The 128,863-nt window shown below is 44.8% G+C and overlaps 3 protein-coding genes and 1 non-coding gene across 12 annotated transcripts; 2 read left to right on the top strand and 2 right to left on the bottom strand.

Moving 5' to 3' along the window:
• Window positions 1-2,310: 2,310 nt before the first annotated feature.
• Window positions 2,311-33,355, bottom strand: VPS35 (VPS35 retromer complex component). Of its 2 annotated transcripts, none has more exons than XM_033218291.1 (17): window positions 33,253-33,355; window positions 27,589-27,687; window positions 26,181-26,277; window positions 25,488-25,611; window positions 24,802-24,984; window positions 22,767-22,980; window positions 21,085-21,168; window positions 20,361-20,470; window positions 17,722-17,818; window positions 17,472-17,620; window positions 15,433-15,640; window positions 14,872-15,027; window positions 11,808-11,930; window positions 6,094-6,273; window positions 5,358-5,597; window positions 4,833-4,976; window positions 2,311-3,295 (listed from the first exon to the last, which is right to left on the bottom strand). In XM_033218291.1, the coding sequence occupies exons 1-17, from the start codon at window positions 33,253-33,255 to the stop codon at window positions 3,116-3,118; spliced, it is 2,391 nt and encodes a 796-aa protein (XP_033074182.1). In that variant the 5' UTR covers window positions 33,256-33,355; the 3' UTR covers window positions 2,311-3,115. The 2 variants fall into 2 exon arrangements, with proteins under 2 accessions (XP_033074182.1, XP_033074183.1); XM_033218292.1 differs by lacking the exon at window positions 33,253-33,355 and adding an exon at window positions 32,437-32,866.
• Window positions 33,356-33,453: 98 nt separating this feature from the next.
• ORC6 (origin recognition complex subunit 6) lies at window positions 33,454-41,607 on the top strand. Its single transcript, XM_033218293.1, has 7 exons — window positions 33,454-33,893; window positions 35,119-35,248; window positions 36,468-36,631; window positions 37,174-37,263; window positions 38,811-38,923; window positions 39,343-39,411; window positions 40,763-41,607. Exons 1-7 carry the CDS (start codon window positions 33,700-33,702, stop codon window positions 40,888-40,890), a joined length of 888 nt encoding a protein of 295 aa, XP_033074184.1. The 5' UTR covers window positions 33,454-33,699; the 3' UTR covers window positions 40,891-41,607.
• Window positions 41,608-48,072: 6,465 nt separating this feature from the next.
• On the bottom strand, window positions 48,073-104,727 carry MYLK3 (myosin light chain kinase 3). 8 transcript variants are annotated; one of them, XM_033218297.1, is made up of 13 exons: window positions 104,470-104,661; window positions 81,017-81,104; window positions 78,654-79,086; window positions 73,177-73,637; window positions 71,513-71,618; window positions 70,795-70,888; window positions 70,321-70,430; window positions 68,540-68,681; window positions 62,535-62,605; window positions 56,291-56,419; window positions 54,274-54,426; window positions 52,876-53,008; window positions 48,073-48,851 (listed from the first exon to the last, which is right to left on the bottom strand). In XM_033218297.1, the coding sequence occupies exons 4-13, from the start codon at window positions 73,622-73,624 to the stop codon at window positions 48,792-48,794; spliced, it is 1,446 nt and encodes a 481-aa protein (XP_033074188.1). In that variant the 5' UTR covers window positions 73,625-73,637; window positions 78,654-79,086; window positions 81,017-81,104; window positions 104,470-104,661; the 3' UTR covers window positions 48,073-48,791. The 8 variants fall into 8 exon arrangements, with proteins under 8 accessions (XP_033074188.1, XP_033074187.1, XP_033074189.1 ...); XM_033218296.1 differs by having other exon boundaries at window positions 104,466-104,661; XM_033218298.1 differs by lacking the exon at window positions 104,470-104,661 and adding an exon at window positions 98,410-98,563.
• On the top strand, window positions 102,646-102,752 carry LOC117088970. Its single transcript, XR_004439459.1, has one exon. It is a non-coding gene; the product is annotated as a U6 spliceosomal RNA (small nuclear RNA).
• Window positions 104,728-128,863: the final 24,136 nt, after the last annotated feature.

Below are 128,863 nucleotides of genomic sequence, written 5' to 3' on the forward strand. Positions count from 1 at the left end.
AGTCTAGATTCCCATTGTCAAAACACAATTCTGTTGGGAAATCCTTTCTGCTTGAGCTTATTACCTTGAGGTCTCTGAATGAGAGAGCAAATGTAACAGGTCTCTCTGGAACCTAGACTTTGTGTTTAAATCCCCTCAGTGCCTGTGGTGGTGCATTTATTCCTTGAGGCCTGTCACATTTCTCAATGGCTCTGAGAGTTGCACATGAACTGAACACTACAAGTCATCATCATTCTCCTAGGTGCTCTGATGCCTGATCAACTCAAACGCCTCTCTCTGAGCTGTGTGTATCAGCAAGGGCTGTTAATGGACAGGGTGTTTTCGCAGTTCATTAACCTGATGACCACCAATCTCAGGCTTGAGGATGAGTCAGGCACATGGATTTCTAGGCAAAGAAGGGATCATCCAGACTCTAAGAATCACTAGTTTCCTGCATGGAGACAGGAACGGGAGAGCAGGAAAGTCTAACACAGCAGGCATCTCTCATCCAGTCACAGCATCGTCCTAGATGTGTCCTCCTGAGCTATTCCTAGCCCTGGTTCAGCATTTCCATCCACCTGTGAGGGATTCCCCACCACACCCCATTTAAGGACAGGTACTTTTTAGTAAGATACAATAAAAATTACTAAAAAAGGAGAACAGGGAATAGCAGACACACAAAACACAAAGCCAAATGTTTATTACATCCGATAGACATAAAATTACTCTGTCAAATTGCTATAAAAGGTTTTAAATGCCAAGTCAATTTTTAAATACCTATTTCACTACAGACAGCCAAGAGTACAACTTGCTTCAGTCCATGGGTCTATCTGAGTAGCCTGGAACTGCAGGCCAAAACACTGGCCTCAGAAGGCTAAATAGGCTATTGGACTTGACGTTCCATGAGAATTCACACAATCCTCTGCAGAACTTGCCCATCTCCAATCCCTTAAAGCTCTTCTTCACTGCTCTCCTGGGCACACCCTTACCATCTTCTGTAACTACGGGTCTGTCTTCACAGCAGACTAACATTCTTAAAGCTAGGGACTATGATCTTCTTCACCTTTAGACTCAGTGCCTAACTATATCTGGTACTCAGTTTTTGTTCAACAACAAAAAAATCTGTAAGTTAAGGATACCAGCAGCGCTTTGCTTTCACTTTTGTTTACTTTTTTTGTTGGTTTATTATTTTTAAAATTGGGTTTACCTCAACCCAGAAAATAAGAGATAATTTATACACTGTACTGACATTATTTTACCTGCAAACCAACCTCTCCAATTCAGTTCAAATTCAAGTATTCTCATGTCTTTTCTACTATTTCAGCTGTAATTCACAAAACATGTAAATCATATGGATATGTCAAGCCATAATCAGGTTTATACAGGGTAAACTAACACCTGCAAATAACAGAAAGGGTTTGCTGGACTATGACATACCACAGAATGGCTTAAGATTTGATACATTTTAGTGGTACTAATTTTACAACTTTGGGAAACATCTGTTCAAGTAAACCCCAGCAAGGGCTAGTCATCAAGTGCTAGCAATGGGAGGGCAAATGGTGAGGGGTTAAGTGATGTAGTCATTTGAAAATGTCTATAAATTCTCCCTTCAAGAGGTGGAGCTTAATTCTCTTTACCCTTGAATATAGGCTAGACTTAGTGACTCCCCACTAACAGAATAAGGCAAAACTGAGAGTGTCACTTCCACAGGGAGGCCATTGAAAGGCACTGTGGTTTCCTTCTTGCTTTCATACTCAGGGGAAAGCCAGCCACCGTGCTGTGAGGACACTCTATGGAAGGGCCCTCAAGGAGAGGAACTGGGGCCCCCGCCCTCAAGGAGAGGAACTGGGGCCTCTGCCTAACAGCCAAGTCAGTGAGCAGAGAAGTCAGCCCCAGTCAAAGTGTCAGATGACTGCAGCCCCAACCAGTATCTTGCTTGCAACCTTATACTCTTTGCCTTATACTCTTCGCCAGAACCACCAGCTAAGCTGCTCCCAAATTCCTGATCCAGAGACCTGTGAGATAAATATTTGCTGTTTTAAGACACTAAGTTTTGGGATGGTTTATTATATAGTAGGTATCTAGTATCGCTGGTGAGCCTTTGGGGGGTTTATGTGAATTCACCATGCCTTGGGAAAAGCAGGGTAAAGTTGAGGAAAGAAAAGGGGTATAAATGACTAAAAGAGTAGACGCTGCCTTGTTCAACAAGTGCTTAAAACTAGAGTTAAGTGAGCTCTGCGAATATATGAGAATGACTATTAAACTCTATAGCCATTCTATTAGTTCTTTTTATCAATTAAAGATAGTATGAAAGGGGAAAAAAAGCTCCAAAATTGTTAATAGCAACTTTATTGTTTCACTGGTGCAAAAAAAAAAAAAAAATCAGAATTGTGATGCATTTCCTGCTAAATTTACAATGAAGGTGATACATAAATTATATAGATCACAAATTTTCTTTTATACTATTTAAAACCGAATTATATTGATAAATATGTCCAGAGGACAACACAGGTTCTTAATGGATGGCTGAGTCCAAATATGCAAAATATAACTTCTCGTTTTGACCATGGTGCTTTAAAATTCTCAAACATGCATTAATATATTCTAGTTTTAGGGAAAATCTTACACATGGCCTTATCTTGCAATTTAGGGAAAAGCCCAAGCTGAATTTCACATACAGTATTCCTTTCTTCTAAATTAATCTCAAATTGGACTAAAGAACCAAAGAGACAGACACTTTTGGGTTAGTACTCCCCAGTAATGAAGAAAATACACAATCAACAATGAAACAAACAAACAAACAAAAAAAAAAAAAAGGAGAGCTTCATTAGTAGCCAAGATAAGTGCTTGTGGGTTTTTTTTTTTTTTTTTTTTTTTTACAGATCACAGGAATTTTAAATAGCAGATCAGTCATGCTACTTGGGGTGATCAGACAGACTTGAACACTTACCAAGTGAATAATTTTATTAAGGTCCTGAAGGTGAGTGTCCGGAGGTGCTGGGTAAAACACATCACAGGTAAGAAACGGGAAACCTACCTCAGCATTTCTGAAAGGCACAATCTATGGAAGGAAAACCTAGCATAATAAAACCCTCACTGATGTACATGGAAAGGAGTATGGTGAGCTGTTTCCTTTTTAAAGGATGAGACCTTCATAAATTGGCCCCTCGGATTCTGGTGATTCCCGCCGCAAGCGCAGATGCTCCAGTGTGTTATGAAAATGTTTGTTAATCTGCTCTGTTTCTTCACTGGATTCAAGATTCGGGAGGTCTTCTCGAATCTTTTGGATAAGCTGGTTTAAAACCTGAATTGTTACCTACAAAAGAATATGTACAAATTCATGATGAAGCACATACCACAAAAAATGAAAGACAATTTATTTTGTTTTTTTGAGATGGACTCTCACTCTGTTGCCCAGGCTGGAGTGCAGTGGCGAGATCTCGGCTCACTGCAACCTCCGCCTCCCGGGTTCAAGCGATTCTCCTGCCTCCGCCTCCCCAGTAGCTGGGATTACAGGCGTGCACCACCACGCCCAGCTAAACACAATTTAATAAAATTGCTTTGAGGAGCTTCTGCTACTCTCATCAATTACCTAAGTAATTATGAAAAAAGAAAGATGGGGATACAATTCCTAGTTTGAACATCTACTGACTATCAAAAAAACCCAAACAACCCTTTAAAACAAGCAAAATTGGCCCCAGTGCTGTGGCTCATCCCTGTACTCCCAGCACTTTGGGAGGCTGTGGGGGGCAGATCACTTGAAGTCAGAAGTTTTAAGACCAGCCAGGTCAACATGGTGAAACCCCATCTCTACTAAAAATACAAAAATTAGCTGGGTGTGGTGCTAGGCACCTATAATACCAGCTACTCAGGAGGCGGAGGCATGAGAATTGCTTGAACCCAGGAGGCAGAGGTTGCAAAGAGCTGAGATTGTGCCACTGCACTCCAGCCTGGGTGACAGAGCAAGAGTCTGTGAAAAAAAGAAAAAAAAAAGGAAAATTTTATTTAACTTACAAATCTTGACCAAAACTGTATTGCTAAAAGGATACTGCATTTAGGAATTATCTTTTTTTTTTTTTTCTTTGAGACAGAGTCTTGCTCTGTCGCCCAGGCTGGAGTGCAGTGGCATGATCTCGGCTCACTGCAAGCTCCACCTCCTGGGTTCATACTATTCTCCTGCCTCAGCCTCCCGAGTAGCTGGGACCACAGGCACCCGCCACCACGGCCAGCTAATTTTTTGTATTTTTAGTAGAGACAGGGTTTCACCATGTTAGCCAGGATGGTCTCCATCTCCTGACCTCGTGATCTGCCCACCTCAGCCTCCCAGAGTGCTGGGATTACAGGCGTAAGCCACTGTGCCCGGCCTTTTTTTTTTTTTTTTGCGACAAGAGTTTTGCTCTTGTTGCCCAGGCTGGAGTGCAATGGCACAATCGTGGCTCACTGCAGCCTCCACCTTCCGAGTTCAAGCGATTCTCCTGCTTTAGCCTCCCAAATAGCTGGGATTACAGGCACCTGCTACCATGCCCAGCTAATTTTTGTATTTTTAGCAGAGATGAGGTTTCACCATGTTGGCCAGGCTGGTTTCGAACTCCTGACCTCAGGTGATCCGCCTGCCTTGGTCTCCCAAAGTGCTGGGCTTACAGGTGTGAGCCACTGTGCCCAGCCTAGGAATTGTCTTAAACTAGAACATTATGACAAATTAGCCTATTACTTGACATCTGTAAATTATTTTATATTTTTCAAATGAAAACTGATTAAAGTATCAGAATAATAAACTTTTGTACATATCAAATTTCCTAAGAGTAGGAAGGGAAAATGTTAGTTTATTATCAACACTTTACTAATTCACTTACCGCATCATTTTCCTTTTCATAAAAATAGATATATCTGTTCAGAATTTCTATAAAAAGCTGCACTTGTAGAGAGGGGTCCATGCACTGATTTGCTATTTTTAGAGCTTTCTTTAGGCACTCCATTACCCTCTTGCCTCCGTGAAGCTAAAATAAAAGGGCAGGGGGACAGTGAAGAGATAAACAAAACGTCCCGTTTTCATACAAAGAAACACAACACTACCGTGCTCTTTCGTGTTCTAAAGGGACACAACAAATTTAAATCCTTTTCATTCTCCTTCTTCTTCTTTTGAAGTATACAGCTGTATTTTTTTAAAAACAGGTAGTGGTTTCAACTTGCTATGTTACAATATCCTCAAAGCAGAGGCTTCACTACAGGATGAGACTCTCTTTTTTAACAAAACAAAGCAATTCTCTTCATCAGATTTTCAAGCACCCCAAAATGTTTCACCTCCAGAACACAAGGCCATGGCAACCGATTCCTGTTATCGATCCTGTCTGCTATCATGCAGTCAGGAATGACCTTACCTCCTCCCCATTTTTGTCCGTGTTTCTGCCAGACCAGAAGAGATGTGCACAGGTGCTCACAGCTCGGCCCTGATCGGGTTTCTTCAGAAGTTTGGATGCAGCAAGGGCACACTGAGTCCTCAGAGGTTCGTGATTCTCTTCACTGAAGCACTTCATCCTTTCAAAAGTGCCAATGATCAAGGTGATGGCAGCTAACTGTGCTTTGGAATCGCTGATTTCATCTTCATACAGAGAAAAGGCCTAGTGAACACAAAGCAGAAAGGACTTTCAAGAACCAACCATCCTCTAGTTGAGCATTTTCCAAAGTACTTCTCACCGAACCTCCATCCTGTGAGACCTCTGCAGCCTTCAAATCAGAATATGCTGCACCCTCTCGAGAGCCACAGGACACAGCTGAGATGGTAAAAATGCTAAAAAGTTGCAATAAAGAAACTTCTTTCAACTTTGTTTAACCAGGGTTCCCAAACTGAATTTTGGGAATGGAATGCATTTCCCAAATTTCATGTTCCATGGAACACTTTTACCATGACCCACTTGGAAATCTTAGATTTCATCAGCAAATGATCAATACCAGTCAATTATGACAATGATATTAAGAGGTTCCATGATGGTGGGAAGGTGGTAGTTACATATTCAGTAAAAGAAGAGTAAATTCATGTCATTACCACCATGCCTGCAAACAAGCAACTGAACTCAGCAGAGCTGACGTGACAACACAGAAAGAACAGATTATCACCTGGGACATGAATTCATATGCGACTGTTTCATGATTTTCAAAACCAATTTCCCCAGCAGCTAGTGCTCCTTGAAGAAAAAGTCTTAAGGGCAATTCTGCCAGCTCTGCTTTGATCAAAGCACTGATAGTCTGGTGGGCAAATGAAAAAATCTTCTGGCATTTCTTTTCCCATTTGTCATCCTAAAACAAGAAAAAACATTTTAAGTTACCTTAAGTTCAAAATTAACTTGTTCCATGATTCCATTTTATTTAAAACTTTTAATAGAACAAAATAGTGAACACGCTAAGTTGAGCGCATAGTTTTCCTGTCATTTTCCTTCTCTGTTTCAGTTATAGGGCACACAAGTAAATCAAGCAGGATGTCTTCTCAAAACATCATTTGAAGTTAAACTGCCTTTGCAATGTTAACGTATTTGATATTTGTTTTTTCTTTATGAGACAGTTTTGCTCTTGTTGCCCAGGCTGGAGTGCAGTGGCGCAATCTTAGCTCACTACAACCTCCGTCTCCTGGGTTCAAGTGATTCTCCTGCCTCAGCCTCCAGAGTAGCTGGGATTACAGTGCCTGCCACCACGCCCAGCTAATTTTATATTTTTAGTAGAGGCGGGGTTTCACCAAGGTGGCCAGGCTGGTAACTCCTGACCTCAAGTGATCCGCCCACCTCAGCCTCCCAAAGGGCTAGGATCACATGCGTGAGTCACCGCACCCAATCTGTTTTTTCTTTCCTTTTTTTTTTTTTAAGCTCTGCTACCCAGGCTGGAGTGCAGTGGTGTGATCACAGCTCACTGCAGCCTTCAACTCCTGGGTTCAAGTGATGCTCCCACCTCAGATTCCCGAATAGCTAGGACTACAGGCTCGTATCACCACACCTGGCTAATTTTTATTTTTTTTGTAGATACAGGGTCTTATTCTGTTGCCCAGGCTGATCTTGAACTACTGGCCCCGAGCAAACCTCCCGCCTCAGCCTCCCAAAGTGTTGGAATTACAAGCATGAGCCATTACACCTGGCTGATATTTGTTTTTTCTGATTCGTAAGTAACATTCCCAAATTGGAGAAAATTAGAAAAATACACAAAATCATCCACACATCATCCCTAAATCTACCATCCAGGGATGATCACTGGTAAAATTCTGATGCTAAATGTCTTCCTTTCTTTCTACGTAAATGTAACTGGAATTTTTGTGTGTGGTTTTCTTTTTTCTCTTTGGCACAATCTCAGCTCACTGCCACCGCTGCCTCCTGGGTTCAAGCCATTATTCTGCCTCAGCCTTCTGAGTAGCTGTGATTACAAGCGTGCCACCATGCCCCTGCTAATTTTTATATTTTTAGTAGAGAAGGGGTTTCACCTTATTGGCCAGGCTAGTCTTGAACTGCTGACCTCAAGTGATCCACCCACGTCAGCCTCCCAAAGTGCTAGGATTACTGGCCTGAACTACCGCATCTAGGCCTTATTTTCTTACTTGAGAGTTAAACAAAATTGATTCAAGTAATTTGTATCTAATTTTTCTTTTCTTTTTTTTTTTTTTTTTGAGACGAAGTTTCACTCTTGCTTCCCAGGCTGGAGTGCAATGGCACAATCTCGGCTCACCACAACCTCCGCCTCCCAGGTTCAAGTGATTCTCCTGCCTCAGCCTACCAAATAGCTGGGATTACAGGCATGTGCCACCACACCCAGCTAATTTTGTATTTTTAGTAGAGACGGGGTTTCTCCATGTTGGTCAGGCTCGTCTCAAACTCCCGACCTCAGGTGATCTGCCTGCCTCGGCCTCCCAAAGTGCTGGGATTACAGGCGTGAGCCACCACGCCCAGCTCTAATTTTTCATTCACTTATTTTGTCCTAACAATTTTCCTGATACTAATTTAAAATCATTGTAATGACTAGAAAATATTACAGAGACTGGCTAAGGCATAATTTATTTAACTATTCCCTTTTAGAAATAATCTCTAATATTACAATGAATGTTCTATATACACTAAGCTTTATTGAGACCCTAATTATTCCCTTAGTATAAATTCTTGGAATTCCACTTGGAGTAAAATTATTGGATATTTTAACACCCTACTTACATACTGCCAACTTCCTAGAAGTATTACAGTAATTCACACTGCCAACATTAGATGAGAATGAATTTTCATCACGCCATCGCCATTGCTAAACCTTATTTTTCTTTGTCTTTGCCAATTTGATTTCTTAAAAGGTTCACTGTTGTAATTACAAGCAAGGTTAAATATTTTATCATGATTGACTATCCAAATTTCTTCTTGTTAAAGCAATCAGTTCTTTTCATTTTTAAAAGATAGCAACAGGCAGGGCATGGTGGCTCATGCCTGTAATCCCAACACTTTGGGAGGCCAAGGAGTCAGGAGGATCACTTGAGCCCAAGAGTTTCAGACCAGCCTAGGCAACATGGTGAGACTGTTTCTACAAAAAATAAAAAATTAGCCAGTGTGGTGGCACATGCTTGTAGTCCCAGCTACTCAGGAGGCTGAAGTGGGAGGATCACTTGAGCCTAAGAGTTCGAAGCTGCAGTGAGCTGTAATCATACCACTGTATCCCAGTCTGGGTGACAAAGACCTTGACTCCAAAAAAAAAAAAAGGTGACATTGACAGTCACAGACCTTGGCGCAGTGTATGGCAACACAGTAAGTAATGCTAGTAAATAAGTAAAGGCTAGTTACTTTTATTTGCCCTAAATCATTTTGATCCCAGAAATTTTTCATCTTATAACTGAAAGTTTGTATTCTTTGGCAACTAGTGTTCTAGTCTTTGCTTATACAAATTCAACCATTTTTTAGTCTCACTTTGTCGCCCAGGCTGGAGTGCAGTGGCGCGATCTTGGCTTACTGCAACCTCTGCCTCCCGGGTTCAAGTGATTCTCCTGCCTCAGCTTCCCGAGTAGCTGGGATAACAGACATGCACCCTCACGCCTGGCTAATTTTTGTATTTTTACTAGAGACAGGGTTTCACCATGTTGGCCAGGCTGGTCTCAAACTCCTGATCTCAGATGATCCACCCACCTTGGCCTCCCAAAGTGCTAGGATTACAGGTATGAGCCACCACACCCAGCCCTGCCCTAGCCTGTTGAGTAGGTAGGACTATAGGCATGTACTACCACACCTGGCTAATTTTTTAATTTTTTTTTTTTTTTTTTTTAGACGGAGTTTCATTCTTGCCCAGGCTGAAGTGCAATGGTGTGATCTCGGCTCACTGCAACCTCTGCATCCCAGGTTCAAGTAATTCTCCTGCCTCAGTCTCCCGAGTAGCTGAGACTATAGGCATGAGCCACCATGCCCAGCTAATTTTGTATTTTTAGTAGAGACGGGGTTTCTCCGTGTTGGTCAGGCTGGTCTCGAACTCTGACCTTAGGTGAACCGCCTGCCTTGGCCTCCCAAAGTGCTGGGATTATAGGTGTGAGCCACCACAATCAGCCTTTTTATTTTTAAATAGAGATTGGGTCTTGCTATGTTACCCAGGTTGGGTGAATTCAACTTAAAAAACAATTCTACATATAAGTGAAGTCATGCAGTATTTGCCTTTCTGTGTTTGGCTTATTTCACTTAGAATAATTTCCTCCAGATTAATCCCTATTGTCATAAATGGCAAGATTTTCTTCATTTCTATAGCCGAATATTATTCTACTATGTAGAGAATATATGTACACATATATATACACACACATACACGTATATACACACACATATATACAAAACACAATTTCTTTACTCATCTATCGATGGACACTAAGGTTGTTTCTGTATCTCAGCCATTGTGAATGCTGCTGCAATAAACGTGGGAGTGCAGATATCTCTTTGAGATACTGATTTCCTTTCCTTTGAATACATAACCAGATGTGGGACTGCAGGGTCACATGGTAGTTCTAGTTTCAGTTTTTTGAGGAACCTCCATACCGTTTTCTATAATGGCTATACTAATTTATATTCCCACTAATAATAAACAGGGTTCCCATTTCTCTACATTCTTGCCAACACTTGATTTTCTGTCCTTTTGGTAACAGTTATTCTGACAGATATGCGGTAATATCTCATAGTGGTTTTGATTTGCATTTTCCTGATAAATGATGTCGAACATCTGTTCATATATCAGTTGGCCATCTGTATGTCTTCTTTGGAAAAATGTCTATTCAGATCCTTTGCTCATTTTTAAATCAAGTTATTCATTTACTTGCTATTGAGTTGCATTCCATATATATCTTGGATACTGACCACTTTTCAGATGTATAGTTTGCAAATATTCTCCCCCATTCCATTGGCTGTCTCTTCACTCTGCTGATTGTTTCCTTTGTTGTACAGAAGCTTTTTCGTTTAATAGAGTCCCACTTGTTTATTTTTGCTTTAGTTGCCTAGATTTTTGGTTTCATATCCAAAAAATCACTGACCAATGACAAGGAGGTTTTTCCCTATGTTTTCTTCTAGGAGCTTTATGGTTTCAGGTCTTTAATCCATTTTGAGTTCATTATTATATATGGTACAAGATGAGAGTCCAATTCCATTCTTTTGCATGTGGATATCCAACTTTTCCAATATTATTTATTGAAGACACCATCCTTTTCCCCTTTGTGTATTCTTGGTGTCCTTATCAAAGATTAGTTTATTGCACATGTATGGGTTTATTTCTAGACTCTCTATTCTGTTCCATTGGTCTATGTGTCTGCTTTTATGCCAGTACCATATTGCCATACTGTCTTAATTACTATAGCTTTTTAATGTAGGCTAGTTGCTATTTTTATTGTTATATTCACAAATTTCTATCCATAAATGCTGGTAAAGAGTGAATGATAAGCTGGCCTAATAAAAATTGGCCAAAAGCTGTTTCATGCTGGTAGGTCTACTTAATACATCCTTTTTTCTCTATTATGAGAAAATCAAGTCCCTACTGAGGCCAGGTGTGGTGGGTCACACCTACAATCCTAGCGCTTGGAGAGGCTGAGGCAGGAGGATCACTTGAGGCCACAAGTTTGAGACCAGCTGATCAACATGGCAAGACCCTGTCTCTACTAAAAATACAAAAATTAGCTGAGCATGGTGGTGCACACCTGTAATCCCAGCTACTTAGAAGGCTGACACACAAGAATCGCTTGAACCCAGGAGGTGGAGGTTGCAGTGAGCCAAGACTGAGCCACTGCACTCCAGCTGGGGGACAGAATGAGACCCTATCTCAAAACAAACAAACAAACAAAATTAAGTTACTGAGGTTGTTCCTTAACATTAACCTGACTGTCCAACTTTCAGGTACATGAGCTTGAGGTATTTTCTTCAAAACTACACCATGAAGAGTCAAGCCATGCTTCTGGTTTGAGGAAGAAAAAAGCTCATAAAAAGTTGCCCACAACTCATGATATTATGCAATTATATGCCTTTAGAGAGAAATGACTGCAATGCTAGACCCTCTCCTTAGGTTTTAAAGCTAACCTGAATTAGAACTTAGGAAAGAGTTTCAGCATAAATTCATACTGCTTTAATCTTGCATTTCTAAGTGCTTTTTATGTGATCCCTCATTTAGTATGTGATCCACCAACATCACCGTTAGGAACACTTAGCACAGGATAAGTAACAAATACAGAGTTGCCGAAAATGGGATTTTATTATACCACTATTTTTGTACGTTTGAAATTTTTTATAACATAAAACAAACACACACACACTCAGAGTGATGAAAAAGGAAAAAAGTACCTAAATACTTAAAAGTAAACTCACCACTTTAGAATTCTCTTTGTATCGAAAAGCCAACTGGTAAGCTGCAAATACCAAAGGTGGCAATGTGAAGCGAATCCGCTGATTTCCACCAGCTCCAAAATGTTTTCGTGCTGTGTTCAAAATCTGACCCAAAAGCATTAAAGAAAAAAAAATTTCCAAACTATGATTAATCATTTGTGAAATAAATGTGGGCTCTAATCATCATTGCTAACATTTTGTGAATATATACAATGTACCATACTTTATGGTAGGCAATTTATATATTTCTTATCTCCTCAAGTTGTCACAACAATTCAGAGACAGATACAATTTCATTTCACAAATGGGGAAGTATGAGTTTCAGAGAGGTTGTATAACCTGCCCAAGGTAGTGAGTTAGAAGCAAAGATATATTTAAGTATATTTTCATATACACACATGCAAAGTATGCTGCATTGATAAAGAATGTAGGCTCTGGCCAGATGTGGTGACTCATGTGTGTAATCCCAGCACTTTGGGAGGCCAAAGGTGGACAGATCAGTTGAGGTCAGGAGTTTGAGACCAGCCTGGCCAACACAGGTAAACCCCGTCTCTACTGAAAATACAAAAATTAGCTGGGCATGGTGGTGCACACCTGTAATCTCAGCTACTCGGGAGGCTGAGGCCGGAGAATTGCTTGAACCCAGGAGATGGAGGATGCAGTAGGCTGGGATCATGCCACTGCACTCCAGCCTGGGTGACAGAGCAAGATTCCATCTCAAAAAAAAAAAAAAAAAAAAAAAAAAGAGAAAAAAAGAAGGCTGTGAAGACACTCAGAGACTCACATTTAAAAGTAAATCCTAATACTTGTTACATGTGTGGCTTTGGGCAAATTATTTACCTTCTCTTAGCCGCAAGTTTCTGTAAACTCCTAGGGTTGCTGGGAAGATCAAGTGACACGTGAGGTTTCTTTTTTTTTTTGAGACGGAGTCTCGCTCTGTCGCTCCGGCTGGAGTGCAGTGGCCGGATCTCAGCTCACTGCAAGCTCCGCCTCCCGGGTTTACGCCATTCTCCTGCCTCAGCCTCCCAAGTAGCTGGGACTACAGGCACCCGCCACCTCGCCCGGCTAGTTTTTTGTATTTTTTTAGTAGAGACGGGGTTTCACAGTGTTAGCCAGGATGGTCTCGATCTCCTGACCTCATGATCCGCCCGTCTCGGCCTCCCAAAGTGCTGGGATTACAGGCTTGAGCCACCGCGCCCGGCCTACACGTGAGGTTTCACCACTACTTAGCACAAGGCATTCGCTCAGTAATATTAACTACTACTACGATACAAAACAACTATATGCATATTACTGGTACATCATACCTCCTCATTCCAAAAAATATTAAGACCGTTTAAGTCAAGGAAAAGGCTAATATACTTTAAAAGAGCTACTTGTGAAATATTCCATGAATTCTGTGTTTTCCTTGGATTTTTTTTCTGAAACGGTACAACATATAGCCAATTCAGAAAAATTACAAGAGAAAGAGTTTATAAAATGTTTTTTAGTATGTGTGACACAATGACATTCAGATTTTGTGAAATTCCTGATACGGCAGATCAATAAGATAATGCATTTTCCCTACGGGCAGTCAGAGCTAATGACCCTATTATTAAAGATCATTATACATGGGAATAACCAATCAGCCACATGCAGAAGGCATACATTTTTTTGAAACGGAGTTTCACTCTTGTTGCCCAGGCTGCAGTGCAATTGCGTGATATCCACTCACTGCAACCTCCACCTCCCAGGTTCAAGTGATTCTCCTGCCTCAGTCTCCCAAGCAGGTGGGATTACAGGTGCCCACCACCATGCCTGGCTAATTTTTTGTATTTTTAGTAGAGATGGGGTTTCACCGTGTTGGCCACGCTGGTCTTGAACTCCAGATCTCAGGTGACCCATCCACCTCAGTCTCCCAAAGTGCTAGGATTATAGGTGTGAGCCACCATGCCCGGCCGGAAGGCATACTTTCTAACTACTACATTTGGTATGCAATAGAAAATGAAAACACACAGACACACACAATCTCACAAAGAAACTTAAGGGAATCAGTTAAAATACTCAGTCACTATGTACAGATGACATAGCTCACAGAGCACAATACCACAGTCCTGGAATGTTTGCTACTAAGCCAAGACAAAGACCATCACACTATCAACAGTAGTCAGCCTCTTATTTCACACTGATTATGAAGTACAGGAGTATCAACTACAATGAAGAAAGTCAACAGAAAGAGATGAAACAGTCAGGACATCCTCAAGCAAATGTCTTTTTCATCATAGCAGCCTAACAGCCTTATGCATCCAAGAATGGTTAAACTACTTTGCCCAAACAGTAATTAAGCAGCCAACCCTGCTAACCCTTCACTAAAATAAATTATCTATCTAGTATCGATCACTGATACCCCTACTCAGGCAACATGCTTTATCCATTTCACAAAGTTTCCCTGTGGACTAACAATAAAGAGAACCTCATGTGATTGTTCTTTATCAGAAAAAAAAAAGTTAAGAAAAAGGCAAAATGAATTTTAAAACCTCTCATCAAAAAACAAAAACGCACATTTTCAATGTGACAAATATAATTTATACTTGCAAATTTGGAAAAGAAAAATTAAATGTAAGAATTGTATTTCTTATAAAGTTTATTATAAGCAATACATAGTTCAGAAAAAAATGAACATGAAATAATTATGGGCACTCAAGTAAAAGAAGAGACTTTTTTGTAATTCTCAGATAGTCTTCAAAAGAAATCGGAGCAACTGAATTGTTACTCACATGCTCCAGAAGTTTACAATTATGTTTATATATAAAGTAAAAGCCCACGGATGCCATGAATCTTTTTTTTTTTTTGAGACGGAGTCTCGCTCTGCTGCCCAGACTGGGGTGCAGTGGTGCAATCTCAGCTGACTGCAACCTCCGCTTCCCGGGTTCAAGTCAATCTTTGATTCAGTTGCAATTCCTTCAAAACCGTCTAAGACCAGGAGGTGAATTAAACCATTTTAAGCACTTGAATATGTGATTTCACTAGGAGCTGATACAGGGATATACTAAGAGTAAACTCATACCAAGTACTGCTGGTCAGGGTCCTCAGAGCGCAGCAGATGAATGAAGCGGCCCACAAGGCTCTGCTCATCAGCAAAGTCTTCTGGATCAGGGTCCTCTACAGGCTGATCTGGCTGATCTTGAATCAGTGTGGATACCAAATTCATTATGGAATCCACCTGTAACATGTGAGGCACAAGAAATCCACTGATGTGAAACCATTGGCATACAAAGCCACTGTCAAAAGTGTTTCCAGTTATAAAATTACAATACAGTATCAACAAGATATTCCTTTTTTCGGTTAGAAAGTCAATACACATGTATGTCATACACACATATACAGACAAAAGTCTGGAAAGATATGCACAAAATGTTAATTAACAGTGGTTATTCGCTATCTGGTGGAATTATAAATGTTTTAAGATTCTTTATACATCTCCAATTTTCTAATTTATATAATGAATAAGTTACTTGTAAATTTTCTTTAGTATTGAATTACCCTCCCCTCCCATCTCAGGTATCTAGGTCCATAGTCTAAAATTGTAACACTGTATCCCTAAAATAGCATGGAGGTATTCTCTTACCTGGTCTTGAGAGACAATTTCTGTGTTATAATCCAGAACATTACTAAGCACATAACAACTCATGCTCTTTCTGGACTCATAGTCAAAGTACTCAAAGAGTGGGTGAAAATGTTTTAATTTCAAGACTGTTAAAATATTGTTGTAAGTGTCAACTGGTATTTTCAAAAGTCTGGTGAGTTCCTTTGAAACTGCACTACTGGTAGCAATACTACAAAAAGAAAAACAGAAGTCTTAATGAACAAAATTAACTTTCTCTATACACAAATAGCACTTGTTCTGTAAGAATTTGAAATTTTTCATTACACATTAAAGGAAATGGGTCAAGTGAATCATACCACCACAGAAGACTGTAACAACCTCCTTTCAAGAGGATAAAAAATACTTATCTAAACACAAATATATATATTCATCTATTATTTTTCTGTTGACACAAAACTAGAAACTGTTTCCAACTCATGAACAGATGGTATAGCTGGAGTTAAGATGACTGTCTAGAATTCAATGACATTTCTAAGGGAAGTATTTTAAGTGGTAGTTTGGTTCCCGGGGGCAGCCAATAAGTATTGTATATTCACGATGAAAATAAATAGGAAAAAGAATCCATGCAAAACCAGCAATTCGACACAATAGAAAAATATATAAACTATTTCTTCTGCATCAGATGTTGGTGATTAAGGAAAAGCAGGCTGACTGACTTAGGTAGTGGTTAGTAAAAGCATTCTGTAGATACTGAGGCATATTGGGGCATTTATTACAACCTCTTTAGAGGTTGTTATTTCCAATGATTTTGTCTATTTTTACTTTAAAATTCACTTGGGGAGGAAGACATAGATACTTCATTTAGTTAGTTTTTTTATTTAAATTTTTTTAATTTTTAATTTTATTTTTTATTAGAGACAGGGTCTCGCTCTGTTGCCCAGGCTGTTCTCAAACTCCTGGGCTCAAGTGATTCTCCCAACTCAGCCTCCTGAATAGCTGGGATGACAGGTGCGAGCCACCACACCTGGCACATCATTTAATTTTCTCTCACACTTATTCCTTATCTGAACTTATTTTCCGTTCACACACACACAAAACTAAAATGACCAAAAGAAAAAGGGTAACACAAACGGAGGGAAAAAAGAATAAATTTTTTCGATGCAGGTAAACCACTAGAAGGGAGATAGAAAGGAGGAAGATGACATGAGGTAAAATTCTGAAGAATATGGGCGGGGGAGGCAGGCCTGGCTTGACCCAAGTCCAGAGCAGTGGGGAAGGGGCCGGAAGGGAACTGCGGGGGAAGGTAACAGGATCCGAGCTGCCCACAGTGGCCACTAGAGGACGCCATAGGTCTAGGACAGAACAGCTGAGGAGGCTTCAAGTTGGAAACAAGACTGTTCATACTTCCTTGAAGGTATCAAAATCGAAGCTCAAAATAGAAAAGATATTTAAACCAATTTAATTATGCACCTTAAATATACATACACCCTTCATTTTTCACCACATGCTCATTCATAGGAAAACACCTCTTATGGAAATAAATACTGCCTGACAAAGTGTCCTTACCAGTTTAGGAACTCATTCACATACAGCAAGCTCCTCCAACCCACAGTCCACAGGCCGCATGCAGCCCAGGATGGCTTTGAATGCAGCCCAACACAAATTGGTAAGCCTTCTTAAAACATTATCGGTTTTTTGCGATTTTTTTTTTAAGCTCATCAGCTATTGTTAGTGATAGTGTATTTTATGTGTGGCCCAAGAAAATACTTCTTCCAGTGTGGCCCAGGGAAGCCAAAAGACTGGATGCCCCTGATACACAGAAAGGGATCCAAATTGGAGTCACTGGTCCCTGAAGACTGCCTATAGTCCATAGGTACCACAATTTCATTAATATACACAACCAAGTAATTGGTAAACACTTTCTGCCCCTAGTAGTGATAATCTTAATGCATGATTAAAACAAGAAAAATGCCAGCATTTCAAAAACAATTGAGAAAGAAAAGCAAATCTAGGACAAAAGTGTCTTTATGAGGATTTTTACAAAAATGTAACTGACTTACTGTTCAAGGTTGAGCTTATTGAATATCTCCACTGTTGTTTCTAGAACTTTATCAACATAGTCCACACGATCAGGGTAACATTTCATGGCAAGATTAATGAGAGAGACTTGTAAAGATACAACATCCTCTGAAGGCATGTCTTGTCTAGACTGGAATGTTTAGAAAACCATACAACTTATTTTAAACAATTGTAAAAGGAAGGCAGAGAAGTTTCAAAATTTTGAGAACTTAGGAGAAATGCTACACAAACCTGTATCACTGTAGCCACCTGCTGTGAAAATATATCAAAAAGTTTAATATCCGCTGGAATTCCAGGTCCATCTTCACGGTGAGCAAATAAAGCTAATCTAAAAAAAAAAAACAAAACCCCTTTATTTTTTTTTTTTTTTTTTTTTTGAGACGGAGTCTCGCTCTGTCGCCCAGGCTGGAGTGCAGTGGCCGGATCTCAGCTCACGGCAAGCTCCGCCTCCCGGGTTCATGCCATTCTCCTGCCTCAGCCTCCCGAGCAGCTGGGACTACAGGCGCCTGCCACCTCGCCCGGCTAGTTTTTTGTATTTTTTAGTAGAGACGGGGTTTCACCGTGTTCGCCAGGATGGTCTCGATCTCCTGACCTCGTGATCCGCCCGTCTCGGCCTCCCAAAGTGCTGGGATTACAGGCTTGAGCCACCGCGCCCGGCCCAAAACCCCTTTATTTTAAAAGATATAGGGTTTGGGTAGTGAGATCATGGATGACATCTTATTCTTCATTGCTTTTCTATATTTTGTATGAGCTCAAAAGGCTTTTTTTTTTTTAGACAGAGTCTCACTCTGTCGCCTAGGCTGGAGTGCAGTTGTGCACTCTCAGCTCAATGAAACCTCCACCTGCTGGGCTCAAGCTATCCTCCTCCCACCTAGGACTCCTGAGTAGCTGGGGCTAACAGCATGTGCAACCACGCCCAGCTAATTTTTGTGCTTTCTGTAGTGATGGGGTTTCACCATGTTGCCCAGGGTAGGACTAACCTGGACTCCAGCAAGCCTCCCTCCTTGGCCTCCCAAAGTGCTGGGATTACAGATGTGAGCCACTGCACCTGGCCTCCTCAATTCATTTTTGAGTTTTGCCAGTGCAACCTTTTTCATCAGCATTCTTATTTCATACCATACTAAGGAGATTTTCAACAAGATAATTCTCTCAAACTCTTTGAAGCATAATTACGTAGATACGGACAGAAATGCATTGAAATGACAAATGTATTCAACAACCATGATTCAAATAAATAATCTTTAAAAAATAAAAGTACATAGACTATTTTAAGATACTGCATTTTTACTGAAGTTTGAAATACAACTAAGTCTAAAATCCATAAAATTAACTTTTATTTCCCTCATCTCAAATTACTCAAAATAATGTCTGGTTCATTATCATTATCTGTCTGCTGGAGTCAGAACTACATCCACATTTTGTTATGCCCAGAAGCATCACTACTGACAGAGATGGGTAAGTGACATTACAGGCAACACAGGAAAATCCAGTTACTAGCTTCCTTTAAGAGTGGGCCCAATCAGTATGGAATTTTTGCTGCCCAGGATTGAGCTGATAATTTGGAAAATTTTGTTATCTGAATTCTCAGACTTTAAAATGAGTAACTCAGTTTTTCAAAAAACTTACAAAAGGTATCTGCAGAAATAAATCTTCACTTAGGTTTCTGGTTTCATGACAATGCTTACAAGTAGTAGGACAGACATTATGTACTACTACACAACATGGCTGCAAAAAAGTCACCCATTGGCCAAGCACAGTGGCTCACATCTGTAATCCCAGCACTTCGGGAAGCCGAGGCAGGCTGATCATTTGAGCTCCAGAGTTTGAGACCAGCCTGGCCAACCTGGCAAAACCCCATCTCTACTAAAAATACAAAAATTAGCCAGGCATGGTGGTGCATGTCTGTAATCCCAGCTACTCGGGAAGCTGAGACACTAGAATCCCTTGAACCCAGGAGTTGGAAGTTGCAGTGAGCCAAGATAGCACCGCTGCACTCTAGCTTGGGTGACGGAGTAGGACTCTGTCTGAAGAAAAAAAAAAAAAAAAACTAAGAAAATAAAACTTAAAGTGGATGTACTAAACATATTTGATACTTAAAATTTCTTCTTTAAGAAAATGTGATGATACAGCGATTACTTGAACATTTCCAATCATCTGTGTCTTATGGCTACTCTAAACCAAATGAGTTCCCACTGCAAGATACTTACATCATGGTAAAAAACAAATTTTGTTCTTCAATATGATCTTTGGATTTGTATGATCTAAAAAAAAAGTCTGCACAACGTCTTTAAATGTCAATTAAACACACAGAATAAACATATTATCTTCATGTCTCCTGCACATTTAAGTTAAGCCTCTTTCGGCCGGGCGCGGTGGCTCAAGCCTGTAATCCCAGTACTTTGGGAGGCCGAGGCGGGCGGATCACGAGGTCAGGAGATCGAGACCATCCTGGCGAACACAGTGAAACCCCGTCTCTACTAAAAAAATACAAAAAGCTAGCCGGGCGAAGTGGCGGGCGCCTGTAGTCCCAGCTACTCCGGAGGCTGAGGCAGGAGAATGGCGTGAACCCGGGAGGCGGAGCTTGCAGTGAGCTGAGATCCGGCCACTGCACTCCAGCCCGGGCGACAGAGCGAGACTCCGTCTCAAAAAAATAAAAAAATAAAAAAAATAAAAATTAAGTTAAGCCTCTTTCATGTCTAACCAAGGCAAGTACCTAGTACTCATAATCACAAAGCTACATTATTTATAGTATAATTAAATTAAGATCATTGGTATGATAAAGATGTAACAGAGACAAATAATTCAAAAAATGTTTAAAATTCATTACTGCCAAGTCCGAGCATGTATCCTCCAGTGTTGGAAGGTCTTACCTATCAATTAAAGCAATGATTATGTTTTTCACATTTACATTCTGGTGTAACTCAGCACAGGCCCGAAGAAAAGGATTCAAAGTCTGGAGGTGAAATTCATCAGGGAAAACCTGAAAATCAAATGATCAATACAAGTAAAAGTATTTCACATAATATTCTGAATTCATATGGTAAAGTTCACATTTGTGGGAAAAAAACACTGTAATCTTATACAACTAAATTCGAACACATTACTTCCGAACCTCTCTACTAAACATAAGCTCAGACAGAAATATTCCAATAAATAAAGTGCACCTACAATTAAACTAAAGCTACGGAGACCGAGAAAACTCAGATGACTCATTCCTACAGTTTGGAGGAAAACAAACCACATTGATACAAAGACCAAGTTATAAGTCGGAAACAGAAAACCCCTGTTTTTAAATTATTTTTAGAAGAAGCAAGATTACACGGAAAAATTTTTTTTTTTTAATTATTTTAAATTCTTATAGAAATGGCATCTTGCTATGTTGCCCAGGCTGGTTTTGAACTCCTGGCCTCAAGAGATCCTCCCACCTTGAACTCAGAAAGTGCTGGGATTACAGGTGTGAGTCACCATACCCAGTAAGGAAAATTCTTTATTCAGGAAAGCTTATTTCCTATTCCATCAAAATTTTTTCAAAACAATTAAATTTAACGAAAGATAAAATAGGTCATTTAAAAAAAATGAAATGTTCCCACCTACCTGAATAATACACTCCATGAGATATTCTTGAGCCAAGGCATCCCTACAGTTTACAACTTGCTCCAATATGCCAGTCAAAACAATCTAAAAGAGAAAAAAACACACATAAGGGTTAAAATCTGTTTTCAAACTCTTAAGCTATTCCTCTAGCAACACATTTGAACTACTAACTTGAAAATCATATTTGAGATTTTCTCACCAAGACTTCACTTCTAATCTTTAAAAGCTATTTTCTTTTTGAGACAAGATCTTGCTCTGTTGCCCAGGCTGGAGTGCAGTGGCAAAATCTCCACTCAATGCAACGTCCACCTCCTGGGCTCAAGCCATCCTCCCACCTCAAGCCTCCTGAGTAGCTGGGACTACAGGAACATTTCACCATGCCCAGCTAATTTTGGTAATTTTTGTAGAGATGGGGTCTCTCTATGTGCCTAGGCTTGTTTTGAACTCCTGGACTCAAGTGATCCATCTGCCTTGGCCTCTCAAAAGTGAGTTTTCTTCATGGCTTGTGCTTGTGCATCCTCAGAAATCTTCGTCTAATCCTAGGTCATAAAGATTTCCTCTGTGTTTTCTTCTAACAGTTTTAGGTTCTATATTTAGGTCTCTGATAGATTTTGTGTTTTTTCTGTACGGTATGAGGGATGAGGGTCAAGGTTCAGGGTTTTTTGTTGTTTGCATATAAACATCAAATTGTTCCAGAATCACTTGCTGAAAAGGTTGCCTTTGTACTTTTATCAAAAATAAAAAGTCTGGAGGTGAAATTCATCAGGGAAAACCTGAAAATCAAATGATCAGTACAAGTAAAAGTATTTCACATAAATATCTGGGTCTATTATGGATTGTCTAGTCAGAGACTGGTAAACTGAGCTGCTGCTTGTTTTAACAAGTAAAGTTTTACTGGAACACAGCCATGCCCATTCACTTCCATATTGTCTGTGGCTGCTTTTGCACCATATCTGCAGTGTTAGTAGTTGTTGACCAGGGGTGTCCAATCGTTTGGCTTGAAGAATTAGAAGAATTGTCTTGGGCCATACACAAAATACACTAATAACAGATGATGAGCTTTAAAAAAAAAAGGCAAAAAAATCTCATGTTTTAAAGTTTACAAACTTTTGTTGGGCCATGTTCCAAGCTGCCCTGGGCTGCAGGTTGGATAAGCTTGTTGTATAGCATATGTCTTGCAAAGCCAAAGACCATTTACTATCTGGTCCCTCACAGGTAAAGTTTGCCATTCCCTGTTTTATTCTCCTCCATTGATTTGTGTGTCTATCCTTTTCACCAATACCACACAGGCTCTCACTGTAGCTTCAGAGTAAATCATGAATTCAGGTAGTCTGAGTCTTTCAACTTGTTCTTCCTTTTCAAATTTGTTGTAGCTGTTCCAGGTTCTTTGTTTCCTCATATAAACTTCAGAATCAGCTTCTTAATTTCTACAAGTCTGCTGGGATTTTGTCTGAGATTACCTTGGATCTATAGATCAATTTTTTTTTTAATGCTATCTTGACAATATTAAGTCTTCCAATCCACAAACATTGCATATATATCTTTCCATTTAAGTCTTCTTCAATAAAAGCCATTTTAAGATGTTTTTCAATGTACTATTATGTAACAAAAATATTCTGATTTTAAAAATCAGATTTCATTTTATCTCAGAACATAAGAAGAGGTAACAAAAAGATATAAACCTGTTTGTAACGTTCCACATTTACACCTTCCAACTGACTGAGGCGCACCAAATTTGTTCCCACTAAAATTCTCAGTTCTTGTCTTTCTCGTTCTCTTTTTTCTCTATCTCGGCTATGTCCCTGATGCTGCATTCGCACCCAGAGTTTGTTCATTTCTGCAAAGTTGAGTAGTACAAAATCCATGGAATCACTGATGTCACCAGTTGTTTCTTCGCTGCAAAGAAACAGAAAAGTCTTTACACAGTATTTACAGCACCAACTTACTACTATCCCTCTCCTTTGTGCATTTCCTACTTATCTCTGTAGTACACCAATGCTTTATAAAAAATCACTTTCAACTTCATTGGCTTAGTGTTAAATTTTAAAGGGAATAGACTCTAGGGTAAAAAGTACCATGGAAAGGACAGTATAAATTTAAAGGGCAAATTACTTTCCCCAACTCTGTATCTGGAGTTGGGCCAACTGGACTTGCTCTTATGGCAAATTCCTTAATTCAAAAGGCTAGGATGGGCATGGTGGCTCATGTCTGTAAGCCAGTGCTTTGGGAGGCCAAAGCAGGAAGATCGCTTTAGGCCAGGAGTTTAAAACCTGCCTGGGCAACATAATGAGACCTCACCCCTACAAACCAAAACCAAAAACAAAACGCTAAAAATTTTAACACTTATGGTGTACTGCTAACTACATCATTTTACTGTTGAATATTTTATTTTTAATTGGAATGTAAGCTTTGTGAGGGAAAAGACCATGGATTTCCTGCTTTATTTTTCTACGTCTCCTAGGATGGAGACTTCGGCAGCTTTCAGAAATTTTTATTGATTGCCTAATTAAATGCTCAAAATGGACAGTCAAAACATAATAAAGCAAATAACTTCATCAATTTCTCTACACTATTAATTTTTTATCTTTTCTGTACTGTTTAAAAAGAAATTGATGCAGATATTTTAAAAACCATTGATGGCCGGGCGCGGTGGCTCAAGCCTGTAATCCCAGCACTTTGGGAGGCCGAGACGGGCGGATCACAAGGTCAGGAGATCGAGACCATCCTGGCTAATATGGTGAAACCCCGTCTCTACTAAAGAATACAAAAAACTAGCCGGGCGACAAGGCGGGCGCTTGTAGTCCCAGCTACTTGGGAGGTGGAGGCAGGAGAATGGCGTAAACCTGGGAGGCGGAGCTTGCAGTGAGCTGAGATCCGGCCACCGCACTCCAGCCTGGGCAACAGAGCCAGACTCCATCTCAAAAAAAAAAAAAACAAAACAAAAAAACCATTGAATTGTACACCTCAGAAATAAATGAAATTTTTTTTAAAAAAAACAAAATCTGTTGGAGCAAACTGAAAAAAGATTAAAAATTAAAAAAAGAAAGAAAATAAATGAATAAACTTTTTAAAAAAGGAATGAAGTTCTTTAATCTGGGGACCTGTCATGTGAACAGCTTAACCCACTGAAGACCACGGTTGGCTGACCATCTGTCCCTGCTGTGGGATAAAAGTACAGTAGACTTTGATGCTAGAATACTGATTACACAAGAGACAGGAGTGTCTCTGAACGGCTTTTATTATTTCTCTTCTGGAGTTAATAGGTAACTTGTAACAGATAACTCAAATCACTTATATTCCAAGGTAACTAGCAGTCTATAAATTATAAAAACTGATAGACATTAAAGGAACAATTATGAAATCCAGTGGGCTCACACTTTATTATTTCATTACAAATTCAATTTCCAAATATAACCCTCTTAAAAAAGTTGTATTTTCAAAGAATATTTAATGTAGTGCAAAAACGCTCAATTACATTAACTGAAAAAAGCAGGTCCTAATAATCCAAAGATAAAATTTGCATAAGAGGACATTGTAGAGCATGTCACATATACTGAGGAGTTCTATATTACAAAGGAAATCTCTATACAGATGCTACCTAAATGGCTGACTGGGTGGAAGAATTATTCGTACTTACTTTCTGTACATGTTTCCACGCTTTTATACATTCTACAATAAAAAAATACTGCAACAAAATCAAGAAAGAAAATCACTTACTCTGTTGGCTCTCCTTCATCAGGTAAGATATTTCTGGTACACTGAAGAAGGTAATTTCGAAGAAACAGACCCCTCAATGGATGCTGCACACCACGGCACATTTCTACCAAATCTTTCAAAATATCCTTCCTGGACTGAGGAAATGACTTGACATATACAACTCCAACTGTGATCAAAAGGTAACTAGGAGAAGTATGAAGAAATGCTGATTAGAAATAAAATATTTAAATCAAGAACTTATTTCCAAACACATGGAACAAAACATTAAATAAACAAGATAGGAACCATGTTGTTTTCTCCTGTACGACAAGGAAAATATCTGATTTAAAATATAACCACTGATCTCTAAAAATACACACACACACACTCTTATACTGTATATACACAACATAGACATTACCTTTAAACATATTAGGAAGAGAACAATTATATTAATTTTTCTAACAGTCAAGATATTAAACAAAATAGCAAGCATGTACATTTTTTCTATTTCTAAAATTCCTCAAATATCTACATAAAACGTAAATCTAGTTACTCTAAAAACAAGTGAGAGTATCTACCAAAATGTTAATCTCTATTTGTTAAGAAATTACCCTTAAAACTTTTTCTTAAGCTGATAACCATAAAGGACATAACATAAAGTGGGAAATACAGACACAAAAGTTCTCCGATTTGTTATTACTTACAGCCTTGGGATAATGTTTCCAGCATACTGTACAAGTTCATAGAGATCTGCCACTTTCCTTCCTTTAGCAAATTCATCTGTCAGATAGACCTCCAAGTAGTGCAGTTCATCAGAAATGGCCATATCTTTTAATTATGATTAAGGACTAAAAATAAAGATAAGCCAACCTAAGCAAAACTTTGAAACTTGTTGGAGTCATTATTAACTACTGGGCAGGTATCTTAAGTTTTAGTCCTTTAAGAGAATGTTCCAGTGAAGGCAGAATTTTAGCTGGGCTTTTCTTACTTTAAAATAAGGGTTTTAAAGCATGTGCGGTGAAGCAAAGCAGTAAATGTAATGGTTACCTGTCAGACTGTTAATGGGTTTTGAAATGGCAAATGATTAAAATTCCTGTCCATTTGAGACTGCTGCGTAATAACATCTAAGTATTAAAGAACCAACTGTGTCATAGCCTAAATATCCTCATGAAGGGTCTGAAAATTGAGATGCACCGACAACACACTTAAAGACACTGAAGCACAGGAAAGGAGTACTCTCCAAGTGTTTTTCTCACTTAGCACATCTGCATGGAGGAGTGCCATGTGACTCAGATAACAAAGTAACTCCAGACAAACTTCATAAAGAACAAACAAAATTGTCCTTATCAAGAAAAAGGTATGGTCCAAATGTTTCATCTTCAACATTCAAAAGATACAAAGTTCATAGTAGCTCTTTGGTGATAACATAGAAGTCCGGAGTTCACCAAGCATATTAGAAGCATGTTTTAGAGCATCCATAAGCTTGTTTTTGTCCTACAGAAATACCAAGAGAATAGATGAGAATGCTTAATTTAAATAAACATTTATCTTGGTTGTACAAACTCCTTACATCAAGGACTTGTTACATAGTTTTAAAAGTATACAGCACTTAAATAATTTTTAACCACATAAAAAAATCAACTTAGATCAGTTGACTTTGCCGTCCCTACTGAAAAAGAAAAAGATCCATAATACTTAGTAGACTTCACATAGCTAAGACAGCAAGCTTCTTGACAGAATGTTAATCTTTTCCATCTATAGAGACTAGGAAACTAGCTCCATTCATCACATTTTACCTGCAATTAAAAGAACTGGCATACTGATTCAAGTGAAGAAAGATACTATCCTGACATGGCTTTGTCATGGGTTAAAGACTCTTCAGAGCTGTCTGAAATGACTATTCATGTAAGTTTGCTTTCCTCTTACATATTTCAAACCCTCACAATGCCCATATGTTCCACTTAACTCAGAAATGCAAGCAATTCCTTGAGATAGAGGAAACACTATCCATACCCAGGAAGAGGAAGAAACAAGCAATAGCAAACCCATCTTCTCCATTCCAAGACATTTATTTTTCATTCCCAACTTGTTGGGAATGAAACCAATAAAAGATACAAGAGCATATTACTATGCTTTGGAAAACATAGTAAGACATTTTATAAAGGTAAAACAGCATCATCTTCATCACAGTAATTTATAGCTTGAAGTACCAACCAATTTGGCTCAATTCCTTATATTTTAATTCAGAGAATCTATAGTATCTACACAGATTATCTCTTACTTTGTCTTTTAGAATATGAAAATATATAAATAAGTGTTAAGTATAATTTTTAAGCTACCTTCTATAATAAATATATCTATTCACGAAAGAAATTAAAGTTTTCAAGATATTTAGAAAAAAAAGCTGAATAATTCAAATGCAAAGCATTTAAATTCATTCACTCAACAAATATTTACAGAGTACCTGTTATACGTTAAGTACTCCTCAGGTCCCAGGTATAGAACCAAGGAAGCTAGTAATTCTGGTCAGACACTGGTGTGGTAAAATTACAGTAATGCGTAAATAAAAGGAAGGGTCTCTTGTTCTTATGAGCATGTATTCTAGTAGGGAAGACAGACAATCCCAAACCAAAAATATACATGTGAGTAAACAGGGCCTCTTTGTTGAAATTGCTCCACACAGTGCTTGAGGAAGATGAGACCGAAGATAGATGCTGGTGGACAGTGAAGATTAGATCTACCAGAAACTGTGGTGCCACCTAACTCTGGAAAACACTGCTGTGCCTCCCACATTTCCATTCTTACCAGGCATCTCTTCATTTGGAATGACTGGACCTTCACAGCCTGTATGGCTTCATCCAAGAGCTTTTCCTGCTCATCCTGAGGGGACTGCTGTGTTGTAGGCTGAAAAATAAAAAATTCCACTGATGTCTCGAGCACATTCTTCTAGTAAATATGTTATTTCTATAATTCTAGCCATACTCCTTCTCCAAGACTGTCACAAAAGGATCAATCCAGCTCTATACCTCAAACCCATTTACCAATTATTTTGTTTTTTGTTTTTGTTTTTTGAGACAGAGTCTCGCTCTGTGCCCAGGCTGGAGTGCAGTGGCGCGATCTTGGCTCACTGCAAGCTCCACCTCCCGGGTTCAAGCCATTCTCCTGCCTCAGCCTCCTGAGTAGCTGGGACTACAGGCGGCCACCACCATGCTCGGCTAATTTTTTTTGTATTTTTAGTAGAGACGGGGTTTCACCGTGTTAGCCAGGATGGTCTCGATCTCCTGACCTCGTGATCCGCCTGCCTCGACCTCCCAAAGTTCTGGGATTATAGGCACGAGCCACCGCGCCTGGCCCATTTACCAATTATTAACAGCTGCTGCACACAGAGCCATGCCCCATCACTGAAGTTAACAGAATAAGACTGACAAAGGAGAACAGCATGTGTACAGAGAATTGCCTCTCCCTCAGAAACTGACTCAACATTCTTGTAGTAGGCTGGCATCAAAGAAACTTGCGGTGGTAGTTCATGGCTGTGTTCTGCTAACACACTCTGAATCAAACCCAGACACAGCCATCTGACCAATCGAAATCTTGTGATAGGTATAGCCGAAACCATTCTCTAAAGCCTCTCTTTTCCCCTAGACTACTTATCATCTGCATTTCAGTCTATTCTTAGACAGATTAAGGAACTAGTTTACAAGAACACTGACCAGCCCCTCCTTGGCAATATATAACAAGAGACTAAACAGCCTAGAAATAAAATAGCCGAAATTGTTAGTGACTTACAGTAGAAAACAACAAAGAGCACTGTCCTCAAATAGCTTACACCATTTCAAATGTACTGACCTACAGCTACAGTGGACAAAATATATCTAGACACTCTTCTCTTTCCCATCAGCAAAAGTCTGCTTGCAAAATGAATTCAATCTCCCTGCCAAGAATTAACCACTTCTTCAAGTCATATAAACACTGTTTACATCTCCACCACAGCATGCATCACATAATCATTATAAATGATGGTCATTTTTACATCCTTGGGACCCAACACACTGCTTGACACATAATGGGTGCTCCATAAATGTTCGCTGCATAAATGAATACACTGGTTTTAGAATGTTTAGATATTTAACAAAAAAATGACTGAATAATTAACGGATGAATAAACAAATTGTGGTACATATATACAATTACAGAATATTATTCAACCATAAAAAGGAATGAAGTATTGCTACATGAACAAACCTAGAAAACATCATGCTAAATGAAAGAAGCTAGACACAAAAAGCCATATGTTGTATGATTCCCCTTAAATGAAATATCCTGTATAGGAACAGAAAGTAGACTGCTGATTACCAGGAGGGAGGCTGAGAGGAATAATCGCTTAATGGGTACTGGGTTTCTTTTGGGGGTAGGGAAAATGTTTTAAAACCAAAGGTGGTGATTGTACAGTATTGTGAGCACACTAAATGCCACTGAATTGTTCGCTTTAAAATCGTTAATTTTACGTTATGTCATTTCACTTTTATTTTTTAAAACAATGACTAAAGACAAAATGCCTCTCACACAATGAGTTGAAGAGATGGAAGGCAAGGACTTACACATCAACCTGCAAGTAAAATCTGGTCTGTTTCATTAACTAAGAAAAGCAAAACAACATTTCATTTTGAGATTAACAAAGAAACGCGAGTCATGTAAAACCCACGTCTGAACTAGCATAGCTTATCAAAAGTGAAAACTTTCTCTTGTTTTAATTTTGGAAAGAGAAAAATATTAACTGAATAATGAGCAATGCCATGCATTTCCCTTTTTTTTCCCATGACTAACTCTAGTAAACTGAGCTCTGCTGCAAGCACTCTTCCTCAGAAGCACAAACAAATTTCAAAGAAAAAGTTAGGTATCTTTTAAACTTCATTTAAAGGGAACATGAATTTATCCCAGCAGAACTATTACCATAAAATGCTGCTTTCAGAGGCAAGGATGACACCAGCATTTAAAGATTCTGACTTAATGAAATTTACTACTCATCATGGGCTAGTCTTCTCTGAACTTGAGTGAAACCAGGCCATCATTTGGAATATTTTGGCTCCTTACCTCTGGATGCAATAGATTTAATAATAATTTGAATCAATGGATTTCATTAAGTTCAACTGATCCATTTAGAAATAAACAGTGATACATCTGAATTTTTTTTATTTTTCTTTATGATGCATTTGGATATTTTAATTAAAAATGACTTACTATAGTGGTAAAATGTACGTAAAATTTACCATTTTAACCACATTTAAATGTGCAGTTCAGTGGCACTAAGTACATCCATATTAACACAGTTACCACCATCTATCTAAAACTTCTTATCTTTATAAATGCAAATGAAAACTGTAGCCACTGAACTCCCATTCAGATCCCCCAGGCAATCCTACCTTCTTTTCTCTGAGTTTGACTACTCTATATACTTCATGTAAGTGAAATCACACAGTATTTTTCCTTTTATGTCTCACTTATTTCACTGACTATAATATCTTCAATGTTCATCCATGTTGCAGTATGTGTCAGAATTTCCCTCCTTTTAAAAACGAAATATTTCATTATATATCTATATATATATATACACATACTACATTTTGTTTAGCCATTGATATGTAGGTTGTTTCCATCTTTTGGCTGTTGTGTACGATAATTTTTGTTACATAGCAAATGAAACTGCGGCTACAAAGAGGTTACAAACAGTTACAAAACATTTGTATAGAATGACTAGAACGATTCAGAGATGTACAAACAAAGGAATGCAATTTTAGGAAAAGTCTTCTATTTTGTCTCAGCTGGGCTTAAAATAGAAACGTAAATACAAAATGTTGAAGATTACAGAATGACTTATTACAAAGTAAGCTACAAATGAAGACATAAAGCTATAGTAAAGCAGTCTATTTTTATATATTACTCATAAAACAGTGTAGTTACGCTAGCAACAGCTATTCTAAGGGCTATTCTTGATGCCTTCCTAGGAAGGGTCGCATAGAGCCTTAACCAATTATAATATGAACACGTTATCATTAAACACAAGTCAATTAACCAATGTTTCCTCAATCATTAAAGTGGTTTTCCATTTGTAAATGACTGTACTTCACAGCTACCCGGACCAGAAGAAAATGGAAACCCTACAGAATGGGGATCAAATTAACATTTGTGATTAGGGCCATTTTAGCTTGAGACCCACAAACAGCCCTCTCAAGACTACAGTTATAAGGTGCAGAGCAAAGCAAAGGTCATCATGAACTGATCACTTGGAAAACTACTCTCCATTCAAACAATGTGCTTTTGTTTCCTCTTCTATGAAACAGAGATGAGAGCACCCCCACCACTGTTATGAAGAACAAATGAAACCAAAGCTCAAAAGGTGCCTACTACTTAGTAATAAGCACTTAATAAGTGCTACAATTATTATTCAGTTTAGACACAAATAATTATCTCCACTTACGTCAGAAATCTATTGTGGTTCCATCTCCCTGCTCATATGCTGTAGATGTAATCTGACAGTACAATGTAAACCAAATGTAACACTCACCTCTTCAAACAAAGATACAGAGTATCATATTAATGAAAGAACTATTTTAAAAATGACACGGCATACATTGACAACTGAAGTAGAAATAAGGATGATGAGGGCATAAGAACTTCAAAATATAATTTGAACACCAAATGGCTCTAACTTCATTTCCAACACATATCCCCAAGAAACCTTTGATGGAGCACACTAAACATTCTGGCTTCATCTATTAGCAATACCTTTTCTTTCCACCTGGAGAATTTCTGTCCACCCTCTTTATAGTCTCAGTTCACGTTACTTCCTGTAGTTCTTCCCAAAATCCCCAGGCAAAACTATCCCTCCATGACCCCAAAGCACTGAGTTGACAATGTTAGTAAAGCCATCCACACACTGTATTACAGTTAAGTTCTACAAGCTTATCTCCCACAGTAGCCTCTTAAGTTCGACATTGGAACCCAGTGCCACAGCCCGTGACACTAAAGGCACACAAGATGTTTGATGAACTGAAGTGGATTCTAGAAGTTTAGGGCTTGGAAGGGCCAAAGGGACCAACACTTGCTTTCGGATGCAAAAGTGCGATACCAAGAAGACTAAGCGACCTGCCTAAATGATAGACAGTGACTGTGAAAGAACGAATACTCAAGTTTCCTTTCCCCATAAAATTCATGAGGACAAGATTGTGTGTCTGGCTGATTGCTCCCAACTGGTTCACCCAACAAAGAATCGGAGCGTGTAATACATCCTCAATGAAGTGTTTTCCATTACAAAACAATATAAATGTCAATCCATAAACGCTGGGAAACACACAAATCCTAAAGTTAAATTTTGCAACGGTCTTGTTTCAATTCCCAATCGCAAATATTCTGAGAAACAGGCAAAAATCACCTTGTAAGGCAATGTTATATGAAAATAGTATTTGTAAAACACTTAATCCTTTCCGGCACTAAGACATTTAAAGTGAAATCTGTTTCCAGGCTTACAGACTTACAGAAGCCTGTCTACACAGAGTGAGTAAGATTATTAAAGCGGACATACAGTGTATACTCAAAAAATTTATTTGCACAGTGCAGGCTATGTCAAACGCTAATAAAATGCAAGTGACAACTTGCCTTTGTGGGAACCAGACACAAAGATTCGCATTTTGAGGAAGTTCAAGTTTACCGGCCAACAGCCACACCACGATTTGCTGCCGTCATAGAGGGGCCCTAAGGAGAAGGACTGCTTCCAGCAAGTCAAATACTTGGATTTCATCAATGGAGAGACAAAAGAGCCAAGGTGCGCCCAACGCACAAATGCTAAAGGAAACAATCAGTCTCCTTTCCGACCGTCAGGATTAGAAGACAGCCTGATTCCTTCCAGGAAATTCATGTAAGCAGGCCCCCAGAACTCGCTGACCAACACTGCAGCCGAAGGCGGGTATGAGGCCAAGAAAGGCCAAGGAACCACTGCGACCCCTCCAGGAGGGTGTGAGGACGGCCGAGCACAACTAGGCACAAAGGTACAAACGCAACATCTGGGCGGGTCCCGGCGCCAACTCCGATCTCAGGGCCTCCGCGCGCTCCGGGGGCCAGACGCTCAGACCTTGGACTACGGGTCCCCTCGTGGCAGGCAGGCGGCCGATTCCACTTACAGGAGGCCGCAGGCCTTCATGGATCCCAAAGCCTACAGGCCAAGTCACCCCCACAGAGAGGCCGCCCTGTCTCTCAGCAACGGCCGCAGCCAGGAGCCGCCGCCCACCCCGGCCCGGATCAGCCTGCCCGCGGCCTTCCACCTCCTGTCCCCTATCCCGCAGGCCAAATCGGGCTGGTCTTAGTCCCGAACGGCCTGTGGGGCCTCTTCTCCACTCGCTGGGGTCCGGGGCGGTGGGAGAGAGCAGGGGCTACAAGGAGGGTCGGCCAGGGTGCTACTGCCCCCTCAGCACTCACCATGGCGACTCCCCAGAGCCTGCAGCAAGGAGCACCCACCCCGCGCGGAACCTCCCGCGGTCATGTGACGCTGCGGCCCCCTCCAAGCCCCGCCCTCTCTAGCCCCACCCCCGGGCCCTACAGGCTGCTCATTGATTGGCCTACTTCTAGGAACCGAAGTCTCGCGTCCTTATTGGCCCTGGCCACTTAACGCTAGATGGACGGATCTGGGCGCCCGCCAATCTCACCACAGCGTGTGAGAGTGGGCGGTCGGTGCAGCGCAGTGGGGATCCCCCGGCGGCAGACAGGGGACAACAGGAGGGAAAGGCAGTGTGTGATGAGTTTGTCAAGAAGAAAGGAATGGAAGGAGGGAAAGCCTACAAGTCCACATTCACATGTGCCTTGGCGAGCGCGCTAGTGATGCGCATGCGCAAAAGAAGACCCTGATTGGCTTGTGGGACGGTCTCAATGTCCTGTCCCAACCAATCCACATGCGCCGGGGGTGGGGCCTGGCTCTCACTGGCTGGTGCAGCCTTTGCGCGCCGGTTTTGTTGCCCCGCGGTATTCGCCGGAGTTGTTCGCTTTAGTGCCGGCGCTATGGGGTCGGAGCTGATCGGGCGCCTAGCCCCGCGCCTGGGCCTTGCCGAGCCCGACATGCTGAGGTGAGTTCGGCCGCGCAAGACCAGGGCTGGGCTCCCGCCTCGCGGCCCTGGGCCCTCAGGCAAGGCCGGCGCCCTTCCCAGGCGTCGGGCGGCGCGGAAGTGACGGGGAGCGCTGGGGCCGGGCGGGGTTTAGGGCCTACTTCAACAGAAACTTCCCGGCCGTAAGCTTAAATGAGATGGCAAGAAGGGCGATAGCAAACGGCGATGGCAAACGTCCTTGGGAACAGCCAGCCCAGTCCGCGGGTAGCACGGTGGTAGAAAAATGAGCCGGGGAGAACTTGCCGCTCATTCCGCCAACGCCTACTGCAGTCGGGTTTACAGCAGGGAACCCGACAACGCGGCGCAGACTCCGTTGTCTGTAAGGGCGAGAACCTTAACCGGGCCGTGTGCCAGACCCACTGGGCTTCGGGTGGAGCGCGGCCTAGCGGCTGCCTTTAACAAAACAACAACAACAACAAAAACTCGGAAAAGCGGGCGCTGTTCCCGCTGAGGCCAGATTGATGGCAGGTGCTAGGCGAGGAAAGATATGGCAAGAGCTGCCCAGGCAGGGAGGACAGCTCCTGCAAAATCCTTGAGATGGGAAGCGGGATCCGAGGTTCGAAATAAAGCCATTGTAGCTAAAACGTGGAGCAGTCAGGCTAGGGAAGGCAAGGAATAGAGCACTTAAAAGATTTGAAGACACACCTGCAAGACTCGGTAGTCGTTTAGAACAGTGGTTCTCAAAATGTGGTTCCTGGACCAGCAACAGCCATATCATCTTGTCTCGTTAGAAATACAAATTCTTCGGTCCCACCTCAAGCCTACTGATCAGTAACTCGGCCTGGGACCCAGTAATTTGTTTTCACACGCCCCCAAGGTGATTCTCGCTTTTAAGAACTACTGATTTAAAGGAAATAGGAGGAAAGGAGGAACCCTGGTCTAACCTGCCTGCCTCTGTGATAGTTCATGCTTGTTCCAGTAATGGAAGGAAGAAAGAAGGGTTATTTTTTTTTTGTCGAAATTTAACTTCCTTTTGCCTGAAAGCATTTGAGCACAGTGATGTTTGGAGTCAGTGCTGGTTCTGTCTTCCTCTCCCCAGAGGATATGACCTTCATTCCCAGCCCCAGATAAACGTGCCACAGGAGTTAGGTTTAGTGTGAAGCTCACCAGGCTGTATTCATTGTTTACCAACGTGTTGAGCAAACTTCTGAACAAGTTGTAGCGAACACACTGCCCTTTTAACCAGGAAAGCAGAGGAGTACTTGCGCCTGTCCCGGGTGAAGTGTGTCGGCCTCTCCGCGCGCACCACGGAGACCAGCAGTGCAGTCATGTGCCTGGACCTTGCAGCTTCCTGGATGAAGTGTCCCTTGGACAGGGTAGGTAGGTCCCACCAAATGCCTGAATAATCCAGTGCAACAGTGAAGCTCTTTTAACTTTTGGTTGAACTAAACCCCAGTAAAAACTCTTGTTTTAGATTGGCCTGGCTATTCTTGTATGTTATTCTGGAAATACTGTAGAATCAGTTTGCTTTGGAAAAAAATTTTGCCATGTTTTCTTTACTCATCACTGTTTTCCCTGACCACCTCTTTCTCGGCTGGAGGCCATCTTCCACATTGCTGCTAGCATTATCCTCCTTTTAAACCACGTCCAAACCCCTGTGCTTTTCTTCGAGTGTCACAGTGTTTGAGAGAACAAGCTTTGGGGTCAGGAGGAGTTGTGTGTTGAGATCAAATCTCCACACTAGCTAGTTCTGTTAGCCTCCAGTGTCCTCGTCCATAAAGTGGAGATAAAATATCCAATTTCGCTGGATTATTGTGAGGAGGATTAAACGTACATAACACCATTAACACAGTACCTGTGTCATAATGATATCATTAAATGGTAATATTAAAAGCAAAGCTTTGTTGATGACCATCAAACCCTCCAGCCTCTCTTGAATCCTGGCCTCAAGCTACAGTATTCACTTAACAGACTCTTCACTTCAATGATTTGTGGCTTTGAAAATGCAATACCTTGTTTTTTCCTGCAGTACTCTTCTGGTAAACTCCTATTTGTCTTACATGACCCTGCCTTATTGTTACATTGAAACTTTACTCAAGTCTCCCAGACAGAGCTGGTTTCCCACAGTGGATCCTCCTGTTTCTTTTCCTATTTTCCTTTTTCTCTTTCACACTCACACACACACACCCACACCGCCCCAGCCCGCCCCTACTCCACTCCCACTACTTCTCTCCTTCCTTTTCCCAATAATAATAAATAACAGCACCTTTGTATAAACACAAGTAACCATATATGTGTTTCCTGTGGTTTGTTACTGCCTGTTTGACTATGTTAGTATTGTGTTATAATTTTAAATCATCTGTGCATATGCATGACTGCCTACTTTTGTATAGTTTGAACTCTTTGAAAGCAGTACTTCCTCAGCCTGACATGATTACCAATTTTTTGACTAAATGAAGCTAAACCTTTAGGTATTAAGGTTTGCCACAAAATTAATTTTGAAAAGTTATACTGCTTATTAAACAAGTGTTTAAGGGTACTAATATATAGAATGTAAAGTTTTTATGATTTGTGTATGTGTGTTTCCTTTCACAGGCTTATTTAATTAAACTTTCTGGTTTGAACAAGAAGACATATCAGAGCTGTCTTAAATCGTTTGAGTGTTTACTAGGCCTGAATTCAAATATTGGAATAAGAGACCTAGCTGTACAGTTTAGCTGTACAGAAGCAGTGAATATGGCTTCAAAGATACTAAAAAGGTATGGGGCATAAAGAACCTTAATTGAAAATGTATACCAGTAGGCGGGGTGTGGTGGTTCACACCTGTAATCCCAGCACTTTGGGAGGCCGAGTAGGGTGGATCATGTGGTCAGGAGTTCAAGACCAGCCTGGCCAAGGTGGTGAAACCCCATTTCTACTAAAAATACAAAAATTAGCTGGGCATGGTGTCATGCACCTGTAATTCCAGCTACTCGGGAGGCTGTGACAGGAGAATTGCTTGAACCCAGGAGGTGGAGGTTGCAGTAAGCCAAGATTGCATCACTGCACTCCAGCCTGGATGACAGAGCAAGACTTCATGGTGGGGGGTGAGGAGTGGGGCGGGACCAGAAAATTTGTACTGGTAGATACAAATTACCCGTTGTCCTAGTCTGGTTAATTTTCAGTCTTAAAAAAATAACTCATGTTAAGTGACAGCACACATATCTCATCCATTTTAAAAGCTTGTAAGTTCTGGTTTGCACTTTCAGTCTCTTTTCAAATAATATTTTCTAACATAATTCTGCAATAACTTCTCCTTTAGCTATGAGTCCAGTCTTCCCCAGACACAGCAAGTAGATCTTGACTTATCCAGGCCACTTTTCACTTCTGCTGCACTGCTTTCAGCATGCAAGTAAGTATTTTATTAAACATTCAGTAAAGTTACCAATTTACAAGTTGGTTTTTCATCTCCAAGGAATACTTCTAATTTAGTTGATATCAATTCAGAGCATATTTTCCCCTAGAAATAATATTAGGAATATTGGCCAAGTGACCATATTCCTAGTTTATGCCATAATGTGGCTAACAACTTGGAACTAGTGTTGTCAGAATTCCACCCGCCAAATAGCAGCTGTATACATATGCTGGGAATTCTGATTTCAGTCTGCCTTTTATAAGAGATGATATCTGTCATTAAAACAATCTTCATATGTGATTTTCTGCTCGTATATTTTTAAAAGTACTGGCTGGGCCAGGCATGGTGGCTCCTGCCTGGAATCCCAACAATTTGGGAGGTAGAGGCAGGAGGACTGCTTGAGGCAAGGAGTTCAAGACTAGCCTAGACAACATAGTGAGACCCGAATCTCTTAAGAAAAAAAAAAAAAAATTAGCTGGGTGTCAACGCGTGCCTCCAGTCCTGGCTTCTCAGCTACTCAGGAGGCTGAGGCTGAATTGTCACTGGAGCCTAGGAGTTCTTGGTTATAGTGAGCTGTGGTCATGCTACTACACTGCAGCCTAGGCAACGTAGCAACACCCTGTCTCTAAAAAAAAAAAAAAAAGCATTGGCTACAACTGTTCTTCAAGGGATTTATAACATATTTTAGTGATAAATTCTCACATCTGAATCTTAGAATTGTGGGTTATCTATGTGTATACTGAAATGTAAAATGTTACCTTGGAAATATTAGTAATAGTTGATATCTTTGTCTAAAGTTGTCTTATTTTTATCTTGCCAGAAAACTCCTTAGAAAACAAAATGTAGTTGGCCCTTAAAGAATGGATTTCTCACTACCTACTCACTAATTTTGGTATGCTTGGCTCTATTAGCTACATACCTAGGAATATCAATTGGCATTTGTAGAAAACATCTCTTCAATTCAACAAAAGTATGTGCATATAAAGAGGGAATGTAGCTGTTATTGTAGAAAACAGTGAGACTAGTCAACCCTACTTTTGAAACCATATTACGCTGAGTAAGAAAAGGTCTTGACAGGTCTATTACCCTGAAGAAAAAGTTTATTTTGTGTTTGTAATTAGTGGTTGTTGTGCAGTGTTACTAGGAGAGTTTATTTTCAGGGTGGGGTGGGGTTGTTACATTCCCGTGATATAAATATAAATATCCTGTGAGTTAAAATGAGTGGAACATTCAAAAGTCCTATGATTGTCATTCATTAAATTAATCTGAGATGTACTAAAGAGTTCTAAAAGTCACGAAACACTACAGCAAATGTCTTTTATGTGCCCCTTTTGTTATAAAACAGATCCCATGTGCATTTTAACTCTCAGTCCAATAAACAACTAAACAACTTAGCACAGATAATAACATGTTTGGAATGAAGGAAAAAACTAGACAGAGGCTCTTAAAGCATGGTCAAAAAGAAAATAAGTTGATTATCTGGTTGCCCAGAGAAGAAAACTGTACAGGTCTTGAGAAAAGCAACTTATGAAATTGTTTTGTAGGATTCTAAAGCTGAAAGTGGATAAAAACAAAATGGTAGCCACATCCGGTGTAAAAAAAGCTATATTTGATCGACTGTGTAAACAACTAGAGAAGATTGGACAGCAGGTCGACGGTAAGTATTCTGTAGTTCAAGAATGTGTCCTTTGAAAATGTAGCACTTCTGTTTGTAAAAGTCAGATATTTTCAAATGTGTAAACTGGCTGCTTCCTAAATTCTGTATTACATGTGGACCAGTTATGTTTTTATTGATGTTTCTAACCTATGATTCCGTGAATCTATGCCTGGAAAATAGATTCTTTATTAACATGTTCCCATGTTAAATACCAGCCTGTAGATACATAAGCCAGGATAGAAATGATTCTCAAGTCTGACAAGAGAGGCCAAAGAAAAGAGAAGTCTAAGATCATTTGTCTTCTCCTTCTTCTCATACTTGATCAGTTAAGGTGTCTAATTTTATTTGTGATCCAAAACATGCCCAAATACTGAAATTGAGGACAGGAGAAAAATTAACCTTGATAACACTTCTTAAAGGAGAACCTGGAGATTTAGCTGCTCCACCACGGAAGAAAAAGAAGATAGTGGTTGAAGCCCCAGCAAAGGGTAAGTTTTACTAACATGGTACTGACATTGACATTTTATGCAGTAAACAGCCTAGTGCTGCTCTAGCAGCTTGCCTGACAGGAGTTCAGTTTTAAGTAAATTCTGACTGTGAATCATTTGATAAGACCAGTTTTCCAAGCAATCAATGATGGAAGTAACATCAGTATTGGGTAATTAAGAATATGTCTGGTCTGGCACGATGGCTTATTCCTGTAATCCCAGCACTTTGGGAGGCTGAGGCAGGAGGATTGCTTGAGCCCAAGAGTACGAGACCAGCCTGGGCAGCTACAGCTAAGTATTTGTCTTACCTGGGCATGGTCTGATGGGAAGTCTCTAGTTGTACAGCCAGTCAGCTGGTTGGTTGTTTGTGATTGGCTGGGGATTATTTTTGTCTTTCGGAGGTTCTTTTCCCCCCACAAAAAAAAAAAAAAAGTTTCCAAGTTAAGTTCCAGGTTGCTTATAAGAGCTTTAGCTACAATGACAATGTCAGGCAAATGGCTGCCTTATTGTTTTAATATCACCTACTGGCTATGTGATTTTTTGTTTATTTGTTTGTTTTTTGGTTTCTTTTATTTTTTTTGAGACATGGCCTGGTTCTCTCACCCATGCTAGAGTGCAGTGGCACAGTCTCAGCTCACTGCAGCCTCCACCTCCTGAGCTCAAACCATCCTCCCACCTTAGCCTCCTGCGTAGCTCGGACTACAGGCATGTGCTACCACAACTGGCTAATTTTTGTATTTTTGGTAGAGTTGGGATCTCACTATGTTGCCCAGGCTGGTCTTTAACTCCTGGGCTCAAGTGATCCGCCCCCTTCGCCTCCCAAAGTGCTAGGATTACAGGCATGAGCCACTATGCCCAGCCACTGGCTATGGGATTCTAAGAAAGTCTATAATTTCTGTGAGCCTCAGTTTCCTGATCTATAAAATGTGATTAATATTATCACCTATTATGGAGTGTAGTAGGGGTTAAAGGAAATAATGCCATTTAAAGTACTTGGTTCAGTGCCTCTCAAGCACCAGTTAAGTGCTTGATAGATGTTAGCTGTTGTTAGATGTCTTGGAATGCTTGGAGTGTAACGGAGAGAAAAAAGTGATAGCTAAGCTAGGTGTGGTAGTGTGAGCCTATAGCCCCAGCCATGGTCCCAGTTACTCAGGAGGATCATTTGAACCTCCTGAGTGCAGCCTGAGCAACATTACAAGACCCCATCTCAAAAAAAGTGGTAACTGCTGTTTCTCCACTTCATTTCAGTATCTTCTTTTCTGTTTTAGACAATTTAAACAGGTTTACCTTTTTTTAAATTTCATTTCTAAGCATAAGAATTTTGAAATTGCTTTTGATGATTTTCTGTCAGAAATGGAGAAGGTAGAGGAGATGCCACATAAACCACAGAAAGATGAAGATCTGACACAGGATTATGAAGAATGGAAAAGAAAAATTTTGGAAAATGCTGCCAATGCTCAAAAGGCTACAGCAGAGTAATTTCAGCTTCCAGACTGGTATGCATTCCAAACTGATAGTACATTGCCACCTCCAGGAAGACTTGAGAGCTTTGGGATTTTGTTTAAACTTTTATAACAAGGATCCTAAGACTATTGCCTTAATAGCAAAGCAGCCTACCCGGAGGCTAAGTCTGGGCGGTGGGCTGGTCCCTGGTGTGGGCATTAGACCAGCCACAGTGCCTGATTGGTATAGCCTCATGCGCTCTCCTACAAAATGGAATTGGAGGCCGGGTGCAGTGGCTCATGCCTGTAATCCCAGCACTTTGGGAGGCCGAGGTGAGTGGAGCTCGAGACCAGCCTGGCCAACGTGGTGAAACCCCGTCTCTACTAAAAATACAAAAAGTAGCTAGGTATGGTGGTGCGTGCCTGTAATCCCAGCTCCTCAGTGGGCTGAGACAGGAGCATCACTTGAACCTGGGAGGCAGAGGTTGCAGTGAGCCGAGATCACACCACCACACTCTAGCCTGGATGATAGAGCGAGACTTATCTCAAAATAAATAAATAAATAAATAAATAAATGGAATTGGAGTCATTTTGCTTTGTTTTAAGTGAATGGCAGTCCCTTGTCTTATTCAGAATATAAAATTCAATCTGACACCTTACAGATTTTTACTTGAGGTTTTGTGCGAGGTATTTTTTATTTGACTAAATCAGTATATTGTACAGCCTAAGTTAATAAATGTTATTTGTATATGCATTCAAGTTGTACTTGTCATCAGTTTGGGGGAATCCTTCTTATGCTAAAAGCTATGTCTCCTCTATTAGGTTCCTGTCCACTGAGCCACACTGCCCGCCAGACCACAAACTCAGATCAGACTTTAAAACTCTGCTCAGCCACTTATCACCTGTGAAACCTTTAGCAAATTAACTTTTTTATGCCTCATCTATAAAGTAGGAATAGAAATGGTACCACCGCATAGATAATATGGAGGAGTTTCTGAGCCAATACATATAAAGCATTTAGCACAGTACCTGCTATGAGTAAGCATTTAGAAAATATTAGAATAGAGAAAGAATCTCACATATGGAGGTCTCATAATGAATTAAACATTAGCAACTTTTTAAAAAATCAAGTTTTTCTTTTTTAATATCTACATATTGAAAAATGTAAACTTAGTAAATACTACTTATTTTAAGACTATGGAAGAGGACTGTTTCATGGATGGTAAGAAGTTGCTAAAGGCATCGTGCCAGACATGATTTTAACTAAAATTAAGAATATATGATACAATTAAATGTTTCCATGATAAAGGGATTGCATCCAAATGTTTAAAATCTACTTAGAATGGCATCAGTAATAATAATGGTTGCCTTTTTTCTGCTACAAGTAATGAATACCTGCCACATAGATCTAGAATGACTAAAGGTGATGTCTCTTTTTTACCCCCTACCCTTTTTAGTTTTAGAATTTTAGCAGACTAAGGCTAAAGAAATACCACAATCAAATGATCCCAACATAAGCATGTCTGGCAAGGCCTGTTTATTATTGGGGGAATAAACATGAGCTTTGGAATCATACACACTTGGGTTTAAATTCTGGCTCTACTACTTCTCCCGTAACAAAAGCCCAAAATCTTACTGAGCCTAAGTTTTCCTATTTACAAAATAGAAAAGCTGGGCACAGTGGTGTGCACCTACAGTCACAGCTACTCAGGGGCCAAGGCAGGAGGATCACTTGAGCCAAAGAGTTTAAGTCTCTAGTATGCTGTGATCACACCTGTGAATAGCCACTGCACTCCAGCCTGGGCAATATAGGGAGACCCCATTGCTTAAAAAAAAAAAAAAAAGAATAACAATAGCTAAAATAGAAATACCTGCCTTGTGAGGATTAAAGTTATTATTGTATTTGTGAAGTGCACTTTGGGAGGCTGAGGCAGGCAGATTGCCTGAGCTCAGGAGTTCAAGACCAGCCTGGGCAATATGGCAAAACCCTATCTCTACTAAAAATACAAAAAATTAGCCAGGCGTGGTGGCTTGTGCCTGTAGTCCTAGCTATGCAGGAGGCTGAGGCACAAGAATTGCTTGAACCCGGGAGGTGGAGGGTGCAGTGAGCCGAGATCGTGTCACAGCACTCCAGGCTGGGTGACAGACAAGACTATCTCAAAAAAATAGAAGCTATATAATTTGTTATTTGGTGCCAAGATTTAGATTTCTAGCTCCTAGCCTACATCTTTGTCCTGTGCTGGATGCTTCCTGCCTTCTAACATCAGACTTCAAGTTCTTCAATTTTGGAACTCGGACTGGCTCTTGCTCCTCAGCTTGCAGACAGCCTATTGTGGGACCTTGTGATCATGTAAGTTAATACTTAATAAACTCCCCTTTATATACATATATATGTATATACACATATATGTGTGTGTATATATATCTCCTGTCCATCTAGAGAACCCTAATACAGATGCTTACTAGTTAGTGAATTCATGTGTTTCAGTACTGTTATAAACACTTTTTGGAAGCTCACTTCTTTAACAGTTCTTCATGGTTTAACTGATTAAAAAGGTTTTTTTGTCATGAATGTTTTCAAATACATACAACAGTAAAGAGGACAGTATAATGAAACCCATACACATCACCTAGACCCAAATTATTAGATGTTGCCATACTTGCTTAACTATACCTTCCTTTTTCTCTGAAGTCATTTAACCACATTGCCCATATCACACCTCACAAAATTAATAGTAACTCTATCATCAAATGTGAAATTCATAATCTAAATGTCTCAAAAATATCTTTTTATTGTTTGCTCAAATCAGGGTCAACACAAGGTTCACACTTGACATTGAGTTGTGATTTTTTAATTATAAAAGTAATACATGCAGGCCAGGCACAGTGGCTTACACCTGTAATCCTAGCACTTTGGGAGGCCGAGGTGGGCAGATCACAAGGTCAAGAGATCAAGACCATCCTGGCCAGCATGGTGGAAGCCTTTCTCTACTAAAAATACAAAAATTAGCTGGGCGTGGTGGCGCACGCCTGTAGACCCAGCTACTCAAGAGACTGAGGCAGGAAAATCGCTTGAACTCAGGAGGCGGTTGTTGCAGTGAGCCGAGATTGCACCACTGCACTCCAGCCTGGCAACAGAGCAAGACTCCATCTTGAAAAAAAAAAAAGGAATACATGCTTATTGTAAAAAAAAAAAAGATTCAAAAGGTTCAGAAAGATAAATGAAAAGTGGAATTCCACCTCTCCCAATCACCCACTTTTCACATTCCACTGTTAAGTTTCTTGCATATCCTACAATTTTTTAATGCACATATAAGCATATGTCTCTTCACAAATGGGATGATACCATACATACATTCTATAATTTTTTTTAAGAAAAAATGGCTTTTAGTATATCTAGATCTATCTATAACAGCTGTGAGGTATTCCACTACATGGATGTGGCAAAATTCATTTAACTAAAACCAAACTAATAGGCATGTCTTGGTGGTTTCTACTGGGCCATTAGCAACAATGCTATAGTAAACATCATTTTGCATAAATCTCTATATAATTGTTCAAGTACGGAGGGATAAATTTCTAGAAATAAAATTGCTGGATGAAAGAAAGCATGGGCATGACTTTTATTTGGATACATATCCATCAAAAGTGGGAGAATGCCATTTTCCCCACACCCTCACCAATTCTTCACCAATCTGACAGGTGAAAAGAGGGGGCCCCAACTACCTTTTAGAGTTTCTCTGCCCGGCAGTTTCCAGTGACTGTACATGCAAATGGAAAAGTCCCATTAGAAATAGTTGACCCAACACAGTTGCAATTAAATATTTGAGCTAAGTATATACCAGCAAAGTATTAAAATCCAGAAAAACTCAAGCTTCATAAAACCTCAAATTTCAAATCAGGGATGCTAAAATCCACATAGCTCACTTGTATGGGCCTGGCCTAAACAGACCCCTCAGAGGAACTTTGGAGGGAAATTGTTTCTCTAGGTAAGGAATAACAGCATAAAGGGAAAAAAATTAAAATTGATAGATACAGGATTCTTTCTAGATCTGCCCTGTCCAGTATAAATGCCACTAACCACATGTGGCTATTAAACACTTAAAATGTGGCTAGTGCAACTGCAGAACTGAATTTCTAATTTTATTTGATTTTAATACATGTAAAAGTAGATACTTCAGTTATTGAAAAACTGTGAGTTATGTTTCAAACAACTTGAGTATGTAAATACAGTTTTCCACAGTAAGTTTTAAGAAATCTAAATACAGATTAAGTACGTCTGATGAAAACCTAGCATCTGAATTGACAGGACTTTTTGTGTGTGGGGGGTGGGGGTGGGGACAAAGTTTTGCTCTGCCACCCAGGCTGGAGTGCAGTGGTGTGATCTCAGCTCACTGCAACCCCTACCTCCTATTTAAGTGATTCTTATGCCTTAGTCTCCCAAGTAGCTGGGATTACAGGTATGCACCACCATGCCCAGCTAATTTTTGTATTTTTAGAGATGGGGTTTTACCATGTTGGCCAGGCTGGTCTCGAACTCCTGGCCTCAAGCAATCTGCCCACCTTGGCCTCCCAGAGTGCTGGGATTACAGATGTCAGCCACCATGCCCAGCCTTGACATATGTTTTTAAGTGTAAAGTATACCAGATTTTGGAGACTTAGTATGAGAAAAAGAATACAAATCTCTTTTTTTTGAGACTGAGTTTTGCTCTTGTTGCCCAGGCTGGAGTTCAATGTCGTGATCTTGGCTCACTGCAACCTCCACCTCCTGGGTTCAAGTGATTCTCTGGCCCCAGCCTCCCTAGTAGCTGGTAAAATATCTCAATTTTATCTTGATTATGTATTGAAATATTTTTGATACACTAACATATAAATTATTAAAATTGATTTTCAATGAGTTTTGTTAGAGAAGCTACTAGAAATGTTTTAATTATGTGTATAGCCTGTACTATATTTTTGTTGGGCAGTGCTGCTCTAGATATGGTAATTAACTACCTTTTTCTGGGGAGATGATTCATAGCATTCTCCAGAATCTTAAGTCCAAAGGAGGGTATGAACCACAATAGAACTACAAAATACACTCTCTAGCTCCTTCTGGAGGCTGCCCTCAAAAAACCTTTTAAGGAAAGATAACTGACATTTAAAAAATAAGACATTTTACCAAATCACTGTCACTGTCTCATCAAAGGACAACTTCCAGCAGCTGTGTCTTCTGATGTTCATTCTTCAGCTGACCAACTTGGAGCAGGCCTAGACTTGCTGGTACTGAAACTGTTCCCAATGAGGGTTAGCCTTCCAGAGAAAACTTAACAACCTTAGCACTGCAGCAGCAGGATAACCTCTCCACCTGCCTACCTCTCCGTCAAAAAAGAAGAGCCTCTGTCATGGGACAAAAATCCTGAAAGGTGGTGAAACTGTTGCATGTCTAATTAAAATCTACAATTCACAACATTGACTAAAGCTGCTCACCTGAGGCTGAGCACAGTGGCTCACACCTATATTCCCAGCTCTTTGGGAGGCCAAGACAGGTGGATCACCTGAGGTCAGGAGTTCAAGACCAGCCTGGCCAACATGGCAAAACCCCATCTCTACTAAAAATACGAAAATTAGCTGGGCGTGGCAGCACATGCCTGTAATCCCAGCTACTTGGAAGGCTAAGGCACAAGATCACTTGAACCCAGGAGGCAGAGGTTGCAGTGAGCCAAGAACACACCAATGCACTCCAGCCTAGGTGACAGAGGAAGACTCTCTCAAAAAAATAAAATAAAAAACTAAAGCTGCTCACCCGAGAAAAAAATGAGAATAGCACAAAAATCACGTAGAAGTAAGAAAATTTAAAAGATTGTGTATTTTTTAATAACAAAGTACTCCTTTTAACCATTTTGCAAGTTGGTAAAGTATCTAAATATACATATGTACAAGTTCGTAAATGTGTTAGTTGAAGCTGGGTGTGGTGGCTCACACCTATAATCCTAGCACTTTGGGAGGCTAGGGCAGGTGGATCGCTTGACCTCAAGACCAGGTTGTGCAACATGGCAAAACCCTGTCTCCACTAAAAATACAAAAATTAGCTGGGTGTAGCAGTGGGCACCTATAGTCCCAGCTACTCATGATCGCCTGAGCCCAGGAGGCGGAGGCTGCAGTGAGCCAAGATCATGCCACTGCACTCCAGCCTGGGCAACACAGTGAGACCCTGTCTCAAAAAAAAAAAAAAAAGTGTTAGTTGCTTGCCATGTTGAGAACAGTGTGATTTCAGTGAAGGGATCACAGGGCTACTCTAATGCATACAGAAAAGTGTTTAAATGTACAGTGGACCCTTGAACAATGTGAGGGTTAGGAGTGCCCTACCCCCTTGCAGTTGAAAATCTGGGTATAACTTTTGTCTCCCCAAAAACTTAACTACTAATAGCCTACTGTTAACTGGAAGCCCTATCAATAATATAAACAGTCAATTAACACCCATACACACACATGTACATGTGTGTGTGTTTGTGTGTGTGTATATACACATATACTGTCTTTTTTTTTTTTTTTTTTGAGACGGAGTCTTGCTCGGTTGCCCAGGCTGGAGTGCAATGATACAATCTTGGCTCACTGCAAACTCCACCTCCCGGGTTCAAGCAATTCTCCTGCCTCAGCCTCCGGAGTAGCCGACATTATAGGCATCTGCCACCACGCCCTACTAACTTTTGTATTTTTAGTAGAGACAGAGTTTCACTGTGTTGGCCAGGCTGGTCTCGAACTCCTGACCTCAAGTGATCTGCCTGCCTCAGCCTCCCAAAGTGCTGGGATTATGGGCATGAGCCACCGCACCCAGCTTATATACTGTATTCTTACAATAAAGTAAGCTAGAGAAAAGTTACTAAAATCATAAGGAGGAGAACATATATTTACTATTCATTAAGTGAAAGTGGATCATCATAAGGGTGTTCATCTTCATCATCTTCCTGTTGAGTAAGCTGCAGAGTGGGATGAAGAGGAGAGCATGGTGTTGCTGTCTCAGGGGTGGCAAAGGCAGAAGAAAATCCACGTATAAGTCGACCGTGCAGTTCAAACCCTGTTCAAGGGTCAACTGTACATGTATATAGGAAGTGTACGTGTAGAGTGACAACAGACGTGTAGAGCGTGCTACAGCCTGAGGCAGCAGAAGAGCCGCTTTCCTTGATGTCTCAGGATGTATCATTTCTGTGTTTTCTCAGAAAGCTGAACCTCATTACATTCCTATCTCTTTCATAAATTGCCTATCAGCTTCCAGACTTACAAGACCAGAAATTTGTAACTAAGACAGAGGGGTTAGGACAGGGCAGAATTACCAGAGAGGTGGAGGTGTGTGGAGATTTAAAAAGCACATTCAAAATGATCACTGCTCCGATTTGGCTATGATAGTTGACATATTTTGACATTTCAAATGATGCTAATTCTCAAGAGGGAGCATAAGTTAAAGCAAGTTTGAAGATCACTGTTCTAAATCCACATGGCTTGACACAAGAATGGGGTAGTACAATAAAATGTCATCTCACACCTGAGCAAATCAAAATTCTAGGAATTCTTTGTACTGGAGGAGATAATACGAATAACATGGCCCCTGCAAAGTAGTCTACCGAGTTATTTAATCAGTGTGAGTTTAGAATTTAAATTTGACATATACAAAGTACCTACCTAAAGCATCCCTACACTTACCACCAAAAGTAGGTATATTTGAAAGGTACACAGAACATTTCACACGTAGTGATCTTACAAGGCAGAAAAAAACGTTCTTAGGAAGCTTCTTTACAGCCACTTTTCATCCACAAGGAAGGCAGCAGCCATAACCATTTTTACAAAATAAGTGGAATCAATAATACCAAAAAGCCAAATTATTTAAATTTTTGAGTCATCTCTTCACTTCACCACTGGCCTCAGTAATTTCTGGACTCACTGGAGCAGCAGAGTTGAAGGTTAGGGAGAAGTTGGAAATTTCCTTAACCTGTTTGCAGCAGTCACCACATAGAAATGTTTCTTGAGGCAAGGAGAGAATAAAAGAAAAGAAAAAGCATATATTTCAGACCAGTTGCTTTACAAAGAAACAATAAAAGGATTTAAGTGAGTCCAGCTGCTGGGGTTGGTTTAAATCTGATCACCTAAAGGAAAAACAAGTTTCTAAAATAATTATAGAATAATCACATGACTTTCAGGGGCATGTTGGGAGTAAATATGAAGTGGGAAGATATATCATCCTACCCCTGTTTTTCTTTTTTTTTTAGGGGGTTGGGGGTGGGGATGGGGTCTGGCTCTGTTGCCCAGGCTGGAGTGCAGTGGCATGATCTTGACTCACTGCAACCTTCACCTCCTGGGTTCAAGTGATCCTCCCACCTCAGCCTCCAAAGTAGCTGGGACTACAGGCAAGTGCCACCACGCCCAGCTAATTTCTGTCTTGTTTGTGGAGATATGTCTCCACTATGTTACCCAGGCTTATCCTGCCCTTTTCACATTTTAAAAATGGAGCACCCTAGAACAGTGTCTTGTTTTTATTTTTTATCAGCCTACATCGTGCTTTGACAGAACAGTGTTTTTCAAATTGTGATTCACAACCAAGCAATGGGTCATGAAATCAAATTGGTGGGTTGTGAACAGCATTTAAAAAATAAAGCCAAGTGGCACAGAATAGAAAATATCAGAATACATCATACTCTGTTAGAGAAAATGTGATTTTTTTTAAACACACAAAAAAATGGGAGTCTCACTCTGTCACCCAGGCTGGAGTACACTGGCAAGATCATGGCTCACTGCAGCCTCAAACTCCTGAACTCAAGTGATCCTCCCCACTCAGTCTCCCGAATAGCTGGGACTATAGGTGCAGGTCACCATGCCTGAGTCACATTTTTGTTGTGTGTGTGTGTGTGTCTTTCCCGGTATGTGTGTACACGTATAGGTATTCTTGTGTACTGGCTCCATACATAAAGGGTTTTGTTTGTGCTTTTGGATCCCCAGTGAGGATCTAAGTCTATATTAAATTGTTGGAAGCCACTTCCCTGGATCACAATTGCTTTTTTTTTTTTTTAATTATACTTTAAGATCTAGGGTACATGTGCACAACGTGCAGGTTTGTTACATATGTATACATGTGCCATGTTGGTGTGCTGCACCCATTAACTTGTCATTTACATTAGGTATATCTCCCAATGCTATCCCTCCCCCTCCCCCACAATAGGACCTGGTGTGTGATGATCCCCTTCCTGTGTCCAAGTGATCTCATTGTTCAATTCCCACCTATGAGTGAGAACATGCGGTATTTGGTTTTCTGTTCTTGCTGAGTTTGATGAGAATGATGATTTCCAGCTGCATCCATGTCCCTACAAAGGACATGAACTCATCCTTTTTTATGGCTGCATAGTATTCCATGGTGTATATGTGTCACATTTTCTTAATCCAGTCTGTCACTGATGGACATTTGGGTTGATTCCAAGTCTTTGCTATTGCGAATAGTGCCACAATAAACATACGTGTGCATGTGTCTTTATAGCAGCATGACTTATAATCCTTTGGGTATATCCCCAGTAATGGGATGTCTGGGTCAAATGGTATTTCTAGTTCTAGATCCTTGAGGAATCGCCACACTGTTTTCCACAATGGTTGAACTAGTTTACAGTCCCACCAACAGTGTAAAAGTGTTCCTATTTCTCCACATCCTCTCCAGCACCTGTTGTTTCCTGATTTTTTAATGATTGCCATTCTAACTGGTGTGAGATGGTATCTCATTGTGGTTTTGATTTGCATTTCTCTGATGGCGAGTGATGATGAGCATTTTTTCATGTGTCTGTTGGCTGTATGAATGTCTTCTTTTGAGAAGTGTCTGTTCATATCCTTTGCCCACTTTTTGATGGGGTTGTGTTTTTCTTGTAAATTTGATTGAGTTCTTTATAGGTTCTGGATTTTACCCCTTTGTCAGATGAGTAGATTGCAAAAATTTTTTCCCATTCTGTTGGTTGCCTGTTCACTTTGATGGTAGTTTCTTTTGCTGTGCAGAAGCTCTTTAGTTTAATTAGATCCCATTTGTCAATTTTGGCTTTTGTTGCCATCGCTTTTGGTGTTTTAGACATGAAGTCCTTGCCCATGCCTATGTCCTGAATGGTATTACCTAGGTTTTCTTCTAGGATTTTTATGGTTTTAGGTCTAACATTTAAGTCTCTAATCCATCTTGAATTAATTTTCATATAAGGAGTAAGGAAAGGATCCAGTTTCAGCTTTCTACTTATGGCTCGCCAATTTTCCCAGCACCACGTATTAAATAGGGAATCCTTTGCCCATTTCTTGTTTTTGTCAGGTTTGTTAAAGATCAGATGGCTATAGATGTGTGGTATTATTTCTGAGGGCTCTGTTCTGTTCCATTGGTCTATATCTCTGTTTTAGTACCAGTACCATGCTGTTTTGGTTACTGTTGCCTTGTAGTATAGTTTAAGTCAGGTAGCGTGATGCCTCCAGCTTTGTTCTTTTGGCTTAGGATTGTCTTGGCAATGCGGGCTCTTTTTTGGTTCCATATGAACTTTAAAGCAGTTTTTTCCAATTCTGTGAAGAAAGTCATTGGAAGCTTAATGGGGATGGCATTGAATCTATAAATTACCTTGGGCAGTATGGCCATTTTCACAATATTGATTCTTCTTATCCATGAGCATGGTATGTTCTTCCATTTGTTTGTGTCCTCTTTTATTTCACTGAGCAGTGGTTTGTAGTTCTCCTTGAAGAAGTCCTTCACATCCCTTGTAAGTTGGATTCCTAGGTATTTTATTCTCTTTGAAGCTATTGTGAATGGGAGTTCATTCATGATTTGGCTCTCTGTTTGTCTGTTACTGGTGTATAAGAATGCTTGTGATTTTTGCACATTGATTTTGTATCCTGAGACTTTGCTGAAGTTGCTTATCAGCTTAAAGAGATTTTGGGCTGAGACAATGGGGTTTTCTAAATATACAATCATGTCATCTGCAAACAGGGACAATTTGACTTCTTCTTTTCCTAACTGAATACTCTTTATTTCTTTCTCTTGCCCGATTGCCCTAGCCAGAACTTCCAACACTATGTTGAATAGGAGTGGTGAGAGAGGGCATCCCTGTCTTGTGCCAGTTTTCAAAGGGAATGCTTCCAGTTTTTGCCCATTCAGTATGATATTGGCTGTGGGTTTGTCATAAATAGCTCTTATTATTTTGAGATACGTTCCATCAATACCAAATTTATTGAGAGTTTTTAGCATGAAAGGCTGTTGAATTTTGTCAAAGGCCTTTTCCACAATTGCTTTTAAGATAGGTTTTATGTCCATGGTACTAAAGAATTCTGTTGTAAACAAAATTATAAAGTTTTAAAAGTTTAACAGGCCTTTCTTATCTCCCATTTCTAAAATGTGGACGAATCAGGCCTCAAGCTCTAAGAAGTTAGTTCAGGAGCTTCACTGTGATTGCCACTGAGAACATATGCTTAAGCTTCATTCTGTCACTTCAAGTATCCATATAAGCACAACCAAATGTAAGTTTTATGCCAGTTATTTTTGCTCTGTGACATTTTTAAATCAAGTTAGCAGCTTTTGACATGAGAGAGATTTTTCCCCCTAAATAATCTTTCTGTTAGAATCAAAATGTAAGTAAAAATTTGGCTACAGGCTGGGTGCAGTGGCTCATGCCTGTAATGCCAGCACTTTGGGAGGCTGAGGCAGGAGGATTGCTTGAGGCCAGGAGTTCAAGACCATCCTAGGCAACTTAAAAGACCCCGTCTGTGCAAAAAATAGAAAAGTTAGCAAGGCATGGTGGTACATGCCTGTAGTCCCAGCTACTTAGGAGGCTGAGGTGAGAGGATTGCTTGAACCCAGGAATTTAAGGTTACAGTGAGCCATGATCATGCCACTATACTCTAGCCTGGGCAACAGAGCAAGACCCTGTCTATAAAAACAAACCCAAAAAGAAGAAAAAAAGAAAAGAAAAGAAAACATAGCTGCAGTTTTTTCAAAGGACAGATTAGAATGACAAATTTCACCTTTACTAAGAGAAAAACCAAGTACCTTCCATTTTCTTTGAGCTATGTATTTCTGCAGCAGTAGTTGGGATTTGAGACGAGCTTTGGATCTTGAAGCTTTGGCAGGCAAATTATTCAGCCACTCGTGTTTCAGGCACTGTGTGGCACTCATTCTGCAGCTGTGAAATCAAACAGCAGTTAAGACTTTTAGTTGGAGTTGCCTTTTCTCATCCAAAAATCTGTTCAGTTGGGTAGGAAGCCTGAGTCAGTGTAACAGATTAATCATTTAGGCAGATTAATGCCATGTACCAAAAAGGGAACTCCTTGTGTCTAAAATTCCCTTCCTTCAAAGTGCCAGAAGGTCGTCAGCAAAATGTTCTCTGACCTCTATAGCGGGAACATATTCCAGTGATTCTGGGAGGAACCACTTCCCAGAGGGGGCTAAGAAGTTGAAGCAGGGGCCGGGCACGGTGGCTCAAGCCTGTAATCCCAGCACTTTGGGAGGCCGAGATGGGCGGATCACGAGGTCAGGAGATCGAGACCATCCTGGCTAACACGGTGAAACCCCGTCTCTACTAAAAAATACAAAAAACTAGCCAGGCGAGGTGGCGGGCGCCTGTAGTCCCAGCTACTCAGGAGGCTGAGGCAGGAGAATGGCGTAAATCCGGGAGGCGGAGCTTGCAGTGAGCTGAGATCCAGCCACTGCACTCCAGCCTGGGCGACAGAGCAAGACTCCGTCTCAAAAAAAAAAGAAAGAAAAAAGAAGTTGAAGCAGGGCAGTAGGAAGGCTAGCTATACCTGGAATTGCTCTTAAAGAAGCAAAAGAACAGGAAATTTGAAGGAAGCTCATTTCTCCTTCCAGAGTATGAAGGCAACTTGTTCATCTGACTTAGATTTCTTTTTTCCTCTCACATAACTTTTCACAGTCAGAAAGACACAAAACTATAAAAGTCAGGGAAACACAAGCTGTCTTAGAGCCCAGACTCTTGGGCCTTAGTCTTGGGTTGTTAATACCTTTGGTTATGTCCAGTTATTACCTTATTCTGAGTATCAAAAACCTCACATGGCTTGACCCATGACTTTGATACAGATGCTGAAGCCTAAATAGATCCTCTTCACCAAGAAACAAGGTATTCAGATCTTTCTTCTGGAAATAACATCTGCATAGCTCAGGTTTTTTTCAACCTTAGCCTATGACAAGTGATAACTTGCAGATAGGACCGATCTACATATACTTCTTTCTAAAACTGTATTTTATGCCCCTACTTGTTTGTTTCATTGATTTCCTTTGTCCCTTTCTCTGTTCCCTTTATTTTTCCAAAGAAGTAGCAAACTAAGAAATCTTGAACAGAATTTGTCCACAGGAAGAAAGACCTTCACAGTCAGCAGTCCTGCCCAGCTCCCAGACCTGGGGTCCCCGTGAGTGACAAGCAATGAAAGGTACCTCTTCTCTTTGACCAGCAACTGGGAAACAAAGTCCTTGGCCTCCTCCGAGAGCCCTTCAAAGGTGTCAGCATCAAAATCCCAGCTACAGTTTACAATGAAATTCATGGTCTCTGCATCTGTTTCCCCTAGAAATGGGGACAAGCCACTGAGTCTATAGAAGAGAGAAAGGACCATCAGTAGGTAGAGGCCACATTTGCCAACATTCATTGGCAGAATAGAGAAGCTTACAGAGTTCAAGTGGACCTAGCCAGAACCAAGAGGGTTCAAAAGAAAAGCACCCCCACTACTTCTCCACAGGATGGAGTCCAGTGTGTTCATTAAAGGGAGGACACAGAAGGATTTAAAATTTGGAGGCAAGAAGAATTTTTGGAATAAGTCCCCTCTTGTGCTCACCTCTTTCTACCTCATTCCTGAAATAAAGAGTAAAATCAGGGCCCAACTTCATATGCCCAGTTATCAAGTACACATTGATTTAATTTTAGAAATAGAAATAGCCTTCCGTGTCCTTGAGACAGTCAGGCTTGTTTAGATGCTACCCAGGCCCCAAGCCAAAGGAAAATGGGCTTTATTAGGCTGCCGCTAGAGGGAGGACAGAAGAAGCAGGATACCCTGACGGCCAGCCTCAGGGATCTGAACTTCCCCAGCCTGGTGCAGCTCACACATCCGAGTGCAGGGACAGTGCGTAGCAGTTACACAATAATCAGAAGATCAGAAGCAAAACATGACTTTGCCTCTGAGAAAGCAGCCACGGGAAGTCCACAGCCGGACAGAGAAGAAAACAGGGAGCATGGGTTCAACGATGCCATAAAGCGTATCCTGCCCTGCCCCCCACCCCCTTACCCCTTCAGTGCACTCCAGCCTCATTTGGGTTTTTATTTTGTTTTGTCTTTAAACAGGGCCTCATTCTGTCACCCAGGCTGGAGTTCTGTGGTGCAATCATAGCTCACCGCAGCCTCGAACTTCTGGGCTCAACCAATCCTCCTGCCACAGCCTCCCAAAGTGCTGGGATTATAGGCATGATCCAGCTCCATTTGTACCAAAGCACATGCATGTCTTTGCTGGAGGGCTTTCTCTCCAGCCGAAGCTTGCTTTACCCACCCAGAAGTATCAGGAAATCAATTCCACCCCATCTCCATTAGTCCACATGGAATAACTGATAAGAGTTAGTGTATAAATACCCCAACTCCCTCCCCTAGATGAAATAACTCTCAGGGGGTATTCCATGATGGATTCTGGAGTTCCCCAGCAGAATGAAACTCTAGTTGCCCACAATTGGGCCTTACTCCTGAGTCATGAATACCTTTGTTTTTTTCAGTTATTACTTTTATGTGTCAGTACCAAAAAATTCAATGGCTCAAGCCATAACTTTTTTTTTTTTTTCGAGACACGGTCTTGCTCTGTCACCCAGGCTGGAATGCAATGGCATGATCATGGCTCACTGCAGCCTCAACCTCCCAGGCTCAAGCAATCCTCCCACCTCAGTCTCCCTAGTAACTGGGACGACAGGCACACACCACCATGACCAGCTAATTTTTTTGGTTTTAGTAGAGACAGGGTCTCTCTGTGTTGCCCAGGCTGGTCTTGAACTCTTTGGCTCAAGCAATCCTCCCACCTTGGCCTCCCAAAGTGCTGCGATTACAGGCATGAGCCACCATGCCCAGCTCAACCCATAACTTTGATACAGCTGCTGAAGCCCAAGTAGGCCTTCCTCACCAAGAACAGACCTTTAGACCTTTGTTCCAGGGAATAATATCAGCACATCTCAATTTTTTCAGTATTAACCTACTACAATAACTTGGAAATACGACCGCCTTATAAATATGGTAACTGACTTAATAACATACCCTTCCCTGGCTCCTTTCCTTCCCCGTCTCACTACCCTATTCCTCTATTGGGGTTTCCTGGGGATACTTCCCAAATAGACTACTTGTGCTCAAAATTTTGCTTCTAAGACTACCCAGAGGAAGACAAATGAACCCCATCCCCACTTCAGAGCCAGGCTACTAAGCACTCACAGCATGTAGGTGATGACTCCCACACTCCACATGTCCGTGGGGAATGAGACAAACTCATAGTTGACGACTTCTGGGGCCAGGAACTCAGGCGTGCCGAAGTTCACCTTCAGCTTCTCTCGAGGCTTGTACCTGAGGAAGAGGGGAGGGTACAAAGAACCATGGGGTGAGGCCTGGGAGATGTGGATGCTGGGGCTCATTTCTGGTGGGATGCAGACATTCCCCACTTCCCATCAGCCATATGGCCTGGACCCCACACCCACACTACACTTGTGAATTACTGGGGAATACACAGATCCCAGGCCCCAGACTTCAGGCTTTTCTAAGTCAGTGATAGAATCAGAAAACTACAGACTTCCTCCTCCAGGCGTTTGCTTCTTTCAGTAGTCAAATTGATAGAAACAGAAATAAGGAAGGGGTTAGGGGCAGGCAGAAAATGGAAAGTTATTATTTAACGGGTATAGAATCTCAGTTTTGCAAGATGAAAAAGTTCTGTAGATTGGTTGCACAAAAATATGAATGTACTGATTGTACATATTTATGGCATATATGATTTTTTTTTTTTTTTTTTTGAGACAGGGTCTCACTCTGTCACCCACGCTGGAGTGCAGTGATAAGATCTCGGCTCACTGCAACCTCCACCTCCCAGGCTCAGGCAATTCTCTCACCTCAGCCTCCTGAGTATCTGGGGCCACAGGCACACACCACCACATCTGACTAATTTTTGTATTTTTTGTAGAGATGAGGTTTCACCATGTTGCCCGGGCTGGTCTCAAACTCCTGAGCGCAAAAACTCCACCTGTCTTGGCCTCCCAAAGTGCTGGATTACATGCGTGAGCCACTACACCCAACCGGTATATATGATGCTTGATACATGTGTACATTGTGGGATGGCTAAATCAAGCTAATTAACATATGTATTACCTCACATACTTACTTTTTATGGTGAGAACACTTAAAGTCTATTCTCTTGGCAATTCTCAAGTATACAATACATTGTTATTAACTATAATCACCATGTACAATGGCTCTCTTGAATTTATTCCTCCTTTCTAAGTGAAATATTGTATCCTTTGGCCGACATCTCCCCAGTGCCACCTGCCCTGCCTTCGGTAACCACCAATCCAACTCTCTGCCTGTAAGAGTTTGTCTTTTTCAGGTTCCACACCTAAGTGAGATCACGTGGTACTTGTCTTTCTGAGCCTGGTTTATTTCACCTAACATAATGCCCTACAGAGTCATCCATGTTGCTGCAAATGACAGGATTCCTTTCTCTTTTGAAGCAGAACAATATTCATTTGCATATATATGCCCCAGTTTCTTTATCCACTGATGGACACTAGGTGATAACTTTTATGTTATGTATTTTTTAAACCACAATTCCAAAAATAAAAAATTAGAAAAAGTTCTGGACATGAAGTTTAAGGCTAGGAAGAGAGTCAATGGCTGAGTGGGAAAGGGGGGCAAATAGTGTGTTTTAGAATCACTCTTGAAGAAAAAGAGTCTCTAGCTAAAATTTCATGAGCACTTTTTATTTGCCAGGTACTATGCTAAAAGTTTTATACATGTGTAGCATCTCTTCCCCTCCTTCCAAGAGCCCTATGAAATAGGTAGGATTATCATCCCCATTTTATAGATGAGGCAATTGAGAATAACAATAGTAAAATAAATAAAATGAATATTCTGCCAGTATACCCTGCTTCCTTTAAATCAGCTTTCAGAGAGCAATCTCCTCTCCTCCAAATTTGCTGAGAGCCAGGCAGACAATGACTCAGCGCCAACACAGCTGAGCCCATCCAGTGAAAGAGCAGCAAGGTGGAGGGGGTTGAGGGACTGGGCCGGGAGACTAGATGGATAGATAGATAGATAGATAGATAGATACATGTTATGAGAGAGATATATAGCGCGCACACCACACCACACACATATATATATATATATTCCCCCCCCCCGGCTTCTTTTTTTTTTTTTTTTTTTTTTTTTTTTTGAGACGGAGTCTCGCTCTGTCGCCCGGGCTGGAGTGCAGTGGCCGGATCTCAGCTCAGCTCACTGCAAGCTCCGCCTCCCAGGTTTACGCCATTCTCCTGTCTCAGCCTCCCGAGTAGCTGGGACTACAGGCGCCCGCCATCTCGCCCGGCTAGTTTTTGTATTTTGTATTTTTAGTAGAGAGCGGGGTTTCACCGTGTTAGCCAGGATGGTCTCGATCTCCTGACCTCGTGATCCGCCCGTCTCGGCCTCCCAAAGTCCTGGGATTACAGGCTTGAGCCACCGCGCCCGGCCTCCCCCCTGGCTTCTAACTTGCATAGTCCTTGTTATAATGTTGGGACACTTTAGGCCTCAGGAGAGAATCTCTCTCTCTCTGTGTTCTTCTCCAGTCCTTCTTTCACCTGCCCAAGGCAGGACTCTAATCTGACTGTGGATCAAAAGACCTTCATTCTAGAGAGGGTCCTGCCCCCTACCCTAAAGGAAGGAATGCAACACAGAGAGGCTAAGAAAAAGACAGGCTTTGCTGGGTTTAGATCATGGGCTTTTTGTCCAATCACCTTTCTGTGCCATTGTCAATCATGCCTATGTAATGATGCCTCCATAAAACCCCAAGAGGACAGGGTTGGAGAACTTCCCGATGGCTGAAAACGGGGAGATTCCTGGAGAGGGGGACACTCAGGGAAGGCATGGAAGCTCCATGCCCCTTTCCCCATACCTCGCCCTATGTCCCTCTTCACCTGTATTCTTTGTAATATAAACAGGTAAATGTAAGTAAGTGTTTCCTTGAGTTCTTTGAGCCATTCTGGCAAATTAAACCCAAAGAGAGGGTCGTGGGAACCCCAACATGAAGACATTCCATCAGAAGCTCCAGAGGCCTGCACTTGTGACCAGTGACTGGGGGAAGAGGGGGTATCCTTGAGGACTGAGCCCTTAACCTGTGGGATCTGACACTGTCTCCCAGTAGGGGATGTCGGAACTGAACTGCAGGACACCCAGCTGGCATCTGCTGCTCACTGGTGGGGAACCCACCTGACCACTTTTGATCACAGAAGTCTTCAGTGTTGTTTGCTGTGGTGTGAGAGCAGAGGAAATACAATTTGAGAGCTTTTCCCCAAACAGCCACTCAGCATGGAGGTTTTTGGTTTGACTAAGTTTTGGTAAATTGACCTACAGCCCTTTTCACCTCCCCACCAGGTAAGACCCTGGCCTATAGGATAATGTTCAGACGTGTGAGCCTCGCATTCAGGATTCCCCATTAGTGCTCTCATCTTCTACTGTATTTTACCCCGACTGGCCTGCATATACAGCGTGCACCCTGTTCTCAGCCCACAACTCACAGGGCCCCCCCACCTCCCCTCCAGATAGCTGGCTCTCAGGTGCACGGGAGTCCTGAGTGCCTCTCCTTCCAGCTCCGCCTTCAGTGATATCATCTTGGTAGCTTGTAATTAGCAAACACTGGCAAAGATTACAAATCAAACCATCCCCTCTCACTCCCCACTCCCCTAGGGCTGGTGCTGAAGCATTTGCCAGCATAGCAGCATTGCCTGCAGACAGCAAATCCTGTCCACCAGTCCCTGCCAACTGCTCAGAAAAGCCTTCCCTGACTCCAGGGGCGTCCAATGGTTGCTTCTTTCTCGGTGTTCACAGTGTGTCCCTGCAAATGCTCATTTGGCAGCGGACCATCAGGTATTTGAGAGTGTATTGCATACACCAGCGCGTGCATTCTCAGTGAAGACAATATTGCCCCGTGGGGGACAAACATTGGTTCTTGGGGGACAAAACAGTCTTACCTATTACAATGGTTTGTGGCTCTCCAAAGGGCCACAGCACATAAACAGATACGCAGTACATCCATGGTATTAAATTTCATGGCATAGGGGGACTAGGTGATTGGGGAAATAAAGTCAAAAAGGGCTCACTACAGGGCAGGTAGCGATAATGAAATAGGTTGAGAAACACTGCCCTAGTGTATACGACATGCAAGCGTGTGGGAGGCATCTGAATTTTATAGCATATTATCAGGGAAAATACTAAGCAATTTGCTAACATGGTAGATTGCATGTGATTTTTTTCTGTTTATGAACTACAATACACTGTGTGATAGAGACCCTGAAGGCCTTGTGGGATGATATGAACTTCCTCCTGCGTTTACACTAGCAGCACATGGGGCACTGAAAATGCATGATCACACTGCAAATGGGTAACGTTTACACTTCAACCAGTGGGGAGTGACCAGGAAAACCAGCACTGAGGGTGTGGATGCTGCTTGGGAGGCAGGTGCTGGAAGGCAGAGCTGAGCTCAGGCACGCGGCTCTGCATCCAGGGGCTATGCTGTGTTTCCTTCCACTCGTGGATGTGGTGGAGGGCACAGCGTGGTGGCTCATGCCTGTAATCCCAGCACTTTGGGAGGCTGAGGTGGGCAGATCACTTGAAGTCAGGAGTTCAAGACTCCTGGCCAACATGGTGAAACTCTGTTTCTACTAAAAATACAAAAATTAGCCGGGCATGGCGGCGGGCACCTGTAGTTCCAGCTACTTGGGAGGCTGAGGCAGGAAAATTGTTTGAACCCAGGAGGCAGAGGTTGCAGTGAGCCGAGGTTGCACCACTGCACTCCAGCCTGGGTGACAGAGAGAGACTCTGTCAGAAGAAGAAGAAGAAGAAGGAGAAGGAGAAGGAGAAGGAGAAGGAGGAGGAGAAGAAGAAGGAGAGGAAGGAGAGGAAGAAGAGAGGAAGAGAGGAAGAAGAGGAAGAAGAGGAAGAAGGAAGAAGAAGGAAGAAAAGAAAGAAAGAAGAAGAAGGAGGAGGAGGAGGAGAAGAAGAAGAAAGAAGAAGGAAGAAGAAGAAGGAGGAGGAGGAGGAGGAGAATAAGAAAGAAGAAAGAAGAAGAAGGAAGAAGGAAGAAGAAGGAGAAGAAAGAAAAAGAAGAAGAAGAAAACAGCCAGCCATTAGGAAAGAGAAGGAGCTTCCAGAAGAGTTGAAAATTCAGCTGCAGCTGAAAGACCTACCTAGAAGATATGTGATTCGGCCTGCCATGGTGGCTCATGCCTGTAATCCCAGCACTTTGGGAGGTCAGGCAGGCGGATCATGACGTCAAGAGATCAAGACCATCCTGGCCAACGTGGTGAAACCCCATCTCTACTAAAAATACAAAAATTAGCTGGGCATGGTGGTGGGCACCTGTAATCCCAGCTACTTGGAAAGTTGAGGCAGGAGAATTGCTTGAATCCAGGAGACGGAGGTTGCAGTGAGCCGAGATTGTGCCACTGCACTCCAGCCTGGGTGACAGCATGAGACTCGGTCTCAAAATAATAATAATAATAATAATAATAATAATAATAAATATACAATGTTTACTTTATTATTTATTTATTTTTAGACAGGGTCTAGCTCTACTGCTCAGACTGGAGTGTAATGGTGTGATTTTGACTCACTGCAGGCTCAAGTGATCCTCCCACCTCAGCTTCCCAAGTTGCTGAGACTACAGGTGCTCACCACCATGCTGGGCTAATTTTTGTATTTTTTGTAGAGATGAGGTCTTGCTATGTTGCCCAGGCTGGTCTTGAATTCCTGAGGTCAAGAGATCCTCCCTCCTTGGCCTCCCAAAAGTGTTGGGATTATAGGCGTTAGCCACTGTGCTGGGCCTACAATGTTTACTTGGCCCTGAAACTTGAGAACCTAACCTCCCGGATAGGATGGGTCCACACTGTCTATGTATTTTCTCATTTAACGCTCATAACCACTCCCATGCCAGCAGGTAATGTATTATATCACCATTTCACCAAGATCTAAACCAGTCCTGAGAGGTTACAGAAACACCTACTCATGGCGCCACCCAACACTGTCACATGCTCGCTTTTTGTATTTAACCTGGTCATTTCCTGGAGGGCAGGGATGGTGGCAGATGCATCGCATAGCCCAGCACCTCCTGGCCCCAGGAGGCCTGGGGAACCCACAGAACTGAGCAGCCCAGCACCTCGATCAACAGCCCCCTTCACCATCACTCTCCTCTCTTCTCAGGTGGAGTGAAGTTCAGTTAATTCCATAGCCTTTTAGGAAGAAGCAGAGCCCACAACACAAAGCCAGCCCACACAAGAGCAACAAGGCCTGTCTGCAAGTCAAAGGCCACCAGCCTCTGTGCACAAGAGCTTTCTTGCATCAGTTCCAAAACTCAAGCATTAGCTGGGTCAGGAGTAACCATACCCAGAGAGCCACAAAGAGTCCCAAGGAATTTTGTTAAGCTATCTAAGTAAAACCCCCTTACCTTCTGGCCAGCCCGAAGTCGATGATCTTAATTTGATGTCCTGTCTGATTGACACACAATATGTTCTCCGGCTGGGAAAGAAAGAAGTCTGCTTAGCCCAAGCAATAGCTGAGGAGGTCTGCAGCTGCCACACTTGTCTATAGGCCTCTGTTTTCCAGCCTTCAAGGGACATAAATGGCTCAGGGCAGCCCTGCAAGGGCTGGATAGATAATGGAAATACATGAAGGGACTGGCAAGACAATAAGGATTGGCGTGGACTGTGGGGAACTGGAGGCTCCCAGCCTGTGTAAAGGGACAGCACTACCCAGTCCCAGACACTGGTCACCAAGTAGGAGCGTAGGCACAACGCCAGAGTTTCTCAGTCCTCAAGAGAAGCCGAGAATTCAGGGGTGTTTTGTTGTTGTTGTTGTTGTTGTTGTTGTTGTTGTTTTGGTCAGTTTTGTTTTTAATTAAAAAAACAGAGATGGGGTCTCACCATGTTGCCCAGATTTGTCTCGAATTCCTGGGCTCAAGAGATCCTCCAGCCTCAGCCTCCCAAAGTGCTGAGCATACAGGCATGAGCCACCATGCCCAGCTAGGAATTCAGGTTTTTATGTGAAAATTCCATGCTTTTAAATGTTAACAACTAAATGAAACCTAAACTCATGTCTCAGAGCCCAACAGAATACCTCTGTGAGGTATAATTGGCCCATGAACTGCTTGTATGGAACTACTGGTTTGGGGGTGGCTGTATATTGGAATCATCAGGGGAGCTTTTAGAATCCCAATGTTATACTGGAATGCTAAGAGAATTAAAAAAAAAAAAGAAAAGAAAAAGAAAAAGAAAAAATCCCAGTGCCCAGGTCTCAACCCTGACCAATTACATCAGAATCTCTGGGGTGAGACCAAAGCATCACTGGTTGGTTAAGGAGAGCAGAGCTGCTGAATGTCCACCTGCCACTCTGCAGTGACAGCTGTGGCCCATGGCATGAGGGTGGCAGCCTTGGCACGCCTCTCCTCTTACGGCATTTGGATCAGCTCTGAGGCCCTGAGGGAGTCTGGAAGGATGCTCTCTGCTCATGCATGACAAATTTGGGGGTATGTGTGTTGGGGGTTTGGGAAGAAAAGCTGAATGAAGATGTAGGGCTTATGACAGATAGGACTTAGCAGACCCAGGGTCCAGTGCCTGAGGTCTAGGGGCTCATTACCTGGTTCTGTAGCCCTAGATGAGTCCCTCCCCATTCCTGAAGACTCAGCGTCTCCATATGTAAAACGGGAGTAATAACCTCTTCCTGTCTGCCCCTCAGGAGGGTGTGAGGATAAAATGACATAACATGCATGAAACACTTTACAGCTTCCAAAGCAAATGTCAGCTACTGCTTCTCCCAACAGAAGCTTTCATTGTTATTTATGTTACAATGGGGTTGTACAATTCCTTCAGAAAGGTGTGAGAGAGTGGTGTTTAAAAATCTCTATGTCTTCTATATAAGATCTAGAATAACACTATCTGATAAAAATACAAACGAGCCACATATATAGTAATTTAAAGTTTTCTAGTATGCACATTTAAAAGGGTCAAAAGAAACAAGTGAACTTAAATTTTATAACATTTTAAGTAATACAAATAATACTGATTTTTTCCATAAAACTCACCTTTTTTGGGGTGGGGTGGGGATAGGGTTTCACTCGTCGCCCAGGCTGGAGTGCAGTGACACAATCTCGGCTCACTGCAATCTCCGCCTCCCGGGTTCAAGTTATTCTCCTGCCTCAGCCTCCCAAGTAGCTAGGATTACAGGCGTGGGCCACCACGCCCAGCTAATTTGTTTGTATTTTTAGTTGAGACAGGTTTCACCATGTTGGCCAGACTGGTCTCAAACTCCTGACCTCAGGTGATCAGCCTGCCTCAGCCTTCCAAAGCACTAGGATTACAAGTGTGAACCACCTCGCCCATCCAGAACTCACCATTTTAAAGTGTGCAATTCATTGATTTTTAGTATATTCACAGAGTTGTGCAATGATATCACTATCTAACTTTGGAACATTTTCATCACCTCAAAAAAAAAAAAAAACCCATACCCATCATCAGTTCCTGTCCATTCTCCCCTCACTTCCCATGCCATGGCAATCATTAATGTCCTCTTTCTCTGTGGATTTGCCTATTCTGGACATTTCATATAAACAGAATCATAAAACATATGGCCTTTTGTGTCTGATTTATTTCACTTACCAGAAAGTTTTCAAGGTTTATCCATGTTGTGTAGCAGGTATCAGCACTTCATTCCTTTTCATGGCTAAATAATATTCCATTGTATGGATTAGACCATATTTTGTTTATCCATTAACTAATAAAGTTAATGAACATTTGGGTTGTTTACACTTCTGGCTATTATAAATAATGCTGCTAAAAAACATTTGTGTACAAGTTTTTGTGTCAACTTATGTTTTAATTCTCTTAGGGGTATACCTAGGAGTAAAATTGCTGGGTTATATGGTAATTCTATGTTTAGCATTTTTAGGAACTGCCAGACTTTTTAAAAAGTGAATGCACATTTTACAACCCACCAGCAATGTATGAGGGTTCCAATTTTCCCATATCCTAGCTAATGCCTTTTTTTTTTTTTTTTTAAGATGGAGTTTCACTCTTGTCACCCAGGCTGGAATGCAGTGCCTTGATCTCTGCTCACTGCAACCTCTGCCTCCCGGGTTCAAGTGATTCTCCTGCCTCAGCCTCCCAAGTAGCTGGGATTACAGGCATGTGCCACGACACCCAGATAATTTTGTATTTTTAGTAGAGACGGGGCTTCTCCATGTTGGTCAGGCTGGTCTCAAACTCCAGACCTCAGGTGATCCACCTGCTTTGGCCTCAAAACAAACAAACAAACAAACATTTGGTACAATTCACCAGTGAAGCCATAGGGGCCTGGGCTTTGCTTTGTGGATAGTTTTGAGTACTAATTCAATCTCTAATTGCTATAGGTCTATTCAGATTTTCTATTTCTTCTTGAGCCAGTTTCACTAGTTGGTGTCTTCCTAGAAATTTGTCCATTTCATCTAGGTGTTCTGACTTATTGGCATACAATTTTTTTTTTTTTTGGCATACAATTTTTTATCATATTTCTTTATAATCCTTTTTTATTTCTGTAAGACCAGTAGTAATGTCCCCTCTTTTATTCCTGATTTTAGTCACTTGCATCTTCTCTTTCTCTTGGTTAGTATAGCTAAATATTTGCCAATTTATTGATCTTTCTAAAGAACTAACTTTGGTTTTAATGATTTTCTCTATTTTTTTCTGTTTTTTATGCTCCAATTTTTATTTCCCTCATTCTGATTGCTTTGAGTCAATCAGACTCAAAGAACTTGCTGTTCTTTTTCTAGTGTCTTTTTCCCCCCTTTGAAACAGGGTCCTGCTCTATCGCCCAGGCTGGAGTGCAGTGGCACAATCATGCCTCACTATAGCCTCCAACTTCTGGGCTTAAGCAATCCTCCTGCCTCAGCCTCCCAAGTAACTAGGACTACAGACATGGCTAATTAAAAATAATTTTGTTTTTTAAAGACAGGGTCTCACTATGCTGCCCAGGCTAGTCTCAAACTCCTGGCTTCAAGAAATCCTCCTGTCTTGGCCCCCTAAAGTGCTGGGATTACAGACTAATAATATATTTTATTTAACTGGATATATCCAAAATTTTATCATGTCAATAGGTTATCAGTATAAAAATGTTGATGTGATTGTGTCCATTCTTTTTCATATTGTCTTTGAAATCCATTTGAAATCCAGTGTGTATTTTACATCTACAGTGTATCTCAATTCATACCTTAAGTTTCCATCAGAATTTTTTTTTTTTTTTTTTTGAGACAAGTCTCGCTCTGTTTCCCAGGCTGGAGTGCAGTGACATGAGCTCAGCTCACTGCAAGCTCCGCCTCCTGGGTTCACACCATTCTCCCACCTCAGCCTCCTAAGTAGCTGGGACTACAGGCGCCTGCCACCATGCCCGGCTAATTTTGCTTTTGTATTTTTAATAGAGACAGGGTTTCACCATGTTAGCCAGGATGGTCTCGATCTCCTGACCTCGTGATCCCCCCACCTCGGCCTCCCAAAGTGCTGGGATTACAGGCGTGAGCCACCGCGTCCGGCCCAGAAATATTTTATCTGTATTTAGATTTCAAGAAATTTAGAGTTGAAAAGTAAATTCATATATCCAAGTTGTTCCAAACATACTAATAGTTTTCCAATAACTGCATCAAGGGTCAGTTTATTAATTTAAATTAATAAAATGTAAAGTTTGGTTAGTCATACTAGCTACATTTCAAGTGTTTAGTGGCCCTATGTGGCTTGTGGCTATTGTCTTGGACAGTGCAGTTCCAGAGCTCTTTCTCTATATTTAATCCACACAACACCCCAAGAGGTAGGTATTATGTTTCTCTATTTCACAATTGATGAGTTTAAAGAACTTCCCCAAGTCTCACAATCAGAAGGGGCTGAACCCCCACAGCCCCTTTAATACAAGTGGCAAGAACAGATATCCTTGTCTTATTCCTGATTTTAAGGAGAAAACATTCAGTCTCCTACTACAAACTATAGTGTTAGCTGAGAGAAACAGCCTCAGCAGCGATCTCCTCTCTGCTGCAGCCACAGGCAGTGCCCCAAAGGCTGGTCCTTGCCCCAGAATCATAGGGCAGGTTCCTGAGCTTTTCCTGGCTGCCCACCCCACAGCAGCTGGTGCAGGAGGCTTCGGATGAGCTCTAATGAGCAAAAGGGGCCTGAGGCCAATCCCCTCACCCCTACCAACTTTCCAAGCACCCCACCTTACAGTCTGATGTCCACAAGGAAAGAGGTCAGAAGGGGCAATGTGAACCCTCACAGATGCAGCCAACCCACCGCCCTTCTTCTGTGGGGAGCCACCGACATTCACCCCCTTCCTGAAATGAGTTGTAAAGAAACACCCTCCTTTTGGCCCAGAGGAGTGGAAAATCACAGGAACTGCCACCATGTCTCAAGTGATTGCTATCAGCCAGGCACCGTGCCCAGGGTGTTATGTACCTGACACTCCCAGGACACTCCTAGGAGACAAAATAGTGGAATTCAAAAGTGTATTCACTCCATAGAGTATCACACAGCTCTTACAGAGAATGAGGAAAGATGTCTATACTGTATGACTAACAAAAACAACATTAAAAACAAGATATGGGCCAGATGTGGTGGCTCACGCCTGTAATCCCAGCACATTGGAAGGCTAAGGCAGGATTGCCTGAGTCCAGGAGTTTAAGACCAACCTGGGCAACATGGTGAATTCTTCTCTATATAAAAAATAGAAAAATTAGCCAAGTTTGGTGGCACGCACCTAGCTACTTGGGAGACTGAGGATCACTTAAGCCTGGGAGGTCAAGGCTGCAGTGAGCTATGATGGCACCACTGCACTCCAGCCTGGGCAACAGAGAGAGGCCCTGTCTCCAAAAAAAAAGAGAAGGGAGAGGAGAGAAGAGAGAGGAGAGGAGAGAGAGGAGAGAGAGAGAGAGAGAGAGAGAGAGAGAGAGAGAGAGAGAGTGTGTGTGTCAGAAAGAAAGAGAGAGAGAGAGAGAGAGAGAGGAATGCATTGTAGGATCTCCTTTTGTGTGTCTGTGAGTCATGCCAGCTTGCTCACAGAGAAGTTCCCTCAGCGGGGAAGCCTGGCGGGAGGAACTTTCACTGTGTATTTTACACACTATTCTGCTGTCTATATTTGTTACCAAAAGCCTATGTTCCCTTTTGAACTTTTTAAAAAACTAATCTTAAAGGTATTTTTAAAGAAGAAAAGCTCATTGTTTCACTTAATCTTCAAATAATACTTAAAGAGGTACAATTATCCATATGGAAGAACTACAGCCCCAAGAGGCAGCAAGAGTGGCCTGTCCCAGACTCCAGAACTACAAAATGACAGAGAGCCGGGAATGGAAGCTGGGGCTGTCTGTGGACAGAGCTCTCAATGGTGAGAGCACGCCAAGGGCTAGGGCATCAGAGGCCCCTACCCCATGCCCGGGGCAGAACCCACCTTGAGGTCCAGGTGCAGGATGTAGTGCTGGTGCAGGTAATGCACGCCCTCACAGATCTGCCTGGTGAACAGGACCACATCCAGTTCGGTCAGGTGGTACTTCTCATCTGTGATCCGGTCGAAGAGCTCACCACCGTCCACGCTGCCAGAGCAAAGGGAGAGGCAGGCACCAGCCTGAGCAAGGCTCTTCAGGGCTTGTCCACTGTCATCACGGGGCCAAAAGAGGCCAGCCTGGGTAGGCCCACTGTCACACCCCATGGGTCACAGGGCTGCTGCCATTGCCATTGGGTTTTTTGTGTGTTTTGTTTTTAGACAGAGTCTCACCCTGTCGCCCAGGCTGGAGTGCAGTGGCACAATCTCTGCTCACTGCAACCTCCATCTCCTGGGTTCAAGTGATTCTCCTGCCTCAGCCTTCTGAAAAGTTGGGATTATAGGTGCTCACCACCACACCCAGCTAATTTTTGTATTTTTTAATAGAAACAGGGTTTCACTATGTTGGTCAGGCTTGTCTTGAACTCCTGATCTCAGGTGATCTGCCCACCTCAGCCTCCCAAACTGCTGGGATTACCACATGAGTCACCACACCAGGCCTGCCACTGGGGTTTTACTGGGACCTTTGCTCCAGTCCACTCCCAGCAAAGATTAGGGGTGGTAAAAAGGAAGTGACAGGTCAAAGGGAAGAGGGGATGGCCATCAGTGTTGATGATCCAGGCACACTCTAGGTGATCCTGACCAGGGCCGCGAACTCATTCGCCTATGGAGGCCAACTCAGACCTTTGTGGCATAAGCCTAAATGAGCCAATGAGGCCATCCGTGAAGCAAACATGTTCTGAAGACACACAGTCTTTCACTTATTTTTTGTTTTTCCACTTTCGATAAGGACATGACATGACAAACGCTTTACTCTCTTCAGCTCTGCCCAGAAGGAAAACAACACAAGTGCAAATATGAATGGCCTCTGAGTCCTTGGCCCCAGCACTGGGGCGTTTGGGAGTGCTGGGGATTGTGGCAGAGGAAGCCTGGTCACCCTGTCTACAAACGGCAGTCCCTGGGAGCTCCCACATATCATTTCCACTTGGAAAGGCAGGCCCAGCATTTACAACATCTTTTACGTTTTCGAGAAAAGCCAGATATCTAGGTTTTAATGTGAAGATCCTAATTTCCAATGGTTAACAACGAATCCCACATTACTAACAATAGGCAGAGTGTGGTGGCTCACACCTGTAATGCCAGCATTTTGGGAAGCTGGGGCAGGAGGACTGCTTGAGTTCAGGAGTTCAAGACCAGCCTGGGCAACATAGCAAGACCTCATCTCTACAAAAAATTTTAAAATTAGCTGGGCATGGTGGCACATGCCTGTGGTCACAGCTTCATGGAAGGCTGAGGTGGGAGGATCACTGGAGTCTGGAAGTTCAAGGCTGCAGTGAGTTGTGATCACACCACTGCACTCCAGCCTGGGCAACAGAGTAAGACCTTGTCTCTAAAAAAAAGTTTCAATTTAATTTTCAAAAAATTACTAAAACTAGTATAGGCCAATCAACATACACACACCTGCAGGTCAAATCAGGCTCACTGGCCACTGGTTTGTGACGAAGTTGCTTTTGTCCTCCACAGTCCATATTGGAGGCCAAATAGCCAAGCCAGAGAAGACAGGATGACACGACCCTGGACATGCCAGGAAGGGGAAAGGACAGAGAGGGCTTTGCCTTGAATTAAGGCTCTAAGCCCTAGCGCTGAGCCCTGGCTTGAGCCGAGGCGGCCGCCCCACCTCTGATACTCACTACTCCATGACCAGGGTGCAGCTGTGCTTGCTCTCGAAGGCATCATAGAGCTGGATCAGGTTCACATGGCTGAGCTGGTTCATGATGTTGATCTCGTTCTTCACATCCTCCTTAGGGGAACCAGAGGACAGAGGGATTTCCAAGGGAATGAGTCAGGAAGAGGAGCCAGCTGAACTCCCAAGACAGACACAGAACTCCTCATCCTTCCTCAGTTTCCTATTCTCACACCAGGTCTCCCTGACTCAACACCCAAACCAGATTCTACAACACAAAGGGCCTGAGTGTGACCCACTCATCTCACAGACAGGAAACCTAAGGCCCAACAAGGACAGGAGAGCTGACTGGAGGGTGGGAATCCTGGAAAAGAGCAGGAATAAGTAGTGTTTCCAGTGCAGCATGGGAGCCTGGGGCCCTGAGGGAAGGAAAGGAATCCTGAGGCTAGCCATAGGGACCTGGCCCAGGCAGATGCCTCACCCGGTCCTTGGCGCTCTTCACTTTGATGATCTTGGCAGCCAGTGGGAGGCCTGTGGACTTCTCTGTGCACCTGTGGACCTGGCCAAACCGGCCCCTGCAGAGACACAGCCACACGGCAGGCTGAGAGCCCAGAGGCTCATCCCACACCCATCCCCGGACTTCTGGGTCCAACTTCTCCACACACAGGTCATGTGGACCATCCTACATCCCAGAGTGCAGCCGGTCATCACCCTAAAACCCTGCTAGCTATCCTGAAACCTGCAAAGCAACTCTTCACCCCACACCACCCAGGCCATCCTGCACCCGAAGGAACATCCCCTCACCCCACACCACCCAAGCCATATCCTGCACCCCAGGGAACATTCCCTCACCTCACACCACCTGGGCTATCCACCCTAAAGAACCTTCTCCTCACCCCACCCCATGTTGGCTCTCCGGCCACCTCCAGGCTGTGCCTCCCATACCCAGAGGGTGCCTGCCCTCCCAAGCCTCCCCTCCCCGATGCCACGTGGGCTCTCCTGTCCTCTAAGGCTATTCTCTTTCCCCCACTCTGTGGGCCATCATGCACCCCACACCATACGGGATGTCCCACCCCAGCCTGGGCTCCATCAGCTCGAGAGAGTCATCCTGCAGCACCCACCCCAGTTCTCCAGGTGGTCCCGACCCCACCCCGTGACTCCTGCTCTGAGCCCCCCCACCAAGGCAGATGCCCACCTACCCTCCCAAGACTTCGTGCTGGCACACCTCGTAATCCGCTGAGACGGAGGTCTCCTTGACGCTCACTACCCGGTGTTCAAAAGGAGCTGGCGGGGCCGGACTGTCATCTGCTCAGGAGGCAATAGGAACCCGTGAGCCTCCTCTGTGCAGCCCACACCTCTCGGTCACCTATGCCAGACCCACTTAGCTTCCCTTGGTCCACCAGGCCCTACGGCCAACCCCGGTATTTGAAACCTTTTCTCCAAACCGTATCGGTAGAGCCATCCATTCGGCAGAGAAGGGACCTGAGTGTCAGAGAGGTGAGGTGACCACCGAGGTCACACAGGGAGGCCGTGACAGACAACACTCAAACCCGGGTCTCCCAGCACCCAGGACAGTGCCCTTGGCAAGGCTGAGAAGTTCCATCCAGTCTGTTCATGATGTCTAGAAGGCGATCCTAGTGGATCTGTGTGGCCCGCAGGAAACAGAGGGCCCATGTGGACAAGGTGATGGGGCAGTTAGTGACGCCACTATTTTTAAAGGGCCTGTAAAGTCAGGGCTGTAGAAACTCACGCGGTTATTATGAGAGGGAGGCAGCTGGAGAAATAAACATCCACCCTCTCTCCTCTCGCCCTCCATCTCCTGCCAGCTGAGCCCAACCAGAAGCTCAGCATGATAGCCCGTGATGGAGCCAGGGGGGCGGGCCCCGGGGCACAGGATTGGGGAGGGGGTTGACAGGGGATCTGTCTGCAAGGGAAATAGAGGACAGCCAGCACTTGGAAAGGTTTGTTTGCTTGTTTGTTTTTTAATGGTTTAGGGTTGTTTTATTTTAATCTTGTCCTTCAGAGGTGATATGAATACCTAGAAATCTTACAGGAAATAGACTAAATGAATAAAACAGAATCTAGAACACACAGCAAGTGCAGTGGTGTGAACCGGTTGTGCACCAAGGGCTGGAAGGAAGTCGGCTCGGCTGGCGTTTGTTTGTTCAGGGCTCACCATGGGAGCACTCTGCCCGCTCTCCGACTACCAGGAACACTGAGAGCAGTCCGTGGACAATTCTCAGACCAAGAGCGTGTGACCCTAGGGCTGGAGGGGTTGAGGGCTTTTAGGTCACAAGAACACACCCTGGGTCACTAGCCTGGGTGGGTGGGAACGGCTGACAGTGGTCACATACTCCAATTCATGTCTTCGCTTTTCAACAGAAGCCTTCTCTCTCTCAATCCAAAATGAGACTCATGGAGGCAAGCGCAGGCAGGCAGGTGGCGGTAAGAAACCTCCCCAGTGGCCAGCCACAGCGGCTCATGCCTGCAATCCCAAAGCTCTGGGAGGCCGAGGCTGGAGACTCACTTGAACCCAGGTCAAGCCTGCAGGGGACTATGATCGTGCCACTGGACTCCAGCCTGGGCAACAGAGCAAGACCCTGTCTCCAAAAAAAGGAAATGTACCCAGGTGGGCCACACATGTCCCCTCTCCCTTATCCCTGCAGCCAGCCCGAGTTCAGGCCCCGCATCTCTGTGCCTTGGTCTCCAGCCCCAGGACGTACCTGGAGATGTTCCCAACTCTTGGATGCTCCCAGACTCATATGATCTACCCCTGGAAGTTTCAGGAAGACTCCCCAGGAGTAGGAGCTCCAAACTCCCTTCCCTCAGGGCTCATGTCTAACCAGCCAACAGTCCCACTTACCCAGAACCACGCTGCCAGCCTCGACGCCTGGGGGCGTCCTCCTTACTGCTTCAGCTCTCGCTGGAGCCCTAGCTGCACAATCCTGCTTAGGCTCAGGGTTTCCTGCTCCTGGGCCTTTGCCCTGCTGCAGGCCCAGGGCCCCAACCATGTGGTCATCGTCGTCCCTCCTGGCCAAGCTTGGTCTCGTGCTAGGCTCGGCCCCAGCCCTTTGATCCTCCTCTGACTTCGCTCCCCTGGGGCTGCTGCTCTCCTGCAGTGAGGAGAGCTCTCTGGCTCCTTCAGGGATCTGTTCTCTGGACTCAGTCCCAGGGGCTTGGAGGCAGCGCCCAGTCCCAGGTGGGCCCTGCTCGCCTGGCTGGGCAGCTGCTGGAGCCTCTGTGGCGGGGCTGGGTCCAAGGCTGCCCCTGCGTGTTACCAGCATCTCCCCAGGAGTATCCATCTCTTGCATGTGGATGGAGATCCTGGGGCAGAGAGAAACATGGTGCTGAGGTTAGAGGCAAGGACTCCGGAGTCAGAACAGATGTGGGTTCCAATGCCCACTGCTGCCATCACTGACAATGGCCCTGAGGCCCTGCTAGACAGGACACCAGGGCAGGAGCTGGCTTCAGTGGCAGTTGGTGCCATCAGCTCTCAGGATCCCGCTGGATGAGGGTCCCGGGAAGCTTGACGGTGGACAGGGGTGAGGACCATACACCCCCAAGAACCTGTTTCTGCCCCAGGAGAACTGAGGCCTGTAGGAGGTAGGCCCAAGTCCCTCTACCTTCCCCGGGCCCAGTTTCCCTTTCACTTAAATGAAGAGAAGGAGAAACCAAGTCAAACGTCACACTGGAAGCCCCAGTTCAGAAGTATTTGTGTAAAATCAGTGAATTTCAGTTGGGCACAGTGGCTCACACCTGTAATCCCAGTACTTTGGGAGGCCAACATGGGAGGATCCCTTGAGGCCAGGAGTTTGAGACCAGCCTGGGCAACATAGCAAGACTCCATCTCTACAAAAAATAATTTTAAAAAACTTAGCCAGGAGTGGTGGTTCCAGATACTCAGGAGGCTGAGGCAGGAGGATTGCTTAAACCCAGGAGATGGAGGCTACAGTGAGCTATGATAATACCACTGCACTCCAGCCTGGGCAACAGAGTGAGAGTCCCTGTCTCAAAAAATAAAATAAAATAAAATAAAATCAGGCAATTCTCATAAAAGACTAGACTTTCTGTTCATCTTGAATGAACAGAAGAGCTAGCTGTGCTAGGCCCACGTGCTCACGTGGTTGAAGAACAGCTTTCCACCTCAGCACAGGCCCTGCGCACCCTGGCGATGCCCCAGCTCACTTCACTCATTTTCACTGCCCAGACCTTGCAATACTAGGATTTGTAAGCCCAGCTGGAGGTGGAAAAGGCCCTCTGAGCCCCGACCTCCAGAAGGAAAGACCCTGATCCTGCCAGTCACATCACCCGGGAAGCCAGACCCTCCCTCTCCAAGTCTCCCCAACTCTGGCTGCCTCTCGGTGGGGCTTCCTTTTGCTGGGCCACAATCCCACAGCATGGGGTCTATGTGTGTTCGGGGGTGAGGGTGACAGTGTCTGGCGGGGACTAAGTCTCAGCAGGGAGGCAGGTGGCCTTGATTATGGGCTTAGCTCTGCCAGCAGGTTGCTGGACAGCTTTGGATAAGTCTGGCCTCAGTTCCCTCTTTTGTCATCAGGGACAGTGACACCTTACAGATGTACCAAGAGTCAACCAAGAGAGGAAGGCACAAATGCAGGGGTTCAAAAGGCCTAAATTGGTGCAACTGCTGTGGAAAACTGGAGGCTCTTCAGAAATTAAGAGTAGGATTACCGTATGTTTCAGCAACTCCACTTCTGGGTATATATCCAAGAGAATCCAAAGCAGGGTCTCCAGGAGACATCTGTACCCTCATAACTGTAGCAGCATTACTCACAACAGTCAAAAGGTGGAAGCAACCCAAATGCCCAGTGATAGATAACGCACAGGTGGTGTCTATGCGTTATATAGCACAGAATACTATTCAGTCTTAGAAAAGAGGGATGTTCTGACACATGCTACAGCACTGATGGGCCCTGAGGACACTGTGCTCAGTGAAATGAGCCAGGCACAAAAAGACAAATCCTGTGGCCAGGTGCGGTGGCTCACATCTGCAATCCCAGAGCTTTGGGAGGCCAAGGAGGATGGATCACATGAGGTCAGGAGTTTGATACCAGACTGGCCAACATGGAGAAAGCCCATCTCTACTAAAAATACAAAAATTAGCCGGGTGCTGTGGCACGTGCCTGTAGTCCCAGCTACTTGGGAGGCTAAGGCAGGAGAATCGTGAATTGCTTGAACCTGGGAGGTGGAGTTTGCAGTGAGCTGAGATCACGCCACTGCACTCCAGCCTGGGTGACAGAGTGAGACTCTGTCTCAAAAAAAAAAGACAAATCCTGTATGATTCCACTGATATGAGGACCCTCAAAAATCTATGTCTCAGATTCACAGAGACAGAAAGTACAATGGTGGCTGTCAAGGGCTAGGAGCAGGAGGTGTTATTTAGTGGATGATGAATCTCAGTTTTGCTAGATGAAAATGTCCTGGAGATCTGTCTCACAACAACGTGAATATACTTAACACTACTGTGTACACTTTTAAAAGGTTAAGATGGGGCTGGGCACTGTGGCTCACACTTGTAATCCCAGCAGTTTGGGAGGCTGAGGCAGGAAGATCACTTGAGGCCAGGAGTTCGAGACCAGCCTGAGCAACATAGTGGAATCCGTCTCTACAAAAAAAAAAAATTAACCAGCCATGGTGGGACATGCCTGTAATCCCAGCTACACTGAAGGCTGAGGCAGGAGGATCTCTTGAGCCCGAGAAGTGGAGGCTGAAGTGAGCTGAGATAGCACCACTGCACTCCAGCCTCGGTGAGTGACACCCTGTCTCAAAAAAAAGGAGGGGGCCCACTAAGATGTTAAATTTTACATTATGTGGTTTTTATCCCTATTTATTTATTTATTTATTTATTTATTTATGACAAAGTCTCACTCTTGTCCCCCAGGCTGGAGTACAATGGCATGATCTCAGTTCACTGCAACCTCTGCCTCCCAGGTTCAAGCGATTCTCCTGCCTTAGCCTCCTGAGTAGCTGGGATTACAGGCACCTGCCACCATGCCCAGCTAATTTTTGTATTTTTAGTAGAGACAGGGTTTCACCATGTTGGCCAGGCTGGTCTTGAACTCTTGACCTCAGGTGATCTGCCCACCTCGGCCTCCCAAAGTTCTGGGAAACAAGTGTGAGCCACTGTGCCTGGCCAGTTTTTAACCCAATTTTAAAAAAGAAAACATTAAAGGCTTTCTCCAGCAGCTGAAGGCCCCGTCCCCGTGTCTCAGCGGCTGGACCTCTCTGATACACCTGTCCCTAGGTGCGTATGACTCATTGGGTGAGAGGTAGAAATCCTTCCAACACTGTACCTTGGGCCTGGGCATGGTTCAGTAATGATAGGTAGGAAGGGAAGTGTGGTATCCACGCCAAGCCACTCCAAATCTAACTCAGGCCTCCTGCCAGACCAGGGGACACAGGACACTGCTGCTAGTCAACAGTCAGCTGAGAAGGCCAGCAATCATGACTTCCCTTTGGGTCTTCACTTCCAGGGCCACTGAGTGAAGCCCCTAAAGGCACTTCCAAGCAGCTCCTGCCACTTTGAGTACCCAAAGCTGTCCACCTGCCGGGTGGCAGACCCATGCGGGCAGTGCTGAGCAGTTCCAGCTCAGTGCCTCAGTAGGCATGGCCTCAGGATCCTCTGGGTTTGTTGTTGTTGTTGTTTGTTTGAAATAGGGTCTCACTTTGTCTCCCAGGCCGCAGTGCAATGGTGTGATCATAACTAGCTACAGCCTCAACCTCCTGGGCTCAAGTGATCCTTCCACCTCAGCCTCCCCAGTAGCATGCATGGATTACAGGTGCCTGCCATCATGCCCACGGCAGCCCAGCTAATTTTTGTAGAGATAGGGTCTTGCTTTGTTGCCCAGGCTGGCCTCAAGCTCCTGGGCTCAAGCGATCCTTCCACCTCGGCCTCTCACAGTGCTGGGATCAAGGCATGAGCCACAACGCCCGGCAGGATCCTCTGCACAGGCAACCACGACCCATCAGAGCTGATACTTCCAACCTGTTTTCCTCAAAATGCACCCAGGTCTGAGGTGAGGAAGGGCAGATCGTGATCTCCTCACTTCCTGAGGCCGCTGCAGGTCTGCTGGGCCTGAATTCAACCAAGGGTTGAACCTGAGATAGAGAACTTTTCTTCTCCCTCAGAATCTTTTGAGGCCCATAACAACTTCATAGACAGTTCACCCCCAGCCCCAGATTCCACATGTAGTGTCCTGGTTCCATTCCCGGGATGCCTGCCAGGAACCCCTTCCTCCAGCCTGTGAGGCCCCCTGGGAGGCTCCCATTTCCTCCTAGAACCAAGTCTGACAAATGATCTGGGGTTCTCTGCCTGTCACCACAGCAAACACAGACACCAGATCCACTCCCTGAGCCAGGCCTGGGTTCTCCATGACAGGTCAGGGCCACCCTGGGCAGGCACAGAAGATGCTAGGAAACACCAGGTCCCTCCGAGAAAAGCCCGGGGGCACAGCACCCTTCAGCAGGGCCGCCCTGGGGACCAGGACATGCTGGAGAGGGCATGGGAGTCTGCAGGTTCTTCACTCTGCTACAGACGTCTGCCGAGAGTGGGTCCTCAGGCTGTGTTCTGGGGGCAGGACAGCTGCCACGACTCCGCCTCCAGGACGTCTGCGTGAGCCTCCCGAAAGCCCCTGGGGCTGACTCAGCCTGCACCCCTCTCACATTCCTGAGGTTCCTGTCCTTCTTGCCTCACCGTATTATTTAGAACTTAATTAAATGTCGACTTGAGGAAGCAGGATGGTGCAGTGATTGGGGCACAGGTTCCGGAATCCGGTAACCCGGATTCAGATCCCAACTCTGTGAATTCCTAGCTGTGGGGCCCTGGGCACTTGGAGCCTAAGTATTCTCATCAATGAAATGGGGATGACAACCACGTTCATCTCCTGCAGACGGCTTGAGAATAAAAGGTGAAGCTGGTGAAATGCCCAGCCAATGGCCAGCCCAGGGCAGGTGCTCCATGAACCCCATCTTTTAGCTACTGTTAGTACTGATCTTAGAGCTAGTGATTCTCAACCCTGCTCCCCATTAGAACCATCTGGAGAGCATATAAAAAAAATCTAATTCCTGAAACTCACTCCAGACCAATTCAATCCACATCTCCAGGCATCTTTATTTTCCAAACTACCCCCCAGGTACTTCTAGTGGGCAGCCGGTGAGCAGTGGCACTCTAAGCTCCCAGAGGCAGGGCCCAGGCCTCCTTCCCATTCCCCTTGCAAGAACAGCCCAGGAACATGGATGCAGTGGATGCTGCTCACGGCCGAGCTCCAGCAAGGGGCTGCAGTCCATCCCCTCCCTCTCCCAGCCTGGAAGAGCTCCCCTTACCTTGGAGGTGTTTCTCCACCACTGTGGGCTGCCCTGGCCTGGGATGGCAGCCCTGGAGGCCCTGGGCACTGGGGGCCAGGCCCTGGAGTCAACCTCGTGCCTTCCTCTAAGGGCCCAGGGTCAGTCCTTCTGGATGATGCTCCTTGTCCTGCACCTGGTGCAACCTCCAGGCTCGGGGAGACCACATTGACCCTGCCGGGTGCTGGAGCCAATTCCAGGCCAGTCCTGAGGCTCTCGCTGGGTGTCTCAGGAGGCTTGGCTTCCACCTTTGTGGGCAGGGGCAGGTGACCAGGGAATGCCTGGGCTGGGCCAGGAACACCATCTCCCTGGCCTGGTGAGGCCCATGCCTGGGCGGGGTCAGCTCCCAGCCCCGAAGCTCTGATGGGGGGCAGCCTCTCCACTGTCCCCTCCAGCACGTCCACCTTCTGGCTCTCTACAGGAAAACAGGCAGGACAAAAACGCACTCCCATGTGGAGGAGTCTGCCACAAAGATACTGCAAGGAATCTGTACAACGCCATTCAGTGCTCAGGTTTATAACAGCCAAAGACTGGAAACAACCCAAATGAAAGGGGCTGGTTGACTAAACCATGAAGCATCCAACAAGGAGTGTGGCACAGTCGTGAAAAAGAAGAAATTAATATCTCTGTGGAAGCCTGGGCAACACAGTGAAAGCTTGTCTCTACTAAAAATAAAAAATTTTAAATGAGTTGGGCATGGTCGCACATGCCTGCAATCTGAGCTACTTCAGAGGCTGAGGCAGGAGGATTGAGCACAGTAGATAGAGGCTGCAGTGAGCCATGTTCACGCCACTTGCACTCCAGCCTGGGCAACAGAGTGAGATCCTGTCTCAAAAAAACAATCTGTAAGCGCAACTATGGAGTGATCTCTGGCTATACTGTAAGTGAAAGAAAGCCAGGTGGAGAACGATGTGTCTGGGGTCCTGTTTCTCTAAGAAGGGAGCATGTGTGAGTGTGCATGTGTGCACGTGCGCACATAACCACTGACCATGTTGTCTAGGTAGACTGGACCTCAAGGGAAAGAAAAGACGAAAGCTTTTTAAATGGTTACTTACGTATCAGGGGAGGAAGCGGGGTGCAGAGAACAAAGGTAGAAGATAGACTTCTCTTTTATTTATTTTTTTGAGACAGAATCTCGCTCTTGTCACCCAGGCTAGAGTGCAGTGGTGTGATCTTGGCTCACTGCAGCCTCCACCTCCCTGGTTCAAGCGATTCTCCTGCCTCAGCCTCCCAAGTAGCTGGGATTACAGGCACATGCCACCATGCCTGCTAATTTTTGTATTTTTAGTAGAGACAGTGTTTCACCACGTTGGCCAGTCTGGTCTCGAACTCCTAACCTCAGGTGATCCGCCCACCTGAGCCTCCCAAAGTGCTGGGATTACAGGTGTGAGCCACCGTCCCCGGCCTCTTATTTTTAAGTAAAAAAAAAAAAATCATAGTGATGGAGTCTCACTCTGTTGCCCAGGCTCGTCTAAAACTCCTGGGCTCAAGTGATACTCCCGCCTTGGCCTCCCAAATTGCTGGGATTACAGGAAGGAACCATTGCATCTGGCCTCTCGACTTCTCTTAATACACATTGTTTTGTCTATTTGACTTTGGAACCATGTAAATATCATGCAAAATTATACAAGAAAATTAAAGGTTAACAAAGTAATCCATAAACATTTAAAGCATTTGAGTACCAAGTTGGTGGCATCGCCTGCACAGAAAGGTACTACAGTTGGCCCTTGAGCAACACAGGTTTGAGCTGCATAGGTTCACTTAGATGCAGATTTTCTTCCTCCTCTGCCACCAAGACAGTAAGACGAACCTCTCACCTTCCTCGTCCTCATCAGCCTACTCAATGTGAAAATGACAAGAATGAAGACCCACTTCCACGGAATGAATAGGGAATATATTTTATCTTCCTTGTGATCATCGTAATAACATTTTCTTTTCTCTAGCTTACTCTATTGTAAGAATACCATATTTAACACATAAAACATTACAAGCATGTGTTAATTGCGTATTTATGTTATCAGCAAGACTTCCAGTCAACAGAAGGCTATTAGTAGTTACATTTGGGAAGAGTCAACAATTATACTTGAATTTTCAACTGTGTAGGAAGTCAGTTCCCCAACCCCGAGTTGTTCAAGGGTCAACTGTATTCCAAGTGGTTTTGAAACACAGCAATTGACTATGTATCTCTGGTGGGATATATATGACAAAAAACCCTGCAAAAACAAACAAAAAAAAGAGGCTTTGACAGTTGCCCAGGAATCACACTGTGGGCCGTGTTGTTGGGGACTTTATTCTGAAGCTGTTGTGTCTGCAATGTCAGATAAAGCAAATGGGGTCCCACTCACCTTCCCCAGGCTCCCTGGCATCAGACTGCCCACTGGCACTCAGCACATGCTTTGGTTTTGCTCCCTCTTCTTCCACTCGCTCTTTGTTCTAAAATAACAACCATAAAAAAAGTCATCATTATCATCAATATTGCCTTTCAGGCCACAGACATTTGCTGAGCAGCTCCCGTGTGCTTAAGGTAAGGGCATTTAGGTTATTCCACACAGTATCACAGTAACATTGGAGAGCAGACACTGCAGTTACCACTTTAGAGAGAAGGACACTGAGGACTTCCCAATGTCATAAACTTTAAAAGAGGAGGTGCCCAGCTTCACACCCAGAACCACTTCCTTTCCAGGGCTTCACCATACTCCCCATAAGGGATGAACCCAGCTCCTGATACAGGGTTCAAAACAGGCTGGACCCCAAAGGACTTAAGACTAGAAATGGAAAATAATCATTTAAATATATATGTGTGTGTGTATATATATGTGTGTGTGTGTATGTGTGTGTGTGTATATATATATATATATTTTTTTTTTTTTTTTTGGAGACAAGGTCTTGCTCTGTCATCCAGGCTGCAATGCAGAGGCACAATCTCAGCTCACTGCAACCTCTGCCTCCCAGGTTCAAAAGACCCTCCCAGCTTAGCCTCCCGAGTAGCTGGGACTACAGGCATGCATCACCATGCCCGGCTAATTTTTGAATTTTTAGTAGAGACAGGGTTTCACCATGTTGGCCAGGCGTGTCTCAAGCTCCTGGACTTAAGCTACCCTCCCTCCTAGGCCTCCCAAATTGCTGGGATTACAGGTGTGAGCTACCATGCCTGGCCAGAGATGAAAAATAATCTTAATATGCCAACCCAGATCAATTGATCATGGCTACTACAGCACTGGTTTTGGTTGAATTCTGAAGTCAAATCCCTGCTTAGGGGGAAACAGTGCCAAGGTCAGTTAGTAATGTGTGCCTGGGAGCTGGGTTGGGGGATCCCATGGTCACCTCTTTACAGTATAGCAGTGTAGCCAGGGGCATGGACTCTGGAGTCAACCATGCTGGGTTTGAACCCCACCTTCACCACTTGGTCAAGATCCTTAAATTCTCTGCATCTCACTTTCCTCATCTGTAAAACGGGGATAATCACATTATCGGCCTTGTAGAGTCAGTGGGAAGATTTGGGAGTAATGTGCAAATGTCCTAGAAGTGTGCCCAGCACATAGTGGGTGCTCAATAGCTCTGCGGATTTTGTCCTGCCAGGAACCAAGAGCTATCAATGTTAAATGGGCCCAGTGTAAGGACACTGACCCAGAGAAGCTCTCAGCAGCTTTTCCTTAAATCCAAATGGTCCACACCAGACCAGTGTCTGGCCTGCCCATGCTTTCACCCATAAAACAGCCCAGAGCCCTCAGTATGCTCAGCTAGTCCATACTTAAGCAAGTATTTCCAAATGGTCTGACCTCTTGCTGGGTCCTCATGCAAGAGCATGGTGCTTCTTGGGTTTGCACCCTTCGATGAAGTCCCTAAGATGCATCCTGGCACATGTTACAGCAGCAGTGCCAGCCACAGCCCAGAGCCTTGCTTGCCCCCAGGTGTAAGGCACTCACCAGTCTTGGGGCTTCTGTGGCCAAGGCAAGAGAAGCCTCTGTATCAGTGAGTGCCTTATGCCTGGGGGCCCAGCCAGGGCCTTCCCCTGCCTTGCCACAGAAGCCCTTAATTAGAAGCCCAGAGGCCAAAAACGGCTCAGGACACGGTCTCGCTCTGTTGTCCAGGCTGGAGTGCAGTGGTTGGATCCCAGCTCACTGCAGCCTCAACCTTCCAGGATTAAGTAATCCAGTGATCCTCTCACCTCAGCCTCACGAGTAGCTGGGATTACAGGTACGTGCTGCCACCTCCAGCTAATTGTTGGTTGACGTTGTTTTATAGAGACAAGGTACTCACTTTATTACCCAGGTTTAACTTTTTCAATTTGTTCCCAACTTTTAAAATCTATGAGATTTTTACAGTTAGGATTCCTTTTGGGGTGAGAGAATTGTTTCCCATTTTTACTGTGGTGATGGTGATATGGATAGAAACATTTGTGGAGCTATATATTTGAAATGTGCATAGTTTGGGTGTATGTGCAGTTTATTACATGTAAATTATACCATCATAATTATTATGTAATTACTAAACCTTAATAAAACTCACTAGAAAAAAAAAAGTCTAAGTTCCCAGTTTTTCTTAAAAAAATCTGAGGATGGCCGGGCATGGTAGCTCACACCTATAATCCCAGCACTTTGGGAGGCTGAGGAGGGTGGATCACCTGGGGTCGGGAGTTCAAGACCAGCCTGGCCAACATGGTGAGGTGAAACCCTGTCTCTATAAAAATACAAAAATTAGCCAGGTATGGCGACAGGCACCTGTAATCCCAGCTACTCGGGAGGCTGAGGCAGGGAGAATCACATGAACCCAGAAGGCGGAGGTTGCAGTAAGCCCAGATCACATTGCTGCACTCCAGCCTGGGGGGCAGAGTAAGACTCTTGTCAAAAAAAACACACGCACACAGAAAAAAACCTGAAGATCTGGCAACTCTAGGCCAAGATGGCAAAACTCGGCTAGGGCAGTCTCCTCTAAGCAGGGCACTACAGCTGTCCCAAATGTCTCCCCAACCCTAAGGTGTTGGTTCCACTGTTTGTCTACACCGTGCCCACTACTCTAAATTACTACCTGCTCATTACTTTGCGATTTCAGCACACCAAGCTTTGACCTCTGAACAGTAAGGACATAGCACATGGAGAACACACAGCCCAGCAGCTGGTGTGGGGGAGGCACTTCATCAAAACTGCTCGCTGCCGCTGTCACCAGGATCACCAGAGTCATCAATGTGGCCCAGATCCCCTGCTCAGCAGACAGCTCCCCCTTATCCTTCTGTAGGCTCTGTCCTGCCACCCCCAGAGCTGGGGGGACTGGAGGCATGAAACAGACCTCCTCCTCTTTCACCCACTGGCAGAAAGGGACTTGGAGAGACTGTCCTTTGGCAGACCTTGTTGGGCTCAAACTGTCCTCTGCTTCCCCCGTCTTTAGGGTAGGCAGGCGCATGCGTGTGCACCCCCCACCCCCAGCTGGGTTCTGTCTTCAGGGCTCAGCCTTCTAGTCCCTGCCGTTTCTGTGCTTCCTGACACACCATTCTAGAGGACTGGTGCCTCTGAACACATATGCCTGGGGCTGTTTTCCAGGAGAGCACACCTGGCTTCCAGGTATCATCAAATTCACTGCTGGAACCAAATGAAGTGCCGCCGGGGACTTCTGAAGATCTCAGGAGGACCTTCACAAAGTCCTGGCACAATTTTCAAATTTAACCGCCAGTGCTAGGATTTAATTCCATTCCAAAGATGGTTGCCATGCTCCACTCTCCCAGGAAACTCAGTCCCCAAGAAGCCTCCATAATGTACAGCGTTCAGCACTGACGATGTGTTTAGCAGCCGTGGCTGTGTCTCAGTTCACCGCTCATTCTCTGAGCCCTTCCTGCAAGACCTGCCCTGGCCTCACAACATGGAGGGAAGGAGAGGTTTCCTGTCATGGGCCAATCAGCAGCCGACAGCCTGATGGGGAGACTGGACCAAACCTAAAGACATTCCTGGTATGTTTATAAAACGCCAGGGCCAGAGGAGAGATTTAGCAAGTTCCAGTGGAGCAGGACAGACGGGAAATGGCACAAGAACTCAAAAAAGAGGAAGTTCTATGACTTCCCTTACCCAGAAATCCCTTCATGCAACATATGTAACAGCTAATTTCATTAATACATGAAGCACTCTTACAAATCAATAAGAAAAATGCAAAAAAAAAAAAAATAGGAAAGAGGGGGAAAAGATATGAGCAGGCAGTCCACAGAAAATACAAAAGGTTTCAAACCTGTGAGTGATGTTCAGTCTTCTAGCAAAATAAATATAAATCAAAACTATGAGACATATTAGTCTAGTTTTGGTTATATTTGAAATTTTCCATAATAAAAACCTAAAATTTTTTCATAAGTTCAAAAGGTTAGCTTTAAGAGACATAAAAATAATTGTCTTATTTGGGTCTGATACAAATAAACTGTAAATTTTTATTTTACTTATTTATTTTTGTGTGTGTGTGAGACAGAGTGTCACTTTGTCGCCCAGGCTGGAGTGCAGTGGCGCAATCTCAGCTCACTGCAACCTCTGCCTCCTGGGTTCAAGTGATTCTTCTGCCTCAGCCTCCCGGGTAGCTGGGACTACAGGCGCCCACCACCACACCCAGCTAATTTTTGTATTTTTACTAGAGACGGTGGGGGGGGGGGGGCGGCGTTCACCATACTGGCCAGGCTAGTCTTGAACTCCTGAGCTTGTGATCTGCCCACCTTGGCCTCCCAAAGTGCTGGGATTACAGGCGTGAGCCACCACACCCAGCTTTTTTTTTTTTTTAAGATGGAGTTTTTGGTCTTGTTGCCCAGGCTAGAGTATGGTGGCACAATCTTGGCTCACTGCAACCTCCAACCTCCTGGGTTCAAGCAATTCTCCTGCCTCAGCCTCCCGAGTAGCTGACATTACAGGCATGTACCACCATGCCCAGCTAATTTTTGTATTTCTATTAGAGACAGGGTTTCAGCATGTTGGCCAGGCTGGTCTTGAACTCCTGACCTCAGATGATCCCCCGCCTCAGCCTCCCAAAGTGCTGGGATTACAGCCTTGAACCACCTCGCCCAGCCTAAAATATTTTTAAAGTATAAGATAATCAGGGAAATTAGAACACCGAACTTCAGTAATACTAAAAAGTTATCATTCGGCCCAGTGCAGGGGCTTGTGCCTATAATCCCAACACTTCAGGAGGCTGAGGCAGGAGGATTGCTTGAGCCCAGGAGTTCAAGACCAGCCTGGGCAACGTAGTGAGACCCTGTCTCTAAATAAAAATAAATAAATAAAGTTATTCACTTTTTTAGGTGTGATGATAGTATCAAGATTATGTTTTTTTAAAACAGCCCTTATCTTTTTGCTATAAATGCTAAAACGTTTATGAAAGAAATGATCCAACATCTCAGATTTCCTTAAAATAATCTGAAGGGAGAAGTGGGTGGGGAAAAGAGAAAAAAAAAAAGCACAATAATTTCCCATTTTCATTCACCAGAAAAGCAAAGAATCAAAAGCATCCCCACACCTTGATGGTAGGACACTGATTTGGAGTAACTTCTTTGAAGGCTGATTTGCCTTTATCCATATCAATTTACCATTTGGCTTGGCATTTCCACTGTGGGAGTATATCATGCAGATAAACCCACACTTGTGTTCAGTGACATACATCTATGGATATTCACTGCATCATTATTTATAGTTGCCAAAAATAAGAAACAATAGAAACAAACGAGGATCTGGGCTGGTTAACAACTGAAGACATAGCCCCCCAAAGGGAGTACTCGGAATATATTCATAACGACATGAACATCAATCAATGCCCAAAATATATTAAGTAAAAAATTAGAAATCAGGGCCAGGACTATGTGAATAACATTTACATTAAAATAAAACAATTCTGCCAGGAGTGGTGGCTCACACCTGTAATCCCAGCACTTCGGGAGACCGAAGCATGCAGATCACTTGAGGTCAGAAGTTTGAGACCAGCCTGGCCAATATGGTGGAACCCCCATCTCTACTAAAAATACAAAAAAATTGGCCAGGCATGGTGGTGGGCATCTGTAATCCCAGCTACTCAGGAGGCTGAGACAGGAGAATCGCTTGAACCCGGGAGGCGGAGGTTGCAGTGAGTCAAGATCACACCATTGTACTCCAGCCTGGGTGACAGACTGAAGCTCCATCTCAAAAACAAAACAAATCAACAAAGCAATTCTGGTGGACAGATTGTGGGAAAAACAAAACAAAAAAAAGAGTACTGTGGATACCAAGTTGCTTGTAGACACAGCCTCTATCTGGAAGGATTCAAAGGCAATCAGAACCCACGCTTGCCTGCGGGGCAGGGTATTGGTGTTCTGGGGCCTGGGGGATGGAATAGGAAGGAGATGTAAGCTCTTTACATTATTTTTTTTTTTACTATATGCATATTAATTTTGTTAAAGCTATTGATTAGACCTATTTTATGACTTACAGTCGTGACTCTGTATCTGCCAGGGATCGGTTCCTGGGCCCCCTCCACACCAAAATCTATGGCTGCTGAAGTCCCTGATATAAAATGTCATGGTATTTGCATGTAACCTACACACATCCTCCCATACACTTTAAATCACCTCTAGATTACTTATAATACCTAATACAATGTAGATGCTATATGAGTAGTTGTTATACTATCGTGTAACAACTGTATTATTATTTAGAGAATAATGACAAGAAAGAAAAACCTGTACACGCCCAGTACGGACACACCATCATAGGACTAACTACATTTTGATCTGAGATTTGATTGAATCTGCAGATGTAGAACCCACAGATATGGAGGGCTGACTATACTTAGATTAAATTTCTTTCTTTTTTTTAAGAGACAGGGCCTCACTCTGTGGCCCAGGCTGGAGTGCACTGGCACAAACATAGCTCACTGAAGCCTCCGTTTGCAGGGCTCAAACAATTCTCCCACCTTAGCCTCCCGAGTAGCTAGGACTACAGATATGTGCCACAATGCCTGGCAAATTTTTAAATTTATTTTTTGTAGAGACAGGGTCTTACTATGTTGCCCAGGCTGGTCTCAAACTCCCGGCTTCAAGAAATCCTCCCACCTTGGCCTCCCAAAGCACTAGGATTACAGGCATGAGCCACTGCACCCAGCATAATTTTATTTTTTTAAAGCTGGGCTTGGTTAGGGTCACACTGCCCTGCAGGCCAAGCCCTCAGGAGAGGCACCGTGGAGACAGCGGGGGCTGGGGAGAGGGGCAGCTCTGACAGGAGCTGCAGGGCAGGGAGGGGAAGGGGCAGCACGGGAGCTCCAGCCTGGTGCGGGGAGGGGAGGCATGCTCCTGTCCTCGGTAGCTGACACAGAGTCAAGCACAGACCCCTTTGACCCCAGCTCATCTCTTGCCAGAGGCTGGTAAGTCACTTCAGGGGTCTGAAATGGTGGCTCCAGGTTGTCTGAGTGTTGCTAAGTGGCTGACCCTAGCTGTCCCCAAACAGGGTGTTCCCTCTGCAGACCTCACCCCCCATATCCTTCTCCCAGTGGCCAAGCTTCCATTAGCCTGCAGGATTGATTATGCAACCCTTGGGAACAGCCGCTCCCAGGAATGCCACCCTCCACCCACAGGCTCCGGCTCCTGCCTGCTGTCCCCCTGGGTCACTGTCAACACTCGTCTCCCCACAGGCAGCTGCACTCTCCACCCACTCTGGATCTAAGCTCAAGGTTGGGAACAGGAGGTGGCGGGTGGGTTTCTGAGCGGGGCTCCATCAGGAGAGACTGGCCACTTCTGCCTTTCCCACCCCATGTGTGAAGGAGCAGAAGGGCAGTCACCGGGCTGTCAGAGAAGTGTGGTGGTCCTCTCTCCCAAACCACCAGCGTGTCCCCCACGGCTAGGTTCCCTGGAGCTGCCAAGACCCTGTAGTCCTGGCCAGAGCCCCGCTTCTTCCCTTCCCTGGGGAGAATGGCAGGCAGTATCCTGCCTGGAAATCCACTTATGACCCGTTTAAAGTTCCGGCTCTCCTTTTCCCCATCAACAGGTCACACAGGAAGGGGACACCATGCCTCCAGCTCTCCAAACACTGGCTGCCTGGCCAGTCGCCCACCAGCGCCGGGGCCTCCCTTCCAGCTAGGGCAGGGAAGCAGGAACCAACCTCCTCAGGGCTGTCACCTGGGCTGCCTCCCCTCCAGGGGACAAGCCCTTGCATGGGGAAATCCACCACCTTCGATTTCTGGAATGTGGCCCCCACCAAAGCGATGGCCCTGTCCACCGCAGCCACCATCCTGAAGACCGCCTCCAGCCTGGCACTGTGCTGGGCCGCATCCTGCTGCATGGCCCTCACCAGCTCCAGGACCTCGGGCCACCCGGCCTGGGTGTCAACGCGGGGAGCCCCATCAGCCCCGCGCGGGCCCGGTGCCCGGGAGGCCTCCAGCCTGCGCAGGCCCCGCTCCAGGTGGCCCATGTCTCGGCACATGCTCTGCAACTTCTCTGTGACATCTTCTTGGAAGTGAAGGAGCTGGTCCACCTTCTCGTTCAGCATGTTCAGCTTTTTGTCCATGGTGGTTAAGCAGGCCTGGCCCAACCCTGGCAGCCCCCAGTGCCCCAGACTCTCCTTGGAGGTTCCTGACATGCTGGTGCAGGCTTGACCAGGGTAAGAGTGGGAATGACGAGAGGCACAGACCCCTGGTTCTCACTCAGGCAGTGCTGTCTGCAAGGTCCTTGTCCTCCATAGCTGACAGCCTCCCGGCAGCACCAACCCCCACGATGGCCTGGGCTGTGTGAGGAGCGCAGAGACCCGGGTTCTTCCTGTGCCTTGGCTTTGCTTATCTCCCACCCTCCACGGGCCTGTGAGTGACAGGCCGAGGTCGGCCCAGGCCCTTCTCCTTGGGGCCCCTTTGACATCACGGCAGCATTTAACATTCCTCTCTGAGAGGCTGCTGATGGGCAAATATGTTAAGAATCTGCCCAGAGCAGGCAGGGTTCATGCAACTAATAGTTTGGTTCAGAGGAAAGGAAAGGGTCCTTTGGAGAATGGCACCTGCTGGCTGGGCTCCAGGAGGCATCCCAGGGCAGAGAAAGGTCCTTAGAGGCCCAGAGCCCTGAGGCCACACATATCAGAGTCACAGTACAAAGCAAGACAGAGACAGAAAGGAATGTGAGACCACTCAGCAAAGTTGTGACTTCTGCCATGATGAAAATTTTGATGCTTCTGCAAATTTAAAACAAACTTCAGGTGCCCCTACTACACCAGCGTTCAGAACATGTGTTTAGACTGTCTGTGGGATGGCTGGCAGGTCCCTCCCCACCAGGGCCTTCAGTCACTAGTCACTGGTACCTAAAAATAGAACTGAGGGCAATGGTCCTGGCCACCTGCCAAGTGCTGTCCTGAGGGCCCATGTTCTTCACTGGGCCCTGGGGGGGACACTCACCAGAGACACTTGCTCCCCCAATAACAACTATGCAGGTATCAGACACGCAGTTTCCATACTGAAACAGACTTAGCAGGGACCCAGAGCACAACAGGCCTGTGTTTCCTGTGGTTTACAAGTGTTTTTGCCTTAGAAGCCCTTGGTTCAAATAAAACATTTTACAGAAGTATCAGTCAATAAAGCAGACACAAGTAGAGATGCTAAGGTTACCCCCGAGGTGGGGCACAGGGAGCCCCTCAAAGTCCCAAGTACGCCATGGGGCAGTCTGACCTACACCGTTTCCGTCCAGCTCCCCTCGGGCAGAAGGCAAGACCCAGAGAGGGCATTTGCCCAAGGTGGCCCAGGCAGGCACATGGCCTCCTGAGGATGGTCCAGCCATGGGCAGGGCTGCCCCCAATGGAGGGGGCTTTAGTGTCCCCCTCAAGCTTCCCCCTTCTGAATAAAAGCAATTATTATAAAGTCTGACCTGGACATTTGGAATCTAAAAGCACTATTAGGGATGGATGCAGTGGCTCACATCTGCAATCCCAGCACTTTGGCAGGCGGATTGCTTGTGTCCAGGTGTTCGAAACCAGCCTGGGCAACAGGGCAAGACCTGGTCTCTACAAAAAATAAGCCAGGCAGGGTGGCACACACTTGTAGTCCTAGCTACTAAGGAGGCCGAGGCGAGAGGATTGTTTGAGGCTGCAATGAGCTCTGATCCTGCCACTGCACTCCACATGAAAGCACCATTAGAGGTTTTGCTATGTTAAACCATTAACCTATCAATGCAATGAGCTTGCTATGCAAATGCAGCTTGACCACAACCTTCTCTACCTACCCCTCTATCCTGCTAGCTGTCCCTGGGCAGCCCACAGAGAAATCCAAACCCATTCCTGAGAGCACAGCCATGGGTGTCGTTGGTGGAATGACCCAGAACATGCTAGAAAGAGCAGGGTCTGTTATATTCACCGCCGCTGAAAACAAACACACAAATAAAGTCTCCTTGGAAAAGGAAATTTGAGGGGTAACCCCGTGTTCCAGTCCCTCTGGGGATTCACCGTGTGCCTCAGGAGGACCTCATCTGCCACAGAAGACTCCCCCAGTCGACCAGGGCAGCGGGCTCTCCTGACACTTCATGCTTAGCACTTCCCTGCAGATCTGGGCTCCCTGGGCCAACCTTTGGGAAAATGGATGCCTAGAGAAGTCTCTAGAAGTCTAACACACCCAGCCCCTGTGCCTCTCCCCAGTTGGTGTCCATAATCTTTGTGGAATAAAATTCCCACCAGACAACAGAGGCAGACCCTGGCCTCTGGAGAACCAGCATCCAGGCAAGTCCTAGGTTAATAAAGCCAGAAAGGGCCGGGGGCAGTGGCTCATGCCTGTAATTTCAGCACTTTGGAAGGCCAAAGCGAACGGACCATGAGATCAAGAGATTGAGAACATCCTGGCCAATATGGTGAAACCCCGTCTCTACTAGAAATACAAAAATTAGCTGGGCATGGTGGTGTGCACCTATAACCCCAGCTACTTGGGGGGCTGAGGCAGGAGAATTGCTTGAACCAGTGAGGCAGAGGTTGCAGTGAGCCGAGATTGCGCCACTGGCGACAGAGCGAGACTCTTGTCTCAAAAATAAATATATAGGCCAGGTGCAGTGGCTCATGCCTGTAATCCCAGCACTTTGGGAGGCCGAGGCAGGTGGATCATCTGAGGTCAGGATTTCGAGACCAGCCTGGCTAACATGGTGAAACCCCATCTCTCCTAAAAAAATACAAAAAATTAGCCAGGTGTGGTGGTGCATGCCTGTAATCCCAGCTACTCGGGAGGCTGAGGCAGGAGAATCTCTTGAACCTAGGAGACGGAGGTTGTGGTGAGCCGAGATTGCACCATTGCACTCCAGCCTGGGCAACAAGAGTGAAACTCTGTCTCAAAAAATAATAATAATAAAAATAAATAAATAAATAAATAAAGCCAGAAAGATAACTTCAAAGTCTAAATGAATCCAGAGGAAAACACCAAATACCCAGACATGTATCTATACCAAACATGAATTATCTGAGGCCGGGCACGGTGGCTCACGCCTGTAATCCCAGCACTTTGGGAGGCCAAGGCAGGCGAACCACTTGAGGCTGGAGTTTGAGACCAGCCTGGCCAACATGGTGAAACCCCATCTCTACTAAAAATACAAAAATTAGCAGGACATGGTGTCAAGCGCCTGTGATCTCAGCTACTCAGGAGGTTGAAGCATGAGAATCGCTTGAATCTGGGCGGCGGAGGTTGCAGTGAACCAAGATGGTGCCACTGCACTTCAGCCTGGGTGACAGAGCAAGACTCTGTCTCGAAAAAGAAAAAAAAAAAGAATTAAATTACAAAAGGATTTGTCATGTCTTCATTAAGCAACAAGTTTACAGGGTAGCTCACTTGCTAAGAAGGTGGCTATGGCTGGAAGCTCCCTGAGGGCAGACCAATCCTCTTGGGTTTGGCCTGGATTCCCGGAGGCACCAGCCGCCTGGCACATGGCAGGTGTTCAACATGGAGGAATGAGCTAAGGAGGAGGCAGCAGGAGGTTGAGCAGACCGTTCTGAGACTTCTGTGGAAGGAGGAGGCATCAAAGTGAGCACAGGGCAGGAAACCCTGACAATCCAGGAAGGGAGCTCCAGGGAGCTCCGGGGCCCTGTGGGAGAAAGCCTAGAACACACCGTGGGCGGTTCCTGGGGCTTCTTTGGTGGAAAGGAGTAGCCAGAAGGACCAGCTTTAACCTCTTTCGTTCTCACCTTTACGAGATGTGAGTTTGGAGCACATGGATTTCCTGCAGGGATGCTTCTCTCTAACTCTCCCTGATGCATAGGACATAGCAGGGGGCTTGGCCAGTTTTTGTGTGATGGTGCTTGCCCAGAGGATGGGGAGGCATTGACCCCCCAAGCCCAGAGAAGGAAGACCAGAGAAGAGGTAGCTGAACTAGATCAACAGAGCAGCAAATACAATAACCCCTTGTCCTTCCTGAGTAAGGACAGGGCAGTGGATCCTTTCCGGGAAAAAGACAGGCTGACCTCTATTCACCCTAGGTGGGGGCCAGCACACACTAAACCCCAAGACTCTTCCCTGGCCTTCTAGTGACCTAACAGTCTCGGGGATCATGCGGTGAGAGAGATTTCAACACCCTCATTTTATTTTACTTTGTTTTTTTCTAAGATAGGGTCTTGATCTGTTGCCCAGGCTGGAGTGCAGTGGCACAACCACAGCTCACTGCAACCTGGAACTCCTAGGCTCAAGCGATCCTCCAGCCTCAGCCTCTTGCATAACTGGGATTACAGGTGCATGCCCCCGCACCCAGCTAATTTTTAGTTTTTTTTAAATGTCATCACCCAGGTATTAAGCCTAGTACTCATTAGTTAGTCTATACAACAAGCCCGCATGACACAAGTTTACTTATGTAACAAACTTGCACATGTATCCCTGAACTTAAAATAAAAGTTAAAAAAAAAAAAACAACTTTCTTTTATAGATGGGGTCTTTCAATATCTTTCCAGGCTTTATTAACCCAGGAGAGTGGTGGCTCACACCTGTAACCCTATCACTTTGGGAGGCTGAGGCAGGAGGACTGCTTGAGCCCAGGAGTTCAAGACCAGCCTGAGCAACAGAGCAAGACCCCATCTCTACAAAATAACATATATGTGTATATTAGCCAGGCATGGTGGCATGTGCCTGTCATCCCAGTTATCAGGAGGCTGAGGCAGAAGGAACCCTTGAGCCTGGGAGGTTGAGGCAACAGTGAGCAGCAATGGAGACACGTACTCCAACCTGGACAACAGAACAAGACCCTGCCTCAAAAAATAAAATAAAATAAAATAAAATAAAATAAAATAAAATGATATCAAGGCTCTGACTCAAGTTGAAAGACTGACCTCTCATATTTCTCTCCTTCCCCTCCAGAGACTTCATGGTAAAGGAAGAAAATAAATACACACCTGCAATGATGAAGAGAATGGAAGGGGCTGTTGGTGAATGACTGTTATCAATGAATTTCTGGAAAACTAGTGGAGGAGAGGTAACTGGAAAAACAAGAAAGAAAAAACTGCAGCCTCATTGGCCACAAAAGTGAATACAGATAAGCATGGAGCCAGCTTTCCCTGTAGGACCCCAAAGAGGCTTCAGACCCCGAGATCCCCGGTGGGGTAAATGGGGAGCAGGAATGCAAGACTGAAAAGTCCATCCCTCCTCCTGCCCCACACCCCAGCACAGAAGGACCGGGCCAGGCCAGGCCCACCCTCCCTAGAGATCAGAGCCTGCTTCTGGAGAAATGTAATGGTCCACACCATAATAGTTCTAGGGGCTGGCTTTTTGGGGTTTCTCAGTAGCCCCTACCTGCTCATCCTCAACAAAACCACGCAGTTAATAAGCTTCAACCACCCCCAGCTGTCAGCACCTTCTTCAGAAATATGCACAGAAAAAAGGATCACTGAATGTTCAAAGAAAGCCTTCAAGATGAAAAGGGAAGACTAAAGCAAATAAACAGAAACATGACCATAGAAGAAACAGAGAAAATGAGAAACAGAAAGTTTCAAAAAGGCTGTCATTTGGCGGGGTGAGTGGCTCACACCTGTAATCCTAGCACTTTGGGAGGCCGGGGGGGTGGGGCTCAACTGAGCACAAGAATTCGAGACCAACCTGGGCAATATAGAGAGACCCTGTCTCTACAAAGACATTTTTTTAATTAGCTGGGTGTGGTGGCATGCGCCTGTAGACCAGCTCTTTGGGAAGCTAAGGTGGCAGGATTGTTTAAAGCCCAAGAGGCGGAGGTTGCAGCAAACCATGTTCGTGCCACTGCACTCCAACCAGGGTGACAGGGCAAGACCCTGTCTCAAAAAACAAACAGACAAGCCTGTCATTTGTAGCCACAGAAAAGCATGAAAGGCTATTCCATTCTTTAAAAAAGGAGAGGATGCTATGGAGAAAGAACAACTATAGAATAAAAGAGAGGTCTTGGAATTTTAAAATATGAATAGTGAAATTTAAAAATATGAATAATATAATTTAAAAATTCAATATAGGGACGAGAAGATGAAGCTAAGATACTATCCCAGAAAATAAAACTACAAGATGAAGACATGTGCAGGAGAGAAAGCTGTTCGACAATGAGTCCAGCTAGCCTCACATCTAATTAACTAGAGTTTCAGAAAGAGAAATGAAAGAAAGAAAGAATTTATAAAAGAAATACTACAGTCATTATGAAATTTTGGAACACAGGGATAAAGAGAAGATTTTAAAACTCCCCAAAATGTAAAAGAAAAAAACCACATACTTGTGAGAATTTGTCCCCTTCAAAATTAATGTCAAAATTTAATCCCAGTGTGGCAGCATTGAGAGGTAAGGCCTTTAAGAAGCAACTGGATCATGAGGGCCCTACCCTTACGGGTTAATGGATGAATGGGTTATCATGGGAGTGGGACTGGTGGTTTCATAAGAGGAGGAAGAGAGACCTGAGGGAGCACACTCAGCCCCTTCCCCATGGGATACCCTGGGCCACCTCTGGACTCTGCGGAGAGGGCCCACCAGCAAGAAGGTCCTCACCGGATGCAGCCCCTCAACCTTGGACTTCTCAGCCTCCCTAACTAAAGAAATACATTCCTTTTCTTTATAAATTACCCAGTTTCAGGTATTTCTGAAAATAGACTACTATACATACCAAAGAACTAGAATCAGAATGACATGAAACTTCTCATCCTAAAAACAACTGGATGCTGGAAGAGAGGCTGGCTGTCAAAGTCTAGATAGGAAAGCACTTCCCCTTAGAATTTTGAAGACACTGCACCACCATCAGGGGACAAAATGAAGGGTTTTATGATTTGCAAAAATGCAAAAAATTCATGCTTTTTTTTTTTTTTTTTTTTAAGACACGGTCTCACTCTGTCACCCAGGCTGGAGTTCTGTGGTGTGATCTCGGCTCACTGCTGCCTCAGCCTCCTGGGCTCAAGCAGTCCTCCACCTCAGCCTCCCAAGCAGCCAGGACTATAGGCGTGTGCCACCACGCTTGGCTGATTTTTGTGGGTTTTTTTTAGAGATGGGGTTTTGCCATGTTGCCCAGGCTGTTTTTGAACTCCTGGGCTCAAACAATCGACCTGCCTCAGACTACCAAAGTGCTGGGATTACAGGCTTGAGCCACTGCACCTGACCCACGCATGCTTTCTAAGGAAGCTACTTTGAGGATATACTATAGCAAAATGAGGGGGTAAACAGCCTGGCCAACATGGTGAAACCCCATCTCTACTAAAAATACAAAAAAGTTAGCTGGGCATGGTGGTGGGTGCCTGTAATCCCAGCTACTCGGAAGGCTGAGGCAGGAGAATTGCTTGAACTCGGGAGGCGGAGGTTGGAGTGAGCCAAGATCGCACCACTGCACTCCGGCCTGGGTGACAAGAGTGAAACTCCATCTCAAAAAAAAAAAGAGCTCCAAGAAACAATAGCTTCAACGTAGGCCCAAAGTTGAAGCAAGAAAATCAAGAGTGTTCAACAGGAACCCTCCCAGGGGAAAAAGAGTGTACAATAGAATGCAATTAAACACATGCAGTAAAATGTGAAGAGCACGGGGCCTGGAGCCAGACTGCCTGGATTTAACTTCTGCCTCTGCCAGTTATTAGCCACAGCCCTGGGCCAGTTTTCACTTAACCTCTCTGAGTCTATACTTCCTTGTTTGTAACAGGAGAATAATAATAACACACACCCTTATGGAGTGGTCAGGAGGTGCCATGAGAATGCCCGGGAGGCACCTCGCGAGTGCTCAGACATTAGCCATCAGCATGACGATGGCAGACACGGCAAAAGGGGAACAAAAGGAATTAGAGACGCCAGGATAACTGGAGTTCTTTTTTCTTTTTCTTTATCTTTTTTTTTTTTTTTTTGAGACAGAGTCTTGCTGTGTTGCCCAGGCTGGAATACAGTGGCGCGATCTCGGCTCACTGCAACCTCCGCCTCCCGGGTTCAAGCAATTCTCCTGCCTCAGCCTCCCAAGAGTAGCTGGGACTACAGGTGCACACCGCCACACCCAGCTAACTTTTTGTATTTTAGTAGAGATGGGCTTTCACTGTGTTGCCCAGGCTGGTATCGAACTCCCGAGCTCAGGCAATCTGCCCGCCTCAGCCTCCCAAAGTGCTAGGATTACAGGTGTGAGCCACCACGCCTGGCCCAGAGTTCTTACAAGAAAGAATGAGATTAAAATACAATCACTGATTTTGCATTGAAGAATATTTACAGTTGTAGTAAAGTAAACCCTTTATTAAGTAAAAGCAGCGACATCTGTCTTGTGAGGGTGAGGGAGGGAAAGTGGGGAGTGAGAGAGCTAAGTCCTCGTTTATCTTACCAGCAACTCCATAGATCATGCACAAAACAGAGAATGAAGAAATATGGAGGCAAATATCAAAAGAAACAAAGAAACAGCTTCAATGTGTTTGCTTCTGGGGACCAGGATGGGAGATGGGTTATCCAGAACCTAAGGACAGCCTCTAAGGGGACAAACACACGGTGCCCTTTGTACATTTGTGTATTTATTTATAACAGTCGTGTTGCAGTGTGTAGCAGTGAAAGATCTTGTTCTAACAAAATCAAATATGATGACAATTTTCCGAGAGAAGGTAGCCACGTGTAGAGAGGAAAGTTTTCTAATTCACACAAAATGCCGTAGGGGCTCGCGGTGCACCTGGCACTTAGCCTCTCTGAACACAGCTTTCCTCATCTGCACTGGGGGCCCATTAACTGCAATAACCACAGGGCTGTTGGACCTTAACGTAAGCAGTAAGCAAAACGTCTAGCACAGCACCAGGCACGTGGTAAGTCCACGAAAACGGTAGCAATTGGAACGGCCATCCCTAAGACCAACCCCACACCTTCTCCCCGTCTGACCGCAGATGGTCAGCCCAGCAAGGCAGCAGTGTGCTTGCTCGGTCACTTCGTTGTGGGGTGGGGGGCAGGAGGAAGAAGGGGGACAGCTTCCCAGTCCTAAGCCAGCTGACCTCCTCCCAGCCCAGGCCACCTCCCTGCCCGCACCACACCATTACTGACATGCACTGCGGAAGTACACACATCCCCTCCAAGGCGCCAAGCTCACTTAAGAAAGGAAAGCAGGATGAAGAAAAGCTCCAGAAAGCCACGCAGAGTTCAATGCGGACAACTTCAGGGGTAGCTGCCATCCATATCGTCTGTCCACTACACCCTGCATTTGTTGCAGAGGCCCAAGCTGACCATCCCCAAACTGTCCCCCTAAACCAAAGCTTTCTGCTGACTTTCTTGGTGCAAGATAACCCAGGATTGGGGAACAACTGTCACCAGGTCTCCCTTAGTCCCATGACCCAACCAATTGTTCCTCGGGCTCTTACTTCAAAGCACACTTGCCCGGAGCTGCCCTTACCGCAAATATCTGGGTGTAACCCGATGCCTGCTACTGGCCTCTGGTGCTGGGACCACGCAGTGCTGGAGTGGGGCACAGAGTCCCCATCCATCAGCCGCTGTGACTGTGCCAACTCCGTGTTTACCCTGCCTGGAGATGGATGCTGCCCAACCGCCCAGAGCGCTGGGAATGAGGTGGGCTGGCCGGCCAGGCTGATTTCTCTGGAAGAACTCAGGCAGGAGCGATAAGCCTGGCATTTCCGCTTATCTCTGACCCTGTCCCAGGCCCCAGCGGCATCCAGAGGCTTCACTTGGTTATCTGCCTTGCTGGGCTCTATCTGCCTCCCCGGGGGCCTACTTCCTGCATCACTTAGCAAAGTGTCCATCTGTGAAGCAAACACTGTGTGGTCCAAGGAGAGAGGAATGAAGAGAGGGGTCCTCGGGTAGAACTGACCTGAGTTCAAAACCCCGCATCCGGGTGCAGGGGCCCTGGGGATGTGCAGGGACTCCTTGCCTTCAGGGAGCCCTCAGGACAGAGGAGAGGCCAGGTCCGCAGCAGAGAGGTGGCGGCCCTGCAGGTCTTCAGTGGGGCTGCTTGTACCCTGGCCGGGCCTGGTCAGTCACCTCTGGGCTGGGAGAGTCCTGCTATTGGCCCTCCAAATAAAACTACTCAGGAGGCAGCAAAGAGGCACAGAGTCCCCAAAGCCCGGGGCTGCAGTGCAGGAGAAGACAAGGAGACAAGGACACGTGGCTCTGCCAGGGAGGTGCCAGGGTGGGCTCCCTGGCCAGATGTTCCCAGAGCACCTGGGAGAGACCAAGTATACACACACACACTGCCATGCATACACACACACACACACACTCTCTCTCTCTCTCTCTCTCTCTCTCTCTCACTCAACTTTGGGACCACAAATTAACTAGATGGCTGACGGGAAGGAGAGACGGGGCTGCCGGCTTCTATACGCACTCACAGGCCCTGCGCTGAGCGCTTTAGCTGCCTCGCCTGATTTGAGACACACTGCAGCCCCGTGGGGTGGGTCATTGTTTGTTATCTCCGTCTCATAGAGGAGGAGCAACCTGGGGAACTTTAACAGCTGCCCCGGGCCACTCCACCAGAAGGCATGGGGACAGCGTTCTGAACCCATGCTCATCACTCACACCCTCTGCCACTTTCACAGACAGGAGGGATCTCAGACACTGGAAGGGTCATCTCCCTTATTTTGTAGATGGAGATTCTGAGGCCCAGAGATGGAAAGGGGCTTTCTGAAGGTCACACACCACATCAGTAGCAAAGACAGGGCCAGATGGTAAAACCATTGCCCTTGGAATGACCTGGAATGTCCTGGAACTCCCCGGCTCTGTGGGTTGAGAGGTGTGTGCAGGGGTACGGTGTGAGACTGGCCTACGCCCCCAGGCTCGGCTCTGACGGTTGTCTGAGAAGATGGGGAGAGGGCCGAGGGGTGGGGACTCTGAGATATTCAATGTTGGTTGCCTATTCTTTCATAGTAAAATGTCTATGACCTGTCTTATCCTGGCCATGCAGAAAGATGATAAAGCAACAGCCACAGCCCTGCTGGGATGAATCAAGGAGCTGAGCTGGGGAGCAAAACCAAAGTGCAAGTTTGACTCTACAGAAGCGGAGAGGGAACAGCAGCCGCAGGGAAACTCAGCCTGGTGAGGGGGTATCCCCACTGGCTCTCCAGTGCCACTGGGTTTGCTCCCAGATCTCACTGCCTTCTGTGTGCGGCCCTGCACCCCTGGGCGAAGCCTTCTCATTTCCTCTCTTCCTTCTCCACATGCAAGTCAAACTGTTCCCTGCCTACGCAAAGTCAGATGGAATCAGCCCAAAAATGCTAGAGAATAACAAAAAAGCACCCTCTTGAGCTAAATCCAGACCAATGGCCATTCATTCATCCATCCATCCATCCATTCATTCACTGAGTAACAACAAACACTTATTAGGAAATAATAACACTAGTGTTGATTGAGCCAGGCATTGTGCTACATCCTTACATCAATTACTGTACTTGCCCTTCACAACAATTCGAGGAGGAAAAAACTGCTATCCCCATTTCACAGACAAGTAAACTGAGGCACAGGGTGATGAAGGCATGTTCCAAAGTCAGTGTAACATGCTGGATTTAAATGCAGACTCCAGAGTTTGCCTACAACTGAGGGTGGTATCACTGTAGCTTTCTTTTCTTTCCCATTTTTTTTTCCTTTTCTCCACTTTTTTTTTTTTTTTTTTGAGATGGAGTCTTGCTCTGTCGCCCAGGATGGAGTGCAGTGGCACGATCTCAGCTCACTGCAACCTCTGCCTCCTGGGCTCAAACAATTCTCCTGCCTCAGCCTCCCTAGCAGCCAGATGACAGGCAGGCATGCACCATCACACCCGGCTAATTTTTTGTATTTTTAGTAGAGATGGGGTTTCACCATGTTGACCAGGCTGGCCTTGAACCCCTGATCTCAAGTGATCCACCGACCTTGGCCTCCCAAAGTGCTGGGATTACAGGTGTGAGCCACCACACCCAGTCCCTTTTCCACATGCTCTAATCTCACTGAAACTTTCTGCTTTCTGTCTAGAACCCAACTTTTTCTCTGAGGGGCTACATCTTCCAGCTGCCATTTCAGAAAACTCAATTATGCTTGCAGGTTGGAACCAGGCCAACCCACCTCATGCAGGGTTCCACCTGCAAAGTACTTGAGCACCAGTGTTCCCGATCGCTGCTAATCCAAGGGGGAAGGACCACCGCCTCATTTCACTCGTGGAGAGACAGGTCACAGGGAGAGTCAGCGCAAAGCTGGGCCTCAGACCTGGCTCCGCTGCTCTGAGGCCTGTGTTCACTGTGGACGAGAGGGTTTCTGGAAGTCTCCTCAACTCCTACAAACACACATACAGCTTCGAGACCCCGCCTCACCTCCCCTGGCTGACAAGAATCAGAGAAGGGACTGCAAGGTATTGAAGTTAACTCGCTTCTCTCAGCCCGACCGTGGGCAGGCCCTGTGCTCAGCACCTTAGCTGCACTGTCTTATTTAATCCCCTTCACTGTGCCCACTCTTGTGGGCTCCAAGCTCTGCTTGTGCCATGGGAAACCCCAAATGTATGGACAGGAGTGAGGTTAACACATAGGAACAACAGAGAAACTGTGAGGTGCAGGGGACGTGAGTGAGATGGAGTGACTGTGTAACTCACCAGTGCTCCCAGCCCCACCCCACATCCCATCAAAAGAACTTTCTCTTCACCTGTGAACTCTCTCCCCTCAGTCTACCCTTACCCTCTGAGCTGAGCCCAGTCCCAAGATGTCTTGGTATCAAATCCGAAGAACTGGTAGCAGAGGTGGGATCTGAAGGTCCGTAGGAGAGGACTTGGTTGATCTGGGTAGCAAAGTCCCAACACTGGGGTAGGAAAAAGGTGACACAGACACCTAGCAGGGTCTGAGGTCCGGGGAGGGACAAACCCTCAGGCAGCCGCAGGATGTGGGAAAGAAGGGGTGAGGACAGAGGAGGGCTTGGATAAATGTCTGCTCCAAGATATAAGTGGTTGTTGGGGATCAAAAATTGGAACGACACAGCGGCCAGCGAAGGCTTCTGGGGCCCCAGATCTACAGAAACTCAGCCACATGGTGCCAGCGAACTCAGCATGTAAGAGAGGGGCAAAGAAACTGGGGAGGACTTCTTGGAGGAAATGGGACTTAAGCTCAGCCTTGAAGGATAGGCAAGACTTGGAAGGCTAAGAAAAGACAGTTCTAGTGAGGTCACAGAGGGAACAAAGCCCTCTGGTGGAGCCTGGCAGGTGGGAGTGAGGATGCAGGGCACACCCTCCAGCCATGCGACATCAATGGAGGCCCAGCAGGTAGAATAAGACGGTGGACCAGGAAAATTAGGCGGAGACATACAGACCTGAAGCAGCAAGACAGAGGGACCGTGATGCTATGGAACATTTTGGGGTGGGCAGTAACATGATAAAGTCAGTATTTAGGAATGAATGGAAGTGGTTACCTGGGGCGGAGGGATTGGTGCAGAGAGGACACAAAGTGAATTCTGGGATGCTGGAGGTAGGTGTTTTATGTCTTGGGTGGTGTCACAGGAGTGAATGTGTATGTTCAAATTCCATAGCCTAAGCAGGGCACAGTGGCTCATGCCTGTAATCCCAGCACTGTGGGAGGCTGAGGCGGGTGGATCCCCTGAGGTCAGGAGTTCGAGACCAGCCTGGCCAACATGGTGAAACCCCATCTCTACTAAAAAATACAAAAATTACGTGCTCGCTTCAGCAGCACATATACTAAAATTGGAATGATACAGAGAAGATTAGCATGGCCCCTGCGCAAGGATGACACACAAATTCGTGAAGCGTTCCATATTAAAAAAAAAAAAAAAGTGCTCGCTTCGGCAGCGCATATACAAAAATTAGTCGAGCGTGGTAGAGCACGCCTTGTAATCCCAGCTACTCCGGAGGCTGAGGTAGGAGAATCACTTGAACCTGGGGGGTGGGGGTTGCAGTGAACTGAGATCGCGCCACTGCACTCCAGTCTGGGCAACAGAGCGAGACTCCATTTCAAAACAAAACAAAAAGCGAATTCCATAGGCTGTAATGTGTGTGTATTGCACTGCATGTGAGTCATGCCTTAATCAGTTCTGTTAGCATGAAAAAAAAAAAAAACGGGAAGGAGGATAGAAGGGAGTGGTAGGGACCGGGTGCGGTGGTTCACGCCTGTAATCCCAGCACTTTGGGAGGCCGAGGCGGGCAGATCACGAGGTCAGGAGATCGAGACCATCCTGGCGAACACAGTGAAACCCCATCTCTACTAAAAATACAAAAAAATTAGCCAGGCTTGGTGGCGGGTGCCTGTAGTCCCAGCTTCTAGGGAGGCTGAGGCAGGAGAATGGCGTGAACCCAGGAGGCGGAGAGCTTGCAGTGAGCGGAGATCACGCCACTGCACTCTAGCCTGTGCAACAGAGTGAGACTCCGTCTCAAAAAAAAAGAAGGGAGTGGTAGGGACCAGCATCCACATAGAAGCTCAAATCAGCAAGTGTTTACCACTTCTGGGAAGCATGTTGTTGCCAAAACTCAGGGGCGCTAAGTGGAGCAACATCTCAGGGAAGGAGTCTTTGAAAGTTCTTCCAAGGTCTCTCACTCCGCCACCTGGCAGGCCAGCAACAGAGGCCAGACCCCTCCCCACCGCAGGCAAAAATCTCTAAGGATATGCAATGCTCTTCCAGGTTTACTAGATAAAGACTTCACCTCAAGCATATACATAGAATCCCATTTTTGTTGAAAATATACATGTATGTATGCCAGTATGGTTCATTCTACATGAGGGAATTGCAGATAATCTATATTTTCTATATTTCATTTATATTTTTCTAATAAAAAATTAAGTGTGCAGTTTATTACTCAACAATTTTTTTTCTATAATAGTCATCATTCACCTAGAGTCAGGGGAATTATTCTAGACAGATGATATGCCTAAGAGACAGGTTTAACTAACCAAGAACGCGGAGCAATAGACTCCCGCAGGACCCCAGCTAACGGAAAACATTTACTAACGTAATTGGGAGGTCTGAGGTCAATTGCTTAGGCTTAAATGAACAGAAACACGTATATTTAGCAGGCGCAGGAAGACTCCTCAGAAATCACACATGTCACGGGGAAAGAATAATTACCCCCCATGTGCTTTGTTTTTAAATAGATTCCCCACTCACCTTGGGAAGAAATGTTCAGACTCCACGTACAACTCATAAACCACACAGTAGAACTGGGGAGTTTTGTAAAGCAAAGTTGGCAAACATTTGGGAACAATCACTGTAGCATTCTCAGATGATCTGAGCACCTGTATTACTCATCACAGCGACAAGTGGAAAACAATTCTGAAGTCTGAGTTACACATGCAGTTCTCCCAGACCTGTGCAAAACCAAAGCAAGCCCATGCACTTACAACCAAGAGCTGTTCATTTTTCTTGTCGTTTTTGATCAGACTCCAAAAGTGTTTTCTGGGGAGTCTACATGTCCCTAATGCACGGCTGAAAACAGACACACACACACACACACACACAGAGTAGGTTTATCACTGCACTTACATACCACCTTCCATCCATGGGTCCCAAGGGATCTGTCCAAAATCTTGTTTTCATAAGTCTCCAGTGAGATGCGTAAATATTGTTACCTCCATCTTATACACAGATAAACTTAAACCTGGAGGCAGTTAAGTGGCTTGTCAACAGTTATAACCCAAGACAAGATCTGTGCAAGCTGCCCTCTAGTCTCCCTTCCTCTACTGACCGGCCCTCTGAGCGTTCTCGTTGGCTCCAGTTTAAATCATGTCCGCAGACAATTGTTTCCCTGGCAATGGAGGTGGTATTCTATTTCCTGCCCTGAATCTGGCCCGGGGCCCTGACCGCACCGCATTTAGCCACAAGTGCATCAGCCGTGTGTGCGTGAGTGGGGACAGCTTGGCTCCCTGGAAACCTAAGTGGCGTGTGTCAGCTGGCCCAAGCCTGCTCAGAGCCACTCCAGGCCATGCTGCTAATTCCTCCATCATTTGCCCGGAACAACCCACAGTGAAGGCAATGACGTCTCTTGGAGCTGGGCGAACAAATGGGAACATCTCAAAGGCAAACTCATTGCAGTCTGGCCCTTGGGGAGAAATAGCTCTCAGGCATCTGGGACCCGGGTGCCTAGATCAAAACAGCCCTCCCTCTGCTCATTTCCGTGGATAATATAGCAAAGCATGCAGATCACTGGTTACATTCCTGATGGGCAACTGAATCTGCACTTATAATTCCCAGTTGCCATGTTTACTTTTATGTTTATTAATTAAGTGTCCTGGAATGACCACTCAGAATTAGATCCAGAAAATAAGAATTCACTGGGGCATTCACTGGGTAACAAAAATTACTACCTGAAAAGTGTTTCTCTGATGGCTATAGTCACACTAGAAATTGGAAGTGGAGGCTGAGCCTGGTTGCTCACACCTATAATCCCAGCCCTTTGAAAAGCCAAGGTGAAAATACTGCTTGAGGCCAGGAGTTTGAAACCAGCCTGGGTAACATAGTGGCCCCTGTTTCTACAAAAATCAAAGATAAAAAACATTAGCCAGGCCTGGTGGTGGGCACCTATAGTCCCACCTACTTGGGAGGTCATGATAGGAGAATCATTTGAGGCCAGGAGTTGGATTCCAAGCTAGGGCAACATGGCAAGATCCTGTCTCAAAAAAAAAAAAACAGTAATTAGCCAGGTGTTGTGGTGGATGCCTGTAGTCCCAGCTACTTGGAAGGCTGAGGCAGGAGGATCATTTGAGCCCAGGAGTTTGAGGCTGCAGTGCTCTATGATCAAGCCACTGCATTCCAGCCTGGGTGATAGCGTGAGACCCTGTCTCAAAAAAAAAAAAAAAGGAAATTAGAGGTGGAGATTTCTGGGTGAATTTCCTGCCGGGTGGTCAGTAAATACCATGTATTGTCACTTTTAACTAATTTCAACTTCTTTGCCTCTAAAGTGCCCTGTGGACCTTACTGGATAACCAAGCACATCACATGAACTAAAGCTGGGTTTGTCAAGTGGCCCACGTACTCCCAAAAAACCCATGCGTGCTCCTATCAGAGCCAGTGATCACAATACCTCATCTCGGTTGAGCATATACTCATGCCAGGCCTCCTGCCAAGCATTTTAAATTCCTTAGTTTTAAAAAATATTAGGCTGGATGTGGTGGCTCATGCCTGTAATCCCAGCACTTTGGGAGGCCACAGCAGGTGGATCACTTAAGGTCAGGAGTTCGAGACCAGCCTGGCCAACATGGCAAAACCCTGTCTCTACTAAAAATACAAAAATCGGCCAGGTGTGGTGGTACATGCCTGTAATCCTAGCTAGTCAGGAGGCTGAGGCAGGAGAATCGCTTGAACCCGGGAGGTAGAGGAAGCAGTGAGCCAAGATCGTGCCATTGTACTCCAGCCTGGGTGACAGAACGAGACCTGGAAAAACAAACAAACAAACAACAACAATAAAAAACTAGGTATGTATCATTAATATCCTTGTTTTACAGATAAAGAAACTGAGGCCTAGAGAGACCACACAGTCACTGTATTAGTTTCCTATGCCTGCTCTAATTACCATAAACTTAGTGGCTCAAAAGTAATTTATTCCTTCATAGTTTGGGAACTATGCTGACTAATGCGTGCTCCAGGGGCCTCAGAGGAGAGCCCATTCCTTGTATCTTCCAGTTGCTGGCAGCCGCCGGTTTTCGGGGTTTGTGGCTGCATCGTTCCGGTCTCTGCCTCCAGAACCACACCTCCTCCTCTGTGTGTGTCACACCTCCCTGTGCCTCCCTTTCATATTAATACACATGATCGCATCGAGGTCCCCCTGGCTAATCCAGGACAGTATCCCAATCTCAAGATCCTGAACTTAATCACATCTGCAAGGTCCTTTTTTTGATTTGTAAAGTGACATTCACAGGTCCCAGGGATTAACATAGGAACATCTTTTTTTGGGGGGGCCATTATCTAGTCTACCACAGTCACCCATCCAGTTACTAACAGGTGGTGGCTGCAGGTTTCCCTTCTCATGTGCTCAAGAGGGCTCACTGAGCCAGATGGCGTGGCTCACGCCTGTAATCCCAGCACTCTGGGAGGCTGAGGCAGGAGGATCGTTTGAGGCCAGGAGTTCAGGGCCAGTCCGGGCACCATAGGGAGACGCTGTCTCTACACAAAATTTAAAAGTTAGCTGGGTATAGTGGTGCATGCCCAGAGTCCTAGTTACTCTGGAGGCTGAAGCAGGGGGATCTATTGGGCCCACGAGTTTGAGGATATAATGAGCTATGATTGTACCACTGCACTCCAGCCTGGGCAACACAGTGAGACTCTGTTGAAAGAAAAGAAAAGAAAAGAAAAAAGAGAAGAGAAGAGAAGAGAGAAGGGGAAGGGAAGCGGGAGGGAAGGGGGAGGGAAGGGGGAGGGAAGGGGGGGAGGGGAAGGGAAGCGAAGGGAAGGGAAGGGAAGGGAAGGGAAGGGAAGGGAGAAGAGTTGGTTAGTGGTGAACGTGTAGCACAGAGGGTAAAAGCCCAAGCTTTGGCCCCAGAGAGACTGGGTTTGAAGCCCAACTCTCTCAGGAATCTGAAGCACTGTGTGACTTAAGCAAGTGACCCAACTGCTCCGGGCCTCAGTTTCCCCATCAAGGCCTATTGCATGGGATTATTTTGAGGATTAAGTGAGAAAATGAACATGAAGCTCATACAACAGTGCCTGCACATAGTCAGGTGGCCCCTGAGTGGTAGCTGCTCTTGTTAAGAGCAGGATGTAAGCTGGAGTTCTGACCCAGTCTTGCAAAGGGAGACTTGGTGAGTACCAAGTTTCTGCAGATTAAAAAAATGTGAAAATGGGAAGTAAAGTCATTCTGCCACACAGCCAGTGAAAGTCAATGCTAATCTCAGCATAGCAGACCTCTGAAAATCTCTTGGTGTGGAACGGTAGAAAAGACCTGTCAGAGCTGACCAGGTAAAGGATTTGTACTCTTTCAAACATGGAGACCTCAGCCAGGCGCAGTGGCTCATGCCTGTAATCCCAAGCACTTTGGGAGGCTGAGGCAGGAGGATTACTTCAGCCCAGGAGTTCAAGACCAGTCTGGGAGACATAGTGAGAGCCCATTGCTACAAAAAATTAAAAAATAAGTTAGGCAGGCATGGTGGCATGTCACGTGCCTATAGTTCCAACTACTCAGGAGACTGAGGTGACAGGATCACTGGAGCCCAGGAGGTAAAGGCTGCAATGACCTGTGATCACACTACTATACTCCAGCCTGGGCAACAGAGCAAGACCCTGCCTCAAAAAAAAAAAAAAAAAAAAAAAAAGAGAGAGAGAGGAGACTTCTCCCTTTCTCCAGGGAAGGTATGGATCTAGATCCTAAAAATGTGTGTTTTTGTCTACAGATGTTCTCATTGGTTTGTGTTTTTGTTTTTGTTGTTTTTTTGTTGTGGTTGTTGTTGTTTTTGAGACAGGGTCTCACTCTGTCACCCAGGCTGGAGTGCAGTGGCACAATCACAGCTTACTGCAGCCTCAACCTCCCAGGCTCAAGCAATCCTCCCACCTTAGCCTCCTGAGTAGCTAGAACTACAGGTGTGCACCACCGTGCCCAGCTAATATTTTTAGAATTTTTGTAGAGATGGGATCTCGCTTTGTTACCAGGGCTGGACTCAAACTCCTGGGCTCGAAAATCCTCCCACCTCAGCCTCCCAAAATGCTGGCATTACAGGAATGAGCCATTGTGCCAGGCCCATGTCTTCACTGTTTTAAATGGGATTTGACTGGAAATTAACATTGCGATAGTCTCTTTGAGGTTAAACTGATTCCAGTTTCAAGACCTATAACAAAAAGAACAACTGATAAATCAAGAACTTAGAGTGTGGAGAATAAGAAAAATAGGCAGAAAATAGTAGGAAACAAACAGCAGGGGAGAAACAAGGACATTTTAAACTTGGGCACTTGTTATAAATATATTTGACAGAAGAAATGCAAACTGGCTTGTCTCCTTAACTCAGAGCAAAATAAATTTGATTTGATTCTGCTTCATTCACGAACTGGTATAGAATAACACGTTTTATTAAATAAGTTTTAGTATTTTATTTGGCTGATGTTTAAACTGCACTTCTAAGTTTTACCATATTTATGTATGATCTGCTCAACTTGTTTATTTCATCCAATTAGGTTTTTCCATTCAACACTGGGCTTCTTTACAGATATGACCAGGATTTCTCAGTTTCAGTGAGAAACATGCTAAGAGTCAATGAAACGAGAAAGCAACAGATTTTGCCTTTTTAGAAAAACCGTAAACTACTTAAATGTCACCCAGTAGAGGAAAGAATGATAGCTCTACATCTACCGACATGGAAAGTCACCCAAGGCAATGACCGAGTTAAAAAAAAAAAAAAATCACAAAATAATATATACAATTTAATCCCGTCTAAATTGAGAAGACTGATAATCAGACGGATGAACATGGATACGTAAACCCATTAATAATGGTTAGCAAAGATACATACCCAATTATTAACAGCAGCCACTTCCTGGGAAAAAAGCAGAACTGGGGCAGGGAAATAAAGGGAAAAGCCATTTTGTATTTGCATTTTTACAAGAAGCATGTGTTTTTTAGGTTTTTTCTTTCTTTCTTTCTTTTTTTTTTTTAAGACAGTGTCTCACTCTGTTGCCAGACTGGAGTGCAGTGGTGTGATCTCAGCTCACTGCAACCTCCACTTCCCAGCAATTCTCCTGCCTCAGCCTCCCAAATAGCTGGGACCACAAGCGTGCACCACCACGCCCAGCTAATTTTTGTATTTTTAGTAGAGATGGGGTTTCACCATGCTGGCCAGGATGATCTCGATCTCTTGACCTCATGATCCACCTGCCTCAGCCTCCCAAAGTGGGATTACAGGCATTAGCCAAACCGTGCCCAGCCTAAGCATGTTTTTGTATATTACTTACATATCTTTTAAAGCAACACATTATTTACTTCAGTGGAAATAATATGTTAATTTACAGTTCTTTTACTAGAAATACCACCCCTGGGACAACAAATACTAAACGTGCATGTGAGTTTTTCTTTTTCATTTTTTATTAATAAACCAGACATGCTGTTTCTGCCTTGACTCTGCAGATTGATGGACAAGAAGTCCAATAAGGAATAAACTCATACCCTGAGGACAGGGTAAGTGGGTACCACACAGGGATGAGAGTCCCTATACCCTGGAAGCTGAGGGCAGATAGGAGAGGGTTAACAGACAAACAGCAGGCGGCAGGGAAGGGTTGCAGGAGGCTTGTGAGCTGGGAAAGCTCTAGGGTGGATCAACTGTACCCCCCTGCTTCTCTTTCTCCTCCCCCACCTTCCCCCATCCCCAGGCCCTCAGACACACGCCCTACAAGTCCAGGCAGCTGGCATCTACCCTCAGGCAAAAGTAAACAAGTCCTAGACAGCTCTTTAAAGAAATTAAGCATTGGGCAGGGTGGGCTTGGTGGCTCACACCTGTAATCCCAGCACTTTGGGAGGCTGAGACAGGCGGATCACGAGGTCAGGAGATCGAGACCATCCTGGCTAACACGGTGAAACCCCGTCTCTACTAAAACTACAAAAAAAATTTAGCGGGGCATGGTGGCGGGTGCCTGTAGTCCCAGCTACTTGGGAGGCTGAGGCAAGAGAGTGGCGTGAACCTGGAGTGGAGCTTGCAGTGAGCCAAGATCGCGCCACTGCACTCCAGCCTGGGCAACAGAGCGAGACTCCGTCTCAAGAAAAAAAAAAAAAAAGAAAAGAAAAAAGAAATTAAGCAATCCATATCGGAGAATCAAAGGCTTTTAGTCATCAGCTTGGTACACTAAAATCCTCATTCTGGGCAATCAAGTGACCTCATCCTCCTTGATCCCACACCCAGAGCACCCAGTCAGAATTCTCACTGGGGAGAAGCCACCAAGTCACATAGGCCTTCTTTCTAAGATATGACCAGACAACCAAAGATCACCAAGACATTCCCAGGACCAGCAGCCTGAAAAAGAACGACCAAGATATATAGGTGAAAAAGAACTCTGGTAGAAAGAAAGATCATCAGGAAATAGAAGAAAACTTGGCTCAAAGAGGTTTTTGTTTGTTTGTTTGTTTGTTCTGAGACAAGGTCTTGCTCTCTCAGACTGGAGTGCAGTGGTGCAGTCATAGTTCACTGAAGCTCCAACCTCCCGGGCTCAAGCCAGCTTCACAAAGTGCTAGGACTACAGACATGAGCCACCTCGCCCAGCCGACTAGAAGAGGTTTAAGAAAAAGTTTATAAAACCAGAACAGGTTGATCTGAAAAAAGAATAATCAGAAAACACGAGGAAGCAATTAGATAGATTAAAAATATGATAGCTGGCCGGGCACAGTGAGGCATGCCTGTAATCCTAGCACTTTGGGAGGCCTAGGCAGGTGGATCACCTGAGGTCAGGAATTTCATACCAGCCTGACCAATATGGTGAAACCCCATTTCTACTAAAAAAAAAAAAAAAAAAAAAGTCAGCTGGGCGTGGTGGCGGGCACCTGTAATCCCAGTTACTTGGGAGGCTGAGACAGGAGCATTTCTTGAACCAAGGAGGCAGAGGTTGCAGTGAGCCAAGATCACGCCTCTGCACTCTGGCCTGGGTGACAGAGCGAGACTCCGTCTTAGAAAAAAAAAATGATAGCTGAAATAAAATGTTCAAAGGAATAATAAAAGAGGAAATTTCCCAGAACCTAGGGGAAAAAATAAATTGTGAAAGAACAGATGAGAAACAAAAGGACAGTTCAAAACTCTACAATTCACTAATGGAGTCCCAGGAAAAGAGAATAAAGACCAGGGTGAACTGCAGTCTGCCATTCACTGCAATCAAGACTGCACTCCAGCCATTTCCGCACCTTTGCATCTTTCACTCCCAGGGCATCTGATGGGAACCTGTTTGGCTGCCACTGTGGGAGCTTAGCTCCTGGATTTACTATGCCACAAAGACTGGGGGATGATATTTTGAGGAAGGGGAATTGACAGAGGGTGGTCAAAAAAATGACAAATGTGCACAACTTTCTTAATGTGGCCTGCTCGCACCAAGGAAGCCAGGGTGATAGCCTGTGTGTGGACGCTTGCTCTCTAGGGATAACTCATTTCAGTCATTGAAAGAAATATTAAAATCAGAACAGAGTGAGCAGAGCCCTTCAGCTCATCACTGACGACTTGTCTCCAGGGTGACATCAGTTCACGCTCTTTGGGTGTGGTTGTTCCAGTGCTTACAATCACACACAAGTCCCCAGCTCATGTTTCTCCATGTTTGGATAAGAGCATCACAACTTTTTGCAATCCCTTGGTCTATAGCATAGAACAGGCATTGTCTTGCATGAGTGCCTAGCTAAACCCAGTCTACATTGATGGTAGATTTCTGTCAATTTGAAACAATTGGATTTTCCATCCTAGGACGTTAAAAATTGGTCTGGTAAGACACAGATTCTAGTGACAATCTTTAGGTTTCAGCCTAGAGAGGCCATGAACGAAAGCCCATAAATCAGAAAGGACGAGGTGAAACACACACACACACAGACACACACACACACACACACAAATGAGGATGTACATGACAAAAGGCTCAGATAAGAGACAAAGTATCTTTCTCAACAACGGGGTTTACAGGAGAAGAGTAGGGCTGTGATGTAGATAGAAGCAGATTAACTAAGCAGGGTGTGGTGGATTACTCTGCCTGTAATCCCAGAACTTTGGATTGCTTGAGCTCAGGAATTCAAGACCAGCTTGGGCAACATGGCGAAACCCCCACCTTTACAAAAAATACAAAAATTAGCTGGGTATGGTGGCATGTGCCTGTGGTCCCAGCTACTTTGAGGGGGCTGAGGCGGGAGGATCGCTCGAGCCTCGGAGCCCAAGGCTGCAGTAAGCCATGATTGAACCACTGCACTCCAGCCTGGATGCAGAGCAAGACCCTGTCTCAAAAACAAAAAGAACTAGCAGATTAACTGGAGACCTGGAGACTTTCAAACCTCAAATGAAGAAGCAGAATTAATTAAAGACAGGTTTAGGGAAGTCATGAAGGTTAGAGGTAGAAAGCTGAGGACATGGTAAGAATTCTTAGGAAAGGAGACTTTTGAAATAATACTTTGTTCAGGAAGAAGTGGTGACACCAATGAAGAGAGAACACAGTTACTGAAATAAAAGCCAATCAAAATATGAACAAGGGCAGGCATGATGGCTCATGCCTGTAATCCCAGCACTTTGGGAGGCTCGGGCGGGTGGATTGCTTGAGTCCAGGAGTTCAAGATCAGCCTGGGCAACACAGCGAGACCCCTGCCTCTACAAAAATACAAAAATTAGCTGGGTGTGGGGGCGCACCTGTAGTCCTAGCTATTTAGGAGGCTGATGTGGGAGGACTGCTTAAGCTCAGGAGTTTGAGACTGCAGTGAGCCATGATCGCACTACTGCAGTCAGCCTGGGCAATAGACTGAGACCCTATCTCAAAATCCAAAACAAAATATGAACAAAATACTTGAATCCATCATTTGAATCTGGGCCAGGTGTGGTGGCTCATGCCTGTAATCTCAGCATTTTGGGAAGCCAAGGTGGGAGGATCGCTTGAGCTCAGGAGTCTGAGGCTGCAGTGGGCTGTGATCACGCCACTGCACTCCAGCCTGGGTGACAGAGTGAGACCCTGTCTTAAAAAATAAAAATAAAAATAGACCTCAAAACCCCCCAAAATTTGAATCTGAAAAGAAAACCTGCAACACATGTAGCGAGAACACATGCATCAACCAGAAAGGTTACCATGAGCACTTGGCCTTCTGCGCTCGGAAGTAACATTACCAACACAGCTTAAGGACAAAAAGGTCTTTATATCCACTGAAATCCTCTATTTTCTAAATAATACCTATGTTGCTTTCCTAGTCAGTTGCAATAATACTAAGCTATTTGAAATGTGTTTTCCTGTTTCTCCTCCACCCAACAAGCTATCAATAGTTCTGCTCCAAAACAAGAGTCACACTGACCTGGGTTTGTATCCAGGCTCTGTCACATATGAAGTATGTGACCTGGAGCAACTTTCTTAGCTCTTTGAGCTTTGTTTTCCTGATTTGTAGTGATCAAACACAATCATATATGGAAAGTATTTGGCACCATGCCCAGAGCAGCGACTACTCCAGAAATGGTCACTGTTTTCTACTGTTTTTACTATTGTTTCTTGTAACCACACTCAAATGTTGGGACACCATAAAAGAATTCATAACTGCTCACATGTGCTCAAGTGATTTTTTTTTTTTTTTTTTGAGACAGAGTCTGGCTCTGTCGCCCAGGCTGGAGTGCAGTGGCACGATCTTGGCTCACTGCAACTTCTGCCTCCCAAGTTCGGTGCCTCAGCCTCAGCCTCCCCAGTAACTGGGATTACAGGTGCATGCTACCATGCCTGGTTACTTTTTTGTATTTTCAGTAGAGACAGGGTTTTGCCATGTTGGTCAGGCTGGTCTTGAACTCCTGACCTCAAGTGATCTGCCCGCCTTGGCTTCCCAAAGTGCTGAGATTACAGGCATGAGCCACCATGCCCAGCTTCAAGTGATTCTTTTAGCTTGTAACAAACATGAGTTTTACTTTTTTTAGGTGTTTTATATTCCTACAACCTCAAAATCCCACTTAAAACTTTGGACCCCGAGTTTCCTGATGAAGAGGAGGGGTGACATTTATCTGTATCCCTAACACCAAGGGCATGTGGCTCCCAACTGAAATAGGGCACCTGGCAAGCTTCTGGTAGAGCCATTGCTGTTGCTGGTGACGTGAAATGGCAGCAACCAGAGGCCAATAAGTGAGTGGTTTGTTTTGTTGTGTTCTTATTTTACTAAAGAGATAAAATTTTCCAAGTAAAAGAAAAGTGAAGCTTAACAGGTCTATCATGGGAGCCTTATGAGTCTCATTCCCAGATCATATCCCTGGTCAGCCACTGTGAGGTTTTTTTTTGTTTTTTTGTGTGTGTGTTTTTTTGAGACTGAGTCTCGCTCTGTCTCCCAGGCTGGAGTGCAGTGGCGCAATCTCTGCTCACTGCAAGCTCCGCCTCCTGGGTTCACGCCACTCTCCCACCTCAGCCTCCGGAGTAGCTGGGACTACAGGTGCCCGCTACCACGCCTGGCTAATTTTGTTTTTGTAGTTTTAGTAGAGACGGGGTTTCACCGTGTTAGCCAGGATGGTCTTGATCTTCTGACCTCACGATCCGCCCACCTTGGCCTCCCAAAGTGCTGGGATTACAGGTGTGAGCCACCGTGCCCAGGCTTTTTTTTTTTTTTTTTTTTGGATATGGAGTCTTGCTCTGTCACTCAAGCTGGAGTGCAGTGGTGCAATCTCGACTCACTGCAATCTCTGCCTCCAGAGTTCAAGAAATTCTCCTGCCTCAGCCTCCCAAATATCTGGGATTACAGGATCCATCTGGCTAATTTTTGTATTTCTAGTAGAGACAGGGTTTTACCGTGTTGGCCAGGCTGGTTACTTGAATTCCTGACTTCAAGTGATCCACTCGCCTCGGTCTCTCAAAGTTCTGGGATTATAGGCGTGAGCCACACTCCTGCCTCCTGGTCAGCCACTCTTTAGCTGCATAGAAACAGAAAGGGCAGACTCTGGAAACAGCTCAGATACGTGGGAAGCAACTTGAAATCATCATCTGCTTCATCTATTGCAAAGAAAAATCTGTCACATATGGGCAATTATCATGGAAACATGAAGCAATTTTCTATGGAGTACTTTCTAGATATGTTAGATATAAAACATCAGAAAGAATACCAAAAATCCCAAGGTCACTTGGGGAGCAGATAGATTTGGGCATTAAAACATAACCCCTCCCAGGCCAAGTGCGGTGGCTCACTTTGGGCATTTGAAGCAGGTGGATCACTTGAAGTCTGGAGTTTGAGATCAGAATGGCCAACATGGTGAAACCCCATCTCTACTGAAAATATAGAAAACTAACTGGGCATGATGGTGTGCACCTGTAGTCCCAGCTAACTGAGAAGCTGGGTCAGGAGGATCGCTGGAATCTGGCAGGCAGAGGTTGCAGTGAGGCAAGATCGCACCATTGCACTCCAGCCTGGGCAACAGAGCAAGACCCTGTCTCAACACAAAAAACAAAAAACCCACAACCCCCACTGAAACAACCCCATTCAATTGTTGTTCTCAAAAATGGTCAAGTGATTTAAATAGACATTTATATAAACAGGACACAGAAATAGCCAATAAGCACATGACAAGCTGCTCAATATCACTAGTCATTAGGGAAATGCAAGTTAAAGCCACAATGAAATGCCACTTCACACCCATTAGAATGGCTATTACTCACAAAAATAAGACATAACATGTATTGGTGAGGAGGTGGGGAAAGTCAGACACTGTGCACCGCTGATGGGAATGCAAAAATGATGCAACCACTATGAAAAACCGTTTGGTGATTTCTCAAAACGTGAAACATAGGATTACCATATGATCCAGCAGTTCCACTCCTAGGTACATAACCGAGAGAATGGAAAACAGGAACTCAAACAAATACTGGTACATCTATGGTCACAGCAGTATTAGTCACAGTAGCTCAAAGGTGGAAACAACCCAAATGCTCAGCAGATGAATGGGTAAACAAAATGTGGGATACATATACAGTGGAAAGTTATTCAGCCTTATTATTACTCATTCAGAAGGAACGAAATTCTGATACCTGATACAACATGGATGAAGCTTGAAACCATTATGCTAAGTGAAATAAGCCGGATACTGAAAGGCAAATGTTGTTATGATCCCACTTATATGAGGTACCTAGAATAGGCAAATTCATAGAGACAAACAGTAGAATGGAGATTGCTAGGGGCTGGGGAAGGAGGGAATGAGGAGTTACTATGTAAGGAATACAGAGTTTCAGTATGGGATGATTAAAAAGTTCTAGAATTAGATAGTAGTAACACTACTAGTAGTAACACAATGCTGATGATACACAGCACTGCGAATGCCCTTAATGTAACTGAAATGGACAGTTAAAAATGATTAAAGCCAGATACGATGGTTCATGCTTTGAATCACAGCACTTTGGGAGGCCAAGGCGGGCAGATAGCTTGAGCCCAGGAGTTCGAGACCAGCCTGGACAATATGGAAAAGCCCTGTCTCTACAAAAAACACAAAAATTAGCCAGGTGGGGTGGCAGGTGCCTGTTTTCTCAGCTACTTGGGAGGTTGAGGAGGGAGAATTGCCTGAACCAGGAAGCTGAGGCTGCAGTGAGCTGTGATCATGCCACTGCACTCCTGCCTGGGTGACAGAGTAAGACCCTGTCTTGGAAAAAAAAAAAGGAAAAGAAAAAGTAAATGTTGTTATATAGTTTTTACCACAACTAAAAAAACCGTAACTCCACCTTGACCCACATTCTAAAGTTCTTGGGCCATATATAATGCATGAAAATGTTTGATAAGTACATCTGGGAAGCAGCTCAGCCTAGGAATGTGATACCAGAATAGATAATAAATAATAAAATGATCTGAAGCAGATTTCTCTTACTGGTAAGGTCAGAAGTGACCTTTTTTTTTTTGGAGACAGAGTCTCATTCTGTCACCCAGGCTGTAATGCAGTGGCCCAATCTCGGCTCACTGCAACTTCCACCTCCTGGGTTCAAGCGATTCTCATGCCTCAGCCTCCTGAGTAGCTGGGATTACAGGTGCCCACCACCATGCCTAGCTAATTTTTTGTATTTTTAGTAGAGACAGGGTTTCCCCATATTGGCCAGGCTGGTTTCCAGCTCCTGACCTCAAGTGATCTGCCCATCTCGGCCTCCCAAAGTGCTGGGATTACAGGTGTGAGCCACAGTGCCTGGCCAGAAGTGACTTTTTTAATTGACAAAAAAGAAAGAGGCCAGCTGTGGTGGCTCATGCCTGTAATTCCAACATTTTGGGAGGCTGAGGTGGGTGGATCACTTGAGGCCAGGAGTTTGAGACCAGCCTGGCCAACATGGTGAAACCCTATCTCTACTAAAAATACAAAAATTAGCCAGGTGTGGTTGTGCAGACCTGTAATCCCAGCTACTCAGGAGACTGAGGCATGAGAATCACTTGAATCCGGGAGGTGGAGATTGCAGTGAGACAAGATTGGGCCACTGCATTCCAGCCTGGATGAAGGAACAAGACTGTCAAAAAAAGAAAAAAGAAAAAAGAAAGAAAGAAAGAATAGAAGGAAAGGCAAGGCAAAGCAAAGCCAGAGCTTTTTGAGAGCTATGTTGTTAAATACACAGTGAATGAAGATTAGTAGGGAGATCAGAGCAAAGGCATGGGCTTTACCATGCAGCAGGAAAATTAGTTGGAATCTCAAGTGTTTTTTTATTAACAGCAACTGGTTAAAATCAATATGTAGCCTATTTGCACATTTTAAAACCTTACAGTAAATATGAATATGAGCTAAATAATAAAGATAGGGTACTCCTACATTCAGTCACGATAAAGCAGGACTGGACTTACCCTCCTAAGGTAACAACTAAGGATGTGGACAGGATATAGGAAAGATCAGTGCTCAAGACACTGGACATGGATGATGCGGACAGTGAGGCATGAGAAGTGACGAGAAAATGAGGTGAACCCTCTGATGGCCCCAGCGTCCAGATAACTAGAGAAAAAGTAGATGTTAAGCAGAGACATGGAACACATTTTTAAATTTTTTTTTATTTTTATTTTTTTGAGACACAGTCCCACTCTATCGCCCAGTCTGTAGTGTGGTGGCGCAATCTCGGCTCACTGTAACCTCCACTTCCCAGGTTCAAGCAATTTTCCTGCCTCAGTCGCCCGAGTGGCTGGGACTACAGGCCTGCACCGCTAATGGCAGTGGCTGCCGTAATCACGCAGGCTGCCGCAGGGGCTGCACACTCCATGGAGCCTGAGGGAGCCCCGCCCCTGCTAAGTTGGAGCCAGGAGCTCCCCGGGTGCAACTGCAGCTGCCCAAATCCCAGCTGCAGACCCAGACATGCTGCTCTACGGAGCAGGCCAGGAGCCCTGCCCTCCCAAACTGCAACTGTGGATCCGAGCCTCCCTGTGCTCTTGTGGGGATGGGGTGTGGTGGGGGGTGCACGGGAACAGGCAAGACCTGCCCTCTCAGGTGCAGCGGAACTGTGGCTGCAGACCTGGGCCTCCCACTCTACAGAGCAGGCAGGAGCCGGGGACAAGCCTGAGCCTTCCGAGTTGTGGGGACTGGAGCTCCAGGGTGCAGCTGCGGCTGCCCTCCCAAGTGCAGGACGGGACGTCTCTGCAGCCCGCACCCTCCAAGGCCCCAGGAAGGACCCTCCCCCCATCTCTGAAGGCTCAGGGGTGTCTGCTCCCACTGCTGCCTGGTCTCTCTTGGCTCCTGGCGCCTGCTCCGATCTCAGAGTGGGGTTGGGGCCCAGCCCCAGGGCCATGAATGGCAGTAGGACACAGACAGAGCCCTGGGTAGAAAAGGCAGGTCCCCAGGAGGGCCCCCCTTCAGACCAGGGAGGGCTAGAAGGCTAGGAGCTGGACTGCCCATCCAATGGACCAGAGTGGGGACTTGTGGTGCCTTTTCCTTCTGGCCAGTGGCGGCCCATGATGCCCATGGACCAATTGGCACACACTTCCTCCCCTCTGAGGTCCATAAAAGCCCTGGGCTCAGCCAGAGCAGGGCAGAAGACAGCCAGAGGATGAAGCGGCAGAGAGACAACAGGATGACCAGTTGCAGAGAGGAGTCCCCTGTCTGCTGAGAGCTGGAGAGGATGGGACCACCACCTGCAGAGAAGAGCTACCCTCTCTGCTGAGAGCTGCAGAGACTACCTGATTGCAGAGAAGAGGCACTCTCTCCAGCGCCTCCTCTCCACTGAGAACTGCAGACATCTGGGAAGTCCGGTTGCACAGAGGAGCTACCCTCTCCAGGGTCTCCTCTCTGCTGAGAACTGAACACTTGGTGGATGACCTGCCTATAGAGAGGAGCTACCCCCTGCAGGTCTCCTCTGAGCTATTGTAACACTTAATAAAGCTCATTTTCATTTTCTGAGTTGTTGTAATACTTGATAAAGCTCATCTTCATGTTCACCATTCACTTTGCTGAACACAGGACAAGAACTCAAACAATTGGTCACTCTTCACTTCTCTGCTCTTCCTAGACACAGGACAAGAACTCAGGCAAATGTGCCATAGCCTGCAGAGGTTTCTGGGAAGAAAACTGACACCCCAAAGATCCCGGCCGTGCTTTAGTAGAGACGGGCTTTCACCATGTTGACCAGGCTGTTCTCAAACTCCTGCCCTCAGGTGATCTGCCCACCTCCGCCTCCCAAAGTGCTGGATTACGGGTGTGAGCCACCCACTGGGCCCGCCTGGAAAACATTTGTTAAAGTCCGAAGTTGAAATTCTAGAGATGAAACCTAAAACATTTGAGATGAAAAATACACTGGATGGGACTAAAAGCAGGTTAAACACTACAAAGGACAAAAATAAGTGAAGATTAAGATACAGTCATAACAATAGAAACTATCCCAAAAAAAAGAGGAAAAAAGAGCAGTGAGCTGTGGGACTTTAAGTGGCCTAATATCTGTGTAATTGGAGTTTCCAAAGGAGAGGCAAGAAAATAGTGGCCACGTCATTTCCAAATTTGATGAAAACTATAAACCCAGCCAGGTGCGTTGGCTCACATTTGTAATCCTAGCACTTTGGGAGGCTGAGGCTGGAGGATCACTTAAGCCCAGGAGTTCAAGACAAGCCTGAGCAACGTGATGAAACCTCATCTCTACAAAAAATTTTAAAAATTAGCTGGGCATGGTGGCATGAACTTATAGTCCTAGCTACTTGGGAGCCTGAAGCAGGAGAATCGCTTGAGCCCTGAGGTGGCATGCAGTGAGCCAAGATCGCCCCACTGCACTCCAGTATGGACAACAGAGCCAGACCCTACAAAAACAAAGAAAACAAAATGAAAGAAGAAAGAAAGGAGAGAGAGACAGAGAGACAGAGAGAGAGCACAACTATAAATCCACAGATAAAAAGAAGAAGCTCAATGAACCTCAAGCACAAGAAACATCACTCTGTCATCAGGCCTCAGTTAAACGTCATCATCCCAGAGAGATCTTCCCTTACCAGTAAACCCTAAGAATCATTATATCATTATCTTGTTTTTTAAGTGGTTTACTTTTTTATTGTGTATCCTTACCCCCACCCTAACGTTAGCTCCACAAGGACAGGGACCTTGTCTGCATCCTCACCACTGAGTTCCCAGGCCTAGCAGAACACCTGACATTTAGCAGGTACTCAATACGTACTTCATGAATGACAAGTAAATCCTCTTCCATTCGTAAGCTTTAGGAATCAATTCCTATTTCAAAATCCCTCTCAAATGATCAAAACCATTCTTTTTGCATTCCCAACCTTTCCTTCTGCTCCCAGACTAATATAATGTTATCATTCCACAATATTGGCCAGCCACAGTGGCTCAAGCCTGTAATCCCAGCACTTTGGGAGGTCAAGATGGGTGGATCATCTGAGGTCAGGGGGCTTGAGACCACCCTGACCAATATGGTGAAAACCTGTCTCTACTAAAAATACAAAAATTAGCCGGGCATGGTGGTACACACCTGTAGTCCCAGCTGCTCAGGAGGCTGAGGCAGAAGAATCACTTGAACCCAGGAGGCAAAGGTTGCAGTGAGCTGGGATGATGCCATTGCACTCCAGCCTGGGCAACAGAGTGAGTGTCCATCTCAAAAAAAACAGAAACAAAAACACAACTCCCAAAAAGGCCAATATGGTGTCTATTAGCACCAACTCTATCTATCATCTATCTATCTATCTGAGTCAGGGTCACTTTTTAAAAATTTGACATAATTGTACATGTTTAAGGGATACATAGTGATATTCTGATAATACAGTATAGAGTGATCAAATCAGGGCAACTAGCATATCCATCATTTCAACCAGTTATCATTTCTTAGTGTTGGGGATATTCAATATCTTCTTTCTAACTATTTGAAACTATATACTAGCCTGGGCAATATTATGAGACTCTGTCTCTATAAACTATTTTTAAAAAATTTAGCCGGTCATGGTGGCACCCACCTGTAGTCCCAGCCACTCGGGAGGCTAAGGTGGGAGGATTGCCTGAGCCCAAGAGTTTTAGGCTGCAGTGAGCCAGGATCGCTCCACTGCATTCCAGCCTGGGCAATACAGTAAGACCCTGTCTCAAAAAAAAGAAAAGAAGAGAAAAAAGAAACTATGTATTATTATCATTATTATTTTTTTTTTTTTTTTTTTTTTTTTTTTTGAGACGGAGTCTCGCTCTGTAGCCCGGGCTGGAGTACAGTGGCCAGATCTCAGCTCGCTGCAAGCTCCGCCTCCCGGGTTCACGCCATTCTCCTGCCTCAGCCTCCCGAGTAGCTGGGACTACAGGCGCCAGCCACCTTGCCCAGCTAGTTTTTTGTATTTTTTTAGTAGAGACGGGGTTTCACTGGGTTAACCAGGATGGTCTCGATCTCCTGACCTCGTGGTCCACCCGCCTCGGCCTCCCAAAGTGCTGGGATTACAGGCTTGAGCCACCGCACCCGGCGAAACTATGTATTATTAACTATAGTCATCCTATGGTGCTATGGAACATTAGAATTTATTCCTCTTCTCTAGCTGCAATTTGTAGCACTAATTCTTTTGGACTAACAGTAAAGTCACTTCATTTCCTGAGGAATGACCTATTTAAAAAACTATCCTTCCTCTCCAGAGTGACTCCAGGTAAGGTTCCAGCAACCCCACGGCCTGGCGTGACATCCAGCTCTACCAATCGTGTATTCCCAGCACTCCAATAGACCATCATTTTCATCAATACAGCAGTTTACTAAACACTTTATGCTTTGGTAAACACTTTATGCTTTATATCCATTGTCTAATCTATGAGGAGTTTACAGAGGAGCAAACTGAGGTCTAGGAAGGTGAAGTGACATACCGAGTCACATCTCTAGTAAGTGGCAAAGCCAGAATGTAAATCCAAGTCAGTCTGTTTGACTCCAAAATGTTGTTCTTTATGCCACACTAAGATGAAATTTAAAGTATTATGAAACTGTAGCTAAGAATCAAACAGTATACATCTCTCTAAGAGGGTCATAAATTTTAATCATCTTTTCTGTCTGATAAAATGAAAAAAAAACAAATTCTTAATATGTATGTTTGACAACTCAGTCACAGAGCCTCTGCTATTGCCTGAAATAAGAATCAACAACAAATCATTGCCTCGGCCAAAATATTTTCTGTTAAAGCTAGAAACATTTTAAAATCTGAAGTCTTGGAACGCAGAAATTATTTTACAGAAATTCATGTATCAAAGACATGTAATTGAATCAAGAAAAATAAAGTCTCTATGTTCTAGGGATTGGCTGAAGCAAAACATATTTCACTGACTTTAAGATGCACTTTCTTTTTTTATTTTTATTTTTTATTTTTTATTTTTGAGATGGAGTCTCACTCTGTCACCCAGGTTGGAGTGCAGTGGCGCGATCTCGGCTCACTGCAAGCTCCATCTCCCAGGTTCACGCCATTCTCCTGCCTCAGCCTCCCAAGTAGCTGGGACTACAGGCGCCCGCCACCACGGCCAGCTAATTTTTTGTATTTTTAGTAGAGATGGGGTTTCACCGTGTTAGCCAGGATGGTCTCAATCTCCTGACCTCATGATCTGCCTGCCTTGGCCTCCAAAAGTGCTGGGATTACAGGCGGCCCTTTTTTAAATTTTATTTCTTATCTTAGGTAAAGACAGGGTTTCACCATGTTGCCCAGGCTGGTCTCGAACTCCTGAGCTCAGGGGATCCACCCACCTCAGGTTCCTAAAGGGCTGGGATTACAGGCGTGAACCACTGTGTCCGGCCAAGATGCACCTTCTTCCCTCACTTTTTAACATCTCTGAAATTCACGTGCATCATACAATCAATGGTATCTGACACCATCAGCCAGGTAGCAGTTGTGGTATGGTTATCATTGTCTGCATATGAGTAAACTTGGCCACAGCTGTTCATCATCATTAATTCTATGTCTAAATAAGTCTAAAATAATTTTTTTTTTTTTTTTTAGAGACAAGAGTCTTTCTCTGTCACCCAGGCTGGAGTGCAGTGGCATGATCACAGCTCATTGCAATGTCAAACTTGTGGGCTGTACCCTCCTGCCTCAGTTTCTTAAGTAGCTGGGTCTACAGGCGTGCATCTTGTTTGGTTAATTTTTTTTTCCTTTTTTTTTTTTTTTTTTTTTTGTTTGCAGAGAGGCTGTCTCCCTATGTTGCCCAGGCTGGTTTCAAACTTCTTGCCACAAGCAATCCTCCGCAATCCTCCTACCTTGGCCTCCCAAGGTGCTGGGATTACAGGCATGAGCCACCATGCCCAGCCTAAAATAATTTTTAAGTATAAAATTAAAATGTTAAAGGTTAATTGGCTTCCTTATACATGTTACATAACACGAAGGTGTATTTGACAGCTGATAGTGTCTTAGATCGAATGAGATTCAACATTTTGTTCAGAAAGACTTTTTTTTTTTTTTTTTTTTTTTGAGACAGAGTCTCACTGTGTCACCCAGGCTGGAGTGCAGTGGCATGATCACGGCTCACTGCAACCTCCGCTTCCTGGGTTCAAGCAATTCTCCTGCCTCAGCCTCCAGAGTAGCTGGGATTACAGGCGCCTGCCACCATGCCTGGCTAATTTTTGTATTTTTTTTAGTAGAGACGGGGTTTTACCACATTGGCCAGGTTGGTCTCAAACTCCTGACCTTGTGACCCGCCCGCCTCAGCTTCCCAAAGTGTTGGGATTATAGGCATGAGCCACTGCACCCGGCCAGATTTTTGTATTTTTAGTACAGATGGGGTTTCATCATCTTGGTCAGGCTGGTCTCGAACTCCTGACCTCAGGTGATCCACCCACCTCGGCCTCCCAAAGTCCTTGGATTACAGGCATAAGCCACTGCACCCAGCCCAGAAAGACATTTTTAATGGCCTTTTGAACAGGTTGGCAGCTCATCTCTTCCATCCCCCACCCCTAATATGTGAGGTGCATTACTCAGGATAACAAAATAACAGACTTTTCTATTGTTCAGCAGACACACAGGCAGCCAGAGGACTGGGCATCCTAAGAAACAGAAAGAATGGGACAAACAGAAAGGCCTCTGTAGGCAAAGGCTCGGTGTTAGTGAGCGAAACTAGTAAGTGCAAGTTTTGAAACCAAAGTCTTCAGCACTAGCAGCAACAGCACAACCATACCTGTCTCTAAGTACCAAAAACACGGCCGGGCGTGGTGGCTCAAGCTTGTAATCCCAGCACTTTGGGTGGCCGAGATGGGCGGATCACGAGGTCAGGAGATCGAGACTATCCTGGCTAACACAGTGAAACCCTGTCTCTACTTAAAAAAAAAAAAAAAAATACAAAAAACTAGCCGGCCGAGGTGGCGGGCGCCTGTAGTCCCAGCTACTCCGGAGGCTGAGGCAGGAGAATGGCGTAAACCCAGGAGGCAGAGCTTGCAGTGAGCTGAGACCCGGCCACTGCACTCCAGCCTGGGTGACAGAGCGAAACTCCGTCTCAACAACAACAACAAAAAAAGTACCAAAAACACACCAGGCACTGAGTGCTTGACATTAACTCATTTAATCCTCCAAAATTTGTAAAAAAAAAAAAAAAAAAATAGGTACTATCGTTACCATGATCTTACAGGTGCAGAAAGGTTATGTAACTTGTTCAAGGTCACATGGCCAATAAGAATGATGTTGGGCACCCTTACCTGGCTGGCCAATTCTTTATAGCAGTGATATCTAGAAAGCTTTACTGATCAGGATCGTTGTGGAGGGCACAATCACATGGAGGGCTATCCAGGGGAAGAGTCATTGTCAACTGCAAAGTGACAGTGACAAGGTGGAAAGTTGACTCAGGAACAACCTGAGGGTTACTGGTCTGGTAGGGAGAATATTTAGACAAGACTTACAGATGTGTGGATTAAATGAGTGCCACCAGTTGACAGAGATAATGGCCAAAAAGGAATTGTCACTTGAATTGGCACTGCAGATAGGTAAAACGGAAGGAAGCTTAATGGGCGAAGACCTTCAAGCAAGAGACTTATCCATCTGAGGATCTGATAGATTTTTCTCATAGGGATTCCAGCCTGTCCCAATATTCATACTGCTGTCTTAGAGAGATGAGTAAGGAGGAAAAGAGTCAATCCTTAGCTACCTGCTACACTCCTAGGACTTTGCTATCCATGCCTGAAATTTGTAGTCAGGAACTGAGTCCCTGATTTTGTGAAGGTCCCCCATTCTGAACATAAGTGGGCTGTCCAGGAAGCTAGCAAGTTCAGTGCACTTTATCCCCAAACTGAGTTATAATCCAAGCTGCCCTTGACCCCCAAACAAGGGCAGGGGTTGGGAGGTTCATACATTAAATGGATACTCTTGAATTCATATTTAAAAAGCAATAAATCAACACTAGGCATGATAAAGGCAGACTGGTAAAAAGATTAATTTAACTCTAAAAGCCTGTTTTTGCTCTTCTACTATAACATCTTATATGTAATAATTACAGATGTCATCTTTGGTCCACCTGCCAGGCACTATGCTACATCTTTTACCTTCTGAAAGGAGAAATTCCATCCGTGAACAGCAGCCTCACCCCATGCCCAAGAGTGCTAGCCTGTCCTCATGCCAGCCTGCCCTAAGGATTTCAGGCTTGCCTAACCAGCCTTTACAATCATGTATGTAAATTCCTTGCAATGCATTTCTTAATATCTGCTATTGGTTATCTCTGGTTGAACACTGACTGATAGACTCTGGTACTGGAAGTGTTTCTAGAGGATGGGACTCTCAAGAATGAATTTTCTGAAGTATTTCTGGGTTTTCTGGAATTGATTTTCTAATTTTTTTTTTTTTTTTTTTTTTTTTAGACAGAGTCTTGCTCTATCCCCAGGCTGGAGTGCAGCGGCACGATCTCAGCTCACTACAACCTCTGCCTTCTGGGTTCAAGTGATTCTCCTCCCTCAGCCTCCCGAGTAGCTGGGATTACAGGCGCCTGCCACCATGCCCAGCTAATTTTTTGTATTTTTAGTAGAAACGAGGTTTCACCATATTGGCCAGGCAGGTCTCGAACTCTCGACCTCAGGTGATCCGCCCACCTTGGCCTCCCAAAGTGGTGGGATTACAGCTGTGAGCCACCGCACCCGGCCAACTTTCTCATCTTATTAAAGGCATTCATGACTCTATTTCCCATAGTAAAGAGGGCACTGGTAATCCACGACAAGATGTGGCAATAGAGATACACAAAATATCACCACTGGATTCTTCTAATAAAATACCTATTGAAGGTGAGACACTAAGGGGCTGCATGTTTTCCACATTAGAATATTTTAGTTGAGGTAAGAAGTATAATGGAATTACCTCACCACGTTAGAGAGTTGTGAAAGAAAAGGATGAGCTCAGGGCTTCAGATTCTCAGCTCAAACTTTTCACTGATCTGAAAGCTATGTCTGCCCTGAAAGAAACTCTCATCTCCTGTAGCCCTACGGCTCATTCAGCAAGTGACTGAATTAAAAGGCAAACTGATTTCCCAACTTCCCCGAGTGTCTTCTGTTAAAGTGAGGACATTGATTGGGAAAGAATAGGATCCCGAAATCTGCAAGGGAGACATGAAGCTAGGGACACTGAACCCCTAAATTCTCCTGTCGTCTTTGCCAGTGAAAGCAGCTCTTCCACTCTTGCCTGAAAAGTTAGCCTTTCTTTGCCTGAAGTTGCCCTGCAAAGCATTGCAGATTCTCCTCAAGACACCCTCCCACCACCCCTTTCCTTCTCTATAACTACACTTAAGTCCTGGAAGACTCTGAAAGATGAGTTTACAGAGTGTGACCCTTTTCTGTCCAGGCCTCCGTCCCAATCTTGCTCCAAGATTGGAGCAGGTGCCGGGAGAGGAGAAGGGCCAGGCAGTGGAAGCAGACACCCCAAGCCTGCAGAGATGGGTGGGGAGGGGCTTCCTGGGCTCCCAAGAGTGCATGCTGCAGAAATACTTTGGTCCTGCGCCTGGGAGGGTGGCCACAGCTGCACCTGGGGAGCTCCCACCCCGCCAACTCGGAAGGGGCAGGGTTCTCGCTTGTTCTCAGCTCCTGCCTTCTCCGTAAAGCGGGAGGCTCAGGTCTGCAGCCTCGTCCAGTGGTCACAGCTGCACACAGGAGGGCAGATCCTGCCTGCTCCTGGCCCTGTCCAAGAGCACAGCGAGGCTCAGATCCACAGCCTTGGTTTGGGCGGCTGTAGCCCCGCCCAGTAGAGCAGGAGGCCTGGGTCTGCAGCCTTGGTTTGGGCGGCTGCGGAAGCACCGCTCCCGCCCTAACTCGGAAGGGGCGGGGCTCCCACTGGCTCCATGGAGCGTGCAGCCCCAGCCGCCCCCCTCCCCGCTGCAGCTGGTGTGATGGCAACAGCCGCTGCCATTAGATGGATGTGGGTCCACTAAGCAGAGGTTCTAAACTTGATGTTTTAACCTAAGGGCTCTAACAGTTTGGATGGTCAGCTGAACCAAGGGTCCAAAGGTGGCCTACACCAAATCAGTCAAAAGGTCAGAGCAACCTTGGTATATGATAGAGGAAGGCATCCAAAGGGTTAGGGATATGTTCTTCCCTCTCTTATCTACTTACCGTCTCTAATATGAAGTGTATTCATAATGGTTAACTTTATATCACAGGATCAAAGAAGCAGCAGGAGCATCCTCCCAGGACGTTGCATTGTCCTCTGAGTAAGTCTGCACGTTTTCAGTTGTAACACGTCAGGTGAAATTGTGACTCTCGTATTGCCTCCGTTTGGAGATTAATATGGCTTAAGGAGATAAGTATGGGTGTCACAAGGGGTGGACTGTGATGCATATGTGAACTTGACTAGGCCACATCCCCCAGTTATTCGAACACAAACCTAGGTGCTGCTGTGAAGGTATGTTGTAGATGCGATTAAAGTCCATGATCAGACTTCTGGTTTCAACTCTAGAGAGCTT

Source organism: Trachypithecus francoisi, unplaced genomic scaffold, assembly GCF_009764315.1.
Source record: "Trachypithecus francoisi isolate TF-2019V2 unplaced genomic scaffold, Tfra_2.0 Lachesis_group10, whole genome shotgun sequence".
Lineage (NCBI taxonomy): Eukaryota > Metazoa > Chordata > Mammalia > Primates > Cercopithecidae > Trachypithecus > Trachypithecus francoisi.

Coding starts and splice junctions, on each gene's coding strand:
- ORC6 (XM_033218293.1), top strand. CDS start 33,700: ATGTCCTGTCCCAACCAATCCACATGCGCCGGGGGTGGGGCCTGGCTC. Junction 37,264..38,810: donor GCACTGCTTTCAGCATGCAA/GTAAGTATTTTA, acceptor ATTGTTTTGTAG/GATTCTAAAGCTGAAAGTGG. Junction 38,924..39,342: donor GATTGGACAGCAGGTCGACG/GTAAGTATTCTG, acceptor CACTTCTTAAAG/GAGAACCTGGAGATTTAGCT.
- MYLK3 (XM_033218294.1), bottom strand. CDS start 89,230: ATGTCAGGAACCTCCAAGGAGAGTCTGGGGCACTGGGGGCTGCCAGGG. Junction 62,606..68,539: donor TCCTGCACCTGGACCTCAAG/GTGGGTTCTGCC, acceptor TTTCTTTCCCAG/CCGGAGAACATATTGTGTGT. Junction 56,420..62,534: donor GACTTCGGGCTGGCCAGAAG/GTAAGGGGGTTT, acceptor CCTCTTCCTCAG/GTACAAGCCTCGAGAGAAGC.
- VPS35 (XM_033218291.1), bottom strand. Junction 26,278..27,588: donor TCCAAATGAAGAGATGCCTG/GTAAGAATGGAA, acceptor GTATTTCTGTAG/GACAAAAACAAGCTTATGGA. Junction 20,471..21,084: donor TCATGGAGTGTATTATTCAG/GTAGGTGGGAAC, acceptor TTTGATTTTCAG/GTTTTCCCTGATGAATTTCA.